This window comes from Delphinapterus leucas, chromosome 11 (genome assembly GCF_059928025.1).
Source record: "Delphinapterus leucas isolate spDelLeu-1000000601 "Yukka" chromosome 11, BTC_Dleu_Yukka2, whole genome shotgun sequence".
NCBI lineage: Eukaryota > Metazoa > Chordata > Mammalia > Artiodactyla > Monodontidae > Delphinapterus > Delphinapterus leucas.
Genome location: NC_143139.1, coordinates 102464380 through 102578105, shown reverse-complemented (window position 1 = coordinate 102578105; position 113726 = coordinate 102464380). Strand labels below are relative to the sequence as shown.

Here is a 113726-nt window from a genome sequence, read left to right as displayed (position 1 = left end):
GTCTTCTGAAAAAAAGACTTAATAGAGAAGTGCTGTTTAATCTTAAAGTATATTCTGTCCTACATAGTTCACAGAATACTTAAACACACGTGGTATAGTTTAAGAGGTAACAATCATAAGGCCTTGAATGTAATCATACTAAACAAATTACCTATAGGAGATAGCAGTGGTATAAGAGAATTTATTTCCTAACATAATAATAATATAAAGTTTGAACTGATTAGAATGTTCAGTAAATCATGGTTTGGTTTGTTGCAGCTGTCAGCTAACATTTGGTTGAATGCACATAATTTTCAAATTATTATATTGCCACCATTGTTAATTTTTTCCTTCTTTACTTTCTCATAGCTGTGTCTTGTATGATTTAGGTAATAGACAGCTAGCCAAACGTAAAGCACCACTTTTCTGAATGAGTTTGTTTTCAAAGGCTTTGCACTGAAGAAGAAATACGTAGAATTTTTTATTTGCTTTTAAGAATGTAGATTGTCATTTAGGAAATGGCCTCTATTTTACAAAGTGGTATAATACTGTATATGTGAAAAATATGTATATTTGGCTTGATATCCGTGTTTCAGTGACTGAAGAACAAAGCGGAGCTGAAATGATACAACAGTCCGTTCATCATCGCTAAGCCACGTCTTGATGGTTACTCTCTATGAAGAGCATAGTTTTATTTGACTGCTTTAATATAACGCAAGATTTAAGTCATCTTAATCAAGGTGAAAAGTTAGAAGCTTGGATTCTTATCTCCAAAATTTTTAAATCCAGGGCTTCCCTGGTGGCGCAGTGGTTGAGAGTCCGCCTGCCGATGCAGGAGACGTGGGTTCGTGCCCTGGTCTGGGAAGATCCCACATGCCGCGGAGCGGCTGCGCCCGTGAGCCATGGCCACTGAGCCTGCGCGTCCGGAGCCTATGCTCCGCAGCGGGAGAGGCCACAGCAGTGAGAGGCCCGCGTACCGCAAAAAAAAGAGTCTTGCTTCACTTATAAACAGCTTCATTCATAATTTTAAAAATGAAGATTAAAACATCCATTAGATTGGCAAGGATTGATGAATTTGTTATGAACCAGATGTGGGGAAACGTGCACATTGAGGGGGGAGCTAAAATGGAAGACTGGAAATTCCCTCCTAGGAAGGAAACGTGACACTATAGCTCATAAATGCCCATACTGTGGAGCGTGGTTAGAGAAGGGGTCCGTATGTGCTAATATGGAAATGTCTGTATTTGATAAATGAAAAAAAGGAAGTCAAAGAGTAATATGAACAGTGAAAATATAAGAAGGGGATTAGGTTGTAGTCACGTGCATGGGAAGTTTGCAGAAGGTATACAAGAACCCGCCGCCTAGACTCTGCAGGCTCCCATCAGAGTGTTCCTTGAGCTCAGCCCTGTCTCTCCAGGAAGGAGACCCAAGTGCCAGCTACAGATCACAGGCCCGGGGCAGAATTTTCCACCTCGAGGAGGAGAGAAGAAACAAACTAAGGACAGATTCCTCTCGTGGGTCTGTCTCTTCACACCACCAGGAGAGCATGGCCTCCAGCAGACTTGGACGCACACCCTTCATTTCTAGTCAGCTCACCTCACGGGAGCTGAGAGGCCCGTTGATTTAATATGCAGAGACACTAAGTGCTAAATGATTACCTGGACCACAGCCCCAGGTCACCTTGTTCTAGTTTTTAAAATCAAGGTTTAAAAAGAACCACAATTGACATCATTAATACAAGCAATTCCAACTTGTCGGGCGGTGAATGGAGGCGGCAAGGTAGTTGAGATGAGGGATTGAGTTGGGGAGGGCAGATAGGAAGAAGTCCAGAAAGCATCTCTTTATGTACATATATTTATATTTGTATTTATAATCATTTATTTCGACTTTTTTTCCTCAGGAGTGAGGGGTTCAAGGGGTCCGTTGAGAAGGGGGTCAGATCAGAAGGAGGCAGGCTGCTCTGGGATGTCTGTGGTCTCCATTTCATAAGTGCACTTTCTGTCAAAAAAGGCCTTCCCCTTCAAGGCCTCTATGAGCTGCTGTAGTCGCTTGGCAAAAGAAAGTGCTTGGGGAGGTTTAGTGGAAGGTGGCGGTGGGGGAGGGGGGGGCGGTTGGGGAGCGGGGGGCAGTGGAGCTGCGGGTTGGGGTCGGGCCACTGCAGCGGGGCTCTGGGAGGGAGGTGGTCGAGGAGGGCGTTGGAAGTACCAAGGTGGGCGAATAGAAGGCTGAGTGGAGGCGGGTTTAGTGGGGGGGGCTGGAGTAGGAGGAGGGGGAGGGGTGGGCAACTGAATCATGTGCAAAGCGTTAGAACCAATCTTGGAAGCAATCCAGTTCAGATAGGACCAGGTAGACGTGTAGACTCCGGGGCGCTTAGCTCGGGCACAGCCTACGCCCCAGCTTGTGACTCCCACGACCACGTAGCTGTTTTCCACGCTCTCTCTGCACATGAGAGGCCCGCCGCTGTCCCCCTGCCCAGAAGGACACAGAAGTCGCTCTCTGCCGGAGCCACTTTCCCTGCCCAGAAGCATCATAGACTCTGGGAGGCATTTTTGCAGTCGTATGGTTCCCTGCTGCCATAAACACAGGCGGTTGTGGTAAAGTTGAGGTGCACCAACAGCTTCTCTGGGATGTGAGAAGGGTGTGGATTGTCATGGGTTTCCTCGCAGTGAGGGGGCAGGATGAGCAAACCCATGTGCCTGTGCACGTGGTTTTACGTGCGTACGTGAGCATGTGTGTACAAGGGGATTTGACTGTTTTGCATTGTGGTGAAGAGAGGTGAGCATCCTCTTTGGAGCAGTGTTTGGACCATATGATCTCTGCGTTAGGGTGGGATGAAGTTCTACAGATGGTGATTGACTCTTCGTAGGGGCAGCTCACTGACTGCAGGTGCTGGAAGACGGGACCGGGGAAATTTGCTCAGGGATCCAAAAAAGAGGTGTCCGCAAGGGCCTGGGCACCCAAAGGAAAGTTACCTGGCAGGTGTCAATCTTGCCTTCAGGATACCCTGCGCACACATTGGTTGAACGAATGCGCCCATTGTACCAGCTGGTCGAGTTACATAAGTTGAGGTCGATGATGTCCACACGTGCCTCCTGCAGTATAGGTGATATCCTGGGGGCTACAGCCAGGCGACTCAGTGGTCAGTGATCACAGAAGACGTGTTCTGGTAAAGCCTTCCTCCCTCCACTAAAACCCCATCTTCCTGAAATGCTCTGTTTAAACCTGAGATCCATGCAAGTCAATGCCCCCGGCCTCTCCTTACCCACTCCTGAAGGGAAGAAAACACACAGCTGGAAGAGCAGAGGAGAGACGGGAGATGGAGGTGGAGGAGAGAGGAAGAGAGGAAGGAGGTGCACGTGGGCAGACGGCAGGTGGAGGATGGATGGATACAGCTGGAGCGTCGTGTACATTAATGGTAGATGATGGCTTACAGCAGGGATGTTAACAATTATACTGAGGATGCCCTGAGCACTCACTATGAATCACACAGGCTTCGTCCCCTTCACTCCTCACAGCTGCCTCAGGAGTTAGGAACGGTTATTCCCCTTTTCTCCCATCAGGAGATTGGAGCACCGCTTGCCAGGGTCACGGCAGGGACCTGGTGCGGCTTGGATTCACACCCAGGTTTTCCTCTCTAGACTCAAGTCCAGGCCATGCCTTTCGTTCTGGCTATAGGTCACCCCCCTGCTTTTTATCCTCCACCCGGTTGTGGATGGGACCCGCTGGACTTGGTCTGATGAGTCCCTCTCCATGTGCCTCGTATCTGTTTTGAGATGTGGAGAGAGCAGGGCTATGCAGGGCCTCCACACACAGGCAGACCTGTCAGGGGCACGGGTGGTTGAAATGACCCCTGAGGCCACGTCAGAACTTCCTTTATTGCCTCAGATGCTCAGCCATGACCAGGGGTTAAGAAAGGCCCAGCCTGTGCTGGGGCCGGAGCAGCCAGCTCCATTGCCTCTGGCTTGGAGCCCAAGAGCCCACGCGACTGCCCCTCTGCATCACGTGGTCCCACAGACAGGAGGGTTCCACTGGCCCTGCCACAGCAGCACCCACAGCCCAGCCACAGCCCAGTGGGCTTGACCGTCGTCTGCAGTACAGATGGGAGCTGCCAGGTCAGACCTGTCGGAGGGGCAGACCCGGAGCGTGGCTCCGAAGGCCGAGACTGGAAGGCAGGCGCCCCGTGGAGCGCTGCGGGTGGGGCGGGCACAGGCAGCATTCAGTAGATGGCTGCTGAATGCATGTGTGCGTGGCTTTGGTTACGCTTCCAATCTCCTCAGCCCCCACCTTTCCTTCCCATCCAAGCAGCAATGAGGGTTTTGTACACGCACTGCCCTTCGGGTAGGGGTAACACGGAAATAACAATGGCAAGCCTGGCTTGTTGGCCATTAAGGTGACCTTTTAAATCTATGGCAGAGCCCACAGTCTTGAAAGCCATGAGATTCACTGTTAAGAGCCAGGTGTCCTGAAACACAGAAGAGTTTTCTCAGTCCCAGCACCTTGGCTTTAAACATCAAATGCCAAAAAAGCCTGCAGGAGCTAAAAATTCAATGGAAAAAGAGGCCGATTCCCAAAAGTGCTCTTCCAGCCCCAAAGCATCCGAGTTCAAGGAACAGGTAGGTCAAGGAAAAGAAAGGTCGGAAGGAATATCACAGGAGGCTGGGGGTTTCTTTAAGACTTGGCCTTAAAGGTGGGGGATGTGCTTGCAAAAAAAAAAAAAGATAGAAATCTCATTAAATTTAAGGTGATTCTAGAACAAAATAGGTCTTGCATGACGTCCAGGGTATAGGTGGGAGCCCACAGTTCTCCTGAGCAAAAGGACAGCAGAGGTGGGGTTGGCGGGCGGGTGGAGGGGGGAGCGGTCACCGGATAGAAATCCTGAGATCAGCCTTCCAGGGACTGCAAGAACCCCCAAAAGAACCCCCGTTGGACGGGTGGGCAGAGCAGGGCAGGCCAGGGGATGAGAAAAGAAGAAAGTGTGCACTTGCTCTAGAGATGATGGCAGAGCCACGGACACCAACAGCCGGACAGGGATTGACACCCCAGGCCAGGGAGGAAAGGTTGTGAGTCAGCAAAGGCCAGTGAAAGCACAGGCGGCTGGGAGGAGATGCCCTTCCCCGAGGGACAGCATAGGTGGCAATCCTATCAGAAACTAAGAGCAAATTTTGAGAGAGGAGAAGACGAGTTAAGGGAAGAATCCAAAATTACCAATTTTTGTTACCAAAAAAAGAAAAAAATACTGAGTTTTAAACCCCAAATGATTGAACTGCCTTGAGTTAGGAATCCCAGATTTTCCATTATCAATGAACAAAAGAGATTGAAAGCTAAGTTAATTTCAATCACATCTTCACATCCCTAATGTGACTCACGCACCCACCTACGGAAAGCTGAATGGGCAGCTCACGAGCAGAGGCCTGTCCTACTCCGTCTTGCCCCGCTAGCAGAACCTTGCTGCCCCTTGCTGACCCGCAGAAAGCCACACCCACCACCAGCCCCTCTCCCGGTCTCCAGAGGACACGCGCAGTAACGGCTGGGCAGGATGGGCTGCTGGGAAGCATGTGGAGCAGAGGTGGCACTAGGACAGAAGGGCCAGGCTCAGGAGTCGCAGAGCTTGGAGACCACGTGACCTGGCCCTTCCATATACAGATGGGGAAACTGAGGCACTGAGAGAGGGAAGCTCAGTCTAAAGCCCTTCTCCAAGTGCTGCTTCGGGGCACGTCCCCCACTTCCAGAACTCACCCCGGGGCTCCAGGCACAGCCTCGACCCCATGCTAAAGATGCCAAGGTTCTCCTGGCGCCTGCCATCTGCCTCTCCCCAGGGGGCACACCAGCCACCAGTGAGGGGCCCTGGGCAGGGAACTCTACTCTGTTTCTCTGGCTGTGAAAGGGGACAGTGACTGGACCCGCTCACAGCACCGTGCTGGGGACTGGGTGGGGCTAGGGCAGGCATCCACATATTTCCCCTTCACCTCAAGGACCACCAACGAGGTGACCAGCACCTCTCCCTGCCAGTACTCACCGTTGTCTTTTAAGAATCCCCAGCCGGCCACCCAGCATGTCTGGGGAATTCTGGGTGGGCCTGCCCGAAATTGGGGCAGGCAGCCTGGTCCAATGAAGTGCCCACAGGGAACAGGAGGGGTAATCTTCATGAGAGCGATGTCGTTTGCCTCTGAGCCCGGGGAGTATTTCTCGTGAATGATGATTTTCTCAGCGTATCTCTCCTGCAGAGGCGGCTTCACTGGCTTATTGCTTCCCCACACGACTTCCTTTGCTCCGAAAATCAGCCTCCAGTCGGTAACTTTGCTGTGGGCACAGAGGTAAGCCAGGTCACCCTCACTGTGGACTGGCTGGTGACCGTGACCCTTGGAGCACCCCATCCCCAGCGGGTGTGGGTCAACCACACGGGGCCCAAAGCATCAGGTTTCCCCGGCACACAGACCCTCGGAGAACGCCCAGTTCTGAGAAGAGCCTTTCTGAAGACCCCCTCCACGTGTTCCCGCACATACGTTTTGCTCCGGAAGCAGTGAGCAGCAGTGAGCAGCCAGTGGGCGTTCAGCAAGGTGCCCCCACACACGTGATACCGCCGATTGTCGTGGTACGTGAGGACCTGGAGGCTGACCATCCAGGGCCAGGCCCCGACCGCTGCGGGCTGCCCACCGATGATACGCATGCCCCCTTGCTGGTTCTGCCTGAACCGTAGCCCGCAGGGGCCACTGAGGAGAGACCATGGGCACAGTTCGAATCAAGAATAGGCCAGCCTGTCCTCTTGCCTCCACAACTGGGGGAGAGGGGCATGGGGCTGGTCACAGTGGGGAAGAGCTGTGGGGTCCTGGGAAAGCAGGGGCAGCTCGAGGGTGTGGGATCCAGGGGGACGGCTGAGCAGTGGTGCTGTGGCGGCTGTGATGGGACAGGAAGCCACGGGCTCCAGGAACTTTTCCAGGGGTGGCATTTCTTGGGTCTTGTGAGTGTGGTCACAAGGTGGGGATAGAGGGGCCCATGGGTAGCGAGGACAGACTGTGAGGGCCCTAGAAGTATGGGAGTTCCCTGATCAGAGGGGGAGGCTAAAGGTGGGAGCGGAGGGGGGTAATCTTGTGTGGGAAACTCCGGGAAGAGCCAGCGGGTCCTGGGGCTGCAGGGTTGGGTTGGACAATGGTAGGAGGAGAGCAGCCGCAGGTAGATAAAGTGACCCCCAGGGGAGGGGGGCACACTGGGGCGGGAGCGGTCCAGAGGGGGAAGGTCAGGGCTCTGTGTCTCTGGTGGGAGTTTGGCAGCCATTGGCATTGCGGGGCACCTTGGGGGCTTGAGATTCTACACGTGGAGTGGAGGTCCCAGAGGTACCGCCTGACGATACCCTGGGGCCTTTGGGGTCACCCTCAGTGGGGGGGGGTCCCAGTATCTGCGGGAGGACAGGAGCTCCTGAGAATCAAGACTCCCGTTCAAGAGGCAGTGAAGTCCGTCACTGGGCGGGGAGGGAGCACAGGCCTGTGTGCTGCAGAGCCCCAGGAGTCAATCTCTGGAGGAAACCATGGACGTCTGGGGTCCTGGGGGCTCTGGGATGAGGATGCTGGGAGCACGGATGGTCTGGGTTGGGGATGTGGGTAACAGGCGCTGTGAGACCTGGGGGACTGCTGAGGCCCCAGCTTGGCTTCCTCCAGAGCCCTGGACAGAGGGTGTCTGGGTGGGGTCTCTTACTCAGAAGACACCCTCCCCGCCCCTGGTGTCTCTGACACTTACTCACACGTGGTGTTATCTCTAGCGCCCACAGACACTGCCAAGACCAGCAGAACGGCAGTTGGCAGCATCTCTACCAAACTCCTGCCCCAGCCTGGCCTGGAAGCCCAGTGACCTCACAAAGCTCCATGGCCTTCTGACCAATCAGCAGAGTGACCTCCCACCCCCCACCCTCCAAGCAGTCAGGCCAGGCAGGAGGAGCCCTTTAGCTCAACCGGTTCATGCTGAAGTGACTTCCCAACTTCCTGCACAGGTTTCCCCCGCGCCAGGGTGACGTGGGTTCACATGCAGCCCCCTCCCTCTGTCCCAAGGCCAGGATCTTCAGTCCCAGTTATCTTCCAAGGTCCCACACCATCTGAGGTTCCAGCTTTATGCAGGTTCAGGGTCTGACCCTCATGCAAGCTGTAGCCACAGTTCCATTCCAACTCACAGATTGAGGGGCAGCTCAGCCACTCTGCGACAAGATGCAAAATGTCAGTGGTTCGAGGGAGGCTCCACGTGTTGACAGACCCTTAACACTGCGGGGGGAAATTGTCTTTCCCTCTTCCAAGTGTGTGCTATCAGCACGCTTTCTGAAGACCATTTTGAACTTACCCAGCTTAAGACTACAAAGCCCACCTTTCTGTCCACAGGGTCTTGGTATCTTCTACCTGAGTGTCTCCAGGCCTCCTCCCTGGGGCCATGTGCAGCAGGGTGTTGTCTCCTATACCTGAGTGTCAGGAATTCTCAGCACAGTTACCTGAATGTCATGAAGTAATGTTTCTTCTGATTGTCAGGAGACAGCATCTCACCTCCCAGAGTAGGAGAATGCTCACCTCACCTACCTGGATGTTAAAAAGTTTTACCTCCCCTGTAAGAGTGTGGGGAGGTCACATCTCTACCTACTGGAGGAGCAGTCTTAGCTCCTGTACCTGAGTATAAGGTCTCAACTGGCCTATCTGAATGTCAAGGAGTTGCACTCCACCTATATGAGTGTCACAAGGTCCCACCTCTCCCACCCGACTGTCAGGACACCTCATGTCCTCTTTCCAGGTGTGAAGAGTTTTCAGATTGTCAGACGATCTCGATTCCTTTACCCGAGCATCTTCTCTGATGAAATGTCCTACTTTCTCATTTCATGTAACTTTCAGGAGGTCACATCCCCCTCAACTGAACATCCAGCAGGTGGCATATATCTTACCTGAGTATCAGGGAGCTGCCATCTCCTCTCCCTGACTGTGACGATGTCTCTTTTCTTCCATCTCGGGGCCAAAGGCCTCAACTCCATCACCTGAGTGTCACTTTGTCCCATCTTCTCTGCCTGAGAACCGAAAGGTCTCACATCCTCTATCTGAGTGTCAAGAGGTTGCATCTCACCTATATGAGTACTCTGAGGCTTCAACTGCCACACTGGAGTGTCAGGGATGCGAGAATCCCCACTTGACTGCCAGGAAGTCTCCCAGCCCCTGCTTGAGGAGACCGTCATCTCCCTTCTGGAATGTCGTGAGCTTACATCTTCTCTACCTGAGCACCACAAGGTCTCCTCTCCTCTACATAAGTGTCCAAAGCTCTCCTCTCAACCCCCTGACTGTCTGAAGTCTTTCTCTCCCCTTCCTGGGTGTCTGGAGGTCTCATCTCCCCTACCTGAGGGTCATGAAATCTCTATCTCCCATGTGAGCGCAAGGAGGTCTTACAGGCCCTGAGTGTCGGGAGGTCTCATCTCTTCTGCTCTGTGTCTGGAGGTCCTGCCTCTTCTCTCTAAGTGACCGAGGGGTCTCCTGTCCCTTACTTTAGTACAAGCACGTCTCATCTTCCTTATTTGAGTGTCATGAGGCTTCGTTGTCCCCGGGTATCAGGCTTTTCCATCTATTCTACCTAATTGTCGAGGCATCTCACTTCCTCTCCAATGTCCAGAGACATCCTCTCACACACCTTGTTGTCAGGAAGTTATTTTCTCCACATGACTGGCCCCAAATATACTCTCCCTGCAGGTCAGAAGGTCTTGTTCTCTCCTATTACAAAGATGAGTTTGAGATTCATTATTTCCCTTCCTGCCAAGCGGGAGGTTTTATTTCCCTTATATAAATGCAATCAGGTCTCAAAGATATCAACTATTGGAGTGTCACGAGATTTTTCTCTCTGCTACTGCATGTCGGGAGGTCTCCCTCTCCGCTCCCTGAGCGTAAGGAGGATTCATCTCCCCTCCGTCCGTTTCAGGGCTCTTAGATACTTTATCTGTTAGGATCTCTTACTTCCCATACCTGAGTGTCACAGGACTTGTTTCTTCTACTTGACTTTCAGGAGGACTCTTCTGCCTTACATAAGTGTTCAAGGTGTCTCTCTCTCTCCCTCTCTCTCTCTCTCTCTCTCTCTCTCTCTCTCTTTCTCTCTCTCTCTCTCTCTCGCCTCTCTCTCATCTCAGGTGGTCTCACCTCTTCTATCTGAAGGTTTTGAGGTCCTATTTCACCAACCTGAGGCCTTGCTTATTTTAACTCAGTGTCAGACTGTGCCTGATAAAGTAACCAAAAAAGGCTTTGGAAATATAGTTCAAGAAATGGCCATAGGAACTCTATAAGTGATATTAAAGGTTTCCTTGTTAAAGAAAATGTTATTCAGGTGTTTTTACAGGATTTTGATGGGCATAAAATTGATACGGTACTTAGATCCATGAGAATCATTTAACAGAATGATGTAACCATTTATTTTAAATGTTAATATGTACAATTTTCTGGAAATCATAACTTTTGCAAGTTTTTCAAAATATAGGATGAAAATGGAACATATAAACTTCAAAATGAAAAGTGGTACCCAGTTTTTCAAAACATTTAGGGGTTATGCAGTAACAAAGATTGAAGACCCAATGTCTAGATCCTAGAAGACAATTATTGTTTGACTCTTCAGAGTAGCGCCCACTTCTGATTCTTGGAGGGGTTAGAGCACCTGCTCCCGGCCACAGTCATGGATTGAGCGATAGGCACACGGACCGGCAGAGGCTTAATTTTGTCCTTAAACCTAATGGAAGGGTGACTCCGTTTGCCTTCTCCACGCTGTTCCCAAGAGCAAAGGAGGGAGGTGGGAAGGTACAGGACAGTTAGGATTCCGGGGCCAGAGGATGGAGTCTCAGTGGCTACTGGGGGCTGGGCTCAGGCCAAGGTGGGGCTCCCGTACCCCTCCCCGCGAGGTTCCTTCTCCCCAGTCTCCTGTCCCACTCCCTCCCCACCCCGACGTGGCCCTCTAGCTGACCCCAGCCCTCCGCCCTGCTCCTGTGCACTCTGCACCCCACTCACCTGAACAGTCCAACTCCCACCCCATCTTCCTCACGCTGACCCTTAACCTCTGCCGGCTCCCACCGGCCCCTGCCTCACTTCTCCCATCCTCTGTTGTTCTCCAGCACGGCCCCCCGGCAGAGAAGAAACCTCATCGTCCAGCCAGCCTTAGTGCCCCCAGGACCTTGGGGGTGGCTGGTGGTGAGGGAGAGTTGGAGCCACAGCCTCTGCTCCGGGTTCCAGAGAGAGCACTGGTGAGTTGCTTGGGGCCCCTGAGAGGATAAAGCTGGAACATTCTGAGGTCGTGACGAGGCAGAGGCGGGGCAGGGAGTTTGTAGTCCAGAGTGAGAAAGTGGCCACAGGCGTTTGGAGGCTTCAGTTCACTCAGCCCTGTGTCCCTCTGCCATCTCTCCACCTGCCGCTGCAGGCTTCTCTGGTATAGATCTGGAAGGTTCTGACCCATTTTCTGAGGCACTGGGGTGGCTTCCGACCCGTGGGGACATCGGTCTCCCCAGACCCCCGGGGGCCGGGACGGCAACGCCATTCCCAGGGAAGGCGGCTCCCACTGCCGAGCTCTTCCTCTCCTCCACTGGAAAGCTGGACTCGCCCCAAGTCCAGGGCCCAGTTCCGGGGAGGCCCAGGGTTCCACGCGCAGCTCAGAGGAGCCCAGCGCCCCAGCTGCCACAGCGCTCAGGCCCAGAGCGAGTCAGGGCCCCACCTCTGCCCCGCACACCCGGGTCCTCCCAGGCCCCCACTCCTCGACTCCCTTCTCGGCCTCTTCTGTAGGATGACCACTGCTTCTAACTTGAAAACGAAGCCAAAAATTTGAAAAGTGTTGAAAATTTGAAACTGGGGGGCTTTCTAGACAGACGGTGAGCCTCTCTCAAGGTCCCACTGCCAAGCAGTCGCCGTCGCAGCCTCACTGGGGCCTTCACCTTCCTTTGCAGGCTGTCCAGACCTTCACCTGCTCCTCAGAGCTTCTCTGCCTTCCCCCCACCTCCGGGTAAAGACTCCCGAGTCCACCCCCCTTCTGCCCACAAGGCTTCACCCATCCACCGTTCTTACTCTCCCTGGGATCCTCACCCTTCCCTGGAGGCGTCACCCAGGCCCCATCCTGAATCGAGGTCTACATTTGTCGTGTGTCACATTCACGTTCCACCTTGACCCAGCGTGGCCAGGCTCTGCACCCACTGCCCCTCCTAAAACCCCACCGGACGACTGGTGCCCAACTGGTCTGATATCCCACCTCTGCGGCTTCTGGCCCTCTCTCAGTCCTGGGCCCTGCAGTCTCCACCCTTTCACGGCTCCCTCTGGGTCTCCTTGGCCCTCTCGCCTCACTGTTCCTCCTCCTCTCACTCTTAGAGGTGCCTCTGCCCTTCCTGTGAGCTACCAGCCCCCACCAGGTGCCACACGGCACTTGCCCCATCAGTGGCTGGTGGCAGCTGGCTCAGAGGGGAGAAGGCCTGAACGTGGGCAGAAGCTTTGGGGGCTGGAAAGCACGGGTAGACAGAAGAGGGTTCAAAGACAGGAGCAGCAGAATTTAGGGACAACTGGATACCAGGGGGAAAAGTGGACAGAGGCCACGGAGGACAACCGGACTTATAGCTCAGGAGGTGTCATTCACTGAGCTGGTGAGCAGAGGGCGAAGCTTCCAGCTCAGGAAGCATGGGCTCAGGTCCAGCAGGACTTGGAGAGAGAGAGAGGCACGGAGAAGCCGGGCACGTGGGCTTGGAGCTCAGCAGAGAGCCTGGGTCAGAGACGGGGATCTGCAGGTGATCGCGGCATGTGGCTGAATGCTTACTTGAGGCCGGGGAGGTTAGTGTGAGCTGTCCAAGGGACAGCAGAGTTTGTGCTCCCAATATCTCCTCTCAAGCAGGCAACAGAGAGATGGTTTCATTTCTTATAAATTTATTACATAATAATATTATAATAATTATTATCAATAATAATAATATAAGAAACATAGATCTCTGTGGGGTGTATCACAACGTCAGGGTCAGGAGGCCTCAGGACTGGAGCAGGGGGTGAAATCCCCCAGCTGGAACTCCATACAAAAGGAGGGGTGAAGCAGAACTGACCCTGTAAAGTTAAAAACCCAAATTGAACGGAACCAAAAACCCACAGGTGAGTGTGAGACAAGTGTGTATGTGGCAGTCTGTTACAGTGACTGCTGCTGTGTGTGTGACCTGGTCTCTTGGTGAAAGGGTTACTGAGTGTGAATCTGCCCAGGGAATGGGGCCAGCGGGCTGGGGGCGGGGCAGGTGGGCACAGACCGGCGTGCCAGGTCCCTGGGCTGTGAAAACTTCTGTTTTCTGGGTTTTTTAATTTTTATTAAAAAAAGCTAGAAATATAAACAGAAACTTGTGAGTGAAGTGGATGGAGCTTAGTCCAGACTCCACAGCCTAGGTTTAAAAACGTCCCGGGCCCCCCGCCCCACAGGCCATTGCTGGGTGTGAGTAGTCACAGTAAGGGGGCTGGGGTGCCGCCGGGGCCTTTGCCTCTCCCCGCGGCTCGCAGTGGCCTGGCTCTAGGGCTGCCCCTATGAAGCCCGACGGGGGGGAGAGCACTGCCTCCAGGGGCCCTTGGGGGCCTCTCCCAAGCAGCAAGCCTTCACCAAGAAGGCCCACGCAGGCTCGGCGAGGCTCTGGAGGGACAGGCTGGGCAAACAGCAGGTCCCAGTGTGCAAGACGACCTCTGACTTTCTTTGGAAGTGGAGACGGGGTGCTTTCACAGGCACACACCCATGCACGCACCCTGTGCACGCTTCCGAAGCCCCTACACTAGTCCAGAGTGGCCCCTAGGGACCGCTCTCCAGTCAGGCACACACGGGGCTCCGATGCACTCAGTCGCACCCCGAGATTCACACACTCGCACATGTGCGCACACACGCAGGGCGGAACTGGAGACTTCAGGTCTGAGGCAGGGAGGCTTCTTTGCTGTAGTCGCCCAGCAGCGTGGGGAGGAGGCTAGACCCCTACTGGGGAGGGACCCTGTGAGAGAGAGAGCTGGGGGCGGGTGCCAGGGCCCTGCCCTCCCACCCCACCCCCACCCCACCCCCGCTCCAGGGCCACGGTCTCCCAGGCCATCGGACCTTGCTAGTGCCCAGCAGGACTCGCTGCCTGCCGCCCCTCCTCCACGCAGCACCTGAAGGGTCGGTGGGGCACACTATAGCTCAGCGAGGGGAGAGGGCCCAGCCGGGGCCCCAGGGCGGGTTACTAGGACCCTGGCCAACCCCAGACCAGCTGGAGCGTCCCCCGCCCCATGTGGGGTGGCAGTGGCAGTTGAGGGGCCAGAGATGGAAGACTGGGCAGCCGCAGCGGAACCAGTGGGGGGCTGGAGGGGAGGGGAAGGGAAGCTATTGAGGACAGAGATATTTGTTCCTTTTCTCGTTCCAAATATAGAGTGGATTAAAATATGCAAAACAGGGGGGCTCCTTGGCCCCCAACCGAGAACCCCAATGTCTCCCCCCTCCCCCCGAGTCACCAAGGTGTGTCTTGACCTTGCATGCTGGACTAGGTTCCCCCCTCTGCGAAAGTAGCCACCAGGAGCTGAGCGGGAGATGGTCAGGCCGGAGCACCCCCGTCCCCAACCCCCTCCCGCTCCAGCCCCCCCACCCCCCCCCCCCCCGCCCCACGGCCCGCGCCCTTCCTGACCGTGTGCTGGGTGGGGCTCGACGGCCTGGGAGGGCACTAAGCAATGTACAGGGCAAGTCTCCGAGCAACAGCAAACAGGACGATTCATGCAACATTCCTGGCCCGGGCGCCGTTGGGGTGGGGGTTAGGGGGCGGGCCGAGCCCGCGGCCCGGGGGCGGAGGTGGGGGACCCTGCCGGCAGGGCGCGGGCGTGGGGGGCGGGGGGGCGTCAGCTGCCGTCCAGCTGCCTGAGCGCGCGCTCGATGTTCATGCGGTGGCCCACGCGCGTGACGCCCAGCTCCACGAAGTCGTCCTTGGTGAGCGCCGGCAGGTGCGCGCCCTCGATCTCGTGGTCCTCGAAGCGGTCGCGGTGCTCGCCCAAGTGGATGCTCTCCAGCCAGTCGCCCACGTCGAACTTGCTCCAGAGTTGCAGGGGCTTTTGCTGGAAGGGCCGGCGCGGGCTGGGGGCCCCGGGGCCGGGACCAGGCGCTGGCGAGGGCAGCGGCGAAGGCGAGGGCGAGCGGCTGCGCGCGCTCACACTGCGCACCACAAAGCGCACCTCCTTCGGCTCGTGCGGGATGGAGAGGCTGGACGACTTGAGGATGGTGGGGGGCGTGAGGCCGAAGGGCCGCCCCGCGCCCCCCGCGCCCGCCCCCAGCCCCTCCACCCGCTCCAGCGACGCGGGCTTCACTGGGCTCGGGGCGCGCCGCGCCACTGGGTAGCGGCCGCCGGGCCGCACCGGGTAGGAGGCCCCGCCGCCCGGGCCCCCAGGGCTGCGCTGCGCTGAGATGGAGCTCAGCTCACCGAGGCTGCTGAAGAGCCTGCGGAGGGAGAGGGGGTCAGGGCCAGGTGAGGGGTACTAGGCCAGGTGGGGGTGGGCGGAGGGGCGGGGGCCAGCGGCCAGGAGGACTGTGGGAGGGTGGGGGCGGGAGGGGGTGGCCTGGGACTCGGTGGGTAGCCTTAGGGCCAGAGGAAGAAAGGAGGGTAGGGTCCTGTGGTTACTCTGGCCTGGTCCTCAGACTCAGAGCCAGTGCCCTGCTGGGGGAGGCGGGGCCCTAGACTGAGCGGCCCACGAGGAGTAAAACCCCTGGCCCCCTCCACTCTTTGCGGGCTCCAAGAGCAGGCTGCCAGAGGAAAGACAGCCGCTGGGACAAAGGGCTTCCCACCGCATTTCTGACAGCCCGGGACACCAGCTCTGGACACTGCCCCGTCCACCCACACCCTGGAGAGTAAGACTCCGGCAAGACCCCTCACCACTTCTCCCACACACCACTTCCCCCTCTGTCATCATGAGGGGACCCAGAAAGACCTGGGCTGGCCACACGGCTGGCTGAGTCGTGGTACAGGCTGGTGGCAGCACAAGACGGAACAAGTCCATGAGGTCTGAGACAGACACGAGGCGGCGTTCACACCCACACAGAGCGGCGGCACGTGCAGGGCAGGCATGAGGCAGCAACACACCCATGACACTCGGCCTCCCCGCACAGGACAGCGCACAGCAGCAGCGGTAGCACCCACGTGTGTTACATACATGCAGCAGCAGTGGCAGGAGTGGCAGTGGCCTGCTCACGACAGTGACAGCAGCACATGTGCACGCGCACACACACACACACACACACACACACACACACACACACACACAGATGGGTCTTCACTTCCCAGCATCACCTGATAGGACCCCAGGTCTTCAGCCCCGCCACGCCCCCCAGCATGGCCATGGTGGGAGGCCTGGCTGGGGGAACTCCTCCAGAGAAAACCCACTCCTAGATCCCATGCCACCTCCACCCCGTTTCTTTCCCTATCCCCTACTGTGGCCACGGGAAGCCTCATGGGGCCGTCAGTGGCACCAAAGCCCCATGAAGCCACGCAGAGCAGAGATCCAGGCGGGCAGGTGCAGCGCACAGACAGTGAGAGGCATGGGATGGGCATGCTCACTTACACAGCCGGCGCTCGGGACCACCGCGCAGCTAGACAGAGCAGCCACATGCAGATGGGCGGGAGAGAGCAATGAGAGAGAGTGTTAGCGGCCCAGGCCCTCAAAGCAGGCACATGGCCCCCAGTCACGACCACAGTGAGGGCAGCCAGGTGCAGGGACCCCCTGGCCAGATACCCAGTAAGAGAGGGATTCAGGTGCAGTGGGCCCAGGTGCGATGGAAGGGAGCACATCTGGAGCTGCCGGAGGAAGGAAAGTGCAGGCACGACGTGGGCAGAGCTGGGTGGGCTCCTGCTTGCCTGTGAGCTGTCCTCTGGTCTGTGAAGTGCAGACCACAGGGGTGTCCACCCACAGGCTTTACTAAGAGCCCTGCGTGGCAGCTGCTCAGCAGACCCCTGGCACTTGGGGATGCTTCGTGTCCCCTTGTGTTGCTGCTGCCTGAAGGGCCTCTCTCCAGCTGCCATCGCACCTCCCTCTCCCTGCCCTTGCCCACACTGGGCTAAGGACCCCTCCCCTGGGTTCCCCCACCCACCTCTGTGCTACCCTGACTGGCACCTGTCCCACACTGCACGGGCACCCTGAGCATCCCTCCTCCCCTGAAAGCAGGTTTGGTCTCTTCCTGTCTCAGCCGTGCAAGGTGAGCCTCCCGCTGGAGACCCAACTCTGTCCCTCCCACTCAGCCTGGTTTCCACTGCCTTCCACTGGCTCCCTCTCCTCAGCCTCTGTCCCTGCTGCCTCGCCCACCTGCTCAGACCCAGAGCAGAGCCTCTTGAAGAGGCCAGACCACGCTTCCCCCACCCAGCAGAGAGGGACTCAAAGGACGCCTGGGGTGATGGGCTCAAGGAACAGGCACCGATCACCGGAAGAGACCCTCCCCTCTCCCACATCTGACCTCCACGGTACCGCCTGGGTTTCGGAGCAAAGTGGGGCGGCAGTGGAGGGTGGGGGAGGGTGCCAAGGAGGTGGTAGGTGCCCAAGTGGTCGTGATTGCTAGGGAGAGGGCGAGGGGGCAGTGCTGGGGGATTGGGCCCAGTACAGCACTCCCCTCCCGCACCCCGGGGCCTCAAGCATCCCACCCTGGCATGGGGACCTGCATCTCGGGATGCAGTTCTGCGTGGCCCACCCCCAGAGTCCCCTGGAGCACGGTCTGGAGCCCTGGCAGGGGGTGAGCTGGAGGCCTAGGATGAGGGCAGACTAGCTCAGAAGCACCAGGGAGACCCTGCCGAGGGGAGATACTGGGTGTGGGGAGGTGGGCACCTGCCAGAGGCTAGGGCTGGTGCCAGGAGGTGCCATGAGTGAGGGACTGATCCAGCGGAGTGCAGGGGAGAGGGCGGGTCACAATCCTAAGGCTGCCCTCCCAAGGCCCCAGGGCATAGCAGGGAGTGGCCAGGGATGCCCACGGCCCAGACGTCTGCTGCTTCTCCCCTTCCTCTTGGGGAACAGGGCACTTCCCACATTGTCCCAGGCCAAGCACCCCGGGAGTGTCCATGGTCAAGGTCCACATGTTCCCACACCACCTCTGCAGAGCCATTGCTGTCCATCACCACTCTGAGCTGTCTGACGGCCTCCCCAGCCAGGCTCTGACCACGGCATGGCCACATCACAACCCCTGCCAGCCTCCCAGAGGGCTTCTGGGCCACCCACTCTCTAACATGTGGTACCTCACGAGGCACAGCACCCCTGGACGCCTTCCGGTCTTTCCCAGACGTCTCAGCCAGGCTCCACACTCCCCAGCAACTTTGCCACCAGTGTCTGAACCTTGCACTGCCTGCTTCCTCGTGACTCCTCGGCCAGTGAGGTCTGCTCCTGCCCCACCACCCCTCGCCCGGCACCCTCTCCTCTACCTCTTCCTTCCTAGATAGGCTCCCCTCTTAGTTTGCACTTTCTCCCAGGCCGTGTCACCCACTCCCACCCTTTCCTGTGACCGATGTGCCCAAGAATGCCACATGTGAAGCCAAGCCACTCTCCCCAGACCTCTCCTGGGGTCTCCAAACATGCTCTCCCTCGCCCCAGTCCTGCCCACACCAGAGGCCTGCGAGCCGCCATCAGCCGCTCCATCCTCCCCGCCATGGCCGACGCGCCACCACCTCCCAGCATTAACCCTGGCCCTCCTCGCCCGCAGCCACCTCTGGACCCAGACCTTCCGCGCTCTCACTCGGGACCTTTCATCTCACTTCCTAATTGCTATCCTTGACGCTTGGTGCCTAGCTCAAAGCCAGGAACACAATATGCACTGAAAAAAAGTGTTATAAAACAATGTGACATGTCACTCTCAGGCTCGACTGCCTGTCAACCCATTGGTGCCAACAGGCAAGAAAAAGCCCACTCCAGCCCTGGTCCCTGCCTGGCGCCTTCTGCCACTGCACTCACGCAGGGCAGGTCTAGGTCTGTGGCCTTTTGAAATTTAAGAACCTCATTAACGGAAATAATCCTCAACAGGAGCACAAACTATATATGGGCTTGTGAGCGTCCCATTGCACTCTCTCTGGTCTCTGTGTCTCACTCCAGCCCTAACTTCTCACCACCCACACTAGGTCATGGCTCCAACCTTGATGCACCCAGATGCCCCTATGACCCCTCCTCTGTGACCCCTTCCCGCTCCCCTAGCAGAGTTCCGTGAACTCCTGAAGCCCTGATCACATCTCCTGCAAAAACACACCTCACAGGTCCCCAACCTGTGAGGACCTCCGCAAGGACAGAGCACATCCTGGCCCCTGTGCCCTGCACTGGCCGGCAAACAACAGGTCCAGTTTCAAAAGAACAAGCCCTGAGGCACCTGCAGTCATGTATGGCTTTATCCAGATCCCTGTCAGATGGGCTAGCAGGACAAAGCTCACAGTAGGTCCCCAGGGCGGGGTTTCTCCACCATCGCAGAAACGTGCATCTTCTGTGGGATGCGAATTAGTGATCTACTAAAGAAGCTGTCGGAGACCACAGCACACAGCACATCAAAAGTTCTGAGAAGTACTGCAGGAAAGAAACCTCGTCAACTTTGGGTTTCCAAAGCTATTTCGCCATGAACTTTTTTCTGTAACATCAGATGTGACGGTCAGACAGGTGTAAAACTGAGGGCCACAGCAAAACTGAGTATTGCTGTGGGGCTCAGAGACATGTGCCCCTCAGACCACCCGTGGGGTCTGGAAGACAAAGGGAGTTCAGAGCAGATGTGGGGCTCTGAACAGACAAATGTTCTGCCTATCAGGCTAGACCCAAAGCCAGAAGCATAAAGAGGTGGATGGTCTGGGATCAAAGTTCCAAAAAGCCAAAGACCATGGGCCTTCCGGATGCCCCAGTGCCATTTCCACAAGGTGCTTCAAGTCCATGACATAAGGGGTAACGTCCCCTTCCCCTTCTGGGATCTTCCTAGACCTCGGGCTGCAGAGTGTCTTGCGGGGGAAGGACGCCGGAGCCTAGACTGAGCTGCCAGCGAGGAAGGTGGGCAGAGCAAGCGATTCCTTTCTGGTGGTGTCTGTCGCGTGAGGAGAGGGGCAGGCCCGCGAGGGAACACGGGGGGGGGGGGCCAGTGGACAAGGCACAGGGGCGTGACCCACTGGTGGCCGTGCCAACTGCCCTAGGGCTTCAGCTAGGATCCATCCTGGGAAGGAAACAACCCCGCTGGACATCAGAACTTCCTGCACTTTGGACATGTCTCTGAAAGACAGTATCACTAGCACTTTTATCGCTGTGTGAGAAATGAGTGTCAGACTCTAGCCGCCGCTGGCGGCAAGACAAGAGCTGCCCAGCAGCGCCGATGGGCAACACAGCCACTGCCGGCCACGTGCGGGGCTGACTGGACGTGGCCACAGCATCTCCGCTCAGCCGCCTGCCAGGGGCCAGAAGTAAAGGGTCCAGGACAGGCAGTGGGGCCCACTCCGGGGGCCATGGTTCCACCCAGGTCCGAGGGCAAGAAGGGGCGCGTAAGAGGACGGAAGGAAAGAAGGAAGTGTGAACAGGAGCAGAAGGAAATGTAGAAGGAAGTGGCAATGGAAGCGCAGGGCAGACGGGTAGCTGCTGGGCCTCTCAAGCGGCACTGGCTGGGCTCAACTGCAGGTGATTTCAGAATCCACGTGCTGTCTGTTACACACCTGACTGATAGACAAAGGTGCGGTCTACAGAATGAACACACGCACTTCTGTGTGAGGGGAACTGCGGCACATAAACACAGTGTCTGTCACTAGAAGCGGCTGAATGACAGAGGCCCCAGATTCCAGGGGACAGAGAGTGGGGCCTGAGGTCAGATGCCACCATCTGCTGGCTGGAATGGATCTCCTTAGAAGCTCAATTTTATCGTCCGGAAAATGGAGATTCTATTATTATCCATCGAACAGAATGGCTCTGAAGAGGAGGTAACGTGACTTGGCCTTTTCCAGTGCAGAGCACTCATTTTCCCGTAAGGACCCTAAGAGTCCTCCTACCGGCCCGCCTGAGGGCCTGGTCACCCTCACCATTTCACAGGGGTGGGACTGAAGTTCACTGAGGTTAAGTAGTTTGTCCAAGAATACAAACTCAGACGCAATCTGCTGAGGGTGGGGATCCAGGGCCCCCTGACCCCAGGCCGATGTCAGGGAACAAAGCAAGGTGCTAAAGCTGGCGAATGCCATGGCACAGGGAGTCTCTTGCTTTAGGCTCTCCAGCATCTGGCACCTTTGGGAACAGCACCTGATGTTCCTTTGGATACCCGCCCCCCTCACTCAGCACCCATCCGGTAGCTCTGGCTGACCCCATGCCCTGGCTCCCAGGATAGCATATGAGGCAGGCCTGGCCAACAGTAGCCCTATGCCTCCCTGACCCCAGTGACCGTTTCAGGGGAGGCAGGGGATCCACACGAAGCCAATCGGAGGCCGGGATTCTGCAGGAACTCCTGAGGGAAAGAGGCTCACTCTCCCGTGGGCCTGCAGGACAGATGGGATGTACAGGTTGGAACTGCTGGCCTTGCCCCTCCCCCACACCACTTCCAAGAAAGGAAACAAACACAGGTTCTGGCATGACCCAGACCCACTGGCCAAGAGCGCCTCGTCGTGACAAAGGGGAAACGCTGAGGACGACCGTGAGGGACGTGGCGGCAGGTCCAGCCCAGAGACCACCTCCTCCTGCCCTGTGACGGCCAGCTGCACCACAGGAGGCAGCAGAGCTAAGGCAACACCGGGGCTCTCCTGAGCTCGGCCAAGGGGCTCGACAACCAGCAAACCTCAACCAAGCGTCTGTCCTTCTGTGGCATTTGTCCTAAGCCACCTCCCTAGACCTCAAGTCACAAAAGACAGCACTTGCGTTTAGCTTTGTTCTTTCGTCCGTTTAGCAAATGTTTTATTGAGGCCTGCGCTGTGCCGGGCACTGTGCTACCCGCTGTCAATGGCTTTAATTTTCATCAGGACCAAGGGGCACAGAGGCAAGGAAGGGCTGGTGGAGGGGGGAGAGACAGAGAGTGAAGATGGGGACTGGTCCAGGCTGCATCAGGGATCCCCGCCCTCTGTTCCACAGAGGCCCAGGACCTGGGCTGCTCACTGCAGCTGGACACTCCTGGCCACACCCCTGACACCCACTCGAAGGGCACTTTAAACATCGCCCTGCTGGGAAGAGGGCTTTCACATTCAACTGGGAGTTGGAAGAGGTGAAAAGGGGAGGGCCCCGGCGCAAGCCTGGGGTGACGGGAGCCGGAGGGCAGCGCTGCCCAACCACGCAGGAGAGGCGTCACTCGTCTCCCGAGCCCCCACTTATCCTTCGAGTCCTCAGCTGGAAGAAAGTAGATGAGACAAGCCCTTGTGCGCAAGACCTGGATGCCTCACTGCTCTGTGAACTCTGCCTCCCAAGGCTGGCAGAAAAGACTCACTAGGTTGGTCTTCAGGGTGGCGAGAAGGACTCAGGAAGTGGCAACCCAAGTGCTACCCACAAAGCCAGAGGTGGGGGAGGGCTACGGGGCACAGAAGGCAAAGGCAGACAAGGGCTGGCCAGGGGATGACCAGCTCTGCCTCAGACCACGCATGGGCAGGAACCAGCTCTCCCGCCAGCAAGCCTGGAGCCCACCGGCCCGAGGAGGCACCCCTTGGGGGCGGAGCCTTGGGAATGAGGTCCTCAAGGAAAGGGCCAAGGGATGAGCCCAGAGGCTCTGGCAGCGTCTGCCCAGCCAGAGCAGCACCCCAGCCCCCTGCTCGGCCCCTCCCCCCACTTCCAGGGCACCATGCAGCCTCTTTAAGTCCCCACCTTGTGTAGGAAGTGGGCGGGGAGGACAGAGGAACGGGTAAGGTATGGAGAAGAGAGAGCTGACGGAGGTACAGAAAAACGGCATGATTTCCGCCCAAGAATGGCTTCCTGATGCACTTTGAAAAGCACGCACAGGGATCTGTGCTTGAGAGACTCTGAGGCGGTGCTGAGAGACTGAACAGAAATGTTTCCGGGGCAGAAAACGGGAAACCGGTGGTGGGTCCTAAGAGGAAAAGGATCCAGTGTACTCCAGGTTTCAAAAGGAAGCAAGGCAGCTACGAAAGGAAGCGAGGAACGATGGCACCGGCCACGTGGGACAGCCATGTGGCCACAGAGAAGCCAAGTAGCTGGGGTGGGGCTGGGGGAGAGCCGCAACTTGAGTGTGGACCAGAGAACGACCCGATGGTAGTAGAGGCAGCTACGTCAGGTGTGAGAGTGAAAGCGCAGGGACCCCGGGGCAGGGAGCCTCCAGCAGGGCTGTGAAGGCGTTCATGGCCAGCCTGGGTCTCCGGTGGGTGCCCAGCTCCCACTGCCAGCACCGACAGGGACAGAGAAAACAGAACCCCTGATATTTCAGATCGCTGAAAGAGCCTTCGGTCTCAGACAGGTAAAGCAAGGCCAGATAAAGGACAGAGATGTGGACGGGAGAAGCACAGGGATGGGTGCCACGGACAGGTGAGGGAGGGGACAGCACGGGCTGTGGAGAAGGAACAGAGGGAACCATGGAAGGACAAGAGGAAGAACGGGGTGGGCATGGACAGGGGACAGGACCCTCCCCACACCGCCCTGCTCACCGAGCTGCCGCGATGGGCGACTTCTTGGCAGGGTCCAGCAGGCCGCCCAGGCCGCCAACCGGCTCCTCCCCCAGGGAGCGGGTGTCTTTGTTCAGCTGTTGCAGGCGGGAGCTGAGCTCACTGATCACAGTTGGCTTGTCGTCTTCGGGCCCGGGGAGCCCCCGGCTCTCCACGGGGTCCCCCCACAGCTTGGACCTTCTCTGGAAGAGGTAGCGAGGGCGAGCAGGCCCGGCAGCAGAGGCCAGCCCGGCGGAGGCGGCATGATGCTGCTGGGCCATGAGCTCGCTGTCCGAGGACTGCTTCAGCAGCGGGTCCCTGAAAGTCACCGGCCCCTTCCCCAGCGGGGACTTGAGCTTGGGCTTGGGAGGCACTGGTGGCTTCTCGAGTAGAAAAGTATGTCCGTCGGCGAAGGAGGTGTGGGTGTCGGTGAGTTCCCCGCTCTCCGAGCTCAGGGTGGACATGCTGGACACTGTGGAGATGGTGCTCGTGGTCTCCAGGTGGGGGTCGCTGGAGCTGCGCGTGTCGGCCTCCTCCACCCCCGAATCCGCTGCAGACTCGGGGGCAGGGGGCGGCTCGCTGCTCGGCTTCCCTGAGGCCGGGCCTGGCAGCGTGGCGGGCGAGGGACCTGGGCCAGGGAGTGGGGTGGCCAGCAGGACCCCATTGGCAAACTCTTCAGGAGGCGGCACGAGTCCGATGCGGGCCAGCTCCTCTCTGGTCTCCTCGTCGCTGGAGGACAGCTGGGCCGGCGGCAGGTTCACGGCGAATACCAGCTCTGGCTCCTCCTCTGAGCTGCCCTGGCCCAGCCCGGGGTCTGTCGGGGTACTGCCAGGGGGCTGGGCCCGGGGGCTAGGCAGGGGCTCTGCCACCACAGCCGACTGCGTGGGGGCCGGGGCCAGCTCTGGGGTGCCCGGGCGCTCCTCTCCGGCCCCCAGCCCACTGGGCTCCTGCCCATTGCTGGTGGCGTGCACGACGATGAGGCCGGCTGGCCGCTGCAGGGATGTGTCCAGGACGCTGAGGATCATGGACTTCTTGTCCTCCGGTGACTTCCGCTCCTCCCGGGGAGCTTTCTCGGCTTCCCTGCGAGCAGGCACAGGAACCCAGGCGGGGCTCCTCGGGGAGAAGGCTGGGGAGGCCAAGGGCCCTCGCTCAGTGTCACGAGCCTGCACATCCACAAACAAGGGCCCAGGGCGGTCGGTGTCAGGGCTGTGCACAGGTGTGGGGGAGCGGGAAGGCGCCTGGGAGGCCAGAGCCCGCTCCCGGGCAGCCAGGGCAAGGGCCAGCGGTGAGCTGGGGTCCAGGGGTTTGCCGGTGAGCGGGTGGATGAAGGTGGAGCCCGAAGGCCCAAGGCTCGAGCCGCTGACCAATGGCTTCAGAGCGGAGACAGGGGAGGGCAGCAGCAGGTCACGGCCGGTGGTGGCGCCGGCCCCCAGCAGGCGCTCGTCAATGGAGCGGGAGGGCTGCAGGGAGGGCATATCTGCGCTAGGAGGGCTGCTCTCGACGGCTCCGACAGACAGGAAGACGGTGGAGCGCCGCCGCTCCTCCAGCCGCCGGTCCTTGCCTGGGGCCGGGCCGCCGAACGCGAGCCCGGGGCCGTCTCCGGGGCTGTAGTCGAGGCCGCTCGGCCGAGGCCCGCGGTGTGTCGGGGAGGGCTCCCGGGCGAAGCTGCCGCCCGCCGGGCCAGGGCTACCCACGGCCAGGGCCGCGCGCTCCTGCGCATCCTCCACCTGCAGCTGCTTCACCAGCGGGCTTTTGCGGCGCTGAGGTTTGGACGGCGCGAAGAGGCTGGCGCTGAAGGCGCCGAGGTTGGCGTAAGGGCTGTCGGGGCCGGGCGGCCGCGGCCGACGCTTCGGGCGCTCCGGCGGAGTGGCCGCTGGCGGGGGCCGGGGGACGTCGCCTGCCTCGGGCGCCGAGTCCTGAAGGATGATCATGGACCGCGCGCGCTTCTGCCGTTCCGGGTAGGGCAGCGGCCCCAGGGCCGCGCCGGGATCATACAGGCCCGGGGCGCCCGCCCCGAGGCGCGCCTCCAGACCGGGTTTGAAGCTGGAGCGCACGGTATCATAGGCGCGGCCCGGCGGAGGCGGCGGCGAGAAGGCGGGGGGCGGCCCGGAGTCGAAGTAGTAGGGTGCGGGCGGGGGCGGCGGTGCGGTCTGCGGCGGGGGCGGGATACCTCGGCCCTCGCGCACTGAATCCTGCATCGACGTGCTCCTCGGGAAGCGCCCCTCCAGCAAGGACGCCAGCTTCTCATCTTCCCCTGCGGACAGAGGGGCCCCGGTGAGCCCGGCCCAGGAGCCAGGGGCCTTCGAGGAGGCCCCTCCTGACCCAGGCGCCCGCCCTCCCCGTCCGCAGAGGCCGGCCCCGCCCCCCACCCCCACCCCAGGGCAGCCAAGGTCCTGGACGCCAAGGCGCCTTCTTAATCCGCGGGCAGTGCTGGCCGCCAGCCAGAGGACAGAGTCAGGGTGGGCCTGGGCGCTAGTATGAGATCAGGGGGAGACGCGGGGATCCCAGAGCAGGGGATCTAAGCAAGATCCCCAGTCTGGGCTCGTCCCCGCCGGGTTGGGAGGGCTCCTGTGGAGACTGGGGAGAGGTATCCGTTCAGATATAGCGGAGAGGAGGGCACCCCAGCGGAGGCTGTGACAGAAGACCCAAATTCTGCCTACTCAGGTTGGGTACATAGAGAGAGCCCAAGGTCAACACCGCAGAAGGGCAGGGGCAGCCCCACCCCCAACCCCAGTCGTGGGGACAGAACTGCAGAGAAGGGCCAGGGGGTGGCTGGCACAGGCCTTCACACACAAGACTGCGCAAGGCCTCATCTCAGAACCACCAGCAGTGGAACAAGCAGGTGTCACTGGGAGGCCCTGGTGGCAACCGGAGGCGGGAAGAAGGGAGATGGTCAGAAATGAGCGGGAACTCTCCCAAGCAGGAGTGACGCGCTGTGGACAAGGGGGCAGCAGGGCTGTGGCCGGGGAGAGAGCCGATGCCCAGGTGAGGGAGGCTTTGTAAAGAGAAGTCCTGAAAGGCTCTACCCCAGAGACCGACGGGCACTGGACTGGGGGAGGCTGCCAGGAGGTCACTGCCATAGCCCTAGTGGCGGAAATTCAGAAAGGCTGGCCAGGAGGGAGGGCGGGCAGCAGTGGAATGGCAGGCTGAGCACCTGACACGTGTTTTAGTTTCACTCCTTATGGGCTGTGTGACCCCAGGCCAGGCCCTGAGCCCCTCTATGCCCCAGTTCTCTCATGAACAACATGGACTGAAAGTGAACCCTACTTCCTGCCGCACTCAGCTTGTCATTAGGACCTGTGCAGGGTCAGGGCTGGAGCGCTCAGAGCCCCCACTGTCCCGCCGCCCAGCTAGGACAGGGCAGGGCCTCCCGAGTGTTCCTGTGTACACAATGCGTACACCTGTGCTGCAGGTGTGTTCGGTTAGGCTGCAGGTGTAAGGCAGCCCGATCCAAGGACAGTGGAGGGGTGGCTCCTCAGTGCTGACACACAGGTCTCTGGAACAAGCCTTTGGGAATCTACACCTGGCCTCACTCTGGGCTTGGTCCCATTTTTATGAACTCACGACGATGCAGACTGCCTGTTCCCAACCACCTCCTCCTTTGGCCACCACAGTGCTCACCAGGCCTCCCACCCGGCACTGTTTGCGTGTGTCCTGCATAAGGGCTCTTACCCGCCGGCTCAGCAAGGGGCATGGGGCATGGGGGAGCTTTTGTTTAAGATAAGGCTTGAATTCCAGCCCTGCCACTTCTTGTCTGATACCTCTTAACCTCTTGGCACTTCAGTTTCCTCATCTCTGGAGACCTGCCCCCTCCCACTGAAGTGCGAAGTGAAGCCATTCAAAGCTTATAGCACAGGGCTGAGCCCCCAGCAGCGCCCCCGGGAAGGTGGCTGAGGTCGTCGTCGTCATCATCATCATCACCATCATCATTTTTAGGCCAGGCTTCCACCCCCACTGCTGGACGCAGATTCTGTGCCAGGTTCGGCCTGGGTCTCCTCCCTGCTGCATTTCTTGCGCAGCATATAAATGCAGCTCAACACCCACAGGCTTGTGCATGAGATGAAGCCACGTGGGACAAGCTACTGCACCTGGAACACGCCGGAGGGTCAGCATGCCACGTTCTGACCCAGGGTAAAGACAAGTCACTTTCCTTGTGATGAAAATGGGAATCCGTTCTGATACAGAGCGGGTGGGGCTGCTGCCCAAGTAACAGCCGTGAGCATTTCTCCAGCGCTTTCTGTGCACCAGCCTCAAGATGCAGGGCCTACATCTACTATCACCATGAGCAGTTACTCAGCACTCAGTCTGTGAGTACAGCCCTCTGTGCGAACCTCAACCCTGAGGTTTCAAGGGTTGAGACGTGTGCCCAGGGCCACGTAGCCAGGACAAGGGGTAGGAGTCCCGGAGTCTGACACCTCAGCCAGCGTTCAAGTGGGTGACAGGCGGCAGGCTAGGGCAAGGGGGATTAAAGATGAGCCACCCATGGACCGAGCACAGGAGGGTCCAGGAGGGTGAGCAGGGACCACCTGGCAATCTCCACTGAGGCTTGCAGCCTGAAGGACAGGCACTTAGATGCGGACCTGTGGCGGTCAGTACTGAGACTGGGCGGGGCTGAGGGACAGGCCATCCAGGCAGATGAGGGCAGGTGGAGAACAGCCAGTCCTGGTAGATGTCACTCAGAGGGAGGCAGAGACAAAGGTCCCTAGATGAAGCAGGAGAGGGCTGGGGCTAGGCCTCAGGGCCCCAAGGCAAGGCAGAGCCCACAGAGGACCAACTCTAGGGATGTGAGGTGGTATCTTGCGCAGAAAGCCCCCTGTGGCCAGAGGGATGGACTAGAGGGTGAAGCTGGGGCAGGAGGTCAAGAGGAGACCAAAGCTGTGGTCTCCAGATGCTGAGGCACAAGACAATGAGGCCTGGCCAGGTAAGGCTGCAAGGACGGTGAGGAAGCCGGCCATCCCTAATTTGTCCGGGGAGGCAGAGAATAAGGAGGAAACCACAGAGGATGCCCAGGGCTTAGGCCAGGGAGGTGAGGGGGGAGTGCCTCTTGGCTCCAAAGTAGCTGCAGTCTCATGTGTCCTCTCCCCCACCCTCCTACCTACAGAAATGACCCACAGCGGTCTCTGAAGGACCACTGCTGTCAGCAGTTCATGCCATTATCTCTCAGAACCCCCCACTCAGCAAAGTATCCTGCATGTCTGAGCCCAAACACACACACACATGCCCGGCCTTTCTTGACACCCAAGCATGGTTGGTGCTCCCTAGTAAATGTGCTTTTGCACCCCCCATGTTACTGCTGAGCTGAGCTGTCTGCAGACATGTCACCTCCTCCAACTGAGCCCCCAGACCCTGCCCAGCATCAGCCTAGAGTGTGCATCAATCAGCTGGGGTCCTGGGGTGAATGAGGGATTGGGTTTGCAGAAACTGGCCAGATGAGTGAATAGAAGACAGGTAAGGCAGCTGTGTGACCTTGGGCAAGTCATTTTACCTCTTTGCCTCAGTTTTCTCATCTATAATCCACAGGTGCTGATGGTGTTACCTCAGCAGGGTTACTGTAAGTACTAAATGAACCAGTGTGTGTAGAACACAGAGCGGTGGGGTACACAGGGACAAATGGATGCACAAGTGGAAAGGTCAGTGGGTGAACAGATGGACAGACAACTGGACATGTCTGTAGGTGGATGGATGGACAGGTGGGCAGGTAAGGGGGGACTAGGTGCCTAGAGGGAGGAGCAGTGGGTGGGGCTTATTAGACGACCCAGTCTGGGGTCAACAAGAGAGGAGATGGCCAAGGGTGAGATGTGATGAGGCCCCAAGGAGACAGGTGCAGAAGGCAAAGAGGCTAAGGACATAGCCTTGAGAAGGACCCACATCTTGCAGGGGAACGACGGGCACTGAACAGGTCCAGCCTGAGAACTGAGGGCAAAACCAGTTAAGTGTTGTCTTAGAAGCCCTGGGTAGGAAAATTTCATGGAGGAGGGAGCAGCAAAATCAAATGTGTCCACTGGGAGGAACGCCCTGGAAACCACTGGTGACCCTGGTGAGCACAGTTTCAGGTATGGACGATTCCCTAAAAGGCCGAGAGGCAGGCAGGGAATGGGAGACAGCAAGTATGGGTGACTTCCAGAGAAAACTGGCTGTGAAGGAGAGGAGAGATACAGAGCAATAACTGGGGTGCCAGGGGGAGGGGAGAGGGCAGATTCAAGGGGAGGGTAGCTTAGCATACAAAACGTGGCAGGTACTCGGGCTGGAGGGGGCACAGCCAGGTAGGATATGGAAGACCCAGGGACAGGGATGCTGGTGTCTGTGGGAAGTACAGACGGGGGTGCCCACTGGCAGGGGGTGACAGATGGCGAGAAGCCTCAAGGGTATCTTTCAGCAAAGTATCTCTGGGTTGGGGGAAGGACTGACACCCCACACACACATCCATATACGTCCACAAAAAATGAGATTCCTGGGTTGGGGCCAGGGAGAGACAGGACTCAGAGAGAAACTGGAAACCTCAGTCAAAGGGTGGGGAGAGACAGGGTCCTCCAGCCCCGCACGCACTCCAGCCCCCGCCCCAGTCCTCCAGCCCCATGCAGCTCCCAGCCCAGCCATACCTACAGATTTGGTCCGTGGAATCCCCTTCCGCAGGGAGCCTGGCAGCTTCTCTGGGCCTGGGAGGCCCTGGCGCTCAAACAGTGACTGTGAGAGTTGGAGGGGGTGGGGGTATATGGAGGTTCCAGAGCACTGGGGTCCCCAGCTGCCCATCCAGCCCCACCCATCCTCCTCCCAAGCCGGAGATCAGACACCCCATGTGCTAATTCCAACAGTGCTAATTCCCATGGTGTCTGACCCAGAAGCCAGGCCCAGGCCCTGCCTCCAAGGAACAGGGGCATGGCTGCGGGCCCACAGGCATAGGCAGCACTGGGCAGGAGTGATGCAGACGGGCCAGAGAAGTCAGGGGTCCTGGGTATGGCCGAGGTGAGGCTGCGGGAGCAGCCCAGAAGGTGCCAAGTGAGAGGAGTGGGCGGGGGGGACAGCGACACCATGTTGTGGCCTCAGCACGGCTGGGGTCCTTGCTCTAGGTGGCACAGAACCTGCCTAAGGCGGGAGGCGCCAGAAGAGTGAGAGCTCAGCACGAGCTGGACTGTGGCTGTTCTGAAGGCTGATGGCCCCAGGTGTCTTCGGGAGACGCTATGGGGTCCTTCACCCGCACCCCCGGAGAGTGGAGTCCAAATGATGGACCCTCACCCTCCAAAATGCACAAACACCCAGTAGGGGACATGGCACGCTGACCCCATGCCCCACCCATCCCCCAGTGCCCCCAGCTGCCAGGCTGGCTTACGCTGATCTCGGCAGGGGTGATCCTCCGACTGGTGGGCCGCTGTTTGACGGTGGCAGCTCTCGAGTCAGCATCCGCGATGTCTGGCCTCAGCGCCGGCTCCGTGGCGGCTGCCAAGATCTCGTCCAGCTTCTCTGCACAGCCAAGGAGGTGCCGTCTCAGCCACAGGGACCTTGAACCCGCTACAGCCCCCTGCAGCCCCACTCACGCATCCTGGCTGGTCCTCCCGGGGCTGCTGACAGAGGCCACTGGGGCCCCGCCCACCTCGGCCCCTCACTCCCCAAGGCACACAATCCAGAAACAAGACAGGAAGCCCCATAACTTGTATCCCATCCAAGGCCCTCACACACCAGAACCCAGACCCTGCTCCAGCCTGGCCCCTCCGTCCTCAGGGAGGCTCCAGGGGACCCCGCGAACCCCACTCCAGGAAAAGCCTGGCTGACCATTAGGGAGAGAACCAGGCAGGGGGCGGGACTGTTTACAGCCCAGAGACCTCCTGAATTTCCCCATTTCCCTTTGCCCTTTCATTCTTCTCCTTAGCACGTGGCATTACTCGCCTGTCTGTACCGCCACTGCACCAAAAGATAAGCTGTAGCCCCAGAACAGACCTGATGCACAGTCGCTGCCCACAAAGAATGTGTATAAACCAAGAACCATGGGGGGCTGGGGGGGCTCACTGCCCGAGGCTAGAGACCTAAGAAATAGCTGTATGCAGATCAGGAGGCCACAGAACCTACAACCCCCGAAAAGCAGCCCCACCAAGGGTGGGGGGTGCAGAGAAGAGGATATTGGGAGGGGCATTGCTGGAGGGGGCTTCCACCGGCCCCTTAGAAAGCAGCCCCAGAAGCCAGGAGGGGGAAGGACAAGCCCAGGGCTGAGGCCTGAACCAGGTGCCCACGGGCGGTGCTCTTTTCAAATCTGTTGTGAAAGAAAAACTTTGCTTGTTTTTCTTAAAGCTATGTAATGTTTCTGAAAGTGGTGTTTTTGATTACCGAGTGACTTGGAGATTTTGTTAAACACTTGTGTCTGAAACCTATCAGCTGTGGACGGATGACTGGGGAGGGCCCGCTTAGGGCCAGCACACGGGACACAGCAGGGGCTGGGGGCAGCTCCCACATGCACCTGGCCGCCACACTGCCCCTCTCATCCAGGAGTCCCACCGCAGCCCACCCATCACTCAGCCTCGAAATCCCTGAGCCCTTCCAGACTCTTAGGAGCTGTGCCAACCACAGAGGACCACGCATCTGGTTACACTTAGTCCTTTTATGCCCCAAGTGCCCCCCTTGGAGAACTGTGGTCAGCCCTGACACCTCCTCCCAGCACTGCTCAGCCATTGCTGTGGGGAAGGAAATAAACTCCTCCGAGATGTACAGTACCCGACCCAACCCAGACCCATCCTGTATACTGACTGTTCTGACCTAATCTCTTTGTGACTTGATTTCCTGATCTGATAACAGGCATTAAGAAAGGTACCTGCTTCAGTGTCTGTTGTGAGAATTAGCACATACGGCAGAGGCGCTACAGCTGTGCCTGGCTCAATGCAAGCACTGAGGACACACCTGCTACAATTCTTCATGTCTGTGCGCCTCCACATGGGCTGTCAGGAGAAGAGGGCAAATACCCTTGCCAGCGTGCCCTGCGCGTCCAGCCTGGCCCCCAAATACAAGAGAGTTCAACAAATGCTACGAGTGACCAGCAAAACACGCTCCATCTACAGACCAGCTCGCTTGGCCTGTGCACAGCTCCCAGCGCCACCAGGTGCAGACAGGGGCGGGCTGTCAGAGGGGCCTTCCTGTTTGCTTCTGTAATGAGGTAAGTAATTTCCTTTTGGAAGCTGAAATCACCATGACCACCATTTGCTAAGTCCGTGGGGATTTCCAGAGTTAGAAGAGGTTTATGTGGCCCCTCTCACGCTGCAACCACCACAGGCAGAAGGGATCGCTATTGCCCCCATTTTACCCAAGAAGAATCCGAAGCTCTGAGAGGGATAAGTTGCCCCAGATCATAGATCCGATAAGTAAGAGATCAGACTTAACAACCAGATTATCCGGAAACCACAGACATAACGACATGAGCGGAGAGAAGATATTTCCGTGGGACACACGGGGCGCACGCTCACCCGAGCTGTGGATTTAGAGGCTGCGTCTCTAGGTCCAGAAGCACTCAATCTCAGAGACCCAAAGCAGTGTGCACATGAAGTTATTAGCAAAGCGAATATTGTTGGCCATGGGGCCATGGTGCTGAGGCCAGACGAGACTTATTTTCAAAAGGAAAAGCATCAAGAATTCTGCAAACTACAAGCTGGTGAGGTTGACACCAATCCCCAACAAAATGAGAAAACTATATTCTTAAATAAATGACTTTAGATACTTAACAAAAGAAATGAAGCCCATTAGGAACCAGGTCTGGGGCACTACACTGGCCGTCAGGGTCGCTATGTGGCAGGGACGCAGCTGGGGATGCAGCTGTTTGAACCAGGACCCAAGCAGGGATGAGGGGCCTGCGGGGGCGACGAATCACCGTCACTTCCCCTACAACTGGAAGAAGCACACAGGCCACAGCAGAGCACCCTGGGAGCCCCGCTAATGAGCTGAGGAAAGAACCAAAATATTCCAGAAATAGCTTGTGTGTCTGCCTCAAAGGTGTGAAGAAAAGTGTCCCCAGAGGAGACCTAGTCATCTGTTTTATACCTGAAAAGACCCTGAAAAGGGAAAGCATTTCACCTGGGACTGGGGCAAGGGCGATGGGAGAATTCAGAGGGTGAGATCGCAGGTCACACAGGGAACCTCGGCTCAGACAGATGGGCAAGTGTGTCCCTGGCACAGGGAAGGCCCAGTGGATCCTGGAGTGAGGGGTGGGCGGGCACCAGGCACAAAGACAAACGAGTGAACACACACGCCTGGGGCCACAAAGCCACCTCAGGCCCCTGCTTGGCACGGACTCCTGTGCAGCAGAAAGAGGCTCCAGTCTCCACGTGAGGTGGAGCCGGCTGGCAAAGGCCAGGCCCTAGACCCCACCAGACCCTGGACCTCAGCGCCCAAGCCCAGACTCTGTCCCCGCCTGGCTGCTGTGCCTCATGTAGCCAGGCTGGACATCCAGGACATCCAAGAAGGAGCTTCAAAGGATCCAGGGTGGGAGGTCTGACGGGAGGGGCGGGGTGGTCAAGTCAGCAGCTCTGGGGCCCAGATTCCCGCTCCTGAAGGGCCAGGCTTAGGCTTGAGCCCGTAACAGATCAGCACAGAGACGGGACCCACACACCAGGCACAGGAGCCCCAGGAAACAAGCAGAGAGAAGCAGCACGGGCTGGGGCTGAGCACCTGACACCCCCGCCCCCACCAGCCCGGTCACCTTGTTCCCCAAGCCAGCTCCACAGCTGGGCCCTCTGAACCCTTCCCCCCTCTGCTCCGGGCTGTGGCACGCACTGTGGCCTCCACTGGGACGCCTTTCCAGCTCTGCCTCAGCAGCCCCCATGGCCCTCACACCGCTGCCCCCAGCTCACTCGGGCCCCCGAGGATTGTGGCCACACTCACCATCCCAGGCCCATCTGACCGACCCCAGGTCCTTCCACTGTGCCCCCAGCAGCTCCCCACGGAGAAGGCCAACAGGAGGGTGCAACCCAGGCTCCCAGACCCCCTGACTCGAACAGGAGCCCCTCACACACAAGCACTTCCGCAGCCAAGGGTCAGGCAAAGCTGGGCCCCGAGCACAGTAGATGACTCACCCCCTTTCCTTCTCCGAATGGAGGCTTGGAATCAAGAAACAGAGTAAACGGGGTGAGAGGCAGGATTTGTCCCTCGGCACCCGGGCCCCACTCCCCACTCCCACCCCCTCCTAGCCCATCCTTACCCTCCCAACAGCCAGGATCTCCCAGACCCCCACCACCCCTGGCCTATACCCTTGTCAGATCGTGGGTGGCAAATCGACCCAAATACCAAGTCAGTACATGAAATTCAAGGTGGGAACAACCACAAGCAGGGACAATGCTTGTGCGCATGCATGCTCACGCGCGCACACACACTCACACGTGCTTGTGTACGTCCACACACACAGGTATGCACACGCCTGTGTGGACACACAGCTAAGTCACACTTGGTTCAATCAAACGTTTGTTCAGAAAAAAGGCAAAACCCCATAAAACCCATTTCAGAGGCCACCAATGGTGCAGTGGCCACCCACAAGCATTCCTGCAGTGTGTTTCCAACAACAGGCAAGTCAGCGTGTTTTCCAGACCAAGGCCAGTCAGGGACCACACCCTGGCATGGCACCTGCCCTGACATTCTCATCTCGAAAGAACAAGGAACCCAGAAGTTCCAGATTTCTTAGGGGAAAGAGGATGGACAGGAGGGGCTTGGACCCATCAGGGCCCCTCTGGCCTGGGTCTCCACCAACCTCTGCAGCCCCAGCACGGCCTTGGTTCGAGCTATGCAATGAGCACCTGCTGAGTGTGAGGGGCCCCAGGGCTGAAGGGCACTAGAGGGGTCCCACCCTCCCTCCTTCTCCCTCTCTCTCCCTCTCAGGAGGAGAGTCCCCACCCAACCCCTCCTCTTAATGCCGTTTCTGCCAGCCACCTCAGCCCTTCCTTTTTTGGGACACCAGTGCCCCCCCAGGGGGCAGGATATACCTTCCCTTCCTCTTCCTCCTGCAGGGCCCTCCAAGCCACAGGGAGCCACCTTGCGTGAGCCCCCATCCTTGCCACCTGCTTTTCTGTCGCCTCACATTTTCCTTTCTTCCCAGGTGTTCAGGTCATCTTCTCAATAGACCACAAACACTAAAGGACCCTATCAGCCCTCGATATTGTGACATAAAACTGACATGTTTATGCTGGCAACGAACCCACGGGTCTTACTTCTGTCCCGTAAAAGCACAAACACTGGATCATGGGATGATCGCTTAGGTACCTGGGAAAACCCTGGCTTAGGTACCTGGCTTCCTCAAACCAGGTGTGTCTACAGAAGGTCGGCAGGTGGACTGGCTTCCCAGGACAGCTGTCGTCCAGGAGCAGGAGTGGGCTTCCTGTGGGTTTCCTCTGAACAGAGCCACGGGAAGGGCCTGGGTCCAGTTCAACAAAAGCTGTGACCCGCTCACTCAGCAGTGTGGATGGAGGCTCTGTGGTAGGCTGTCCCTTCACCCTCCCCCAGACTCTGCTCAGGAAAAGCTGGTGAAAAGGATGCTGACCTCGGGCCACAAGAGTGAGCCCCCTCCCTCTGGAAGACAGGGGTCACAAGGTAACAGAGGGGACACCCAGGCCAGAGAGGAAGGAGGCTCTTCTTCCATCCACGGGTCTCTGCACACAGAAGCAGCCCAGAGGGCAGAAGGCAGATCTTCTGTTTCTGCAGCGCACAGTCCCTGGGTCCCTGGATGACAGACCTCAGGCTGCCCAAGCACCTCTTTCTGAACGTGGCCACGTGACAGCCTCTGGCAAGAGACTCCCAGGGACCATCCACCAGAGCCTGGTGTGGGGTCTAGCCAGACCCAGCTGCCTACTGGTATTGGTTTATTGACCAGTTTGGATCTTCAATCAGTGCAGTGGGTCAGCTCCCCATGACTAGCCTTGCACCCTTGTGACCCCGGGGCCCGGAGCTTCTCTGCCTTACTCTTGAATGAGCGAGGTTACTAGGCATAGAATTCCAGGTGCAAAGGCATTCTGACCCAAGGCTTTGAAGTTACTGTTCCGCTGTCTTCTAGCATCTGCTGATCAGACCTCCGCTGTCAGTCTGACCCCTGTTCCTTTCTAAGTCATCATTCTCTGGCAGTTAAGGTTTTTCTTTTCGTCTATGGTGTTGTGAAATTTTACTATGACAGGTCTAGGGGTAGCTTTGTTTTTATTTCATTGCTTCAGACTTACACTCCTGCAAACTGGAGTCTCATGTCCTCGTTCAATTTTAGAAAAGTCTTAGCCATTTACTCTTCAAATATTGCCTCTTCCCCAATCTTTTAACTCTTTCCCTCTGGGACTCTATTTAGGCTGGGATTTTTCTCAGTTGTCCTCCACATTTTTTGTCTACTCTTTGATATTTTGCATCTCCTTATCTTTCTGTGCTGAATTTCGGGTAGTTTCCTCAGATTTATCTTTTAATTCATAGTTTCTTCCTTCAGGTGGGTCTACCATATTGTTTCCCAGGCACAGATTTTTAAAATCTCAGGGGCTCTATTTTTGTTTCAATAACATTTCTTTAGGAATCCTTTTTAAATCTGCTTATCCTTATTCCCCCCCCTCCCCACTGTGTTGTTCTTTCATTATGAGTTCTGTTATTTCTCTCAAACTTTGTATTTAAACACCTTGTTTTGTCTCTTTCATAGCATTCTACGGTTCCCAGTTCTTCTGATGCTAATTCCAAGTCCTGGGCTTGGCTCTACTTTCCCCCATCTCTTGGCTTTGTGGGGGTATCAGAGCCCCAGTGCCCTGCCCGTAGGATCCGTATTGGTCCCAAGCCCTCACGGACTATGGGAGCATCTGCTTCCTCTCACTCCCTTGGCTCTGATTTCTCTCTTCATTTTCGAGAACTGGGAAATTCCTCTTCTTTTGTTTTGAGATGGCTATGTATTTTTAGAGTTTTACTTTATTCAGAATATTTATGGGGAAGAAGGTCCTGACCACATCAGCCTAATCTATCTTGGTGGCTGTCCTCCACACCAAACTAAACTGCAGTCAAGAGTACCTGCTCAGGGCTTCCCAGGTGGCGCAGTGGTTGAGAGTCTGCCTGCCGATGCAGGGGACACGGGTTCATGCCCCGGTCCAGGAAGATCCCACATGCCGCGGAGCGGCTGGGCCCGTGAGCCATGGCCGCTGAGCCTGCGCGTCCGGAGCCTGTGCTCCGCAACGGGAGAGGCCACAGCAGTGAGAGGCCCGCGTACCGCAAAAAAAAAAAAGAGTACCTGCTTGGAAGGGAAGGGCTCAGCAAAGGTCTAGGGTCAGGGATCAGTCCATGAGGGAGGTCAGAAATAATTTTAGGGGACAGGTAAGGGTTCCTTCTATGTCTGGGGAAGAACCAAGCCTGAAGCCAGGGTTGGGGCGCAGTCTAGAACCAGGATCAAGGCCCTTCCTGTGCCCACGACTGGGTTAGAGCTCAGCACACGACCAGAGTCAGGGGTCCTTCTATGGCTGGAACGAGAGCAAAGTCTGGGACTCGAATTGGGTTCAGGTTATAGAAGGATCGAGCACGTTAACAGTCATGTGCATTGGGACATGCCATGATAAAGATGTTCATGGTCGTGTAAGTCAGGGCATAACCATTATTAACTGTCACGTATATCAGGGCACGGTCATGTATATCTGAACATGCCAATGATGAGGCTATTAACAGTCACATATATCAAGACACACCCACGATGAGGCTGCTGGTGGTCACCCTGGAATCGTGCCCCCCACATACCCATCAAAGCCCCAACACACTCTTGTTTGCCTCCTGCAACTTACGAGGACCTGTCCCATCACTGTACCAGCAACGTTCACAACGGCCCCGTGAGGTCGGCAGCTCACTCTACTGAGCCCTGCGTAACTGACGTGTGAACGGGTGCTGAGAGGGTAAAGGAAATGCGAAGACCACACAGCTAGTGCCTGGCAGAGCCGGGAGCAAAGGTCAGGTCCCCTTTTCTCACTTGGATGAAATGAAGACGTAAAGTCATCCTGGAGGTGTGGAGGACCAGGGGCTGCATGCGCACACGCATGCAAACACACTGGTGAGCCAGGGCCTGATTCGCCACCGCCAGACGTGGTGCTCCCACTGTCTATCCCCAGCCCTGTCACCCTGCCCCTCAGCCCTCGATCCATCCACACGTCAGCTCCCTTTTCAGCCCGCAGACACCCAATTCCCCCACCACTTCAGCACCCACCCATTTACCTCTAACCTGTCCATACATCCACCTCTCGGTCCTCCCTCCCCTCTGCCTCTGCCTGGCTTTGGCCCAGCTCCCCTGACCCGGCCCCCCACCCTGGGCTATCTGCCCACCGCCTGCCCTGCCACTCACCAAGCTCCTCAAGCTCCGCCGTCATGGACTTGGAGCGCAGGGTCAGCGTGGTACTGGGGGCCCTCTTAGGGGGCGGCGGGGCTGCAAAGAAGAGGGAGGCCTTGGACCTCCTGTCCAGCAGCAGGCAGCGCGGCGTGGCCAGGTGCAGGTGCCACCTGCGCTCCACCGCTTGGATCTCCTCGTACTCCCGGGAGGACGAGTCACACTGCGCCAGGATCTTGTTCAGGCTGCGGCTGGATGCAAACTTCTTCATGGCGCTGGGAGCTCAGGGGGCGCTGAAGGCCGGGCTGGGCCAGGGCAGCCAGGGCCTCAGGCGGTGGTCGAGGGCCCCAGGGGGATCACAGTGCTGGCCAGCCTCAGCCCGAGGGCCCACGTGGAAGGCTTCGAGGGCAGAGTCATGGGGTGGGGGCTGGGAGGGGTCTCCCGGCAGGCCGGGCTCCTGCTGCTCCAGCGCCCGCCCCCCCCGCCCCCGCCAGGCCTGGAGGCCGCTGCCCCTCGGGGGACCAGGGTGTGGTCAGCCAAGCCAGGGCCTGGGCTGGGCTAGACCCGGCCAGCAAAGCCTCCTGGGCCCAGACTGTGCCGCGACGTTGGCGCGGGGAGAAGACGCTTTTCCTCTTCCCTCAGGTGCCGCCTCCCCCTTCCCTCCGACAATAAGCGGCAGCGCAGCGTCAACCTCACAGTTGCTATGGCAACCCCGGCCTCCAGGCAGCTGCTGGCAGCGTCGGGAAGGAGGGCTCTTCCATGCCAGGGGCTGGGGGTCGCCGGGAAGGAGGGGGCAGGGATCTTAGGAGGGCAACCTGGGGTCAGAGGCCGGGAGAGGGTTGGCTGTCTAACATCGGGGATTGGCACCCAGGCGGCGCACGTGGGCGTTCGCCTAGGTTCAGGCCTCTGACGTCAGCAGTCAGCAGTCTGGGGCCGGGGGTGATGAGAGGAGCATGGGCCTGGGGTCAAAGGTCTAAGGTCAGGGCACAGAGCAGGGAGACTGGGCACAGAGGTCCGAAGCCCGAACCCTCACCTCTGCGCCGAGCCCCATCTTCTTCAGGCTTCCTTGTCACTGACACCACCTTCATGACGAGGCGGTTCCCGCCCTGGCGGATCAGAGCCACCACCTGCTTGTGCCCGACCTTCACCACGTTCACTCCATTCACCTGGGACAGTCAGGGCCCGGGGGCCATCCAGGTGAGTCCTCCTCGGGCTCGGACAGAGGCCAGCACCCCACAGGGCCGCACAGGGAAGGACGAGCCTCACCTCGATTAGGAAGTCCCCCGTGCGCAGCCCGGCCCTCCAGGCCACGCCCTCCACGTCCACCGACTCGAGATACTGAAGCGCTGGGAAGGCCGGCGTGGGCGTGAACTCCTCGATGGGGGTCTCTGCTGTGGGACGGGAAGAGGGCAATAAGGACGGCGTCCTGCCAGCAGGGTCCAGGTGGAGGTGGCTGCCACACAGCAACCTCCCACGAACGACCTGGGCCGGGGGGCGGCAGGCGGGGGCTGCCCAGCGCAAGAAGAGCCAGCCCGGGAATCCAGGACACACCCCTCTGAGAGACCCCCCCCCCGCCCCCGCCACTCACCCCACCAGAAAGGCCCCCGCTCCATTAGACACGCACAGCAGAGATCCTGGGAACCAATGAGGGAAAGGACCCGCTGCCTCCTACCAACATCCCAAACCAAGAATACAGAGTCACAGCAGGGAGAGGAAGCGGGTGGGGGAGAAGAAAGGGGGGCAGGGGCGCGGCAGGAGGAGAGCAGAGGAGAGGAGCAGAGGCAGGACACAGAAGACACCCCGAGTAGTGCACAGCCCTTGCCAGCCGGGTACCCCGCTCCGTTACCTTTGGCCCCCCGGAGCACAAAACCAAAGCCTTCGTGGTCCCGTTTCTGCAGGACAGCCACCTTGTCGTCAATGACATAATCGCTGACAGAGGAAAACAGAAAGGTGAGGAGAACCCTGCCGGGAAAGCACGTGCCCCAGACAGGATCCCACGGGTACAGGCACAGCCCACCCTGGGAGCAGTCCTTGGACTCACCCGGGAGGCCTCCCTCCACATCTGACGCTCCATCGCACGCGTGCCCACCCTCGCCCGCCTGCCCACCTGCCCCACCTGTACCTGTGTGCAGAGAGGCTGTCATAGGAGCCCACCGTGTAGTGGCGGAAAAGTCGCTTCGTCCGGTCCTCCCGGGTTTCTGAGGGGAGGTTCAGGAGCTGACGGAGGGTCTCATCCTCCAAGTGGCGTGAACTGCCCCCTGAACCACGCCGGTCACCAGCCGCACGCGTGCGCACACGCACACGCACGCACGCTCACGCACACACCCCTGCCCTGGTAGTGCCCACATGGAAGTGGGGGGTCCAAATCCTGGGGTCCTGGGCCCAGCGGTCCTAGGTGAGAAGGCTGAGGGGACCATGCAGGAACTCTTGCCTCTAGGGGTCAGGGTCCAGACGGGGGCAGGAGCTGTGGCTCATCTTTCTCCTGAGTGGCTGCACACAGCAGACCGGACAGGGACAGGGACAGGGACAGGGACAGGGCCAGGGCAAGCACAGAGAGAGTCAGCAAGCCCCCAAACTAAGGGCAGAGAAGGTGTGCGCACGCACACGTGTGGCCTGGAGTCACGTGTAAGTGCTGTGTTCATACAGGCGTGTCTCTGTGACCTGCAGTCACGTGCAGGTGCTGTGCTCATACGTGTGCATGTCTGTGTGTGCATGACCCACAGTCATGCGCAAGTGTCACGCTACATACCCCTGTGAACTGGCACTGAGGTGGCCCTGTGTCTTCAACGTACCCCTCACCACAGAGACGCTCATCCCCATGGGGTCCTTTGCTCCAGACCCCACCTCTGCGTGGGCAGGGAGGGGTCCATGTATGGGGGGCTAGGTCCCCCTATCCTGCTGTCACTGCATCCCACAGAGCTTTATCCCCGTCTGTACTCTTGATCTCAGAGTCCCTCACAGCCACTGCAGAGCTGCCCCACCCTCGGCCTCGCTGATGTCCTGCAAGCCTGCAGGTTCCAGTCCGCACCTCCAGTCACGACCCTCCCTGCTCCAGGCTTACTTCTCCAGCTGCCTGTACACGTACACTGGATTTTCTGGTACCCTCGCACCCACTCCTGGCACCCAGCCCCCAGCACCTCTGTCTCCAGCTCCACCACCACCTGTAATTTCACCCCTCAGCTCCTCCCCCCTTCTCTACCAGCTTAGCATTCCTCAAGATCAATTTATTCATTCAACAAGTACGTACTGAGCTCTTACTACGTACCAGGCTCCAAGAATGGAGCAGAGAACAGAACGAAGCCCCCCTACCCTGCGGAGTTTACAGGCTAAACTGTACAGATGAAGAGAGAGAGGAGACGAGAAACAGGTACACACAGAACGTGTAGAATGCTGGTAAGCGGTAAGAAAAAAGGAAGCCGTTTGGGGCGCTGCAATTCTAGGTGGTCACATGAAGGCCTCCCCAGGAAGGGAGAGGTGAACAAAGGCACGAGGACGTAAGGGAGCAGCCCTCCGTGTGGGTAAAGGCTTTCTGGGACAGTGAACAGCCTGGGCAGCTGGGGCGGAGGGAGCAGGAGAGAGAGCAGGAAAGGAGGCCCCGAGAGGGGACCTATGATTCTGACGACTGTCTCCTCCAGTAACTGTAAGCTCCTGAGGGTAAGGGCCATGTCGCAGTTGTTTCTGTGATCCTAGCACCAAGCACAGCACCTGGCACACAACAGGCGTTCCAAATGCCAACTGGAAGGACAGACAGGTGGACAACTGGCTGGGTGGGGGGGGGGTGGATGGAAGGATGGATGGAACAAGAGGTAGACAGAAGAATGGATCAAAAGATAAATGTATATATAAGTGGTTGGAGGGAAAGAGAGCAGGGTAGGGGGGTGGGGGGATGGATGGAAGGAGGGGATGGGTGGACTGGGTCTGCTAGGTGGGTTGATGGATGAGTAGATGGATGACAGGATGGGTGGGTGAGTGAAAGCATAGATGGATGTAAGAGTAGACAGAGGGGACTTCCCTGGTGGCACAGTGGTTAAGAATCCGCGTGCCAATGCAGGGGACACGGTTCGATCCCTGGTCTGGGAAGATCCCACATGCCGCGAAGCAACTAAGCCCATGCGCCACAACTACTGAGCCTGAGCCCTAGAGCCCGCAAGCCACAACTACTGAAGCCTAGAGCCCGTGCTCCACAACAAGAGAAGCCACCGCGATGAGAAGCCCGCACACTGCAACAAAGAGTAGTCCCCGCTCGCTGCAACTAGAGAAAGCCCGCGCGCAGCAACAAAGACCCAGCACAGCCCAAACTAAATTAATTAATTAATTTTAAAAAAAATAGTAGACGGAGGGACTTCCCTGGTGGCGCAGTGGTTTAAGAATCCACCCGCCAACGCAGGGGACACAGGTTTGATCCCTGGCCCGGGAAGATCCCACATGCTGCAGAGCAACTAAGCCCGTGTGCCACAACTACTGAGCCTGTGCTCTAGGGCCCATGAGCCACAACTACTGAGCCCGCGAGCCACACTACTGAAGCCTGCGGGCCCTAGAGCCCATGCACCGCAACTACTGAGCTCACATGCTGCAACTACTGAAGCCCACGTGCCTACAGCCCACGCTCCGCAACAAGAGAAGCCACCGCAACGAGAAGCCCGTGCACCTCAACAAAGAGTAGCCCCTGGGCTTCCCTGGTGGCGCAGTGGTTGAGAGTCCGCCTGCCGATGCAGGGGACGCGGGTTCGCGTCCCGGTCCGGGAGGATCCCGCGTGCCGCGGAGGGGCTGGGCCCGTGAGCCATGGCCACTGGGCCTGCGCTTCCGGAGCCTGTGCTCCGCAACGGGAGAGGCCACAGCAGTGAGAGGCCCGCATATCGCAAAAAAAAAAAAAAAAAAAAAAAAAGAGTAGCCCCTGCTCGCCGCGACTAGAGGAAGCCTGCGTGCAGCAACGAAGACGCAACGCAGCCAAAAATTAAAAAATTTAAAAAAAAGAGTAGCTGGAGCAGTGGCTGGATGGAAAAAAGAGCTCCTGTTAACATCAGAAGACACAGGTATCAGGAAAAGTATTGATCTGGATTTCAGAACCCTGCCACTAACTTGTGTGATTCTCAGTATGTTCGACAGTCCCTTTTGGCCCTCTCCTTATAAAGCAGGAAAATTCACCTTGGAGGCCCCCTAGGTTCTGATGGCCTATAGTCTGATCTCACTGGCACCGTCCCCAGTGCTCACACCCTCTCCTCCCTCTGCAGCACACCTGCACCCACCACCCTGCCGTCCCCAAAGCCAGAGCAGGCCAGGCCTCTCCTCACCTCCACCACACCCTTCTCCACGCTGACCCAACTTCGGAAATGTTCACAGTGCCTGCCTGCAGAAGGACCCCTCCCCCAAAAAAGACCCTCTGCAGATCACTGGACTCCTATTTTTATATTTATCGACCAAACACAAATTATTACATAACGCAAATGAAAACACACAGCATGCCCCCCCCACCCCCAGCACTGGAAAGAAAGGGGGAGGAGGGAGGATGCCAGCCAGAGCCATAGCTTTGGTGTTCTATGCCAGCCTCCAGGATGCCCAGGGCCGCCTCCCCACTCCCTCCCCTCACAGCTCAACTCTCCCTGCTTGCAACTGCTCCTTTCGCCCAGATGGGTGCCGTGGGAGCCTTGCTCTCTGCTGACCCTGGGCATCGGCCTGGCCCACACGTGTTGGCAGTATCCCCTCCTTGGCCTCTAAGTCCCTTCTCTGTCCCTGCTCCAGTCTCAGAAACAGATCTTTCTTTGGATCTGGGCCTGTTGGAAGCAGGTTCCTGTTCCTGGGCTGCCCTCTCGCCTCTGGCAGAACTCAGCCCCTGGGTCCCAAATCAGAGACTCTGCCCAGAGCAGCTGGCGGCCGGGCCTGCAGGTAAGGACAGAGGTTATTCCCACCCCATCCCAGCAGGCAGCCCCCGCAGGCCTGTCTCCCTGCCCATCCATGAAACGCTCCCATCTACCCAGGTACCTTCTGACACTTTCAGATGACAAACCCCAGAGCCACCCCTGTCTAGGAGCCCCACCACTGCCCGGAGGCCTGTAGCTCCTTCAGCAGGTTGCTCTGTGTCGTCTCCCTTCTCTATGACTCCAGTCCAGCCCTGCCCATCCCGTCTCCGTCTCCCTGCTTCGCCCTGCCTGGGCCATCACCCTAATCCTAAATGACCAGCATGATCAGGACAGCACCCCCCAGACGCCTCCTGCGACACCGCCACAAACTTTAGCCCCTGGTCCCAGGACGTGGGACCAGCCCTCACACTCCCCACTCCAGCCCTGCCACCCGCCCCTCAACACACAGGTTCGCTCAGCCAGAGCCCATGAAGCGTGGCAGCTACAGCACAGACCCTGCAGCCCACTGCCTACACTGCAAACAAGACTCTGCTCCTTGGGCTGCGGAACAGAACCCTCCTAGAGATGAACTAACAACAACTGCCCCCACCTCCCAGGCGTGCTGGGACGAGTCAGTGAACTCTTAGATTTAAGAGAGCTTAAAACCCAGCCAGGCATCCTGACACTGCTTGGAGCACACTGGGTGCCAGCACGTGTAGATCTAGAAGGCCATGCCGTGCCCTGGCCAACAGGCTCTGCCCCCACCCCCATCATGCTGACCACCTAGATGGTCCTAGCGATCCTTCAAGGCTTAGCTCAAACAACACCTCTGCTTTAAAGGCCCTCGGACTCCTTCAGACCGACCCAGGGAGGCCCCTGTGCTCACGCCTGTCACAGCCATGCAGTGTGCCCGCCTGCCCCTCGCTAGGCAGAGAGCCAGCCCCTGTGACCCCAGCTCCCAACACAGGGTCCAGCGCACATCAAACACCTAACAAACACGGGCTGTTCTCAAATTCCAACTCCAGTCCAGACCTCCCTTCCTTCCTCCCCAGCTTCAGACTCAGCTCCAACTGCCCCTGGACCCACAGAGTTCTCAGACCAGAACCTACATTGCCCACCCTATAGGGGCGCACAGGACCCCCACTCCCTATGCAGGTCTCGAGGCCCCTCCTTCCCCTCCCCTCTCCTGTCCAGTTGGCACCAGAGCCCAAACTTCCGAAACCACTCCCCACCTCAACATACCACCCCACCTACCCACGATGGGCAGAATACAGGATGTCGTGTCCCTCCCAGGCTCCCAGCCGCAAGGAGAGCCGTCAGGGTGAGGCAGTGTGAACAGCCAGGTATGAGAGTAAAGGCTCCATTGTGAAGCAATTATACTCCAATAAAAATAAATATATAAGTAAAACTTAAAAAAAAAAAAAAAGTAAAGGCTCCTGCTCAGGAGTGGATCAGCGGCCACACTCCTGCTTCCCTGGGCTCTGCCACGCTCCACCCAGGGCAGGGGTCCAGGCCACACAGGGGTGGCCTCCCCTGGGGAAACCCGCAACCCAGGATAAGGGAGCACAGCAACCCTGGGTCTGAGCCCTTCATGTGCAGAAAGACAGAGGTATGCACCCTGGGTCCAGACACACCACTAGTGACCACCACTTAGCCACCATTCAGGAGGGGGCTCCCTTGTCCCACCAGCTCTCGGGGCCAGAAATAATACCTGCGGGTCGAGGGGCCTCCTGGGTGCGCAGTCAGCCCCGGCTGGGGTCTTGAAAGGACCAGCCGCTCCTTTCCACTGGCAGGACCACCTCAGATCCCAACTCCCAGAGGGGTCCTTCCTGGAGGTTCACGTGGTGAGCAGGGTTGGACCGAGGCTGCTCACCAGCCCCAGGAGCCACGGCCTTTGCCCTCACGTCCTCCCTGCAGGCTAAGGATGCAGCCATCCCCCACCTGCTGCCCTCAGACCATCCTGGCCCCAGGGCACCCATGACAGCCCCTCTGGGCCCAACTGGCCTCATTTCCTTTTGGCTGGCCCAGGCCTCCCTGCACTGCCCACTTGGACAATCTGTCCACTTTGGAAAGATGCCTCTTTTCTCATACTGACCTCTTTACTTGTCTGCCAGCCACACAGCAATCACACACTCCAAGCACCCAGCATTTCTGTTAGAACCATGTCTGGGAAGGGTTGTGGTCACTGAGAGCCACATGTGGGATCACAGACTGGTGCACGTTCATACGTGTGCGTCCCATGGGCACGCACGTCACACGTGTCTCCACAGCTGTCCAGGATCCAGATGCACACGTGTGTGTTGGTAAGTAAGTATGGGGTGAACGCGTGCCGTGTCTGTCATGTACACGAGTTTGCACCTACTTCGAACATGTGTTTGAGTTTGTTCTAGTCTTTTCTCTGTGTACACAATGAGGATCTGCCTCCAAGCAAGACCAACGGGAAGCTGGAAGGGGCGGCACCCTCAGGGGCCACCCAGGGGACGTAGGGGTCACTCACCGTGCCGCGTGTCATACTGTCTCATCTGCACCTCCTCCACGCAGTCAGCCGGGAACCAGCCTGTGCGGCCTTTCACGGTCCCCTCCCAAAAACCGCCCTCCCCAATGCTGAGCACTGGAGGGACAGAAGCCAGACGGGCTGTCAGGGCGGAGGAGGGCGGCCGGAGGGCCACACCTCTCCCACCAGCACCACCAGCCCCACCTCCACCTCCTCGGGCTCAGGCTCTGCCCACCCACCCTTCACGTCTCTCCTTCCCCTCCCGTCCCTTCCTTCATCCTCCTGTCTTTTTCCCTGGGAAAATTTTGGGATCCACACAGAAGACAGAAAAGAACAGATGGGCACAGCACAGGATGGGCATGTGGGGGACAGAGAGACGCACAGATGGACACACTCGAGGGGGGGACAGGAGGCAGAGGCAGGGGCCACAATCCTACTCCTGCCCTCCCAGCTGACCCCTCTCCTCCCACCTCTTCAACCAACCCCCAACCAACCTTGCTCTGTCGCCCACCCCAGGGGTCACGGCCAAGAGCTCAGGGTCATTGTGCTGCGGCCAGGGGATTAGGCCACATGATGGGCCATGGAGAGCTGACCCTCGCAACTGTGTCTTTCTTAGGCTCCACGGGCAGAGAGCGCTCATGAGGTGAGGACCCCAGTGATGACAGAGACCCTCGTAATGCAAGGAGCTTGTCGTGGCACAGGACCCCCTCATCACAGACACCCACATTAACTGTCACAGATACCCCCAGAATGGCAGAGAATTCCCACATATCACAAGCGTTTCCAATGAAGAAAGTCCCAGAAGTGACACAGGACCCCATAATTCAAGGAAGCTCTGTAATAGGATAAGGTCCTACGAACACAGAGAACCCCACCACCACCAGCCCCGAGCATGACACAGAAACACCCCCATGACGAGAGGAGCTTCTGTTGTGACACGGAAAACCCAAAATGACAGAGAATGGAGAGGGACCCACGACAGGAACCCCATAAAGACAGACACCCCTCCCTGACAGAGCCCTTCACAGTGACACAAGGAATCCCCAGTGGCAGATGCAACCCATAATGACCACGGCGACTCAGAGTTCCCAGGGACACCCCTAATAACAGACGCCCCAAAATGGCATCAGCCCCTCCACGGTCGCCGGGAAGCCGGGCCGGGCACCCCAGAGTGGCGCCCGCGAACCCCAGGAGGCCCCGCGCCGCGCCCCCCCCCCGCGACCGCGCCCCCCGCGCCCCCTCACCTTTCACGGCCTCGCCGCGGTGCAGCGGGATCTCGCCCTCGCCCTGCGGGCTGTGCGCCTTCACGGCGATGAACTTGCGGCCGGGGACAGCGCTGTAAAGTTTCCGCTTCGGGCCCCGGGGCGGCGGCGCGGGGGCCGCGGGGGGCGCCGGGCCAGGGCCGGGCACGGGACCGGGGCCGCCGGGGCCGCCGGGACCGCTCGGGCTGTAGACGAACACGTAGGTGACGGACGCGATGCCGGGGGGCAGCGGGCACGCGAAGCCGGCGCCCGGGGCCTCCATGGCGCGCGGCCCGGCCCCGCCGCCGGCCTCACCGCAGCCGCCGCCGCAGCGCCCGCCGCCCGCCGCCCGCCGCGGCCGCCCGCCCGCCCGCCGGGGGCCCGGCCCGGGGCCGCTCCATGGGCCGCGCCGCCGCGCCCGGCCCGCTCCCGCCAGCGCACGAGCCGCGCCCGCTCAGGGCTCCGGGGCCGCGGGGCTGCGCTCCCGGGCGCGCCGGGCTCGCTCCATGCCACGGCCGCTCCGCGCGCCCCGCCTCCTCCGCGGCCCGGCTCCTCCCTCTGCGGGCGGCGGGCCGGGCTCCCTCCTCTCCCCCCTGCGGCCCGGTCGCCGCGGCCCCGACGCGGGAAGAGGCCGAGGGGCCGAGGAAGGGGACTACGGTGCCCAGAGGGGAAGGTGGGGGAGGGGTCAGCCCGACGGAGGAGCGCGGGGACGGGGGAGGCGGGACCGGCTGGGTGGGAGCTGGGGAGGGGACTGGAGGCTTCGGACAGGAGGGAAGCGCCTCCGTGAAGGTCCGCCTCGCCGCCAGGAGGGGCTCCCCCAGCGGGTCCGCGCCCGCACCCTCCAGCTCGGGCCTTGGCCTCCTCACACCCTGACCGCTGCGTGTTCTGGGCGCCAGAATCCCCCTCCCGACCTGGGTCTTCTCCTCCTGGACATCTGCCTCGGATGTTCATGCCCTCTCCAGGCTGACCGCCTTGCCCGGACCACTCCCCCGATCTGGGCACCGAGCCTGAGGCCTCGGCCCTACGCCTCTGCCCTGCTCAACGGCCTGCACTGGCTCCCTGGCACCTAGGCCGACCAGGTCCACGTTCTCCGCCGATAGCCAGGCTCTCTGGGACGAGAATTAGCTACACTTCAGTAACAAGGCTGGGTACCTTCTTTTCCCTCCCGCGGCCGCTCATAAGGCTGCCCCACACCTCAACTATCCCAATGCTCCTCCTCCGGCCAACTGTTAAGTTACTGTCTCGCAGCTCCGAACGCACCTTCCTCTGTCCGGCTCTGAGATGGTGGTGGGGACTCTGCGACTACATTTCATGCCAGGCTTTGCCAACAGGGGGAGCCAGGGGGAAACTGCCACGTCGGCCACCTCTACCCACCACCCCAAAACAGCAGCTCAAACTCAGCCGTCTAACCTTCTCTCCTTCCACCAAACGTGATCTCTCCCCCTGAGGCCCTCTCCCTCCAGGGTGCACCAAACTTCCTCAGCCCCCTCCTGGCCACTCACTGGGGGACTCCCTTACCTCCAATAAAAATTACCTGGATCGCTCCCCCCCAGCTGCTGCTTCGCGCTTAGCCCCCCACCACATCTGGCACCCTAGGCACCTACTAAATGTTTGCTGGAAAGAAAGCTATAATAATTCTGTTCTCCCCACAGAGCAGGTCTTAGCTTGTGTTTGCTAAAAGAATGACCGAATATACGAGAACTGCACGAAAGCAGGGCTTCCACACAGCTCCAGCTCAGGAGCAGCCCATCTGCAAAACTGAAACACCCCAAAGTTTGTTCTTTTAGCCACTGGGCCATGCAAAAGTTTTGGGGGAGAACTGAGGTGATTTGGGGCAGGACAGGTAGCCTTGCAGTCTGGGTAGGGACATCACAGGTCGAGGCTATATGAGCAGGGACGACAGCAGAGGAAGAAATGGCTTTTATAAGCTCCTGCTGCACCCCAAGCCCTCTGCTGAACGCTCAGGCTTAGGAAGTTTGGGAATCAGGTCTACCTGGGGGCAAGTTAAGCTGCTTCCCAGCTCTGTGACTTTGGGCAAGTCATTTACCCCACCTGAGAGTTAGGACCCTCATCTGTAAAATACAGCACAGCCTCATACACGGTCAACACTACGCTGCTCAGCCCAGCTGTCACTGTGAAAACAAAGTGCTATTTATGTAACTCTTTCAGTCAACATGTCAGCCGAGCACCTTCTATGTGACTGGCTCTGGAGCAACTGTGGGAAATGAGAAAGACAGCTCCTGCCCTCACGGTGCAGGGAGGAGAGAGGCCTTAATCAGCAGCAGCAGGCCGCTGCTGTGGGCCAGGGGGTCCCAGTAGGGAGCCTTCACTGCCCGGGCTCCAGAAGGCTTCCCAAAGGAAATCTTTCGGGTAGGATTAGCCTACCCTACTGATGAGAAAGGTAGGCACAGAATGGTTGGCTAATCCGCACAAGGCCACACGGGAGGCAGATGCAAGGACTGCACTGGAGCCCATCCATCTGTCTGCAGAGCCAGTTTCTACCTACCACTCCCCACTGCTCAGCTCAGTGGGGCTCCAGCCCACAGAGTCTGGTGGGGCTCCCGCCCAGGCTTTTTGCTCTAAGTTCTAGGAATGCCAAGTCCTTCAGACGTCCTTCGTTCTCAGGGTCCCAGCACTCATGGTGAGGGATAAAGAGAAGAGCCATGGGGTCCTGTGGTTATACAGGGCCAGAGGGGTTGGGGAAACACCAAGAGGGAGTCTTGGGATGAAGACTCCCCCCTTGGGAACAGGGCTAGGGTCCACCCATAGATTTTGAGCCCTCATGGAGAGGAAGCTCCAGTCCCTGACCTCTTGCCACACGTCACCCAGCCCTGCCTCATCCCAGCCCTCATCCTCCTCCCTGGCACTGCAGGAACCTTTCTAAACCACAGGTCTGACCAGACCCTCTCCCCACAACATTCTCCCTCAGCTGCCCACTGCCTTCGGGACAAGTCCAGCTCCAGCCAGAGATCAGCATGGGGGAGCCTGCCCCAGGCCACAGGACCTCACCTTCTTCCCTTTCCCATCCAAAGAGACCCCCCTGCCGACCCAAAGCCTCAGCTCATCACTGCAGAGGTGCCAGGCACCTCCCTGCCCCGCTAATGCTGGCTCCTCCAGGCTCAGGTCCCGGCCCCCACATACCTGATCTTACTCTGGCTGCCCCTGCCTGCTGCGGGGCCACTGCCGTCACTCTGCTGGTCACCATCCCGGTCCCGGTCTTTCTCTTCCTGCAGCCGCTGAAGCAGCAGCTGGTGGGGGAGGCTTCGCAGTGAAGGTCCAGGAGAAGCTGCTGGCTGCACCTCACCCTTCAGGTTGATGTCACTGGCCGAGCGCTGCAGGGGCCGAGGAGAGGCAAGGCCGCTAGGGCCAGCCAGCCGCCGCCGCTTCGCATAGCTGGGGGTTTCCCTGAATGGTACTGGGAGGGGGTAGGGGGGACAGGTGAGACTCTGGGCAGCCAGAAAGGGTGACCAACTTGTCCTGGTTTGCCTGGTATTTCCAGATTTTAAAAGTAGAATCCTATGTCCCAGGAACTGCCTCAGTCCCAGGCAAACCAGGACAGCTGGTCACCCCATGACTGAAACTATGATGCCAGGAGGGACACATACCAAACTGCCTCTACCTCTACCTTCAGGGGCAAAAGCCTGCCCTTCCTGTCAGCCAAATGAGGTCTTGGAACTGCCTATTTCACAGGCTTCCAGAGAGACAAAACCGGCCACATGTGACAAATCTCACCAGACTACCACTGTATAGAACTGTTTGCAGTTGACCATAACCAGAGAAACTGTAAAAGATGTTCTAGACCAGGGGTTGGCAAACATCTGTAATGAATCAGATAGTAACCATTTCAGGCTTTGCAAGCCATACAGTCTCTGTTGCAAGGACTCAGCACGGCCACTACGGCATGAAAACAGCCTCAAATGATGTATAAGCAGATGGGTGTGGCTGAGTTCTAATAAAACTTTATTTAAATAGCAGATGGTGAGTTTAAAAACATGATCCAACTATGTACTATTTACAAAAGAATCACTTTAGATCCAGAGACACAAGTAGGCTTAAAATAAAAGGATAATGGAAGATATTTCATGTAAATAGTAACCAAAAGAGAGCTAAGTAGCTACATTAATATCAGACAAAATAGACTTAAAAGATAAAAAGTGTTACAAGAGACAGAGGACATTGTATATTGATAAAAGTGTCAATTCATCAAATAGATTAACAATTATTAATACATATACAACAAAGCATCAAAATATATGAAACAAACACTGATATCTTTGGAGAAATAGACAGTTCTACAATAATATTTAAGACTTTAACACCCCACCTTCAATAATGAATAGAACATCTAAAGACAAGATCAATAAGGACATAGAAGACTTGAACCAATTAGACCTAACAGATATATATATAGGACACTCCACAGAACAAGAGCAGAGTACACATTATTCTCAAGTGCACATGGAACATTCTCCGAGACAGATCATTAATGAGGTCACCAAAAAAAGTGTCAATAAATTTAAAAAGACTGAAATCATACAAAGTATCTTCTGCAATGACAATGGAATGAAGCTAGAAATTAAGAACAGAAAAAAAAACCTGGAAAATTCCCAAATATGTGAAAAATTAAACACTCTTAAACAATCAATGTGTCAAAACAGAAATCATAAGGAAAATTGAAAACACTTTGAGAAAAGAAGAACAAAAATACAACATACCAAAACTTATGGGATGCAGTAAAAGCAGTACTAAAAGGTAAATTTATAGCTGTAAGCACCTACATTAAAAAGGGATAAAGGTCTCAAATCAATAACCTATTTAAGGAACTAGAAAAAGAGAAGCAAACCAAACCCAAAGCTAGCAGAGGAAGGAAATAATAAAACTTACATGAGATAAACAAAATAGAGAATAGAAATACAGAGAGAATCAATGACACCAAAAGTTGTTTCTTTGAAAATATCAACAAAATTGACAAAACTTTAGCTAGACTGACTAAGAAAAAAAAGAGAAGGGGGACACAAATAACTGAAATCAGAAATGAAAATTGGGGTATTACTGCCAACCTTATACAAGTAAAAAGAAATATAAGAGAATACAATGAATAATTGTATGTCAACAAAGTAGATAAACTAGATGGACAAATTCTAGAAAAACATAAATTACCAAAACTGACTCAAGAAGAAATAGAAAATCTAAACAGACCCATAAAAAGCAAGGAGATTGGATCAGTAATCACAAATCTCCCAACAAAGAAAAATCCAGCATGAAATGGCATCGCTAATGAATTCCACCAAACATTTAAAGAAGAATTAGCAAAATCCTTTTCAAATTCTTCCCAAAAAATGGAAGAGGTAGGAACACTTCCTAACTTATTCTATGAGCAATTTTAAAATGAGCAAAGGGACTTCCCTGGTGGTTCAGTGGGTAAGACTCCATGCTCCCAATGCAGGGGGCCCAGGTTCTATCCCTGGTAGGGGAACTAGGTCCCACATGCATGCCGCAACTAAGAAGCCCTCATGCCACACCTAAAAGATCCCGCATGCTGCAACTAAGACCCGGCAAAGCCGAAATAAATAAATAAATATTTTTAAAAATAAATAAAAATGAGCAAAGAACCTGACATTTCTCCAAAAAAGATGTACAAACAGCCAACAAGCACATGAAAAGATGCATCAACAACCATTAGGGAAATGCAAATCAAAACCACAATGAGATACCACTTCACTTAGACTAGAATGGCTATAATAAAAAAATTTTTTAATAAAAAATATTCTTTTAAAGGTAATAACAAGTGGTGGTGAGGATTTGAAGAATTTGGAACCCTCATGCATTGCTGGGGGAATGTAAAATGGTGAAAAACAATTTGGTAGTTCCTCAAAAAATTAAATATAGAATTATCATATGACCCAGCAATTCCACTCCTAAGTGTACACCCAAAATAATTGAAAACAGGTTTTCAAGCAAATACATTTCACACATCTTCGTAGCAGCAATATTCACAATAGCCAAAGGGTGGAAACAGCCCAAGTGTCCATCAAAGGATGAATGGATAAACAAAATGTCACATATACAAACAATGGAATATTATTCAGCCATAAAAAGGAATGAAGTAGTGATACATCCTACAATATGGATAAAGCTTGAAAACAAGGAAGCCAAATACTAAGGGTCATTCCACTTAAATGAAATATCCAGAATAGGTAAATCTCTACAGACAGAAAGTATGTTAATAGTTGACAGGGGTTGAGGGAGAGGGGAATGTGGAATAGTTGCTTAATATATATGTTGTTTCCATTTGGGAGGATGAAAATGTTTTGGAATTCAATAGAGTTGGTTGTGAATGTACTAAATACCACTGAATTATTCAATTTAAAATAGTTAATTTTATGTTACATGAATCTGATTTTGACGGTGGGCTGGATTTGGCCTGGGGGCATTGTTTGCCAAGTCCTATTCTAGACTCCTGTTATGCAAAGTGTGGGCCTTGGGCCTCACCTCCAGCTTTTAGAAATGCAGAATCTCAGGCTCCACCCAGACCCTCTGAGTCAGAATCTACATTTAACTAGGTCCCTGGGTGACTCAAATGTACATTGCTAAGTGAGAAGCACCTCCCTAGGGCACTCTTCAAAAGCACTCTGGGATAGCAAGTCAGAGAGAAGTGTACTTGAAAGTGTACACACAAGAGAGGGTGGGAGAGCCTGTGGACCCAGAGGTAGCCCAAGGCAACAGGTGAGGAAGCAGAGGTGGCTGCTCCCAGGTAGGATCCCTGCTTCCAGCTGGTCAGTCTAGAGGGGGAAGGTGAGGCTGCCAAGAGGCTTCCAGGTGACCTGTCCGGGGAAGGGTGACAGGGCTCAGCCTACCAGATCCCTCCAGGTGGGCTTCGTGCCTGAGGAAAAGGAAGGATAACTGGGCAAAGCCTCCCTGCCGCTCCTCCTCTGTGTGCAGGTCCCACCCGGGTCCCCAAGCTGGGGTGGAACATGACAACTGACTCATGGAGGGAGTGTGCGCAGAGGGAGTGGGGTAACAAGGAGGGATCCCTGGATTGCTCAGGACTGAAGACAGGCTTTGCCATTAACCCTTCTGTGCCTCAGTTTCCTCCTCTGTAAGAATGGACTAACGACAATCACTCATTGGGGCGTTGTTAGAACAGTGAATTAAAATAACAGGGTTTATCATAAATGCTCATGAACACCTGGCTGCGTCTTCTGAGTGTATGTGTGACACCTGAGCAGGAAAGGGTACATGGCCGGCAGAGCTGATGCCCACAATGGGACTAGCTGATATGGACCTCTCAGCTCAGCGACAAATGCCTAACCCCAGCCGGGTGAGCTCACTCTGGATCAGGCAGACAGAAAGATAATGGTGACCCCAGGAGCCCTGGCATGTCTGTCCAAAGAAGAGGGGCAGCTGAGGCCTGCCTGACTCTCAGCCTGGACCGTGGCCTGGCCCCCACCCTCAAGGCCACCTGCCAGAGTCCAGACCCACGGAATCAAATCCCACATGAGGTCAGAGGAGGAAGGGGTTGCAAATAACCATATTTTACCGAAAGGAACTGAGGCACAGAGGTCCCAAGAAGCTTTCCCAAGGTGACATCACAAGCAGAAGAGGGAACCCACATCCGCAAACCAGGCTTCTCCCAGGCTAACAAACACCTCCAAACACGCAGCAGCCCCAACCAGACCCTAACTGGAGCCCTTGCTCTGTCTCTCACCCCTAATTCAAACCTCAAACTTCATCACAGTTCTCTCCCAAGCAGAACCTGGGCCCCAAGCCTACACCACTTCATCAGCTCAGTTACATGCTCGACACACGCCTACTGATCCTGCAGCCTACCCGCTGTCACAGTCCGCTGACCCTGCTTGGGGAACAAGGGGCTCCTAACCAAGCCTCACTGTGGGGAGGACTGTTCAGGGAAGACTCTATATCGGAAGACTTCTTAACATGAACTTGGCCTTCGTCTTAACCCCTGCCTGACCATAACCTCACATTAGAACCAACAAGGACTCAAAACCTGAGACCAGCTGTAGCCCTCTGCTGTCCACTGTCACTTTAAATTTTATAAAAATGGGGATATCGGGCTTCCCCGGTGGCACAGTGGTTGAGAGTCCGCCTGCGATGCAGGGGACACGGGTTCATGCCCAGGTCCGGGAAGATCCCACAGGCCGCGGAGCGGCTGGGCCCGTGAGCCATGGCCGCTGAGCCTGCGTGTCTGGAGCCTGTGCTCCGCAACGGGAGAGGCCACAACGGTGAGAGGCCCGCGTACCGCAAAAAAAAAAAAAAAAAAAAAAAAATGGGGATATCGCAGTCCCAACAGAAAGGGGAGTCTGGGAGTCTGTGTTCCAAAGAGAGCCGTGGGCAGAAAAGCCTTGTCCACCAAGGACAGAGGGAGCTGAGCAGGAAGTCCCTCTATGGCTAGGGGGCTGGAGGGGGCAGCCCCTGGCCAGAAAATATACTTTCCAGGAAGAGAGGCCCACCCCCCAGCCACCCCACACAGGGAGGGGCAGCAGGATTTGGAGGGCTGACTGGGGAGTGGGTGCCCCCTGACCCAGGCCCGATGTGAGCCCTCCTGCCCTGAGGTTCAGACTACAGGGCACCCCCTGGTTCTCCTTCTGGGGCACGTACAGGGCTCCCCCTGAAGCACTGGCTGCCGAAGGCTCAGAGCCCCTTGCCCCAAGACCGCTGCAACCCTCTCCCGCAGGCATCCCCACCACTGTGTTCTGACTTCTTTACGCGTGCATATATGTGTCGAGGCTTGCTATGGGCCACTTGAACTGCTTTATGTGCCAGGATGAAGTGAAACACTGAGGGTCCACTGCCACGTGTCCCCTGCTGGCCCTTCACACGACCTAACAGGAAAACAAATCTTGACCCTAACTTCAACCCTGCTTTCAACCTAAGTTGATCTCTAAACCCAGCACTGGCGCCAACCCACAGCCCTATCCATTATTACCATACCCTTGACCCTGACCTGACTCTAACCCCAATCCACAGCCCTCACCTAACCATGACCTTGACCCTGACCCTTTGTCCACCCTACACAGGCCCTTCCCTCAGCACATTCCCCATACCTGCAGGGGCCACTAATGGACCACTCCCAGTTGTACTGGGAGAACTGGAGGAAAAGGCTCAGGGTATGGGGGCTTCCTTGTAACATCCCCACTGACCCTTGCACTGCTGGGCCCCGACGACCCCCACAAATGCACATTCAGCAGGGACCTGGGTGGGCAGAACTCACCAACATCCGAATCTTTGTGAGTCTTGATGACCTCCGCAAGCTCAAAGTTCCCTGCTATGATGGCCACCTGCGGGAGGGGAGGGGCAGGAGGGAGGCTCAGCAGCCCCAAACGCGCCTCCCCTGGGCCCCGGCGGCGCCTTCTCGGACCCCTGTGTGGGGTCTTCCTCAGCTGGGGGCCCCAGGTTCGGACCCTGTCCCCTGCCTAAACTCACCACCCCCGTCTGCATGGGACTGAGGGGCCTCCTGGGACATGAGACTCTCGGAGCTAAAGCTGGGACGTGCTGGCCACTCTGCCTGTTCTCTTAAGGGCCCCTCCACACACCATCTTTTCTGTCTCAGCCATGGCCCACAACTACCTTACTCCTGTCACCCTCTCTGCTCCGTGCCCCCACCCCTGCATCTCATCATCCAGAAAGCCCTTCACTGCTGCCTCTGCCCCCTTGACTAGACAATCAGTGGCCACACCTGCTCTTCCCACGTCTCCTATGAAGGCCCTTGCTCCCACTGAGAGTGGGGTCCCAGCTCCCTCCGTGTCCAAAGTCCCCATGACGTGGCCCCCGACTCCCCCCACAAACTTCAGGCCACACAGAGACCCATTTGTCGGGTCATCCTGGTGCTAAGAACCAAACCTGGCCAGAGAAAAGGCCCAGAAACATGACCTGAGTTCAGTCGGGATCTGGGACCACCCCTCTCGCCCCTGGTTCGGCCTCTGCACCCCACCTGTCTCTGGTAGGTCAGGCCCACACCTGTTCTCCCTTGGCCCCAGGGCCCTCCAGCCCTCTTCTCCTCTTCCTGGAAGGGGGACCAAGGGAACCACCCTCAACGAACACCCCCACCACGAGCTGGGCACTGCACCAGCTCACCCCCTTCCTCCATCCCACCCTGGGGCGATCCTGGAGTCAGAGCTCCCTCATTACTCTACAGGGAAAAAAAGCAAGGTCTAGAGAGACCAAGCCACATACAAACAGACAAACACACCCTGGGGCAGCCTCATGCTCCTGTAGACACTGGTGTACCTGGAAGGCTGTCTGGCTGTTATAATTGCGGACATCCTTATTGGCTCCACGGAAAAGCAGGACGCGGGCACAGCTCTCCTGTGGGAGGGTCGGAGTAGGGGTTGCAACTGGGCGACAGCACATGCGCACACCGGAGTGCAGGGCACACGTACCCACGCCTACATGTTCAGCGCACACATTTGTAGCACAGAGACAAGCAGGTCAGGTGTACACGTGCAGGTCCCACCTGGCCCAGAGGGCCCAGGTGCACACAATTCACACCTGGTTGTGCAGAACACACACACGACACGTGTGTGCAGGGAAATGATATACACACGTAGGTCTACAAGGCCACAGCTCACTGCAGGACGCAGAACACGCACTTGTGGCGCGACACACAGGGTCAGACGTGCACACACAGGTAGTCACTGTACAGCATCACCTGTGTGTACACACACGTGTGCACAGGCGCAGGCACACCTGGTTGTAGAGGGCACAGATGTGCAGGGCTGTGTTCCCCGAGGCGTTCTGAGCCCCCATGTTGGCTCCGTAGAACAGCAGGTGCTCCAGGTGCTGCACGTGCCCAAAGCGGCAGGCCTGGGGGGAGGAAAGAGGTGCTGCTGGGCCCCTGGACAGAGCCCAAGCCCCAAACCCCAGAGACAGAGCCGGGGACACCCCCGCCGTCGTGCTCCCCGCCCACCTGGTGGACCTCCTGCCAGCCATTCTCGTCGGCGGTCCCCAGCCGAGCGTGGTCGTGCAGAAGCAGCTCACAGCAGAGGGCGTCTCCCCCACCCAGGGCGCTGTGGTACAAGGGCGTCAGGCCGCGGCTGTCCTTGTAGTCGGGGGAAGCGCCCAGGTCCAGCAGGGTCTGAGAGCGAGAACCTCAGTATTCATGCCAGGCCAGCCTCCTCCCGCTACTGGGCCGCACGCCCCTCCAGGCCAGGGCTGTGCCCGCACTGACCGTCAAGGCCGCCGCATTCCGCTGGCGCGTGGCACAGTGCACAGCGGTGAGCCCGTCGCGGGTGCGGAAGTCCAGGTGAGCACCGCCGTTCCTCAGCACCTTCAGCAGGTCCGTGGCGTCGTCTAGCTGGGCCGCAAGGCTCAGAGGACACTCTGGGTTCAAGGGATAGATGAAGGTCATAGTCCTGGCCATTCCAAGGCCATGCCCCTTCCTGCTCTGCTTCTCACCTCCTGAGTCAGGATCGTGGAAATTGGGGTCCAGCCCCTTGTCCAGCAGGCGTGCCACCTTTTCCGTGTTGTGCAGCTGGACATATTCCATAAACTTCTTCAGGTTCGCCTGGAATACCCAGCCATCCTGATCAGCCCACACCACGGCCACCATCATCTGACCATCACCCACCTTCCACCAGGGAGCCTCAGATTACCTGTGGGGCATCTACCACCCCACCCCGCCCTCAGTCTGACCTATCAGCCTACATCGTGACCTTGTCACTCCTCTCGTGTCACCCTAAGCCCTGCACTCCCGCTGTGGCCCCGATCCCAGCTCAGCTGGACCCACGCCCTGCTCCAAGTCCTTCCCTGCATCCCAAGCCCAACACAGCTGTCAGCCTGAGCCCAGCCAGCCCCTCGACAAGGCCAGGCTGCCCTCGCTCACGCCCCCTGAGTGAGTTCCCTACCCCAACCTCAGCCCCTGCCCTGGCTTCTCTCCCTGGCTCCTGGTGCCCCAACCTGTCCAGCCTGGAAGAGCCCGAGGCCACGTGGGCAGGAGCCAGCCCAGGGCAGCCCACATCCCCATCACTCTCAAGGTAGCCTGTTCCTTATCCAGCCCATTTTCTTCACAAGCTCACCCCATGGCAGACTGCCAACTCCGGGGCCCTCCCCCATCACCAGGTGTCCCCTCCTGTCACGTGACCTTGACTGCCTTTCATTCATACCCCCAGTCGTGCGCTAATTTACCCAGCAAAGCCTCACTGAGCTCCTGCTGGTGCTACAGTGCCACGTGCACAAGGCAAGGTGCCCTGGCCAGAGGCCCCGGGCCCTCTAGAAACGAAATGCATCAGAAATAAGACAGGGTGCCATAGGGACAGCTCCACAGGAGGTAGCATCCTCCAGGGGGGTCAGGCAATGAGAAAGGAGGAATGATCCTCATGGCTGAGAGGGAAGACCTCAGCTGTAGCCGGCAGGGAGGGAGGGGGGCAGTGTGATGGTGGGGGCCAGCTGGAGCCCAGGCAGGCAGAAACACGGGACTGTGGTAAGAAATTGAAACGCATCCTAAAAACGAGTGAGACTCACTGAAGGTCAGGAGTCACTGGTGTCCTGTGGGTCACTGGGGACAGTTTTGGAGGAGGGGCAACTACAGGAGGAACCCAGGGTGATAGGTCACACCGGGGCCAGTGAGGGAGTCTCTGCCCAGCCACAGAGTCATGGCTACTGACCACCACATGCCCCAGGGTAGCAGAGAAGTCTGGCACGGAGGCTCCAGGATCACAGCGCGGTCACTGGGCCACAGGGGTGAATGTTCAGATCCCTCTCTTAGGCTCCAGAGACTGCCAATGAAGTGTCCAGCAAGCAAATGTCCATTGGCCCAGGGGAGCCTGGGGTGGGAGCTCAGGGACTCTGACTGTGGGAAGGGCCGCGGCACCCACCCTGCCCCTCCTACATTCAGAGAAGACAGGGAGGTGCCCCCCAAAGAGCACTTGGGGTCAGACCCTCCTAGCAACATTATCGAGGAGTAAAGACTCCACAGGTATGCCTAGGGGCAGGGGCCCAGAGTCAGAGAGATCTGGGTTCAGCCCCAGCATCACTGGATGCAGAGCTGTAAGTAAGTCACTTAACTTCCCTGGGACTCAGTATCTTCATCTGTGAAATGGGATAATAACAGTCCCTCACAGAAGAAAATTAATGAGATGCCTAAAGTGCCCAGCACTGGATGACTACCAAGTGCTGGGCTCCCTGTTCTCCCCACCCCTACCCAGCTCCCCGCAACAACCACATCTGGTGCCTGCTCACTTCTCCCCCACAAAGACACTGTGCCCTATCGCACTCCACCCCTTAGCCGGGGCCCACCAGAGGGGTCAGCCAGAGTCTGATCTGACTAGAACCCATCACCAGACCGACCACCCCAAAGCCATGGTGCCCCGAGTCTGCACCCAGCCCTCTAGCCGTCCCCAACACCCGCTCTGGGCCCCTAAGGACAAGAGAAAGCAGACTGAGCCAACGCTGGCAGGACTGACTGGTCAGCCCCAACCAAGGTCGGGTGGGGGGTTCTGGGAACAGGTGGAGGGCCTCAAGAAGGGAATTTTTAAACAACATTTTTGACACCACAAAAGCCAGTTAAGGCTGGGGTGGGTGAACACTGGTCATGGGGGGGCGGCGGTCGGAGGGGGTGTAGAAGGTGACCTTGGAGTCCACTCCCTGTGGCTGCCTCCTTACCTTTGTGTGAAGCTTTGCAAACTGCTTATCATCAATAAGGTTCTGGGCATAAACTCGTCGCTTGTATCGAAACTGCTCAGGTAAAGACAAGGCAGAAAAAGGCATCCGCCTGGGCTGAGTGAGTGAAAGTATGCACAGAACCGAGTCCTGCCCACTTCTGTGCGGCTAGGGCCCCACGCTGCTCGCCACCACCACCACCACCACCCCCCGTCACAAAACCCCTGCCGGCCAGCCACACGAAGCCATGCACACTACCATGGACACCACCAACACAGAGGTCAGGCGTGATGTACGCCCAGCTGTCCGCCTGCAGTGCCCTTTCTGTCTCATTCCCATCCCCGGGATTCCCTGGAAACCTCAGTCCTCTTCCAAGACCAGGTTCCAGGCTGACCTTCCGAGACATCCCGTCTCTGGGAAGAACTGTCCCTACTTGCCGGGGCCACCACGGAGGCCAAGCCGGCTCTGAGCTCTGCCACCGTAATTCTTGGCTTCAGTGCTCATTGCACTTGCCACCCCCACCTCCAAACCGTGGGTCTGGGTCCCCTTGCTCACAGGGCGCTCAACAGCCTTTACACCGTGGACGGGTGAGCAAACGAGGAAGCTTAGGTCGCCCTTCGGACAACTTCACGGGCGGGGAGGAGGAGACGCTGACACCGACATGCACACAGACCACGGCTGGCTTACTCCACACAGCGCTCCGGGCACTCACGCCTGCTCACACCCCATCGCACGTGCCGCTGACCGCACGCACGGCACGCGGCTCACACCTCACGCGCCAGACACACAACTCAACCCCCCCGCCCGCCGCTTCCACACTAACTCGCCGCGTCCGTGCCCCTCGCTGCCGCGCCCTCCGCCGCTCCCGTCCCGGAGCTCGGAGCTCTCAGCCCGCCCCCTGCCGCGCCCCCGGCCGCCGCTCACCTCCAGGTAGGGCAGGGGCGTGTCCAGGTTGGGCGGGTATTCCTGCAGGAGCCGCTCCTCGTCCAGGAACTTGCCCGCGCGGCCCCGGGAGGGCGGCTGAAAGAGCCCGTAGTTGAGCGCGTCCTGGAGGCTGTGGTTGAGGGCGCAGAGCACGCGCTGCTTGGCTGCCCACACCGGCGCGGCCGGGTCCAGGCGCAGGCACTTCTGCGGCGGAGCGGGAGCGTGAGCGCCGATCGGCCCCGCGCGGCGCTGAGTACTGAGTCCCCGGGCCCCGCGCGCCCAGGCCGCGGACCCCGAGCCTCCGCGCCCCGCCGGCTAGGCCTCGCCCCGAGGGCGGTGCTTCCCCGGGCCCCGCCCCCGCCCTGGAGGTGGGGAGGGTCCCGGCGGAGGTGGTGGGGGAGGGGTGAGTAGCGGCGGGCCTGGGGTCTCCAGCACAGGGCTCCGAGAGCGCGGATGGGGGGCTGGGAGAGGAGGGCGGGGGTGCCGCCGGGATCCGGGCGGCGAGGCTCACCGTCTGCTGAAGGTCCGGGATGCCGACGCGCACGATCACGGCGCTGGCCCCGGGGCCGTCCATCCCCGCGCCCCGGCCGTGGCCGCTCGCGGCCGGGAGCTGGGCGCCCCGGGGCTCCTCGCGGCGCCCCGGCCCCCCCTGCCCCCCCACCGGAGCCCCGTCGGCCGCGCTGCGCGGGAGGGGGCCGGGGGGGGCCGGGGCCGGCACGGGGGACAGCGGCGCCGAGGGCTCCGCAGGGGCGGCGGCGGCGGCGGCGGCGGCGGCGCGGCTCAGCTGCATCGGCCCCGGCTCCGCTCGGCGCCTGCCTTCCCCGGGGGCGGGGGCGGCGGGGGGAGGGGGCCTGAGCGGCGAGGAAAGCGGGGGTGGCAAGGGGGCTGCGCCGGAGGCGGGGGCCGGGAGGGCTCAGAGCCAGCCGAGGGCGAGGGGGACTTTGCGGGGTCCCGGGGTGAGGGGTGAGGGGTGGGGTTGGTGCGAAGGGCGAGGGCCGCGCAGCAAGGCGGGGGCCTAGGGGCTGCGCCGGGGGTGTGGGGAGTCCTAGGCCTCAGTGTGGGGAGAGTAGCTGAGCAGCGAGGGCCGCGCCGCCGTTCGGCTGCGGAAGAGCATCTGTGGCCCACAGGGGAAGATGCGGCGAGGAGGGGGTCTTGGACCTGGCGTGGGGGCCGCCTTGGGCACAGGGACCAGAGGCAGGGCAGGAAGGGGAGAGAAAAACAGGAAAATTAATTTCCGGGGGTGGCAGCTTCTCTACCACCCTACCGACCTCCCCTCCCCACCCCACTCAAGCCCCGGAGGAGATAACAGAGACCAACACTGCCCCAGTCCTGGGGTGGGACGGTGGGGACCTCGGAAACCTGGAGGGGCCGGGACTTCTCCCACAGCCAGAACCAATTAACCTCACAACTTAACCCTTAGGACCACGCCGAACAGTGTGCCGCGCGGCTCCCGGCTCCCCCACCCCTGGCCGAGGCTGGGGAGTTCACTCCGGACTCTGAGGCCCGCCTCTTCTGCCCTCCTCCTCAGGTCCCCTGGTCCGCCTAGCTCCAACGCCTGTCACGCCCTCCCAGTCACCTTAGCGACGACAAGATGGGGGCGCGACCTGAGAGGAAGGGCTTAGGGGAGGGGGCGCCACTAGCCTCCACCTGCAACCGGGAAGTGAATTTTAGTTTCACGCGTTGTCGTGGCAACGCGGGAGGGGGTGATGAGTAGGCGGAGGAGAGGGGAGCGCAGTAAAGAAACTAGCTCAGGCGCCACCGCCCCACTGGAGCTGGCCAGGTCCCACCAACACTCATCAGCCTCACAGAACTACCCCAGTGCTGGGAAACCCTGTGCCCCCAAGGTCCCTAAAAGCGAAGAGCGGCCCCTTGACGTCGAAATAGCCCTGATTTCCCGAGAAACAGCTTCTGACTCCCCCAGCGTGCCTGACTCCTCCCCAGAAACAGGCCCTGACCCCCGCAGCCGCTCACCCTGGCCGACCTTCACAGAACACCCCAGCACGAGGACACCTTCGGGTCCCTGGCAGAAGACAGCCCAGCCTCACCTACGTTCTCCAAGAGCAGCCCTGGGTCCCCTGAGCCTCCCGGGAATAAACTTGAATGAACCTCCCCCCCCCCACACACACAGAAAGCCTCCCTACCCCTCCCCATGACAACCTGGAAGCAGCCTTACCCCACACGGACCAGCGCTTGACACCCCCTCCAAGAACAGCCTCCTCCCCACAGAGCCCCGCGATACCCACCCCTCCCCCCCCAACAGCCTCTGGTCACCCCAGAGCGCGGCCCTCTTCCCCAGGACCAGCCCTGACCCCTGAGGGAAACCGGGCTCTCTCCCTGCCCAGCCGGCCCCCCTTCAGGAAAAATCTCTGCCTCCCAGGATTTCACTGACCCCGCAGAGCCGAGTTTCCAGCGCTGTCTGTGGTCTGGGCCCGCTTTCTTCCCGAGCCTGGGTGGACCCTGCCTGCCTAGAAATGTGGCCCCAGGATGTCCAGGCTCTTCCCAAGGCCACTGGCCTGGCCTGAGTGGGGGAGCTGAGGGTCCCCAGGGGCTGGAGCAGGATGGGAGGGGTAGGGGAAGGGGGGAGCAGGCTGTCGGAAGCCCACTTATCTGCAGGAAGCACCTTGGGAAGCACGTGGCCCAGCCCTGGAGAGAGGAAGCTAGTGCTTCCCGGCCCCCCTCCTGTCTCCACTGTCTTCCTGCCCCTGTTCTCCCCTCCCTGAGTCACCCAGAGCTGCCCCCCCCCACCCCGTGTCCCTCATGCCTCCCACTGTGGCAGCTGCAAGGCCGGCCGTGCTCACCGGAGTCCCCGATTCGTGGTGGGACTGAAGGAGGAGGCTCACAACCAGCTGCAGAGCAGCCCCAGGCCTCCGTGCTCTCCCTGCAAACCTACCCTTGACCTGGAGAGCCAGGCGCCCACGTGGCCACCCATCCTGGACCTCACGGAGGCCCCCTCGGCCTCCCCAGCAACCCACTGGCCTCGGTGAGTCCAGCACGATGAATGCCAAGCTTTCAGGAGAAAACCTCACAACCTTGCTGATGGCCACATTCCTGTTCTCCAGGCTCAGGCGGGCCTGCACTGCCAGGGCTGTTTCCACAGAGCACCTGGCGCAAAGGACGGGTACATAATGAACGAATGCCAAACCGGCACCACTCCTCTGGACCCACCACCACCCTGGCAAATGGCAAAAGTTCCAATACCCAGAAGCACCTTACCCACACAATGTCCTCCTGTCCCTGCAACATGGTAGGTTTACAGAGGAGGAAGCCCAGGGACAAGCTATTTTGTGGAGAATAAAAGACCCCCAGGCTCTTCACCACCTCCCAGCCTCACCCCGCTGCTCTCCTGTCTCTGTCCTTGAAGGTGAGGATTCCCCAGACTCCATGGCCCCTCTGCATCTCCACTCCTTCCATCAGGGCTAAGGTTCCAGAATGACCCATGGTTCTCCCATCCCCACTTCTTCCCACCACACACGTTCAGACGCCTGGGGCCTGTGGGAGCTCACGTGGGCAAAGCGTCCAGAACAGTGCCTGGCACAGGATCAAACCCATCCGTGGGTTAACCCCTGCACACATAGGCCGTCTGACACCCTTGGTGCCCCACACTCTCAAAGTCTTAAGCCCCCCCCCACAGCGTGGGTGGTCCACCCCCAACTCCTGGCCCTTCCTGGTGAGGCCGTTCGTGACCCCTCCCTCACCATGCCATCCCTCCCTCCTTTTACATTCCTGGGGCCACTTCCTCACCCAAACCCTAACCCTTCCCTCCCTCTCACCCCTCGGCCTGGCCGCACAATCCGCCTCTCGCTGAAAACCCCACAGGCCTGCGTTCTCTCCGATCTCCCCTCACCCCTGGTTTCCTTGACAACTGGGGGCGGGGGGGGGGGCAGATGAGCGTCCTGCTGTCCGCTGCTCCCCTGGCTGCCCTCGGGCTTCTCTCCCAGTCTATGCTCCACTCTGATCTCTCCTCCGCAGCGCCCTAGTGCCCACCTGCCTGTAATTCACTTACTTGTTGCTCACTGTTTAGGATCTGTCTTCCCCACCCCCCACCCCCCAGAATGGAGGCTCCCTGTGGAGAGGGAGCTTTGCCTGTTTGGTTCACTGCTGTGTCCAAGGCCCTGGTGCTCAGTCGATGCTCAGCGTGTGTTTGCTGAACCTTCATCTACAGACTGTTCACGCCCAACTTTCTTCAGAGCAGACCCTCTCCAACCTCCAGAGCAGATTGTAGGGGCAGAATACCCGAGTGTTCAGTTGACTGTCCGGATCTGGTGTACTTTTGTGGGTAGGGTTTTGGGGGTTTGTTTGTTTGTTGTTGTTGTTGTTTGGCTTCTAGTTATTTAACATCTATCAGTATATTTCGATTCTGTTTCATCCTGAGTCTGATTTGTTAAGTTTTATCTCTCTAGGAATGCAAATCCATTTCTAAAGAATCAACTTTTCATTCTGTTAATCATCTCTATTTCTATTTTGTTTATTTCTTTCTACTGTTTTGGTTGTTGTTAAGATTCGTTTTCTTATTTCTTCAGCTGGGTACTCAACTCAATTTTTAGTCTTTCTCTTCTCTGACAATGAGTATATAAGGTTATAAATTTCCAAGTGTGACTTTAGTTATGTCCAGTAAGTCTTGATAAGTAGCATTTTTAATTTCATCTTGTTGATTTTCTAATATCAATTATATTGTTTGCTTTAGGAATTGCTGAAAAATGTGCTTACTTAAATTTTCAAATGTAAACTAGGTTTTCTTTGGAGGGAGGACTAACCCTTAGCTACTGATTTCTTTTTTTATTGTGTTGTGGTCAGAAGGTGATCTGCATAATGCAGATGTATATATATATCTCCATTATATCAAGCTTGTTAATTGTATTATTCAAATATCCTATGGCCTTTCTAATGTTCTGTTTGCTTGATTTATAAGTTACTAAAAGAAGTGGGATAAAATCTCACTCTAGCAGTCTCACCATGAAATTTTGCCAATTTGGGATTTATATGTCTTTCCAGACTTTGTTTTTAATGCTAACAGGTTTAGGATTATTATAGCTTCCTGATAAATTATTCCTCTTATTACTATATAGTACCCTTCTTTATCCCTATGCTTTTTGCCTTAATTTTTTTTTTTTCAATAATTAGCCTAGGCACGGCACTTTTCTGTGAGTATTGACCTCATATGCCTTTTCCCCTCATTTTCCTTTTATCCTTTCTACATCTTACATTCCTAGGTGTGCTTGTGGTAAATAGTATGTGTGGCCAGATTTTTATGAAAACCAATCTTACAATTTTCAACTTTTGACGGTGCTTTATTGTGATTATTGATTACTGATATGTTTTCATATTTTTTTACCATCTTATTTTGTGTTGTCGGTTGGTTTTTTGTTTTTGTCTTTCCTCTGTGCTGCTTTTTTCTCCCTTTGGGCCCTCCGTTTGATTGATCACATTATCTTTATTCCTTTTTCCCTCAACTCCCATTGTTTTGGAAGTCCAGCATTCTCCTTCTTTCATTTTCATAAACACACTTAAATTTTCAGCATGTGGGATTAACAAAGCCTGAAGTTAATTACTGTCTCCACCCACCTCGGGAACTAGGGGGAGTTTAAGATGCTTTAGCTGCAGGTATTTGTCCACATCGTCCTCACTCCAGTGAGTCTTAAGGCTGCTTCAGGAGTCACATGCCAACCCGCTCTTTACTCACTTTCCTTCTGGCTTGAATTTTCTTCTTCCTGAAAGTAGTGACAAATTTCAGTCTTTGAAATGTCTTATTTCACCCTCATTTTGAGTGATAATTTAGCCACTGTAGAATTCTAAATTGACAAATTATTTTTTTCTCAATACTTGGAAGATTTTTCTCTCTGTGTGCTGTATTCTGAGTAATTTTCCCAATTCTGACTTCCATCTCACTGATTCTGTTTGATTTTAATCTGCTGTTAATCCCATCCATAGGGTTGTTGTTGGTTTTTTCCCCATAGACTTTTAAATTTCAATGACCGTAGGTTCTATTTCTGTAAGCCCTGTTTCGTACATTATCAAATCTGCTTGCTCTTTCTTTATATTGGCTTTTTCTTTTTTATTTAATGCAATTTTTATTTAATGCAATTTTTAGATTTCTTTTGTCTTTAATTATTTTAAAAACATTTATTTTAAAATTCTAGTCAGTAGTTCCCTTATGTGAAATTTTTGGTGGTCTAATCCTGTTTGCGGTGTCCACCGACCCACTCACTGTAGGGGGACTGTAGGTTCTTTCTGTGACAGTTTTGTGACTTGGGGTTACGAACTCAGCTGGGCCTGTATTTATGTGGAAATCCTGGGCAGCCTAGATGTGTCCCTCAGAGGAGTACGACTAGCCCAGGACTTGTTTTATGTTAATTTCTTGGCTTGGTGGTCCTGGGGACTGCAAAGAGTAATACAGTTCAGACTCCAACGTTGTCGGGGACAGGCAGTGGTTACAACTTCATAGGGAGACTTCTCCACAGCGAGATCACCACAAAGCTTTATGAAAATTGCTTAAATAAAAGAGAAATATATAATAAGAGTTACGAAAATAGATTACTCACCGGGTTTTTGAGCACTGCGTGCCATCCTCAGTGTATGACATGTATTTACTCATTCAGTCATCACAAAATCACTGAGCAAACCCATTACTGTCCTCACGTAGCAGATGAGGAAACAAAGCAAACCAGAAGTAACTTAACTTGTCCAGAATCACATGTGGCGCATCAGTGGAGAAACCAGGATTTGAAACACATCAGTGGGAATGTGACCCAAGCAGGACCAGTGAGAATCCTGCCCTGGGGTCTTACGCTTGCAACTAAGGGAAGAAACCCTTTTTCTACTCTTGGAATTCACAGGAGAGATGTAGCTCGGCAACTGCTAGTGACCGAGATTCCAGCCTTGGGAAGAAAGCAACGCTGCATGGAATATAGATACAGGAGACGAGGACGGTCCTGAAGGAGCTTGAGCCCCCAGACTCAGTCCCTGAAATCTGCTTTTCTTGCCTTTGCTTTCAAGAGCCAAGGGTCCCTAGAAGGGGCTTTCCCTTCTAGGCTGAAAATCCATGGAAAAGAGAGGCTGAAGGGCTGGCCCTAGGGCAAGGGCCTCGACTGGGATCCCAGCTCAGCCACGAGATACCCCAGTGGCCTGAGAAAGCCTCCTTGCTTCCCTATGTCTCCCTGTGAGCTCTGGTACATTGGGTACAATGGTAAGAATTACTTCATTCCCTCCCTCATTCAGGCCACATACCAAAAACCTGCCTTTGGGCTGACAAGGTGGCTCCTTTCCCCCTGGGCTGTTGTGCAGGTTAGATGAGGTCCATGGATGTGACATGCTCACCATGTGCCTGGTACACAGTGAACACATTTTTGGTATAATCATAAAGCTAGTTCAGATTTGGTTTCTGTCATCTCAACCAAAGGAGTGCATTCTAATGCACATTCTTCATGTATAGTGGCAAAACTTAGAGGCGTGAGAAGGGACGGCTGATCTTTGTTGTAAGTTCTTAGAAAGAGCATTAGACTTAAAATATTATTTTAACAGTGAAATAAAGAGTGAGAAATATATGCCTAGTTAATTTTACACTTAGGATTCTACTTACCCTTTGGTTCAAGACTGTGAGGTTTTTGGGGTTTTTTTTTGCAGTATGTAGCCCTCTCACTGTCGTGGCCTCTCCCGTTGCGGAGCGCAGGCTCCGGACGCGCAGGCTCCGCGGCCATGGCTCACGGGCCCAGCTGCTCCGCGGCATGTGGGATCCTCCCGGACCAGGGCATGAACCCGTGTCCCCTGCAGGGGGGACAGCGCAGTCAACCACTACGCCACCAGGGAAGCCCCAAGACTGTGAGTTTTGCCTACATGTTTACCTCTTCTTCCCAAAGGTCACTGACAATTTAAGAACTATGTGAGGTTTTTTTTTTTAATTATTATGGTAAATAATACATAACAAAATTTACCATCTTAACCACTTTTAAGTGTATAATACAGTAGCGTTAAAAGGAACAATATATCTTTTAAAATAATAAGTCCATCCTAGTGTTAAAAGACAGGCACATGGATTGTGAATAAAATCTGTGAAGATATGATACGGACAGATCAGAAGATGGAAAAGCCAACAAAAGCTGAAGAGTCGGCTGCACAGCCCTAATGTCACAGCAACTTCTGGGGATGGGACCAGCTGGGCACAGTGGGACCATGCTGGAGTGGGGTGGGGTCAGCTGACTCCAGCTGCAGGGCACAGAACTGCTCCCTGAGTATAGTCGGCGGGGGACTGGAGAGACCCCTGGGCCAGAAGAGAAGTGGGGCTGTTATTGCAGGGAGGGAGGGGCTTACCTTTTTATGAAAGGTAATTCCTAGCCCCTCCTTCTCAACTTTCTGAATGACAGGGGATCCCCAGCCTACTTTCTGCCAGGGTCCCCTTGCACTCACACGTCCCCACCCACCATCTTGAAGGGAAGCCCTCCTAGGGATAAATCCCACTCAGTTCATTCTTTTTGTTCTGAGCAGCATTCCATTTTATGAAAATACCGCGTTGATATGCATATTTGGGTTGATTCTAGTTTGGGACAGTTATGAATAAAACTGCTGTGAATATTTTTGCTAACTTTTAAAGAAACTGGCAAGCAGTTTTCCAGAATGATAGTATCATTTTACATTCCAGCTCTTCCCATCTCCTCCACATCCTTGCTAACACTTGGTATTTCCTGTCTTTTTAATTTTTAGCCATTCTAATGGATGTATAGTGGTATCTCCTTGTGTGATTAAATTTGCATTTCTCTGATGGCTAATGATATTGAGCCTCTTTTCATATGCTTATTAGCCATTCACATGTCTTTTGTGAAGTGTCTATTCAAGTCCACTGACCATTTTTTTTTAAATGTGTAGTTTACCTAATTGAAATTTTGAAGCTCTTTATATATTGTGGGAACAAATTTTTTTGTAAGATACGTGTATTGCAAAAGTTCTCTAATTTTGTAGCTTCCTTTCACTTTCATAGTAGTTTCCTTCAAAGAACAGAAGTTTTTTATTATTATAGAGTGAGCTTATCTTTTTTCTTCTATCATTTATATTCTGTATCCTATCCAAGAAATTTTTGCCTCCTGCAAGATCATAAAATTTTCTCCTGTGTTTTCAATGAGAAGTTGTAGTTTTAACTTTTCATTTAGTTCTATGATTAATTTCAAGTTAATTTTTATTTGTGGTGTCAAGAAAAGGTTGATGTTTGTATTTTCCCTTTTGGGGTGTCCAGTTGTTTCATTCCATTTTTTAATTATTTTAAAATATTTTTATTTACATTGTTTTGCAACCATCACCACTATGTCCAGAACTTTTTCATCATGCCATATGGAAACTCTGTGCCCATTAAGTAGTAACACTCCATTCCCCTCCCCCGGCCCCTGTAACCACTTTTCTACTTTCTGTCTCCACCACTATTTTAGGGACCTCTCAACACCATTTTTGAAGACTTTCCTTTCCCACTGAATTGCCTTTGCACTTTCTTTACTTTTCCTTTAATCTATATTTATAATTTTATTTATTTATTTATTTATTTATTTATTTTTTGGCTGCGTTGTGTCTTCATTGCTACGCGCAGGCTTTCTCTAGTTGTGGTGAGCGGGGGCTACTCTTGGTAGTGGTGCGTGGGCTTCTCACTGTGGTGGCTTCCCATGTTGCGGAGCACGGGCTCTAGGAGTGCGGGCTTCAGTAGTTGTGGCATGCGGGTTCAGTATTTGTGGCTCACAGGCTCTAGAGGGCAGGCTCAGTAGTTGTGGTGCACGGACTTAGTTGCTCTGCAGCATATGGGATCTTCCTGGACCAGGGCTCGAACCTGTATCCCCTGCATTGGCAGGCGGATTCTTAACCACTGTGCCACCAGGGAAGCCCTAACCTATATTTATACACTTTCTCCAATACCACACTTATCTTAATTTCTATAACTCTATACTAAGTCTTGAAATCAGATAGTGTAAGTCCTACAACTTCATTCTTTTTTAATTTTGTTGGCTATTCTAGGTCATTTTCATTTCTATGTTTTAGAAGTTTTAGAATCAGCTTGTCAATTTCTACAAAAATTAAAACCCACCTGGGAATTTAATTGGGTATTGCGTTGAGTCTATAAATATATTTAGAGAAAATGAACATCTTAACAATATTGAATCTTCTAATGTTTGAACATGGTATGTCCCCCATTTATTTTGTTTTCCTCAGGTATCTCAGCAAGGCTTAGTAGTTTTCAGGGTTGCATTCTTAAACATTTTGTTAAATTTGCTCCTAAGAATTTCGTTATTTCACGTTATTACAAATGAAATTTTTAAATTTCATGCTATAATTGTTTGTTGCTAGTATATAAAAATACAACTGATTTTTGTAGGTAAATTTTGTAGCTTATAACCTTGTTAAATTCACTTCATTTTATAGTATTTTTGTAGATTCCTTAGGATTTTCTACATAAATCGTCAGCAAATAGCAAAATACTTCCTTATTTTGAATGTTTATGCCTTTCATTTATTTTTCTTGCCTTGTTGCAATGACCACCAGTACAGTGTCATACAGAAGTGATAAGAGCAAGCATTCTTGCTTTTCTCTCAATCATCAGTAGAAAATGTTTGCTATTTCACCATGAAGTATGTTATCTGAAGGTTTTTTTATAGATACCCTTTATCAGATTTAGAAAATTACCTTGTATTCCTTGTCTGTAGAGAGTTTTTCATTATGAACAGATAGCTGACCCACTTAAGGAACATTTTGATACCTTACCCAATAACTGCGTACATCCTATTGGCCAGAACTGGGTCTGGCTGCAAGTGAGGCTAGAAAATGTTCTTTCTTAAGTGAGCACATTACTGCCTCCTAGAAAACCAGGGCTCTGTTAATAAGGAAGAAGTCATGATGGATATCAGAATAGGCAACTAGCAAGATGCCACTGTGGGTATACAATTCTAGATTAACAGTTATTGACATGCCACATTTTAAACTTACTATTCTATTGTCATCTTGTTGCCATTAAAATAAATACTGTTTTGAATTGTTATTCTTTCCGTAGGTAATTTGTTCTCTCTGGCTACTTTTCAGACCCTGTTGTCTTTAATATTATTCAATTTCAATATGATGTGCCTAGGTGTTCTTTTAGTTTTATTTATCCAGTTTGCGATTTGTTGTGATTCCTGAATCTGAGGAGTTATGTCTTTCATCAAATCTGAAAATTCTCTGCTATTATCTTTTTTAATATTGTACCTCCTCAGTATCTTCTTTTAAAAATATGTTAGACCTCATGTATGAACGTTGAAAACATTATGTGAAGGGAAATAAGCCATTCACAAAGGGCAAACATTATATGACTCTACTGATCTGAGGTTCCTAGAACAGGCAAATTCATAGAGACAGAAAGCAGAATAGAGGTTACCAGGGGCTGGGGAAAGGAGAGAATAGATAGTATTGTTAATGGGGACAGAGTTTCTCTTTGAGATAATGAACAAGTTCTGGAAATGAATAGTGGTGATGGTTCTACAACATTGTGAATATATTTTGTTAAATTATAAATTGTGAAAATTTTTAAAAGATTGAAATTTTTAATATATATTAGACCTTCTCACTGTAACTTCTATAAAATGGTCTCATCTCCCAGTCTAACTATTTTGCATTCAGTCTACCATCTTCTAGTTCAATAATTCTCAGCTGTGTCTAGGCTGCTACTAACCTGCCCATTGAAATTTCAATTATTATATTTTTCATTTCTAAAGTTATATTTCGTTTGTTTTAAAATCTATCAGATTCTTTCTTTTCCTTTATCCTTTTTTTCTGATGCTTTCTAACAGTTTCTCATTCCTTGTTCAGGTTTTCAACAGCATCTTTTATCTCTGAGGCCATTTTTAGCATCCTTACATGTTTTGTGATTTTTAGATTGTGATCTCATGTTTGGTCAATCCAAACTGTGGTAAGCTGGAGGGATTGAACTCCTCCAGAGGTGATTTGCATTTGCTCCTGCTAGGTGCCTCAATGCTGCCAACATATAACCACTTCAACTCAATTCTAAACCACCCAGGTAGGGAATTCCCTTATGGTCCAGTGGTTAGGACTCCACACTTCCGCTGCTGGGGGCGCAAGTTCGATTCCTGGTCGGGGGACTAAGATCCTGCAAGCTGTGCAGTGTGACCAAAAAAAACCCATCCAGTATATATTTAAAACCCACACCCATTTGAAGGTAAAAGTCTGTACTTATGAATTCTGAAGGGAGATTTGATTTCTGTCTTGTGGTGAGTTTGTCATAAATTTTCTCATTTCTCTTTCCTGGAAAGGAGATTTTTTTCCTAGCCTTTGTAACCTTTTACTGAAATTACGAGTCTTTAATAATCCTGACTTTATGTGAGTATCAAAATACCAACTTCTTATATTGCATGGGCCCACATCCCTTTCTCTTGCCTTCTATGCAGCCATTAAAACCCAGAGCTTTAAGTTCCTGGTATTGAGAATGTCCCTGATATCACACTTGCTTACCCTGTTGCTTTTAGTTTCTACTTACTATATTTTACTCAGCATTTTCAAGTGTTTTACAATAGAGGGGTTTTAGGTTATGTTGTTGGAAATCTGTTTTTCTTATTCAGCCACAGCAGTCAGCACATAGAAGTGTTTAATGATTGTTTGCTGGTCAGATATTAAATGAATCAATAAATGAACAGAAAGACATCCTGCATTTTATTTTACTTTTTAAAATAAATTTATTTATTTTTGGCTGCATTGGGTCTTCGTTGCTGCACGCAGGCCTTCTCTAGTTGTGGCGAGAGGGGGCTACTCTTTGTTGCAGTGTGCGGGCTTCTCATTGCGGTGGCTTCTCTTGTTGTGGAGCACAGGCTCTAGGCGCACAGGCTTCAGTAGTTGCAGCACGCGGGCTCAGTAGTTGTGGCTTGCAGGCTCTAGAGCGCAGGCTCAGTAGTTGTGGCGCACGGGCTTAGTTGCTCTGCGGCATGTGGGATCTTCCTGGACCAGGGCTCGAACCCATGTCCCCTGCACTGGCAGGCAGATTCTTAACCACTGCGCCACCAGGGAAGTCCAACATCCTGCATTTTAAAATGTTTATTACCCACACACAACAAAGTATGAGGGTAAAGCACTAGGAATACAGCAGTGATCAAATGGGTCCCTCCTGGTCAACCACATCCTCTCATTCACTGAGAACTTCAGCACCCTGATGACAGGTTGTCTGCTCACTCCAAGTTCTGACATCCTCCATGTCTCTCCAAGTGATCCCTCACACCATGGCCTCCCAGTTCCTCCACCTCTCATCTCACTGACTGTAAAAGCTAGGGTTTAGGTGTAGATTATAGACCCACGTACGGCTAGTTTGAGCAGAAAGGTATTTAATACATGGAATTAGTGTCTACAAAGTCATTGGAAGTACTGAAAGTAGCACTTACCCTGAGCTGCTAGAAATATACTCTCCCCCAACAATACCACAGAACTAGTCCCCTGGGGATTTGTTCTTTTTTGCCACAGTCAGCAAACTGAGGTGTCAGAAAACTGATATTCCAACTGCTGGCTCCAACAGACCACACCTCGGAGTCTGTATTTCCCAGCCCCTTTCGCATCTAGGTAAGGCCATGTCACAGAGTTCTGGAATTGGTTTGGGTAGAAATGATGTGTGCCACTCCTAGGCCTAACCCATAAATACCTCCTGCTTATCCTGCATGCTTTCTGTTCGCTCTTCCGCTGGCTGAATGTAGGCGTCTAGGATGACCTTAAATCCACATGTCACAAATGGCAGCACTTCCTTCAGCACGGGTCCCTAAATGCCTATATGGAGCAGAGACTCACCCACCCCCATTCCTGCCTATGTCGCAAACTGGACTTCCTGTGAGCAAGAAATAAATGTCTATTGTATTGAGTCACTGAGACTTGGGGGTTTACCTGTTAAAGTAGCTGGTGTTTCCTCAACTGCTATAGGAGACTCCATTGAGCTTTCCACCTTCAGAGTCCTTGTCTAGATCAGCAGGTAGTGTTGCGCTGGCCAGCTGCTCAACATATCTGTTTGAATAATATGCTTGAGAACCAGGGAGATTAATACAAAATAAATTCATGTAACCACTGTATCCATTGTGGGATAGACAGTGGCCTCAAATGCATGACTTGTCTGACTTCCAAAGCCCAGCTCTCATCAGTGGACTGTGGGGGCATCAGAATGTCCAAGAAGTGGGGCTTCCCTGGTGGCACAGTGGTTGAGAGTCCGCCTGCCGATGCAGGGGACACGGGTTCGTGCCCCGGTCCGGGAAGATCCCACATGCCGCGGAGCGGCTGGGCCCGTGAGCCATGGCCGCTGAGCCTGCGCGTCCGGAGCCTGTGCTCCGCAACGGGAGAGGCCACAACAGTGAGAGGCCCGCGTACCGCAAAAAAAGAATGTCCAAGAAGTGGCATTCGCTCAGAGCCAGTGCCCAACAACCCCTCCGAGCCTGAGGTGTCCCTTCGCCTAGTGCATGGCCATCCTGGCCAAAGGCCATACCTCCCTGCAGCGGAGGCCAGGAAAAAGACTTAGTACAGCCTTGGGTGTTTCTGCCAGGTCTTTCCCTCTGGCAGAGGGCTCCAGGCCTGTGAGTGACTCATGTCCAGGAACTGGAAGAGGAGCTGCGCCGTGAGTCACGTCTGGGCCGTGTTCCCGAGACCCAGGGTCTTTCCACCGCCAGCCCCGCCTCCACTAGTGCTGACCCCTGCTTTTGTCCTGGAGGGTAACTCCACTGGCCAGGGAGCCAAAAATCTGAGGCCACGCCATTCTGCCTGACTATGATGGTGACAATACCTGCCTGGCCATGTGGCCTCTGCCACCCTAGCATCTTTTCATCCATTTCATTTGTGTCCCACCGTGGCCAGCTCCCCAGAGCCTTGCAAGGGTGTGGCTGCTTCCCTTCCTTACTCCAAGGTCCACCTCAATGTCTCAGTGAGAGCATCTTCCAGGCCCTCACAGAGGACAGTTAGAGGACAACGGAGCAGGTCAAGCACAATACACTCCTGTCCCTCTCTGTCTTTGGATGCCTTTTTCTGTATTAAACCAAAGAGTTTCCAGCATCTTGGCTTCATTCACATGGGCTGTCATGAGCCCTGGTTTTAACCACAGCACAAACAGTCAACACCATCCGAGCCCCTCAGATCCAGAACCTGTGCTCAGTCAGTCCCGCCTGACTTAGGATCATTTTACTCCAATATCCAGGGGACAGGAATGATGGTTGCTGAGGGCAAAGTGGACGGAGCAGACCCAAAGGAGGAGGTGGAGGCCTGCACAGATGGTCTTCGGTGTCCTGGGTCCCCCCACATCCGCCAGTCCCGAGAACCACTGCAGAAGCCCTTCAGGTGGGCCAAGTGTTCTCCGTGAAGCGGCTGGCCCACCCCACTCACCCCAGGCAGGCCCAGGAAATGGGAGGCCCTCCCTTGCCCTAGGTGCCGAAAGAGCAGGCACGCACCACTCACAGGGCCCCTCTCCTAACTGTGGGTGTTAGTTCCAAATTAGCAATGCCCAAAGCCACTTCCGCAGCCTGGCAGGATGCCTCGCACCGGGGCTCTGTCCCAAGCTGACCCTCTTGCCGGCTCCCGCAGCAAAGCCAAGAAAGGCTCACATCTCCAAAAGACTCTGGCGCCCGCAGAGCGCGGCTTTGAACAAACACAGCTGGCAGCACATGCGCCCTCCCCCCACCCAGAGGTCAGGGCTGGGCTGGCTCTGCTGTCCCGTGTGCACACACCAGAACAGCCTTCAGAGACTGCAGGGGAAAGTGCCAGTCATTTGCATAACATCACAACCACAGGCCGGCTCTTCCAGAGAATCAGGGCAGGCCCTCCGCTGCCTGGGGTGGTTCCCAGCTTGCAGCGGAGAGGGAAGAAAGTGCTTTTGGTTGATTCCTTTTAAACTCCGATTCACAGCACCAACCAGCTGTGATAGTTCCAATTACAAGTTCAAAGATTTCTGGGCCACGGAAAAACTTTCTGTCCTGGCCACCCACCCCATACTGCTCCCACGCACCGGCCCAGAAACCACACTGGAATGTGACACCAAGGGGGTGGCTCACCGGAGCCCCTTCCGTTCCCCACGAGGCCAGCAGCAGCCGCAAGCCCAGCCGTGTCTCTGGGAGTCGCTACCCTTCCAATTTTCTCCCCCACGCTGCCTCTCATCTTGAGCTTTCATCTTTCACCAGCAAAATACCAGCTCCCCAGCCAGGGCTGCAGTGGAAACTGTGTCTTGGCCCCCACCCCAGTGACCAGAGGCCTTTCAGGGGCCCTGTCCACTCTCCCACTGGCTCCAGGGTCAGTAACCACGGGAAGCCCTCCCCAACCAGCAGCCCGCATCCTGCTCTTCCTGAGGTCCGACCTTGTGGGGGACCCTGAAGCCTGAGAGCTGCCCTGGGGAGGGCTGGGGGTGGGCGACGAATGTCCCAGGGGAGCTGCTGTGGGGAGGAGCTCTGGGGGAGTTACGTGGGGTCTTCAGCTGCACTAAGATACCCACCTAACCACCCCCTGGGGCGTTCTCTTACTTTGAAACAGCTAAACAAACTGCGGACCAAAAAGGTGAAGCCATTCGTCCGAAGCTGTGCAGTGATGGAGCCAGGACCGTCATCTCCGCTTTCGATGGGCCCTTCCCATTGGTGTAACCCGGACGCAGAGCAAACCCCATATGCCCCTCTACACAGCACACACACGCCCCACCACGAACACCGCACATCACACACAGACACACCCTGACGCACAACAGACACACACATGAACGGAGGGGAAAGGGTTGGGAAGAAATTTTTATCTCCTGTTTCAAGAAAAACACCAAAAGTAGTGTTGAAGGAAAAGCCAGCAGCCCGCGGGCTCCACGGTTTTTGTTTCGATTCGCTCGTTCCACACTCTCCGGGTTCAGGCCCCTTAAGGAACACACCGCGCGCCGAGCGCGAACGCCGGCAACCCGCTTGCGAGCACCTCCCCCGCCGCCCCGCACCTGGCGCCAACTGCCTCGGGGCGCAAACCGGGTCGGAGCGCGCGCGCACGACCGCGCCGCCCCCCGCCCAGGCCGCCCCCCGCCGCAGGATCGCGACCCCGCCCCAACCCCGGTCAGAGAAGGCCTCGCCGCACCCCCGGGCCGGGCGCCCCCTGCCTAGCCCTGCGCCCCGCCCCTGCGGGGGTGGGGTGGGGTGGCCGCGCGGAAGTCACGGGGTCAGGGGGCGGGTCGCAGGGCGGGCCGGGGGCGGGACCGGGCCAGGCGGAAGCGCCAGCAGAGGGCACTGCTGCCCGCTGTTCCGCGTTCGCCCCTCCTAGGCCGTGAACTGCCTTCGTCCCGCTTCGCGCGGGTCAGCGTCCTGGGACTTCTGCCCCTGATCACGAGCCTGGGCCGGGACCTTTACGTGAAGAGGGTCAGATCTCCGCCTAAGAATCTAAAGGTGTCCTGGCCCTTGAGGGTCCCCAGGGAGTTAGATCCCAGGCTACGGGCTCCTGTGTTCTGTTGAGGTCAAGGGTCTCAGGTGCCGAGTTCGCTGGGACTTAAGGAAAGGAGTTGTCTCAGGCGGGGTTAGGGGAGTATTTGGGTCTGAGGTCTCAGGGGAGGGTAGTGCCTGGGTCTGGGGTATCAGAAGTTAGTGCCTGGGTCTGGGGTCTCAGGGGAGGGTAGTGCCTGGGTCTGGGGTATCAGGGGAGGGTAGTGCCTTGCCTCTGGGGTCTCAGGGGAGGGTAGTGCCTGGGTCTGGGGTATCAGGGGAGGGTAGTGCCTAGGTCTGAGGCCTCAGGGGAGGGTAGTGCCTGGGTCTGGGGTATCAGAAGTTAGTGCCTGGGTCTGGGGTATCAGGGGAGGGTAGTGCCTTGCGTCTGGGGTCTCAGGGGAGGGTAGTGCCTGGGTCTGGGGTATCAGGGGAGGGTAGTGCCTAGGTCTGAGGTCTCAGGAGAGGTTAGTGCCTGGGTCTGGGGTATCAGAAATTAGTGCCTGGGTCTGGGGTATCAGGGGAGGGTAGTGCCTTGGGTCTGGGGTTCTGGGATAGAGCTTTCTGGAACCACTTTGCCTTCCCTCCCAAGGGTCTCTTGTTACAGGCCTGTCTGTGCCGGGTGCCATGGTGGCTCTGTGGACCCTCACTCTGGCCTTGGCTGCTGGCCTGGCTGCTACCAGCCCACCCAACATTGTGCTGATCTTTGCTGATGACCTGGGCTATGGGGACCTGAGCTCCTATGGACACCCCAGTTCCACCACCCCCAATCTGGACCAACTGGCCGCAGGGGGTCTGCGGTTCACGGACTTCTACGTGCCTGTGTCTCTGTGCACACCCTCCCGGTGAGCAAGGAGACCGGGAGCCCTCACCCCAAATGCCCACCCCTGCCCATCCAGTTCCTCCCAGATGCACTCTGGGTTGCAGAGGGAGGAAGAGGGTCTCCATCCCTCTGTGGAGAAGTTCGCGTCTCTTTGTTTTTGTCCTCTCCCTCCCCTTCTCCTTGTGTCCATCTCAATCACTTTTGCTCCCTCTCACGGACTCTGTGACTTGTCCTATAGGGCTGCTCTCCTGACCGGCCGACTCCCAGTTCGGATGGGCCTGTACCCTGGCGTTCTGGAGCCCAGCTCCCGAGGGGGCCTGCCCCTGGAGGAGGTGACCCTGGCTGAGGTCCTGACTGCCCGAGGCTACCTCACAGGGATAGCTGGCAAATGGCACCTTGGGGTGGGGCCTGAGGGGGCCTTTCTGCCCCCCCACCATGGCTTCCATCGATTCCTGGGCATCCCATACTCCCATGACCAGGTAGGAACCACAGGGGTCCTTCCCCTTGACCCTACAGCCCCAGCCCACAGCCCAGACCTCTGAAGGAGCTGCTCCCCCAGGGCCCTTGCCAGAACCTGACCTGCTTCCCGCCGGCCACCCCCTGCGATGGCGGCTGCGACCAGGGCCTGGTCCCTGTCCCTCTGTTGGCCAACCTGTCGGTGGAGGCACAGCCCCCTTGGCTTCCTGGACTTGAGGCCCGCTACGTGGCCTTCGCCCGTGACCTCATGGCAGATGCCCAGCGCCAGGGCCGCCCGTTCTTCCTGTACTACGCCTCCCATGTGAGTGATCGTGCCCCCCCCCCAGCCCAGGGCTGCCCGTGACCTCTACCTGCTGTTAACTCCAGTCTCCATCCCCAGCACACCCACTACCCCCAGTTCAGTGGGCAGAGCTTTTCGGGGCGCTCAGGCCGAGGGCCGTTTGGGGACTCCCTGATGGAGCTGGATGCGGCCGTGGGGGCCCTGATGACGGCTGTGAGGGACCTGGGGCTGCTCGGAGAGACACTGGTCTTCTTCACTGCAGACAACGGGTACTCTGGCAGGGGGCAGAGGATGCTGGTCGATCCCTCACAGGGCCCTGGGGTCTTCCCATCTTGACTGCTGGCCGAGGACATAGTGGGATAAGGGGGTCTTGGGAGATGCTGGCCATATGTGGTGACACCAGGTGCATGTGTGTGGGAGGCTGGGGGCCACGAGTACATGGAGGTGCTTGTCTTGGTAGGACAGGGAGCGGACAGGCACATGCTGGCCGTTTCTGGGCAAAATGTGTAACTTAGAAGTCTGGGGCCGGGGTTACTGGGGCAGGCCAGAGACCCTGGGCCCCTCATCGCAGATAACCTCTCGGGTGTTGCAGACCTGAGACGATGCGGATGTCCCACGGCGGCTGCTCTGGCCTCCTGCGATGCGGAAAGGGAACCACTTTTGAGGGGGGCGTCCGAGAGCCTGCCTTGGCCTTCTGGCCAGGCCACATCGCTCCCGGTCAGTCTTCAGGCCTTCTCCTCCTGGACACTTGGCCCCACCTCCCCAACCTTGATCACAGATGGAGTGACTGTACAGCCCTCTACCCGCAGGTGTGACCCATGAGCTAGCCAGCTCCCTGGACCTACTGCCCACCCTGGCAGCCCTGGCAGGGGCCCCGCTGCCCAATGTCACCTTGGATGGCGTTGACCTCAGCCCTCTGCTGCTGGGCACAGGCAAGGTAGGGCCTATGACCTCATGACCCCTGCTCCCCCCAACCCCTCCCGGGCCCCCCCAACTTGCCCTCCCCAGGAGTGAGTATGGGGAGCACCTGAAGCCCCTGGGGCCAGGCAGACCCTCTGTCGAGCAGTGTCCAAGGGGTGCCGCCCCTGGGGCTCTCGGGTGGGCAGGGAGCCACTGCACAGCCAGGGCCCAATGCAGGGCCGAGGCTCTGGGTATGTGCAGACCCCCGCCTTTGCCCCCAGAGCCCCCGGCAGACCCTCTTCTTCTACCCGGCCTACCCAGACGAGGTCCGAGGGGTCTTTGCTGTGCGAAGCGGCAAGTACAAGGCACACTTCTTCACCCAGGGTAACTGCCTCTTCCCAGCCCCGCCCACCCCTCATAGCCCCAGAGCCTACCCCCCCCGCCCCCGCCCTGTGCACAGATGTGCCCCCCTCCCCAGGCTCTGTCCACAGCGACACCACTGCGGACCCTGCCTGCCATGCCTCTAGTCCTCTGACTGCCCATGAGCCCCCGCTGCTCTTTGACCTGTCTGAGGACCCTGGTGAGAACTACAACCTTCTGGGGGGTGTGGCTGAGGTCACCCCAGAGGCGCTGCAGGCGCTGAAGCAACTTCAGCTGCTCAAGGCCCGGTTTGATGCTGCCGTGACCTTCAGCCCCAGCCAGATAGCCCGGGGCGAGGACCCTGCCCTGCAGGTCTGCTGTCAGCCCAGCTGCACTCCCAGGCCATCCTGCTGCCACTGCCCTGAGCTCCAGCCCTGAGAGCATAGGCGGAGGCCAGCCCCGGGCCCCTCGCCCCACCCAGGCGTGTGATGGTTCATTGCTGTGCTGCGGGTGTGTAGAGGTGGTTTGTACCTGAGCACGCTAATAACACCAGCTGACACTTGCAGGTGTGAGAATTCACATGATCCTTGTGATAGCCCTGAGATAGGTGTTGTTCTGCCCGTTACAAATGAGGAACCTGAGGCGTGGAGAGGTCCAGCAACTTGTCTGAGGTCACCCAGCCAGTGAGAGGTTGGCTCCGGAAGCTGTCCCCCTCCCCCTGGTGATTGCTTGTGTCAGTGCAGACAAGCGTGGTGGTGAGTGTGGGCACACCTGTTCACGGGGGCAAAACTAGGTGCTTTTATGTGCCAGGACGGGGTGAGGAGGGGGCGAGGGCATGGCGGGCAGCAGACCCCGAAGATGCGGAGTGCCCACAAGAGCCAGGTTTTCCCCGGGGGAAGAAGCACAGGAACTGGACCGCCCTGGGTGTTAGAAACCTGTCTGAAGGAGGGGGAGGGGTTACCCGGTCTACTGTGGTGAAGTGGGCTGGGGAGCCCTGCCAGCTCTGAGGAAGGCATGTCAGCAGCTCCAGAGGCTTCCCCTCGGCCCCCCAGTGCCCCTTCCAGAACTCTGCATTTCCTACCTGCACACATATTTCCAGTCTCCTGGCTTCGCCTCTGCCCCCATGGGAGCCATTCCCCACCGGCAAAGTGATCTCTTAAAAACAAGCAGGTTGGGCTCCATTTGTGCTCAAAACTGCAGGCTTCCTGTCATGCTCAGAATAGAACCCAGACTCCTTGGAGTGGCCCACCATGCCCCACCCCACAGCCCTCGTCCATCAGCCCTGGCAGCTGGCCGGGTTGCCCATCATCAGGGGAAGATGCTCATCTTTGACTCTGTCTGGCATCTTCTCTGCAGAGGGGCCCCCTGCCTGCCCACCCACTGGCATCTGCGTGGTGGCATGTAGCCCTCCTGGGGTCCCCTTGTGTGTGTACCGATCCAGGGCCACGTGCTCCTAGAGCGGCTGTCACACCCCACATGCTCCCTCAGCATTGGTTGAGTGAGAAGAGTGCTGTCTGGGGGCTCAGGGCCCCGAGTGGGTGTCCTGTCCTCATGGTAGACCAAACAGCCATCCCCGTCCTCCTAACGGTCCCCTCACTGTTTCATTGGTGGGCAGAGGCCCCGTGACCTCTGAGGTACAGGCTCTCCTAGTCCCAGGAGGCTAGTAGCCAGTCTGAGCCAATCACAATCCAGTGATTGGTCCAAGAGAGGCGTGTGACCAAGGGTCCTGGTCAGTGAAAGGTCAGGGGCAGTCTGCTGGAATCCCGGGGTCTTCTGCATCACTCATCCTCCAGGAGCGGTGAGGACGGTGCTGCAGCATCACGGGCCCTGACCAGACATCATGCATCCGCTAAACAAGTGTCTCCAGCCATGTACCTCCAGAGCTCACAATGTAAGAAAATAAACCAGCCTATTTAAGCCAAGTGCTGCTGGCTTGTCTATTACTTGCAGCTGAAAGCAGTCTAGCTGGAATGATGTGTGAACGGGACGTGTAGAGGGCATGTGTATGTGTGCAGGGGTCCTCCTGAGTGAGCCTGTGGTGTCAGATACCGTGTGCTGAGGCCCCTTCTGTGTTCTCCATGTGACTCTCCCATCACTTCTAGTCTGGTTTGGGGGCTGCACTAGCCATGCCCCAAATCCTGCTGTATCTTGGAGCTGCCCCCATAGGGCAGTGGTTTCCTTGGGGGCCCCTTCAGCCACTGACGCTGACATAAGGAGGGCCCACGTGCACGTGTGGTCTGGGCATGCCCACCCCCTGCAGCCTGCAGTTTCTCTTCTAGGGGGCCTGCAGTCACCTCGAGGTGCCTTGGTTTCAGGATGAGAACAGAGAGGAATGGAAGCAGGTGCATGATCTCTGTATCACATCCAAAGGTCAAACCCTCCAGCAAGAATACATGAATGCCAGCACTCAGGCCTAACCTGCAGGCGCCTTGTCCAGGTCTGTCGCCCAGCTGGGTGGTGAGCATCGCTTTATTAGTTCCACAGACCTTTACTTACCACCCAGAGCTGCGCTTAGGGCTGGGGCACAGATCGACAGAGGGGACTCACCCCTGCTCCTTTCGTGCTTAATGTCTAGCAAAGGAGATGACCATCAACCCTGCGCACTCAGACCAAATGGAGTTCAGTGTGGTAGAAACTCAACTTCCCAGGTTTCGGGGTGTGGGTATTGCCTGGGAACAAGGATCGGGAACCGTCAGGTGCTACAGAAGTTCTCTGTCTTGACTGGGGGTGGTGGAAACGTGGTGCACACATATGTATAATGCACTTGAGCTACACACTTGAGTGTGTAGCTTGAGTGCCCTTTATGATGCCATGTATATTTTATACTTCAGTAGAAATAAAATATTAATCGTGATTGTGTCAACTGTATCTCGAGAAAACTGGAAGAAAAAAATTTAACCGTAGTAAATACCACAAAGGAAGAAAGCTTGGTGCTACAAAAGTGCAACTGCGGGGCGGGGCAGGGGTGCGGGAAATGATTGACCCAGTTAGGGCTGCTTCCCCGTCTGCTGAGACCTGACGGGTGTTCACTCCACCCTCTGAACGCAAGGTTCTCCCCCTCCCCCTCCACTTTTGGTCTCACTGTGAGGCTCTGAGGGCAGAAAAGCTTGTTTCTCATCATTTTAGCTGCTTTAGTGCGATGCACCCTCTTTGTAGAGGCACCAGTATGCGCACGTGCTCTCCCGTGTTCGTGCACACGCGCCCGCAAACGGGCCTGCATACTCGACACAGACATGCACACACTCACAGCCCCAAATGCTGTCTGCGATGTCCCTTCTCTGCTGCTGTTGATTTGAAAAGCAGCCCTTTTCCCGTGAGCCTGAGACCATCCACGCCCATCGAGTGGCTTCCTCAGGGATCCCAGCATCCTCTGGAAGGAGCCACGTGTGTTTGGAAGGAACAGAACGTTGTGCTGTGGGTGCTGTGGTTTCCCTCAGGAGGGAAGAAGAGATACCTGGACACGCCCCTCCTACCCCCCGTGACTGTGACTGTGAACCCCACATCTTACCTGTGGGTGTTGAACTCGACCCTGACCCTCATCACGGCTGGACACTGCCTGTGGGATGTCTGGAGAGTCCTGCCAGCTCCCTGACCCCAGGCCTGGTGTAGGCAGGGCTTGCTTCTTCTCTCTGCTCTCAGCCCGCAAACGAGCTGCTCTAAAGGGCAAGGGGTGTACACTCCTGGGGTGGTCCTCAACCAGTGGGGGTCAGGAGCCAGCAGGTAAGTGTTCCTGCTTCCCATCCTTCGGGTATATGGTTCAGGGAAGAACTCTTATGCTTCTCAGAAGGGCAGCCAGCCTTAAGGATGGGCCTTACACTGGCTTTTGCTCCCTCCCTACCTCATTCGTGCCCTCTCCTCACTACAGCACACAGTGGGGCTTTTACAAAACCAGCTGCCTGCCCCTCTGCCCTTGTATGTCCTCTTGCATGGAACTGAGCGCAATGCCCAGAGATACAGCAGCCCTCAGGCAGTCATGAGGGCAAAGACCACACACTAAGGACACAGGACCAAGGGAAGGAGCCTGCTGTTTTCGACGTCACCTTCTAGAAGCCACACCAGCGTCCAGGCCTCCTGCGGCACAAGAAACACCCTGATTTATTAGACTGTCTCCCTGGGCAGTTCTCTTAGAGCTGAATGCTCTGCATCCCACCTATCACACGAACCACTGTTGAAACATTCCCAGTGACATCCAAAAAGAAGCGTGCTCTTGACATGCAGAATATAAAATCCAGGGTGTACATGTATTTCTTTTTACCTTATTGATTATATTTTTGAATCTATGATTATGTTTTTCTCCTTTTCTTGCCACTCAAACATTTTAAATCATGAATTTCTTGGTCAGCAGTTTCATAACTAGAATCTGAGCTGAGACCACTATTCTTTATTTTATAATGATCTTAGCTACTCTGCCTTAATCTTTTTTTTTTTTTTTTTTTTTTTTTTGCGGTACGCGGACCTCTCACTGCTGTGGCCTCTCCTGTTGCGGAGCACAGGCTCCGGACGCGCAGGCTCAGTGGCCATGGCTCACGGGCCCAGCCACTCCGCGGCATGTGGGATCTTCCCGGACCGGGGCACAAACCCGTGTCCCCTGCATTGGCAGGCGGACTCTCAACCACTGCGCCACCAGGGAAGCCTGTTTGGCTTAATCTTTTTGCCCTAAATTGTTCCTTGATTCTCCCAATCTCTTTCTGGCCTCAAACAAAACAAAACAAAACAAAACTCATAGATAAGAAGGAAACTGGAAAAAAAATACACCAAAACATTAGCAATCGTCTTTAAGTTGAAAAGATACGCTCAGGGGAGTCCTGCTCTTGGCCTGACAGCTGAACTCACCAAATCCTATGAGATTGGTATTTCCATTGTGGCAAAAATAACTTTTTATGTTTGGGGTTTTTTTGTTCTTTTTTTTAGATGTGTTTATTATTTATTTTTATTTTTGGCTGCATCAGGTCTTAGTTTCGGCACACGGGATCTTCGTTGAGGCATGTGGGCTCTTTCATTGTCGTGTGCAGGCTTCTCTCTAGTTGTGGCGTGCGGGTTTTTCTCTCTCTAGTTGTGGCGTGCAGGCTCCAGGGCGTGTGGGTTCTGTGGTTTGCGGCATGGAGGCTCCCTAGTTGAGGAGCACGAGCTCAGTAGTTGTGGCTCCCGGGCTTAGTTGCCCCGCAGCACTTGGGATCTTAGTTCCCTGATCAGGGATCAAACCCTCGTCCCCTGCATTGTACGGTGGATTCTTTACCACTGGACCACCAGGGAAGTCCCTATGTTTGGATTTAATGAATGTACCTGTAGTTTTTTTAGTTTTCTGTGGGTGTTTCTATTTGCATTCGGGGGTCCCTAATAGCAACATATAATGCTTGAAACAAGACATGTTCATTGCAGAGAAAAAAAGGAAGAGAAACTGTCAGCCCCACCTCCGGCAACAAAGACTGCAGTCTTTGTGTTTTCTTTCAGTCTTTTTCAGTGTAGTTTCTAGTGTAGATTCTGCATATTTATTTTTCCTTAATAGCATAACAAATATTTCTGTATTATTACTAAACGTTTGTAAGCACACTTTTTTTGTACCAGCCACTATTCCAATTAGGTGTATATACCTTAATACAGTTAACCCTACTGGTCAATATTTAGATTGTCTTTTATGTTTTCAACATTTTAAACAAGAACATGTACAATACAAAGCTTTTCATTTAGGATGCTCTCCTTGGCTGGATTTCCAGATGGCACAGTCCTGGCATTGGAGGTTTACTCACTCACCACTCAGGGCCCTGAGGGCCCCCAGCACGTGTGCCAGGCTCTGGGAGGACGGGGGCACTAGCAGACCCACAGTTGGCAGCCTCTGCCCAGGGCCCCCCTGCGTCCGGGAGGATAGGAGGTCACCCAGCCACATGCAGAGAAAGCTCAGTGTCCAGGGTGGAAATAATGGGGTGGAGGGAAGAGGGGCTGGAGAGGGGCAGCGACAGGGCAGGCTGAGGTCGCACAGGGAGCCACAGCAGAGTTAAGAGGGCGAGCGGCCTGCTCAGGTTTCTGTTTAAACAACCGGGTCTGGTTGCAGGAGCTGGTGGATTGCAGACACAGGTGGAGGTGGGAGCCTAGGGGAGGCTGCTTGACGCACAAAGATCCAGGCGGAGGCGGGGAGGTGGGGGGGGGCAGGCTTGGGGTGGTGCAGGGTGGCGCTGACAGCAGGGGCAGTCTAGGGTGCCTCCACGCTTCCTGCTCAGGCAACTGGAAGAGACACAAAGCACAGAATATAGAATGGGGCACATGGGGAAGAGGCTCACGTCAGTTCGAAGTGTCCGTGGCTCCCACCAGGAGCTCTGTGTCTCTGCACCTCAGGGCCCTGGTTAGGGTCCCGCGTTTACCGAACTCCACCAGACGCCTGGCCAGTGACTGGCAGAAGCAGCGCTCCTGGAGGGCGCTGGGGTTGGTGAGGTAAGGCACAGCACAGAGCTGAACCACGCGGTCTGCCGGGGGCAGGACTCTGGGGCCCTCAGCACAGGGAAGGCACCGAGGCCGCCACGGGAGAGAGGAGGCCAGTGAGGGGACCCAGGACAGAGCCAGGGCGGGGTCTGGAGCGCAGCTGAGCCAGAGCAGACCATGAGCCAGCCCCGAGAAGGAACAGCTGGGGAGGTGAAGGAAGGTGCCCGAGCCGGTGCAGGAAAGGAGACCAGAGGCGGAAGGAAGGTGACAGGTGTGGGAAGGACCCTACTGACAGGAAGCTGTTCCAGGTGAAGGATGCCCAAGCGTGTCCGGCTGCTGTCCCAAAGGGCCACCGCAGGAAGGGAAAGGTATGGATGCAGAGACGTGAGGAGATGAGTTGGAGGGAGGGACTGAGCCCAACAGGGGCGGAGTGGGGGCCGGGCAAACGGAGCCTCCCCCCCGAGATGGGGGGTCGAATTTCCACCTGACAGAGTGAAGGGAACAGCGGGCGGGGTGCAGCCACAGGGACCTGAGAGTCACGCCCCCCAGGCTGCGGAGCAGAGGTGCGCGTCCAGGGGTTCTCTGCCTGCCTCGTTCTACTGTAATCAGGAAAGTTTTCTCGTAGATGTTCTGCTGCGTCGGTCTTCTTGCAGGGTCGGGGACCCGGCCTGCGCCGGGGCTACCCAAATGCCGAAGGGCGGCCATTTACCGATTCCTAACCCGTGACTGTGTTCTGTTTGCCGGTTGCCCTTAAATTAATTTGAGTAGAGGTGTGTGATTTCTATAGACAGTGGTTTTCAACCTTCACGTAGTGAATTTGTCTACACTGGCCTTTCTCACTCTCATTTCTTAACCTTCACCTGTTGTCTTCCTGGAGCTGCTGGCATCCTGGGCTCGGGGGGTTAGGGCGGGGGGCAGGCCCACCCTCAGAAAGGCACTGACCACCATGCTGACCTCAGCACTTGAGAGCTGGGGCTCACTGGGGCCAGGGGGCCGGGGAAGCCCTTTCTCCAGGAGGTACCATCTGTAATCACCTAGGGCATGTGACAGTCACCTCTTTTCTTCTGGCTTTCTGTGGAGAATTTTTAAAACACTAATTAAGATCTAAGCAGACTGGCGCCTGCTCTCTGTCTCACACACACACTCACAAGCGTGCAGGCCCACTCATAAGCACGCACACACCTCCCGGCCTGGCGCTCCAGTGCAGCGGAAAGGACACACGCTGCGTGACCTTTCTCTCTGGCCTCAGCTTCCTTGCTGGCCAAGCAAGTGTATTTGGAGAGCACCCGCTGCGCGCCGCACAGGGACACCAGCGTGATTTCAGAGAGCAGTGAAGGGGTCTCCTGATTCCATCACCCTGGGGTCTTGGTGCCCACTGCCATGGACAGTGCCTGGGCCCCTGGCCCCTTATCTGCTCCCCCCACCCCAGAAATAGCCAAGGTCACACGAAGCAGAGAGTTTATTGAGGTGCTGGACTGTGGGGAGTGCTTGCAGCGGCATAGCAGATGCTGGTGTGGCCGGGGCCTGGGCCGGGGCACCCTCCTCCTAGCAGCGTCTGGGGCTTGGGGTGACCACGACTCCTAGTCTCCCGCAGGGCCCTACTGGGGAACCCCTCCCTGCTTACCCCTGAGCTCCTCGTGGGGCACTATGTGGGGGGTCCCTCTCTTTGTCCCTATGGTGAGGATGGGATATGACCCCTTGATATTCACTATAAAAATTAAAATTCCTTTATAAATCACACGGGAAAAGCAAGAGGGGATCACCTGGGAGCTCCCTCCACACGCCCCTCCCAATTCTGACCCCAAAGTAAAGAGCAGAGGGCAAGAGTTTGCAGGCACAGAGGAGCAGAGACAGACAGGAGGAGAGAAGAGGGAGGCCAAGGGCAGACCAGGGCGACACAGAGAGAACAGATCAGGGGTAGCGAAGGTGCAGGCTCCACGCTTCAGCAGCCCCTGGGGAGCAAGGAGGAGAGTTCCCAGCACAGCCCGGAGACTCGCCAGATGCTAGGTCCCATGTGCCCCCAGTCCAGTCCTTGCCAAAGCCGAGGTGGCCGCATGAGATGCCCCCAGCCCCAGCCGCTCCCGGAGCGGGAGAGCGGCGGGTGGCTACTCCAGGTAGATGTCCTCTGTGGGGCAGGCGTACTCCAGGTGCCGCTGGTAGTACTCCAGGAAGGCGCGGCTGGGGGAGAGAGCGGCCTCAGCCCCAGGCTCCCCAGGCCCGCCCACCTGGGCCTGCCCATGCCCCCCCCCCCCCCCCGCAGCTTCGTCCCTCAGCCCTCCTGGCCCGGCCCCATTTCCTTACGGTCTAACCTCAATGCTGCCTTCCCACCCCCAGCCCCGTGGTCAGTGTGCCCGTGCCGTTCCCACGCCCAGGACTCCCCTCCACGCTCCTGCCCCAAGCGTTCTGCCCACCACCTTCCCAACCCTCCACCACCACCACTGTCATCTGTCCTTCCCTCCCTTCCCCTCCCCTGTCTCCCCAAACTTCATCTCCATCCCTCCTCCCAGTCTGCTCACCCCCCCCCAACCCGGGGAACCGCTGCACCGGTTCTGCATCCCCACTCCAGTCCCAGCCGTCACTCCACGCTGGCCCAGCCCTAATCCTGCAACCCACCCTCTGGACCCACTCACCCCACACTCTGGGCCACGGGCCTCATCGACTCCTGGGAGACGAAAACGTGGCAGGCAAAACGGCTCAGCAGCGGGTGTTTGGTGATGAAGCCAAAATAGCTGCGGGGAGAGCGGCGGTGAGCACACGGGACGCCCCCGGGTCCACCCCTCAGCCCCCAGGTATCGGGGAGAAGAGCCAGGGACAAAGGGCTCAGGGAGGGCGTGTGGGGCTGGGGAATGTGCGGGTCACACGATTTCAAGATTCGAGGCCCCTTTCTGGGTCCTCGTCAAAGCACAGCGCTGGGCATCTGTGAGGAGTTAGCGATCTATGCTCATCTGTCCACAACAAGGGTGTCCTACTGCATCTTCCTTCTCCCGAGACAGTGCCAGCTGCCTCTGTGCCCCCCCACCCCCACCCAAAGCCTGCCCCTGGACCACAGAGCAAGGCCTCCCCGTCTTCTGGGCACCACATCTCAGCTGACTCTTCCTTGTCATGTCACCTGACACCCTGAGCCTGCCCAGTCCCACCTCTGGTCCTGCAAACCCACAGCTGTTTTCCGGGCTCTGATGTGGGGCTTGGCATGGGCCCTGACGTGTAAAACAGTCTTTCTGAAGAAGCTTGTACCCTGGCTCTGTCGCCCCAGCTCTGTTCCACGCATGCCTTTCCTGAATCTGCCCTTCTTCTCATCAAGACATTAATAAAAATTGTTGTCCAGAGGGAGGAACTGCCAGAATCCTGCAGCAGGAGGGCTGAGACCCACCCCCCGACTGTGGCTAATGCAGCCCCCGTCAGGTGGGATTAGGGTTTTGCGGTTCCACCAGATGGGAATCCACACGGCAGCATCATCGCTGGGACAACGTGCTCACGTTGGCCACGAACACGTCACAGCCTTGTCTTGAATGCCACGCTCAGATGATCCCATTCACGGGGAGTGCCAGGCACCGTCCTCAGCAAAGCTCTTTATGTCATTAGCTCCCATAAACCTCACAACGGCTCTGCGCGCTGGACCTCTAGACGGGGGCGTCAGAAACGCAGCCGGTCTGTGGCGCCCTGGGGGTGCTCTCAGCCACCTGTGATCTCACACGCCACATGCTCCCACCTTATCCGGACACAGTGTGCCCAGCACGTGCCTAATCCAGCCCGCTTCACAGCGAGATGCCTGACATTGGCTCCTTGTGGCCCCTCACTGTGCGGACTGGGCTGAGTTCTGCAGTAACATGTACCAGGAAAGTCTGGGCCAGGACAGCACCGCCTTGGTCTCCTCCTGGCCATGGAACTGCATCTGGGTCAGCGTCTGGCCTGGACGCCTGAGCCTGTGGCACCCAGTTTCCCTCTGCTGTCCTTCCTCTCTCGGGTGTGCCACCCTCAGCCCACTGTCCGTGTGGGCCACCGTGCACACTGGTCCTCATGGTGCCAGATCTGGCCCGCCGCCTGTTCTGAGCCCTGGCCCTCCACCCCTCAGAGCAGCATCTAAACTGTGATCCCATCAAACCACCTCCCTCTCAAGGGAGAAACCAAACTGGACTCTGACCCGGCTGAGGGTGGACACCATCGCCCAGCCAGCAGACAGAGCGCCCCTCACTCTTACCACAAGTGTCCAGGTGACACACATGCCGGCCTCAGTATCTGTCACAAGCCTCAGCCCCAGCAGCAGTGTGTCCTTCCCACATCCTGCCTCCCCTGAGGACCTGCTTCCTCAAATACCACTGGGCCCTTCGGAGCCTCTGCTTGGCCCTGTCTGCGTCGCAGGTTAGCTCCTCCTGTCGCTTCATCTAGGGCACTGGCATCCTGTGCGCAGGAGGCCGGCTGGGCAGGAAGGCTGTAGCCCTCCATCCGCTGGTTACGCTTCCCTTTCGCTCCCGTCCCTTCTCTCTCTGCCTGGCTATCCTGTCTGCCCCACGGCCGAAGTTACCTACCGGCTCCGAACGTACCTCCCCCCAGGTCTCCTTTCCACACTCCAGACCACGTAGCAACAGCCACTTCACCCTCACTGCCTCTGGATTGAACACTGCGTCGCCAGCCTGTGAGGCCCACTCACTCCAGGCCTCTTCTCTTGGCGCGTGGGCTACTAACTGCTCAACACCCAGGTCACCCTTGATTCTCTCTCCAGGTCAGCCTCTACATCCAATCAACTCAGGTCTTGCCTGCCCACCTCCTAAATGCCACTAGGTCACAGCATCTGGATAACCTCGGCAGCCACCTGGTCTCCTGCCAGCAGCACTTGGGTCCTTCCACTCTGCACAGCAGCCAGAGGCAGCCTGTCAACCTGACTGTGTCACCCCATGACCCCATCGCCAATGGGATTAAGTATAAGCTCCTTGGCATAGTCAAAAGGACACAGGTGCTCTTAGTGTCCCTCCAGCCTTACCCAGTTGCCCCCAAAGAGCCCCTAGTGCCCCTTGCCCACAGCCCTGGCTCAGCTGGCTCCCTGCCAAGAAGATCCACCCTGTCACCCACTTGCCTTTCAAGGTTTGTAGAGTGGTCTTCAGCCGCCCCGCTAAGTCCCAGGAGAATTTGCCCGCCTCCCTGCAGGTCTGCTCACTGCAGCCCCATGCACACGTCCACCAGAGTCCCACGAGTGCTTCGAGCACTCGCTTGTCTGTGTGTCTGTCTCGACACCCAGACCAGATGGGAGCCTGTCTGATCCAGGTGTCCTGGGCCCATAACAGAGTGGGCGCCATGTGGGGACTCAACTCCTGGAGCCAAGCGGGTGCGGGTGAGAGGGTGGGATGGTGAATGCGCAGCCCTCAGGGTTTGAGGGGACCAGGGGATGGGTGAGTCTCGTACCAGCTGTTGCGGGGGTGGCAGCCGCAGAACGAGATGTTCTTCATCTGGAAGAAGTGGCTGCAGTGCTGGAACTAGAGCAAAGGTGGCAGGAGAGGGCCACGTTAGACAGAGCAGCCCAGGGCCACTCCGGCCACCCCTGCTGGACGCGCCTCAGTCTGACCCCCTTGCCTCACCCCTCCCACCGTCCCCTGTGCCTCAGGCCCCCACACCCCACCTCAGGTCCTCCACTTAGACTCAGCTTGACTCCCCGAAGAGAAATCTCAAGGTCACAGGAGGCAGGAGGACGCAGGTGGACGGTCAGTTTCCGGGCAGTGGCGATCTGCAGAAGAAGTTAGGGGAGAAAAGGGTCTCCAGGGCCTACGAGGGTATCTCTCCCTCTTGGCGGGACGCTGTCGATTAGGTTTGAAGACTCCTGGCAGCAATTCGGGAAGATGTGAGCGTGGCCTTGGCCTCTCCTCAGCCTCAGGACGGCCTGCCTCGTCTGCCTTCCGCCCCTCCCCAGGATTGCGGCCCCAGCAACCCCGGCCTGCTCACTGCCCGTCTCGTGCGCTGGACACGGGCTCTCAGGCGCAGAGCCGTGCTGCTGCCTTGCTGCCCCCCGGCTCGCCCACAGGCCCAGCAGACGGGCCGGCCCTCACCGAGTGTCCACTGAGTGAATAACGAGTGTGCAAATAACTTCCAGGGAAGGGTCTGTGAGAGCTGGTCTTGCTTTTCAGACACGAATAGGATGGGCTGAAGGAGGGGGAGGGGCCGGCGGGAAGGTGACGGGGAACAGCTGCTGAGCGCTGCCGGAGGCCTGTCTGCCAGGCCTCTGAATCGGGGCTGGGGGGGCCCGGGCCCTGAGGCCCCCAAGCATCCTGGAACCCTCCGTGGAAGAGGGCGGAGGCCTGGGGCCTCCAAGGGCTGTGCCAGCCTGCAGGGCTCAGGGGCCCCCACCTCCAGACTGACCTTCTGCATGGCTGCACACAGGATGCCATTGCCCTGGTGACAGGGCACCTCCACGGAGCCCAGGAACTGCACGTCAAAGCGCTCCACCCAGCAGGGACCCCGCTTGCTCCCTGGGAGATCACAGGGGCCTAGGTCAGGTGAGCAAGAGAGGACCTGGGATGACAAGACGCCCCTTGGGGAAGGGGCCTCACCCAGCAGGTCCTTGGCCGGGCCGGGCACCGCGTGGGCATAGAAGGCGGGGAAGACGCCACGCTCCCCCGTGCGCATGTTGAAGCCACGGAACCAGAAGTCATCCTCCTCGGCCTCCACCAGGACCGGGTCGTCCACATCCAGCTCAAGCTCGTCGGGATGGCGGGGAATGAACCTGAGGTCAGGTCAGAGGTAGGAGGTCACTGGGGCAGGGGCAGGAACGGTTGGGTTGTGTCCGCCAGTGTCCCATAGTGTCTGTAGGCTCAGGTGGAGCGTCGCTAGCAGCGAGGGGGAGAAGCTGTACCTGAAGACAGCCCGATGGGTTTGCTCTCTCTCCTCGCCATTGACCAGGCAGGAAAAAAGGCCGAAAGACTCGGTGCCTGAGAGACAGAAACAAAAGAGACAAAGGCTCAGGGGAGGGGCAGGAAGAGAAGTACTTGATGGCCCCGCCTAGCTCCCCTCCCCTCCCCTCAACGGTCTGGTGTGGGTTGCCCTCAGTCACCGAGAGAGGGAGAAGTAGCTCACCGGGCGCTGGAGACAGAGCAGCCTTCCCCAGGCAACTCCCCACCCTACCCTACGGGGGCCTGGGGGAAGCCCTGGGGCCAAGGAGCCAGCCTGCTCCCCCGGGACCACCCCCTTTCCCCACCTCCCACTCACTGGAAGATCGGGAGGTGCTGTTGACAAAGACATTGAGGAACTTCTTGGAGAAGGTGAGGTCAGGGCTGTCCGGGGAGGCAGCCCCGGGGCCCCGATCACGGCCCAGCAGTGCGGCTCCCGCCTCCTCCTCGCTGGCCTCGCCACCGCTGTCCCCGCTGTCCTCGCCCAGGCGCGCGCAGCGCCGCAGGCTCACCAGCTCCAGCTGCGTGTGCTCGTCCACCACCAGCGTGTACTTGACCGCATCGTACGCCAGCGAGGCGTCCGGCGCCGTGGCGCCCGTGCCCCGGCCCCCGGGGGGCGCTGCCTCGGGCTCGGCTTCGTCCTCCTCCTCTTCATCCTCGTCGTCCTCCTCCGAGCAGGCGGCGGAGCAGGCGCGGCCCGGGCGGGCAGGGCGACCCGGAGCGGCCCACAGGGGCGTGATGGTGTCGCGCGTGGGGTTGCTGAGGAAGAGGCAGGGCCCGGGCTGCGCGGGGCCGGGCCGAGGGGCGGAGGGCTCGGGGGGCGGCGGCCCACACAGCGTCTCCATGTCCACCAGCTCCACGCCCGGCCCCGCCGCCGCCTCGGGGAACTCGCCGGCGGGCGACGCACACTCCCCGGCAGGACGCGGCGCAGGAGACAGGCACTGGCCAGGGCAGCGGATGGGCGAGGAGCCCTCGGAGATCATGCGGCTCACGAGGTTGCTGAGCAGCCAGGGGGAGTCGGCGTCCTCGCTGAGGTCCGGCTCAGACTCGGACCCTGACTCGTACTCGCTGTTGGTGTCGTCGGGGCCCACGGGCAGGAAGGCGGGGCGGCGCGGGGGCTCGCACGGTGGCTCGGGCTCGGGCTCCGAGGCCGGCGATGAGGCCTCCTCGATGGAGTTGGTGAGGTGCGAGGAGCGGCCGCTGCTGCTGCCGCCGTCGTCGCTGCTCCGCTCCAGCTCTGTCTCTGAGATGGAGGAAATCATGCGCCCCAGGCGCGCGCCGCCCGCGTCCTCAGAGTCGGAGCCCGGCGACGACAGCTCCTGGCTGCTGCGCCGACCCCCGCGGCCTCCGCTGGAGCCGCTCCCCAGGTCGGCCTCGATGCCGGGATCCGAGGAGGGCGAGGCCCCACCTGGCGCCAGGGGCCTTGCGGGCTGGTTGCCTTCGGAGTCGCAACCCGGATGCACAGGTGACTGCGCCCCGCAGGGGCTTCTGTCCGTGGGCGGGAGGGGGGCGGGCGGCTCTGCGGAGCACGGGGTTGGGTCAGCCAGCCCACCTCCCCCACTCCTCCCTCCCTCGCCTCCGGCGTAACCCCGCCCACCACCGCCCAGCTCACTCACCTCTGAGGGGCTCCTGGGCCGGTGGGCTCAGCACTGTTTCCTGCCTGGAGGCTGGAGGCCCTGGAGCAAACCCTCCATTGTTGTTCAGGGAGTCCTGGGGAGGAGGGGAGAGGCGGGGGGAGGAGAGCAGCGCTGAGGAGGGGCCCCAGCTCTCAGGGATAGGTGGGGGGACAGGCTGCCGCGGGAACCAGTCCCGGATGCTGGGAACCACGGATAGCTGCGGGTCTGGGTGCCGGCTCACCTGGGCTCCCAGCGTCGTCAGGTGGAGCGTGGTGGGCCGGTGCTTGTGGGGCTCCTCCAGGGAGGGCGAGGGGATCAGGGGCTGCCGGGCGCGGGCTGCTGAGCCTGGGCCTCCCCCCTCAACCTCCCCCTCTGCTTCCTCCTCTTCCTCTTCCTCTTCCTCCTCGTCGTCCTCCTCTTCATTGTCATCGATCATCTCAAACTCCTGGAAGTCATCCTGGAAGGAGCAGATGGGGTGCGGCTGCTCCGAACGCCCCAGGGAAAGGCTGTCCTGCAGGGAAGAAGGCCAGGGCAGAGCTGGGCCAGTGTGGGATGGTGACTTGGGTCCCAGGCGCCAGGAAAGCGGAAAGCAGGAAGCTATAAGTCAAGGGACAGACGCCTCCCTCCAGTTCTCTCTGCTCTCCACCAACAGAGCAGCTTTTTAAAAAATCTGCTTAAGATACATAAGGATCGCTACAGTTCTTGGTAAGTAAGACCCCAAACTCCTAAGTCTGGGTGACAGAGATACTCAAAGTGGCCCCAACCCACCTGCCAGCCTCATCTCACCCTCAAACCCCGTCACATTTGACACCAGCACTTTTCCTTCATAGCATTTTAACACAACGCATAGAGTTTCGGGTCTGTCTCCCCCACCAAGCTGCAAGCCCCACCAGGACAGGACCGTGTCCATACTGGACACTGGTACAGCCCACCCCCAACCGAGAACAGGACCGGGCCCACAGTAAGAGCTCAGTAAATATCAAATGAATGCATGAAGCAAAGACAGCCGGCACCAGGCTTCACCAACCTCAGGGCCTCTGACCACTAATCCCTTACCAGCAATGCCTCTCCTCCATTCCCTCCAACCCCCCTCATCTGCCAGTTCCTTCTAGTCCTCCCTAAGGGCACGGTTGTGTGCCACTTCCACTGGAAAATCTCCCTGATGGCCTCAGTCTTGGGTGGGTTCCCATCATTGCACCTTCTGTCCCCTCACTGGAATCCAGCCGTTGACATTCAGGCAGCCACTGCCTCTCTCATGTCTTTCTCCCCTACTAGGTTATAAGCTCCTGAGGGCAAGAGCCACACCTGTCCTGCTCTCCTCCCAGGCACCTGGAAGCCCCCAGCACTTGCCACACGGGAGTTGCTCAGAAATGTTCTTGAATGAAAACAAAAACGTAAAGAAATGGGGAGGAGGAGATGGGCAGGGGAGACTTCAGGGCTGGAGACATGAGGCAGACAGACGGAGGCCTGAGAGGTGGGGAAAGGGCAAAGGAGGAGATGAGGTGAGATGGCAGCTGGAAGGGGTTAGATCTTTCTGGGAAGTGAGCTGAGCACAGAGGCACCAAAGCATAGACACATCTCCCCTCCCCCAAGCTAGCCAGCTGGTGGGGGTCAAGCAAGGACTGATGGGGAAGGTCCTCCGTGGACCTCTGTCAGAAAAAGAGAGGTCTGATATCAAGGAAGACCCCGGGTCGAGAGGCCAAGGGAGAGGGAGCAATCAGAGGATTTCTTGTTTCAAGGCTGAGCTTAGACCCACCCTAAAACCCCACGAGACTGCTAAGCATAACCTAAGCGAGACTCTCCCTTGAGAGAGTTCTCTGCCCCCAGCCCCTTCCCCACCTTCTCGCAGTGGTCCGAGTCGTAGCTGAGGCCCAGACCACAGTCATCGGTGATCTCAGACAGATCTTCATCATCAAACTCTTCCAGACTTATGTCCTGTGGAGGCCTGGAGAGGAGAGCAAGGACAGGGCTCCTGAAAGAGCCACCAACCCTGGACTCCCTGGCCAGGAACTGGTCCTAAGGAGGGGCCAAGGGAGACACCCCCCCCCAGCTTCTAGGCCCCGTGATCTCCAGAGCCCCCAACCCCCAGACCTGCATCCTGCCATTATCTTGGACCTCAAACTCTGCTCTCCAGCGGATTTCCCCCTCAATTTGAGCCACGACCAGCTCAGAAGAGGCACCTGTCCCCCAAACCCTCCTCCCGGCCCTCCTTCCGCAAAGAGCCAGCAGCCTCCCCCCTCTACCCTCAGCTCCAGGCCCCTCTGGGTCACAGGCTCAGCCTCAGGGGAGTCAGGCTGAGCGGAGAAGGGGGAGGGGGAGCTGAAGCTGCAGCAGCAGGAGGAGGGGGAGGGGTGAAGGCTGTTCCGGGAGCAGAATCTGGCCAGTTTGTCCCCCACTCCTGCGGAAGGCAGGCCTACACCCAGAGGTCCAGCCCTCTCCCCACCCTAGTCCCTTCCCCCAGGCCCCAGGCTTGATTTCAGCTCTCTCCCTCCCAGAGCCCTACAGACCAGGCCGGGCTTCCACCAGAGGCCCAACAAGGCCAAAAGGACACTGCCGAGCACAGAGCGCGTACTCAGCGTCCTGCGCAGGCAGCCCACCCCTCAGAGGCTCCGCCCACGACCCCTGAGGACCTCCACCTTAGAAGGGGGCGGCTGTTCAGGCTGGGTGCAGCCCTGGATCCCGGCAGGACTTTGGGGTTGGGGGCGGTCACTGGGGCTGGAGGACGGGCATAAGGGGAGGACAAAAATGGAGAGACCCGGAACCGAGGGGCGGGGGGCGGGGGGCGAGGAGCCGGAACCACGGGCCTCAGGAACAGAGTGGGGGTCTGGGGCTTGGGCCCCCAAAAGCGACGAGTGGGGGGTTGGCAGGGTCGGGTCGGAGAAGTCTGGGGACTGGGTCAGAGGGGGTGCTGTACGAAGGCAAGGGCCTGCCGAGGCCCGGGGCGCCCAAGTGCGTACCTGCAGCCTGGCGGCGACAGCGAGTGAAAGGTGGAAAGAGAAAACATCTCCGCCCGATCCGCCATCTTCTCCGGGGAAAGGTCCGCCGACTGCGGCGGGGGAGGGGTGCCCGGAGCGACAGCCCCGCACGCCCTTCGTCGCTCCCTCCCGCCCGCCCTCAGCCCGCCCCAAGTCACCTCGTGACACGCCCTGCGACACCCCGCCGCCAGCACACCTCGACGCCAGGACACCGCGGCAGCGCGAGCCGGGGGGGAGGGGAGGAGGGGAGGACCTGGGAGGAGGGAGGATCCGGGGGGGAGGGGAGGAGGGCGGACCCGGGAGGAGGGCGAAGGGGACTGCGGGGAAGCTGGTTGGAGGAGACAAGATGGTTTGACTAAGAGGCTCGGGTTGGGGGAGAATCGGGTTGCGGTTTGGTTTTTTCGGGGTGGGGGCAGGTGAGAAGCGGATCAGTGGGGATAGGGGATCAGTTCGTATGGTGAGAGTTTAAATGAGGAACTTGCTGTGGGGAAGTCGGTCCGCACACCTCTGGTTAACTGACTTTGGGGTGTGGGGTGGATGGGACGGGGCCTGGTGGAGTGGTGGGTGCAGCCCCAGGAGCTGCGCTGGCGTCCCAAGGAATCAGAAGAGCTGGGGTCCCAAGCCTGGCTCTGAGTGAGTCAGACTGAGACTGGGCAGCTGGAGGAGCTGTCCACGTCTGGGTGCTGACCAGGGCTGGTCGGAGCTGTCCCACAAAGGGTGCTGATTGGGCCCACGGAGATTTCTCCCTAAAACGTGCTGACTGGGACTGGAGGAGCTGTTTCCCCGACGGGTGCTGATCAGTGCTGGGCAGAGGCAGCTGCCCAAGGAGTGCCGATCCGGGCTGGACTCACAAAGAGTTGTGACCCAAACTTCCCAGATTTCCTTTCTATCCCGAGTCTTGTCATCAAACCGATTAACTTGGACATTCACATAAGTGACCCATCCAACACCCTTGACTCCTGATCAGGTCTGATGGTCTGTGATCCACTAATGGTACACCTAGTACAAAACACAAAATCGAATGGACTTACGTGGGAAAACTGAAATAGCAACACACTCTCAGCAATCCTCATGACAGATGAATCCTAAGACGTCAGAGGATACTTTCTGACAATTTTCTCATAGATTAGAAAATAAATAAATGCAAACCTTCTATCTTTTACTCTACTCACATAGCACCGAAATCACAAACAAAATAAAAATGCCAATAGCTAAAACTGAAAAATGAAAAGCTTAAGAGGGACTTCCCTGGTGGTCCAGTGGGTAAGACTCTGTGCACCCAGTGCAGGGGGCTGGGGTTCGATCCCTGGTCAGGGAACTAGATCCCTCATGCCATAACTAAAGAGTTCACATGCTGCAATGAAGATCCTGCATGCTGCAGCTAAGGCCAGGCGCAGCCGGAATAAATAAATAAATATTTTTTAAAAGAAAGAAAAGCTTAAGAGCCACACCTTGTTGGGAATACTGTCAAAACCAGTAACTTCACCACCTCCTGATTCTTGATTTTAAGCCTCCAGTTCTCTGATGATTGCCTCCTATTTTTCTCGCTTTCTTATGGTATTACCATGACACTCACAATTCTTTGACTCCATAAGAAACTTATTCCAGGGAATTCCCTGGCGGTCCGGTGGTTAGGGCTCTGTGCTCACTGTCAAGGGCCCAGGTTCGATCCCTGATCGGGGAACTAAGATCCCACCAGCTGCACAGCATGGCCAGGGGAGAAAAAATAAAGAAACTTATTCCAGGTACTATTGCTGTGTAGCAAATTACCACCAAATTTAGAGAATTAAGACAACCACTTTACTCTGCTTACAGTTTGGGGGTCATAAATTTGGGAAGGACTCCAATGGGAAGCTTTTGTCTGGGGTTTCTCATGCACTTTGGTTACAGCTGGAGGTAAGCTGGGCTAGATGTCGAAGATGGCTCACTTGCAAAGTTGACAGTTGGTACTGTTGACTGGGAGCTCAGCTGGGGCTGTCAACCAGCACCTACACCTGACCTCTCCAGCATGGCAGTCTCAGGATAGTTGGGCTTCTTACGTAATGGCCAGCTTCTCCCGGAGTGACTGTACTAGGAGGGCCAGGGGTCAGCTGCATGGCCTTTTCTGATTTGGCCTTGGACGTCATATGGCTTCCTATTGGTCAAAGTCACAATCCCATCCAGATTCAAGAGAGCAGTCATAGATCCACCTCTTAATGGGATGAGTGTCAAAGAACTGGGGGTCCATGTTATAAACGCAACACAGATCTCCAATCCATTGATCCTCCCACTTCTTTTTTTAACATTCACTTTTTAAAAAATAAATTTGTTTATTTTATTTATTTATTTTCGGCTGCATTTGGTCTTCGTTGCTGCGTGCGGGCTTTTCTCTAGTTGCAGCTAGTGAAGGCTATGCTTCAGTTGCGGTGCACAGCCTTCTCATTGTGGTGGCTTCTCTTGTTACAGAACACGGGCTATAGGAGCGTGGACTCAGTAGTTGTGGCTCCGCGGCTCATGGAATCTTCCCAGACCAGGGCTCAAACACGTGTCCCCTGCGTCGGCAGGCGGATTCTTAAACACTGCGCCACCAGGGAAGCCCGATCCTCCCACTTTTCTCATTGCCAACTCAAGTTCCTTGCTTTAAATTAAACTCCTTTCTGGAATCATCAAGTTCTTTTCTTCTGGATCATTTCCAACAGCAAACAAGCATAATCTAGTGTTAAAAATAAATGGTATATTCTCATCTCTGTTCATATAAGTGATCCAAAGCCATGGGGTTTTCAGTACTGTTATGCCTTAAAGGAAAGGACAGTTAAAATGTCCTTCTTTGGGTTTAAGAAAGAATGCTTACAAATAGTTATACCTTTTGGAAAACAGATTTCTACCAATGAGGAAAACTATTATGACAATGAATCGGACTTGAAGCTTTTTTCTTAAGGGATTGTTACGAGGAAATAATAACAATCTCTGAAATCTAAATGTCCAGCTTTTTGCTTCGTTGCAGCCAAGAAAGCAAGATGGGTCACCAGCAGCTCTACCGGAGCCATCGGAGAAAATGCGGCAAGGCTCTCACTTTTGCCACGTCTGCTCAAACCGGCCTGGTCTGATCTGGAAATACGGCCTCAATATGTGCCACCAGTGTTTCTGCTAGTATGTGAAGGATATCGGCTTCATAAATGAAGCTGGACTAAGCGAACTTCCTTGAATGTGTCATCGAGGACATCTACCCTATGCAGAAACAATGCAAGCTCTTTGTATATAAAATGAAAATGTTAAAACTTCCCTCAAAATAATAAATAAATGTCTTAAAAGACTCCTTTTGCCTGAAGTACATTCTTCAGAATTTTCCTTATTGAGAGCTTTGGGAGGTAAACTCTCAGTTTGTCTAAAAATGTCTTTATTTTGCCCTATCTCCTGAAAGATGTTTTCACTGGATATAGAATTCTAGGTCAGGTAGTTCGTTTCCATCGTCACCCAGTGTCTTCCTCTGAATTCCCTTGTTGCTATGAGAAGCCACCTCTCTGTCTGCCACTTCCTTGAGGTGATTTCCTCTCCAGCTGCATTTAGGACTTCTCTCCCTGACTTTGGTGTTCTGATGTTTCGATGCAGGGTATCTAGCTGTGGTGTATTTATTTTTTCTGGCTGAGGTTCACAGAGCTTCTTCACTATATGATTTCTCTTTCATCAGTTTAGAAATTTCACAGCCATTATCTCTTCAAATATTGCCTCTGCTCCGTTCCATCTCTCCTCCTTCTGGGACTCCAACAGACTCATGCTGGATGGACCTTCTCATTCAAGCCTCCATATTTCCTAACCTTTCTTTCATGTTTTCCATCTCTATGTCCTTCCAGGCAATATTCAGTTAATTTATTCACATTTATCTTTTAGTTCACTAACTCTGTCTTTAACTGTTTATAATCTGCTCTTAAAGCTGTATACTGAGTTTTAAATTTAGTTAAAATTAAAATTCAATTAACATTTTTACTAAATTAAAACTTTTATTTTAGAACTTCCATTTGGAAATTCTTCTCAAGCTGCTTGATTATTCATTATAGTTTTTTTAGTTTCTGCACATATTTTCAAACTTGCCTTTTATTACTATATTGAACATAGGCATTTTATAATCTGTTTGATAATTTCATTATTTGAAACGTGCTATCTGTGGTTACTGCTGGCTTGCTGCCATGATTTCTCATTATCTTTCTGTTTAATTACCTTTTTTAACTTAGAGGTGCTTGTTAGCCTTGGCATTGTATTTATGGAAAACTCTGAGGCCTAAGAAGAAAGTGAGTACCTGCAGAGAGAATCTCCGTTTGCTTCTACCAGGCACCTACAGAATTACAAACCTGATATCATTATATATTTAATGCCCACTGAGGTTTCTTGGACCACCCTGACTGTATGAATTTGAGCTGCAACTCATGTGAGGACCAGCTTCTTGTTCTAAGTTTTCAGCATCTCTTTCTCATCTCTGTCTCTGTGTCCCTGCCTCTGTATCTCTCTCTCTGTCTCTCTGTCTCTGTCTCCATCTCTCTCTCTCTCTCTCTCTCCCTCTCTCTCTCTCTCTCTCACACACACACACACACACACACACACACACACAACTTCACTTTGCCCCCAGATTCGAAGCTGTCAATTTTCTTCACAATCCTCGAAAGACAGAGAGTATCTCTACTTCATCCCTACACGGGGGGTTTAACCTTTCAATGTCTAAGCTTTGTAGAGGGTTGGTCTCTTATTAGGGGTCTCCTCCTGGGTGGGCTCTGTGCTTTATATCTGTTCTCTACATCTCAAAGATTACATATTAGTTTCCTAGGGCTGCCATAAAAAATACCGCTAACTTGGTGGCTTAAAACAACAGAAATTTATTCTCTCACAGTTCTGGAGTCTAGAAGCTCAAAATCAAGCAGACTGTTCTCTGCACAGTCAGCAGGCCATGCTCTCTCCAAAGACACTAGGGAAGGGCTCTTTCTTGCCTTTTCCTAGCTTCTGGTGGTTGCTGGCTTTCCTCGGCTTGCGGATGCATCACTTTAATCTCTGCTTCCATTGTCACGTGACCTTCTCTCCTATGTTTCTCTGTCTGTGTCCAAATTTCCCTCTTCTTATAAGGACACCAGTCATTGGATTAGGTGACTGGTGTCACCAACCTAATCCAGTATGACCTTATATTAACTAATTTCATCTGCAAATACACTATGTCTAAATAAAGTCACATTCTGAGGTTCTGAGTGGATATGAATTGGTGGTGGGGCAGCACTAGTCAACATGGCATAGGCTATAAAATCCCAAATCCAAGTTTTCTTGGTTCACCAAAAGCCCTGATCAAAAGCAATGTGCAGTGCTCCACTTGTCCCTCTGGGCTCCTGTCTTATTTAGTCCCTGCTTTCTTACTAGATCATCAATGATCTTAGAAAACACTTCTTTAGAAAATAGTTTATCCTGGATTTTTAACCACTTTCAGCAGGAAATTCTATGTAGGAACGTAGCTCACCATATTACATCTCCATTCATTTTATGAAGCTACAACATGATAAGAATAGCTCAAGAAAATTAATAAATTATATGTCTATTTCTCTTATGAGCATGTGCAAAAGTCCCAACAAAATATTAGCTAATGAAATTCAACAGTTTATTTTTGTAAATGCATCCTGATCACATGGGTTTAACGGAGAAATCCAAGAATGTCTCAACATCCCACTTTCATTTTCAATGGTAATTCAACACATTCATGGACAAAGAGAGAAAAATTGCATGATCATCTCATGCAATGTGATTTTTTTAAAAATAAATTTATTTGTTTATTTACTTTTATTTTTGGCTGTGTTGGGTCTTTGTTGCTGCGCACAGGTTTCCTCTAGCTGTGGCGAGTCAGGGTTACTCTTCGTTGTGGTGTGCGGGCTTCTCATTGTGGTGGCTTCTCTTGTTGTGGAGCACGGGCTCTAGGCACATGGGCTTCAGTAGTCAATGTGAATTTTATAACATTCAACAATTAATTATGATTTTTTAAATGGCTTCCAGCCATTATGGAATAATAGCTATTGGACTTGCCCACCTGCCAAAGGGGGAAAAATCCAGACAAGTAAACAAAATATTGGAAACAACTATTTTCAGACATTGGACAAATGACAGCATAGGACTGTGATCCCTGAGAGAAAGGAAGCAAATTACATAAAGCCTATGATTGCCCTGGTTTTCCCTGGTTCTCCAAATGGAGGCATTTCCAGACTTCAGTGTAGGGAAGAGGGTCCAATTAGAGTGTGGCGGTCTTGATGAGTTTAGAAGACAGATGTCAGAGTTTGAGGAGGCTGATGTATTTGGAATTTTCAGACAAAAGTACTAGAGGAAAAGAATCAATTCAGGGAAAGAGTTCCAGAAATCTACAATAGGATCCCCCTAAGTTTTAGTAAATACTCAGTTGTGCTTACGTAGAATAAAATTCCATAAGGCTGCGTAAAGAAAAACTATTGGGAAACTGTAAACTATAAAATTCCCAGAGCTCATGTAGGACTGGGGGAAGGTCAAGATCCAATAGCTAAGTGGTGAGACATATTGAACACTGTCACATTCAGTAGGGTTAGACTAACCCCAGAGTAAAGACCACTTTAGACTGATGCTTACAAAGTTTTAAAATGAACCTGAAAAGAATCAAGGATCCACAAGAAACTTAACTGACTTCCAAAACCAACTTCAATACTCTTTAGAGGAGGATAATGAAATCCAAGCACTTATGTCCTGCAACAACAACAAAAAAAAATCCCAGACCTGCAGTGAACCAGGAAAAATCTGGAAGGAAAAAATAGTCAAAACAGAATCAGAAAGGACAGAAATCACGGAATTAATAGACATGGACTTAGAACAACTATTATAATTATACTCATGGATTTATAGAAAACATCAACACAATGAGCAAAGAAATGGAAGACATAAAAAAGAATCAAATGGAATTTTGAGAGATGAAAATTCAGTATACGAAATGAAAGTTTTACTAGATGAGGTTAACAGTGGGTTAGACACTGAGGAAGAAAAGATAAGTGAACATGAAAACAGAGTAATAGAAACTATCCAAATTGAAGCAGAGAGAAAAAACATTGAAAAAAAATTAACAAGCCTCATTGATCTCTGGGAAAATATCAAGCAGTCTAACAACTATATAATTGGAGACACGCACAAAGGGTAAGCACACACACAAAAGCATTGAAAGAAATAATGGCTGAAATTTTTCCAAATGTTTTGAAAACTATAAACCCACAGGTCCAAAATACTCAACAAATCCCAAGCAGGAAAAACACAAAATAAACTACTTCAAAACATATAATAATCTAGTTGCTGAAAATTTATGATCAAAAAAAAGTATTAAAAACAGCCAGAAAAAAAGATGCGTGCATATCAGGAAACAAGGATAAGAATTTTTGCTGATTTCTCATCAGAAACAATGTAAACCATAATAAATGGAATGACATCCTTAAATTGCTAAAAGGAAAACATTTTCAACCTAGTATTCTACATGCAGTGAAAACATCCTCCAAAAAGTGAAGGTGAAATAAAGACAACAACAGACATACAAAATCTGAGATAAGTTTTCACTAGCATATCTGCAATACAAGGAATATTAAAATAAGTTATTTAGAATGAATGAAACACATCCGAGGAGAACTTGGGTGTACACAAAGGAATAAAGAGGACTGAGGGTAATCCTAAAAGACTTTTCTCATGCTTGAATTTCTTTAAAATATAATTGACTGTATACATTTTTAAAATCAGCAATGTACTGTAGAGTTTAAAACACATGTGTAAGTAAAACATACAACAACAACAGCACAAACTGGGGGGAGGGAGAATAGGAAATACACTGTTGTAAGGTTCTTATATTTTTATTTGAGGGTAAACTATGATAATCTAAAAATGCATACTACAAACTCAAGAGAATACACATTAAAAATCATAGAGGGACTTCCCTGGAGGTCCAGTAGTTAAGACTCCATGCTTCCAATGCAGGGGGCATGGGTTCAATCCCTGGTGGGGGAACTAAGATCTCGCATGCTGCGTGGCGTGGCCAAAAAAAAAAAAAAAAAATCACAGAGATATAGTTAGTTAGCTAAGAGTGGAGATAAAATGGAATTCTGAAACATGTTTGTTTAATATAAAAGAAAGCAAAAAGGAAGAGAAATAAAACAAAGGTAAGATGGGACAAATATAAGACAAATAGCAAGATGGTAGGTTTAAATCCAAAATGTCAATAATTACATTAAATGGAAATCTTCTAAACACTTAAATTACAATGCAGAGATTGTTAGACTGTATAAAAAAGTGAGACCCAACTACAGGCTGTCTCAAGAGATGAATTTTAATATAAAAACAAAAATAAACTAGGGACTTCCCTGGTGGTCCAGTGGTAAAGAATCCTCCTACCAATGCAGGGGACACAGGTTCGATCCCTGGTCAGGGAACTAAGATCCCACATGCTGTGGGGCAACTAAGCCTGCACGCCACAACTACTGAGCCTGTGCACCTCAGTGAGAGAGCCCACGTGCCACAAACTACAGAGCCCATGTGCCCTGGAGCCCATGCACCACAACTAGAGAGAGAAAAACCCACATGCCACAACTAGAGAGAAGCCTGCATGTTGCAATGAAAGATCCCATATGCCTCAATGGAGAACAGCATGCCGCAACTAAGATCTGACACAGCCAAATAAATAAATAAATATTAAAAAAAAAAAAAACTAAATGGAAAAGCCTGGAAGGGAGGAGAAGAACCAATGAATTAGAAGGAAAAAACAGAAATAAGTGAAATGGAATTGTTTTCTTAATTTCTCTTTCTGTTAGCTTATTGTTAGCATATAGAAATGCAATAGGTTTTGTTTTTGTTTTTCTTGGTAGTGCCGTGTGGCTTGTGGGATCTTACTTCCCCAACCAGGGATCAAACCTGGGCCTTGGCAGTAAAAGCACAGAGTCCTAACCAATGGACCTCCAGGGAATCCCCTAAATGCAACAGATTTTTGTGTGTTGATTTTGTGCCCCACAAGATTACTGTATTTATTATTTCTTTTTTTCTAGAAAATTAAAAAAATTTCCCACTTTATTATCAGGAAGCTAAAGTTAAAACTCCTTGCACCTTCACAGAAATGTTTTCACTGAAATATATATTTTCCCCATTTTATTTGATTTCTTTTTTATTGCGGTATATTGATTTACATATTATATAAGTTTCAGGTGTACAACATAGTGATTCATGATTTTAAAGGTTATACTCTATTTATAGTTATTATAAAATATTGGCTATAGTCCCTGTACAGTAGATCCTTGTAGATTATTTACTTTATACCTAGTAGTTTGTACCTCTTAATCCCCTACGCTTATCTTGTTCCTCCCTATTTGTTTATTATTTCTAATGTTTTTTGGTGGGGTCTTTAGGGTTTTCTATATATAAAATCATGTCATCTGCAAATAGTGGCAGTTTTACTTCTTCCTTTCCAATTTGGATGCCTTTAATTTCTTTTTCCTGCCTAACTGCTCTGGCTAGGTCTTCCAATACTGTGCTGAATAAGAGCGGCGGGAGTGGGCATCCTTGTCTTGTTTCTGATTTTGGAGGTAACGCTTTCAGTTTTTCACCGTTGAGTATGACGTGAGCTGTGGACTCATCATATATGCCTTTATTATGTTGAGGTACATTCTTTCTATGCTCACTTTATTGAGAGTTTGTTTTCTTTTTCGTATCATAAATGGGTGTTGAATCTTGTCAAATGCTTTTTCGGCATCTATTGAGATAATCATATGGTCTTTACCCTTCATTTTGTTAATGTGGTGTATCATATTGATTGATTTGTGGACATGGAACCATACTTCCCTCCCTGGGATAAGTCCCACTCAATCGTGGTGTATGATCCTTTTAATGTATTATTGTATTGGTTTTCTAGTGTTTTGTTGAGGATTTTTCAATCTGTGTTCATCAGAGATGTTGGCCTGTAATTTTCTTTTTTTGTGCTGTCTTTGTCTGGTTTTGGAATCAGGGTGATGTTGGCCTTATAAAATGAGTTAGGAAGCATTCCCGCCTCTTCAGTTTTTTGGAGTAGTTTGAGATGAATAGGTATTAAATATTCTTTGGATGTTTGGTAGCATTTACCTTTGAAGCCATCTGGTCCTGGACTTTTGTTTCGGGGGAGATTTTTTTTTTTAGCGGTACGCGGGCCTCTCACCGTTGTGGCCTCTCCCGCCGCGGACCACAGGCTCCGGACGCGCAGACCCAGCGGCCATGGCTCACAGGCCCAACCGCTCCGCGGCACGCGGGATCCTCCCAGACCGGGGCAGGAACCCGCGTCCCCTGCATCAGCAGGAGGACTCTCAACCACTGCACCACCAGGGAAGCCTCTGGGGGGAGCTTTTTGATTACTGTTTAAATCTCTGCAGTAGTGATCAGCCTATTCAGATTTTCTATTTCTTCATGATTCAGTCTTGGAAGGATGTATGATTCCAATGATTTGTCCATTTCATCTAGGTTGTCTACTTTGTTGGCACATAGCTATTCATAATATTCTCTCATAATCCTTTGTATTTCTGAGGTATCCATTAGTTCTCCTCTTTCGTTTCTGATTTTATTTATCAGAGTCTTCTCTCTTTTTTTCTCAGTGAGCCTGGATAGATCTTTGTCAACTTTGTTTATCTTTCCAAAGAGCTACCTCTTAGTTTCACTGGTGTTTACTATTATCTTTTTGTCTCTACTTCATTTATTTCTGCTCTGCTCTTAATTATTTCCTTCCTTCTACTGATTTTGGGTTTTGTTTGTTCTTCTTTTTCTAGTTCCTTTAAGTGAAAAGTTAGATTGTTTATTTGAGATTTTTCTGTGTCTTGAGGTAGACCTATACTGCTATAAACTATGTTTTTGCTGCACCCCATAGATTTTTTTAGAATTCCTTTATTTAATTTATTTATTTATTTACTTATGGCTGCGTCAGGTCTTAGATGCAACACATGGGATTTTCATTGCAGTGCGTGGGCTCTTTGTTGCAGCACTCAGGCTTCTCTCTAGTTGTGGCATGAGGGTTTCTTCTCTCTAGTTGTGGCACACAGGCTCCAGAGCGTGTGGGCTCAGTAGTTGCAGCACATGGACTTAGTTGTCCTGCTGCACGTGGGATCTTAGTTCCTCGACCAGGGATCAACATGTGTCCCCTGTATTGGAAGACAGATTCTTTACCACCGGACCACAAGGGAAGTCCCACCCCATAGATTAAAAAAAATTTTTTTTTATTGGAGTATAATTGCTTTACAATGTGTTAGTTTCTGCTGTACAATGAAGTGAATCAGCTATATATATACATATATGCCCTCCCTCTTGGACCTCCCTCCCACCCACCATCCCACCCATCTAGAGCACTGAGCTCACAGAGCACTGAGAGCACTCACAGAGCACTGAGCTGAGCTCCCTGTGCTATACAGCAGGTTCCCACTAGCTATCTATTTTACACATGGTAGTGTGTATATGTCAAAGACCCTGAATAGCCAAAGCAATCTTGAGAAAGAAAAACAGAGCTGGAGGAATCAGGTTCCCCAACTTCAGACTATTCTACAAAGCTACAGTAATCAAGACAGCGTGGTACTGGCACAAAAACAGAAATATAGATCAATGGTACAGGCTAGAAAGCCCAGAGATAAACCCACGCACCTATGGTCACCTAATCTATGACAAAGGAGGAAAGGATATACAATGGAGAAAAGACAGCCTCTTCAATAAGCGGTGCTGGGAAAACTGGACAGCTACATGTAAAGGAATGAAATTAGAACACTCCTTAACACCATACACAAAAATAAACCCTAAATGGATTAAAGACCTAAATGTAAGACCAGACACTATAAAACTCTTAGAGGAAAATTTAGGAAAAACATTCTTTGACATAAACCACAACAAGATCTTTTTCGACCCAGCTCCTAGAGTAATGGAAATAAAAATAAAGATAAACAAATGGGACCTAGTTAAACTTAAAAACTTTTGCACAGCAAAGGAAACCATAAACAAGACAAAAAGACAACCCTCAGAATGGGAGAAAATATGTACAAATGAAGCAACAGGCAAGGGATTAATCTCCAAAATATACAAACAGCTCATACAGCTCAATAACAAAAAAACAAATAACCCAATCAAAAACTGGGCAGAACCTAAATAGACATTTCTCCAAAGAAGACATACAGATGGTCAACAGGCACATGAAAAGATGCTCAACATCACTAATTATTAGAGAAATGCAAATCAAAACTACAATGAGGTATCACCTCACACCATTTAGAATGGGCATCATCAGAAAATCTACAAACAACAAATGCTGGAGAGGGTGTGGAGAAAGGGAACCCTCTTTCACTCTTGGTGGGAATGTAAATTGATACAACCACTGTGGAGAATAGTATGGAGGTTCCTTAAAACACTAAAACTAGAACTACTACATGACCCAGCAATCCCACTACTGGGCATATACCCTGAGGAAACCATAATTCGAAATGACACATGTACCTCAGTGTTCATTATGACAGATGAATGTATAAAGAAGATGTGGTACCTATATACAATGGAATATTACTCAGCCATAAAAAGGAATGAAATTGGGTCATTTGTAGAGATGTGGATGGACCTAGATTCTGTCATATAGAGTGAAGTAAGTCAAAAAGAGAAAAACAAATATCATATATTAATGCATATATGTGGAATCTAGAAAAGTGGTACAGATGAATCTATTTCCAGGGAAGGAATAGAGAC

The 113726-nt window shown here is 55.1% G+C and overlaps 4 protein-coding genes, 1 long non-coding RNA gene and 1 pseudogene across 8 annotated transcripts; 2 read left to right on the top strand and 4 right to left on the bottom strand.

Moving 5' to 3' along the window:
• Positions 1–1860: 1860 nt before the first annotated feature.
• On the bottom strand, positions 1861–7981 carry ACR (acrosin). Its single transcript, XM_022596927.3, has 5 exons — positions 7711–7981; positions 6483–6689; positions 5996–6279; positions 2952–3097; positions 1861–2447 (listed from the first exon to the last, which is right to left on the bottom strand). The coding sequence occupies exons 1-5, from the start codon at positions 7776–7778 to the stop codon at positions 1920–1922; spliced, it is 1233 nt and encodes a 410-aa protein (XP_022452635.2). The 5' UTR covers positions 7779–7981; the 3' UTR covers positions 1861–1919.
• Positions 7982–14586: 6605 nt separating this feature from the next.
• SHANK3 (SH3 and multiple ankyrin repeat domains 3) lies at positions 14587–65427 on the bottom strand. Of its 2 annotated transcripts, XM_089921557.1 has the most exons (22): positions 65283–65427; positions 63405–64067; positions 62894–63097; positions 61973–62044; positions 59768–59876; positions 59541–59692; positions 59280–59447; positions 59060–59176; positions 58601–58678; positions 57585–57651; positions 51494–51767; positions 48356–48558; positions 47115–47228; positions 40903–40978; positions 40627–40709; positions 40047–40171; positions 39814–39946; positions 38799–38879; positions 30834–30964; positions 30106–30190; positions 23510–25760; positions 14587–15405 (listed from the first exon to the last, which is right to left on the bottom strand). In XM_089921557.1, exons 2-22 carry the CDS (start codon positions 63681–63683, stop codon positions 14814–14816), a joined length of 5394 nt encoding a protein of 1797 aa, XP_089777683.1. In that variant the 5' UTR covers positions 63684–64067; positions 65283–65427; the 3' UTR covers positions 14587–14813. The 2 variants fall into 2 exon arrangements, with proteins under 2 accessions (XP_089777683.1, XP_022452202.3); XM_022596494.3 differs by lacking the exon at positions 65283–65427 and having other exon boundaries at positions 63405–65127.
• Positions 65428–75535: 10108 nt separating this feature from the next.
• On the bottom strand, positions 75536–79792 carry LOC111186456 (uncharacterized). The gene is made up of 3 exons (XR_002647852.3): positions 79369–79792; positions 76766–76882; positions 75536–75918 (listed from the first exon to the last, which is right to left on the bottom strand). It is a non-coding gene; the product is annotated as an uncharacterized LOC111186456 (long non-coding RNA).
• A 293-nt stretch (positions 79793–80085) lies between these two features.
• Positions 80086–86285, top strand: ARSA (arylsulfatase A). Of its 3 annotated transcripts, none has more exons than XR_016395098.1 (10): positions 80086–80256; positions 80882–81134; positions 81351–81591; positions 81672–81890; positions 81969–82138; positions 82462–82586; positions 82679–82806; positions 83051–83153; positions 83248–85020; positions 85409–86285. XR_016395098.1 is itself a non-coding variant. In XM_022596960.2 (9 exons), exons 2-9 carry the CDS (start codon positions 80917–80919, stop codon positions 83565–83567), a joined length of 1524 nt encoding a protein of 507 aa, XP_022452668.1. In that variant the 5' UTR covers positions 80086–80256; positions 80882–80916; the 3' UTR covers positions 83568–85348. The 3 variants fall into 3 exon arrangements, 1 of the variants encoding a protein (XP_022452668.1); XR_002647828.2 differs by lacking the exon at positions 85409–86285 and having other exon boundaries at positions 83248–83884; positions 84923–85089; XM_022596960.2 differs by lacking the exon at positions 85409–86285 and having other exon boundaries at positions 83248–85348.
• A 4702-nt stretch (positions 86286–90987) lies between these two features.
• MAPK8IP2 (mitogen-activated protein kinase 8 interacting protein 2) lies at positions 90988–101119 on the bottom strand. The gene is made up of 12 exons (XM_022596900.3): positions 100989–101119; positions 99871–99976; positions 98273–98542; positions 98032–98125; positions 96735–97934; positions 96382–96457; positions 96080–96252; positions 95889–95998; positions 95155–95259; positions 94941–95011; positions 92174–92272; positions 90988–91721 (listed from the first exon to the last, which is right to left on the bottom strand). Exons 1-12 carry the CDS (start codon positions 101051–101053, stop codon positions 91649–91651), a joined length of 2442 nt encoding a protein of 813 aa, XP_022452608.2. The 5' UTR covers positions 101054–101119; the 3' UTR covers positions 90988–91648.
• Positions 101120–104002: 2883 nt separating this feature from the next.
• LOC111186201 (small ribosomal subunit protein uS14 pseudogene) lies at positions 104003–104190 on the top strand (annotated as a pseudogene).
• Positions 104191–113726: the final 9536 nt, after the last annotated feature.

What these genes read in the sequence shown, in the direction of transcription:
- ACR (XM_022596927.3), bottom strand. Translation starts at nt 7,778, where the DNA reads ATGCTGCCAACTGCCGTTCTGCTGGTCTTGGCAGTGTCTGTGGGCGCT. An exon ending in GGGATTCTTAAAAGACAACG is followed by an intron (nt 3,098 to 5,995) that starts GTGAGTACTGGC and finishes GCCTGGCTGTAG; the next exon opens with CCCCCAGGATATCACCTATA. An exon ending in GCAAGATTGACACCTGCCAG is followed by an intron (nt 2,448 to 2,951) that starts GTAACTTTCCTT and finishes CCTTCTGGGCAG; the next exon opens with GGGGACAGCGGCGGGCCTCT.
- ARSA (XM_022596960.2), top strand. Translation starts at nt 80,917, where the DNA reads ATGGTGGCTCTGTGGACCCTCACTCTGGCCTTGGCTGCTGGCCTGGCT. An exon ending in TCTCTGTGCACACCCTCCCG is followed by an intron (nt 81,135 to 81,350) that starts GTGAGCAAGGAG and finishes CTTGTCCTATAG; the next exon opens with GGCTGCTCTCCTGACCGGCC. An exon ending in GGCACACTTCTTCACCCAGG is followed by an intron (nt 83,154 to 83,247) that starts GTAACTGCCTCT and finishes CCCCCTCCCCAG; the next exon opens with GCTCTGTCCACAGCGACACC.
- SHANK3 (XM_089921557.1), bottom strand. Translation starts at nt 63,683, where the DNA reads ATGCAGCTGAGCCGCGCCGCCGCCGCCGCCGCCGCCGCCGCCCCTGCG. An exon ending in ACAGCCAGACAGCCTTCCAG is followed by an intron (nt 57,652 to 58,600) that starts GTACACCAGTGT and finishes CCCCTCCCGCAG; the next exon opens with GTGGCCATCATAGCAGGGAA. An exon ending in TCACCCCTGCCGAGATCAGC is followed by an intron (nt 30,191 to 30,833) that starts GTAAGCCAGCCT and finishes CAACTCTCACAG; the next exon opens with TCACTGTTTGAGCGCCAGGG.
- MAPK8IP2 (XM_022596900.3), bottom strand. Translation starts at nt 101,053, where the DNA reads ATGGCGGATCGGGCGGAGATGTTTTCTCTTTCCACCTTTCACTCGCTG. An exon ending in GTCTAAGTGGAGGACCTGAG is followed by an intron (nt 95,012 to 95,154) that starts GTGGGGTGTGGG and finishes CCTTTGCTCTAG; the next exon opens with TTCCAGCACTGCAGCCACTT. An exon ending in TGCCACCCCCGCAACAGCTG is followed by an intron (nt 92,273 to 94,940) that starts GTACGAGACTCA and finishes CTCTCCCCGCAG; the next exon opens with CTATTTTGGCTTCATCACCA.